Source organism: Sus scrofa, chromosome 13, assembly GCF_000003025.6.
Source record: "Sus scrofa isolate TJ Tabasco breed Duroc chromosome 13, Sscrofa11.1, whole genome shotgun sequence".
NCBI lineage: Eukaryota > Metazoa > Chordata > Mammalia > Artiodactyla > Suidae > Sus > Sus scrofa.
In genome coordinates this window covers 26,178,484-26,319,051 of record NC_010455.5, presented here as the reverse complement: position 1 = coordinate 26,319,051, position 140,568 = coordinate 26,178,484, and the positions used below count along the sequence as shown (strand labels likewise).

At 49.1% G+C, this 140,568-nt stretch overlaps 7 protein-coding genes and 1 long non-coding RNA gene across 30 annotated transcripts in view; 3 read left to right on the top strand and 5 right to left on the bottom strand.

The window, feature by feature from the left end:
* The window catches only part of ZNF662 (zinc finger protein 662), a 42,572-nt gene extending 33,503 nt beyond the window's left edge, over positions 1 to 9,069 (bottom strand). Inside the window, exon 1 of the mRNA XM_013981527.2 lies at positions 9,003 to 9,069. The gene's annotated coding sequence lies outside the window, so the exon portion shown is untranslated. The remainder of the gene's footprint in view (positions 1 to 9,002) is intronic.
* ACKR2 (atypical chemokine receptor 2) overlaps positions 1 to 27,469 on the bottom strand; it is a 37,924-nt gene extending 10,455 nt beyond the window's left edge. The window contains exons 1-3 of one of the 9 annotated variants that reach the window (XM_021068497.1): positions 12,766 to 12,920; positions 11,938 to 12,035; positions 6,442 to 6,550 (exon numbers count right to left, since the gene is read on the bottom strand). The gene's annotated coding sequence lies outside the window, so the exon portion shown is untranslated. Of the gene's footprint in view, positions 128 to 3,225; positions 3,382 to 6,441; positions 6,551 to 7,612; positions 8,165 to 9,002; positions 9,141 to 11,937; positions 12,036 to 12,765; positions 12,963 to 27,252 lie in introns of those variants that run through there. The other 8 variants (XM_021068498.1, XM_021068499.1, XM_021068500.1 and 5 more) reach the window with 8 other exon arrangements.
* HIGD1A (HIG1 hypoxia inducible domain family member 1A) lies at positions 32,718 to 40,850 on the top strand. 8 transcript variants are annotated; one of them, XR_002338240.1, is made up of 7 exons: positions 32,800 to 32,859; positions 33,380 to 33,441; positions 33,553 to 33,590; positions 35,690 to 35,751; positions 38,131 to 38,245; positions 38,993 to 39,127; positions 39,838 to 40,850. XR_002338240.1 is itself a non-coding variant. In XM_005669425.3 (5 exons), the coding sequence occupies exons 3-5, from the start codon at positions 38,149 to 38,151 to the stop codon at positions 39,885 to 39,887; spliced, it is 282 nt and encodes a 93-aa protein (XP_005669482.1). In that variant the 5' UTR covers positions 32,780 to 32,859; positions 35,690 to 35,751; positions 38,131 to 38,148; the 3' UTR covers positions 39,888 to 40,850. The 8 variants fall into 8 exon arrangements, 3 of the variants coding, with proteins under 3 accessions (XP_003132188.1, XP_005669482.1, XP_020927372.1); XR_002338239.1 differs by lacking the exon at positions 32,800 to 32,859 and adding an exon at positions 32,941 to 32,955; XR_002338241.1 differs by lacking the exon at positions 33,553 to 33,590 and having other exon boundaries at positions 32,850 to 32,955.
* CCDC13 (coiled-coil domain containing 13) lies at positions 53,353 to 98,430 on the top strand. The gene is given in 18 exon segments (XM_013981522.2): positions 53,353 to 53,649; positions 59,194 to 59,514; positions 62,032 to 62,180; positions 64,865 to 65,007; positions 66,550 to 66,639; positions 71,042 to 71,158; positions 72,385 to 72,489; positions 74,850 to 75,011; positions 75,879 to 75,903; positions 75,906 to 76,054; positions 77,526 to 77,732; positions 79,334 to 79,476; positions 79,957 to 80,040; positions 82,238 to 82,360; positions 83,634 to 83,644; positions 90,046 to 90,249; positions 92,892 to 93,006; positions 93,559 to 98,430. Coding segments are annotated over 17 exon segments (2,208 nt in total). The 5' UTR covers positions 53,353 to 53,649; positions 59,194 to 59,293; the 3' UTR covers positions 93,719 to 98,430.
* LOC106505578 lies at positions 83,058 to 89,897 on the bottom strand. The gene is made up of 3 exons (XR_002338244.1): positions 89,749 to 89,897; positions 89,091 to 89,296; positions 83,058 to 83,932 (listed from the first exon to the last, which is right to left on the bottom strand). It is a non-coding gene; the product is annotated as an uncharacterized LOC106505578 (long non-coding RNA).
* Positions 99,108 to 109,655, top strand: HHATL (hedgehog acyltransferase-like). Of its 7 annotated transcripts, XM_021071710.1 has the most exons (13): positions 99,120 to 99,163; positions 99,853 to 100,107; positions 101,843 to 101,961; positions 102,339 to 102,406; positions 102,916 to 103,029; positions 103,154 to 103,348; positions 103,832 to 104,041; positions 104,230 to 104,401; positions 104,879 to 105,023; positions 105,143 to 105,178; positions 108,515 to 108,716; positions 109,100 to 109,241; positions 109,427 to 109,655. In XM_021071710.1, the coding sequence occupies exons 3-13, from the start codon at positions 101,856 to 101,858 to the stop codon at positions 109,549 to 109,551; spliced, it is 1,515 nt and encodes a 504-aa protein (XP_020927369.1). In that variant the 5' UTR covers positions 99,120 to 99,163; positions 99,853 to 100,107; positions 101,843 to 101,855; the 3' UTR covers positions 109,552 to 109,655. The 7 variants fall into 7 exon arrangements, with proteins under 7 accessions (XP_020927367.1, XP_020927369.1, XP_005669479.1 ...); XM_021071708.1 differs by having other exon boundaries at positions 99,108 to 99,163; positions 109,100 to 109,653; XM_005669422.3 differs by having other exon boundaries at positions 99,148 to 99,163; positions 99,965 to 100,107; positions 109,100 to 109,653.
* Positions 107,524 to 116,445, bottom strand: KLHL40 (kelch like family member 40). Its single transcript, XM_013981524.2, is given in 7 exon segments — positions 107,524 to 110,378; positions 111,240 to 111,386; positions 113,200 to 113,385; positions 113,568 to 113,675; positions 113,951 to 114,111; positions 115,216 to 115,517; positions 115,520 to 116,445. Coding segments are annotated over 7 exon segments (1,872 nt in total). The 5' UTR covers positions 116,376 to 116,445; the 3' UTR covers positions 107,524 to 110,266.
* ZBTB47 (zinc finger and BTB domain containing 47) lies at positions 123,770 to 137,784 on the bottom strand. 2 transcript variants are annotated; one of them, XM_021071707.1, is made up of 6 exons: positions 137,599 to 137,784; positions 131,688 to 133,235; positions 129,638 to 129,785; positions 128,237 to 128,352; positions 127,482 to 127,626; positions 123,770 to 127,234 (listed from the first exon to the last, which is right to left on the bottom strand). In XM_021071707.1, exons 2-6 carry the CDS (start codon positions 133,152 to 133,154, stop codon positions 126,879 to 126,881), a joined length of 2,232 nt encoding a protein of 743 aa, XP_020927366.1. In that variant the 5' UTR covers positions 133,155 to 133,235; positions 137,599 to 137,784; the 3' UTR covers positions 123,770 to 126,878. The 2 variants fall into 2 exon arrangements, with proteins under 2 accessions (XP_020927366.1, XP_003132183.1); XM_003132135.4 differs by lacking the exon at positions 137,599 to 137,784 and adding an exon at positions 136,792 to 137,000 and having other exon boundaries at positions 123,775 to 127,234.

The window sequence follows — 140,568 nt, the reverse complement described above, 5'->3', positions numbered from 1 at the left end:
GACTTTGCAGGTGTGATTACAGATCTTGATCTGGGGAGAGCACCTTGGATCATCCAGATGGGGCCACTGTAACCACAAAGGTCCTTTCTTTTTTTGGTCTTTTTGCTATTTCTTTGGGCCGCTTCTGCGGCATATAGAGTTCCCAGGCTAGGGGTCTAATCGGAGCCTACGCCAGAGCCACAGCAACGCGGCATCCGAGCTGCGTCTGCAATCTCCACCACAGCTCAAGGCAACCCCGGATCGTTAACCCACTGAGCAAGGGCAGGGACCGAACCCTCAACCTCATGGTTCCTAGTCGGATTCATTAACCACTGCGCCACGACGGGAACTCCCACAAAGGTCCTTTCTAAGGGAGGCAGGAGTGTCCAAATCAGAGAGGGAAATGTGAGGATGGAAACAGAGGCCTGAGTGATGCAGTTACCAAAGGATGCAGGCAGCCTCTACAGGCCAGATAAGTCGGGAACAAATCCTCCCCTGAGCCTCTGAAGGAATGCAGCCTTCTGACTCAGACTCCTGACCTCTAGAATTTTAAGATAATAAATTTGTTTGTTTAAGGCACTGAATTGGTGGTGCTCTGTCACAGTGGCAATAAGGTAATGTACTTCCTGTGACCCTTCGTGCCTCCAAATCTAAGACTGAGATAGTCAGAGTACATCGTGTCCACCTCCTTCAACTTATGCGTGGGAAAGCTGACACTCAAAAGGGAACTACATGCAAAGCAGACAGTGAGCCATCAGTGACGGCACTGAGCCACAAACCCCACAATCCTGATTCCCCTTCAGGTCTCTGTTACCCCACCCCTAACTGTCCCTTAAGCCGGTTCCATTTTCCCTTTCTTGGTTTTCATTTTTCCTTATTGCCTGAAATCATTTGGCTTATCCAGCAGCACTGCGAGAGGAATGAATGGGGGTGTCAGTTACTCACATCCTAGTATGAATTAGCAGATAATAAGGCAATCCCAGATGAAGCAGCCATAGAAGCTTTGGAAAATCCAGGGAACTAGACAGAAGGAGGCTTTAGGGAGGAAGGACAGCAAGGGCAAGGTCAGCTGAGCTTTCCCTACAATGAATCCAAGGGCATAGAAGCAAACCACAGCATGTCTCCGGGGCAGTAACAGCATCCTTCCAATGACATCCTGAGACTGCTGGCCTGGGCTGGCTCCAGCTTTAACTTAGCAAGAACCTGGCTGGAGAGCAGTTTCTTTTCCTGAGAATCCAGGGCTCCCCTCCCCAGGCCTCTCAGAGAAATCAAAGCCGAGACAATAAGAGAAAAAATACTGCATCCATCCAGACAGGAAGGCAGGAAAGCAGCCCGGTAAGTTGACAGAAAGGCAGCCTTCTATGAGCTGAACACTCATGTATAATTTTCTCATTTAATCTTCACTGTAGTTCTGGGAAGCAGTACTATTATGATCCCCATTTTCCAGAGGAGGAAACTGAGGCTTGGAGGTGAAGCCCAGTTGCCCACAGCTTTATATCAGCAAATGATGGGCCTGGGACTGGATGGCCCTACCAATACAGGGTAGAACTGAAACCAAGAAGAATGAACCTAACTCCATATTAGCTCTGTTGCCTGGGCCCAGTCATGCTGGCTCTGCACCTGTGTCTCCTCCAACAGTAAAAGAATGATGCCTATAGCTGGAAATCTACATAATAACCCTTTCTCGAGGCTCTGCCTCCCAGGCGTGACCTTTAAAGGCATAACACTTTGGGAGAGTTCCCGTCGTCGTCGTCGTGGCGCAGTGGTTAAGGACTAGGAACCATAAGGTTGCGGGTTCAATCCCTGCCTTTGCTTGGTGGGTTAAGGATCCAGCGTTGCCTGAGCTGTGTTGTAGGTCGCAGACATAGCTTGGATCCTGCGTTGCTGTGTCTCCAGCATAGGCTGGCAGCTGCAGCTACATCTCCAATTAGACCCCTAACCTGGGAATCTCCATATGCTGTGGGAGCGGCCCTAGAAAAGACAAAAAGACAAAAAGACAAAAAAAAAAAAAAAAAAAAAGCATAACACTTTTCATTCATATAGAGATATAAAGGTGAAGAACAAAAAATACATTGGTCTTGTTGAAGCTTTATAGGAACGTGGTGACCAGTCTGACAGTGGACAGCTGTAAGAACAAGGATTACTGCCACCCCACCAGGGTCTGGCTGATACCAAGAGGAGTGCAATGAGCAGCCACACCCACTCCCCTTTTAATATAAAAGCAGCCTGAATTCTAACTCGAGTAAGGTGATTCTTTGAGACACTAGCCTGCCATCTTCTTAGTCCACTGGCTTTCCAAATAAAGTCACTATTCTTTGTCCCAACACCTGGTATCCTGTCATGTGGAGAAGAAGTAAGAGCTTGGACTCAGTAATAGACCCGATGATCCTTTGCCCTCAGCTTCCCTTTTCAACATGAACCAAACTTGAATTTGAAGGATGAGCCTCTGAGAGTGGGATTTCTGGCCCTAGCAACCAGTAGCAGAGAAGATTCAAAGTCAGCCATGTGCTGGGGCTGGTGAGAACTAGAAATGCAACGTCTGGGAGGCATTCAACAAATGATCAGAGAATCAACCAGTTCCACATTCAGTGACAAGTCAGTAGCCTGAATTTGATTGTGGTGGGAGTACTGACACCAGGGCAAATGCTACAAACTGGAGCTTCCCTTCCCTTGCCCACCATTGCTGAAGAGTGGGTTGTTAAACCTTTACCAGCATAGCCCTGATCAGGACCTCATGGAGCTTGACCAGACCTGCCTGTCTTGCTGTCTCCCTGTCTGACACCCATCACCTTCCCTTTTCCACCTCCCACATCAACCCCACAGCTGCCTCTGCCCCAGGCAAGAGCCCTAGAGGACAGGGTCACGTGTAGGTGCCCCCCACCCGCCCCCGCCCTAGGTGCTCACAGCACACGCAAGCTGAGTGTGCTGCCCACAGTGAGGCTGAGACCAGGGAACAAATAAACAAGATCAAAAGTGACCCCAAGAGGGTACACCAAGCTTTCATAATATAAAACAAAGAATAACATTTGAGATCACGTCTCATGGACAGTAATTTTGCTGACTTCCTTGGAAAAGGATTTGCAAATCTTATCCTTTAAAATGCAACCTCAATCTCCCCTCCTAGCAGCCTTCCTGGCCACTGGCCTGGTGAAACCCCCCCCCAACCCACCCCCAGCACTCACAGCAGTTTGCTCGTTCGCCTTAAATCCACCTCCCGAAGCAAAGTCACCTTTTGAGAACACTCACCTCCTTTGCTAGACTGGGGATTACAGGGGCTGGGACTCCCCAACAGAGGGCTGGCATCTGAGATGCATTCAACAAATAACCATAGGGAGTTCCCGTCATGGCTCAGCAGTAACAAACCTGACTAGTAACCATGAGGATTCATGTTCGATCCCTGGCCTTGTTCAGTGGTTTAAGGATCCGGCATTGCTGTGAGCCATGGTGTAGGTCACAGACTCGGCTTGGATCTGGCATTGCTGTGGCTGTGGTGTAGACCAGCAGCTCCAGCTCCAATTCACCCCTAGCCTGGGAACTTCCAGATGCTGCCGATGCAGACCTAAAAAGACCAAAACAAATAAACAAAAAACAACCATGGAATTAATCAGCACGGTCACCCAGTTCCCTCCCTTCTCTCGCCTCCTTTTCCCCTGGCCTGGTTTTCTCCCTCCCCCACTAGCGCCTGGCACATAGCTGAGCCAAGGCCCTCCTTCCTTCCGGGAGTTGTTTCCTCAGCTTGGGCAGGTTTGCCCCAGCAGCCTTGGGAGCCAGCACCTGGCCCAGAGCCCCAACTGCTTCCACTTGAGCCAAGAGGAAGTGCCACTTCCAGCTGGCACAGCCTCCCTGGACCAGTGTCCCTGGGCTGTGCCCTGCAGTCACCCCCAGCTCCCTACTCAGAAGCCTCCCTGACTGCTTCTGGAGGCCGGGTGTGGAGAGGGAGTCCCAAGGCCTGGACTCTTCCCTGGCTCAGCCTGCAGTGGTCCCCTCTGTTTATAACTCTGGCATTCCTATTCTGCATTCCTGGTCCAGCTATAGCTGGAAAAGTTGAGGCAGGAGCTGTGAAGTGACTTACACTCTGACTGCAGGGTCTGGCTGCAGAAAGCACTCCAGTGTTGGGGCACAGGTGGGGGACTGGTAACAGCATCTCTCTATTTTCTTCCTTCTGGGTTTGGAGAAACACCAAATTCTAAACACCAATGTGTATATAACAATAACAGCAACAACAATAATAATACCCACCACTTACATAGCACTTACTATGGGCCAGGCTCTCTTCTCAGAACTTACATGCATTCATTCATTTTGTCCTTTAATAACACTCGGAGGCAGATACTATTGTTATCTCTATTTTACCTGTGAGGAAACTGAATTACAGAGAGGCTAGGGAACTTGCCCAAGGCCACACAGCTAGTAAATAGCAGAGTCAGGATTTGAACCCATGCCCAGAGTCTGGCCTAGCTCATTAAAAGGGGAGAAGGCTGGGGACTGGAAGTGACAGGAAACCAGGATGCTTGAATGGAGGGCTGGTTGTGGGGCTGATGGTACATGAGTAGAAAACAGGAAAAGGAACTGGGAGCCACACAAGGACACAAGGAAAAGAGGCCCAGAACCACAGGAATTGCAGGCAGGGAAAGAATTCAGGAATGAGCAGCTCAGGGGGGCAAAGGAAGGTCTCCGCTCTACTGCTCAGTTTGGTTTGACCTTGGGCTTAAACCTTCAGGCCCTGCAGCCCCAAGACAAAGACAGTTCAAAGACAGGGCTTCCATACTGGCACAATGACAGAAATATAGATCAGTGGAACAGAATAGAAAGCCCAGAAATCTTTTTTTTTTTTTTTTTTTTTTTTTTGCCCTTTCTCAGGCCGCTCCCGTGGCATATGGAGGTTCCCAGGCAAGGGGTCGAATCGGAGCTGTAGCCAACGGCCTACGTGAGAGCCACAGCAACATGGGATCTGAGCCATGTCTGTGACCTACACCACAGCTCACAGTAACACCAGATCCTTAATCCATTGAGCAAGGCCAGGGATCAAATCCACAACCTCATGATTCCTAGACGGATTTGTTAACCACTGCACCATGACGGGAACTCCTAGAAAGCCCAGAATTAAACCCACACACCTACAGCCAACTCATCTATGACAAAGGAGGCAAGAATATACAATGGGGAAAAGACAGCCTGTTCAATAGTGATGCTGGGAAAACTAGACAGCCACATGCAAAAGAATAAAATTAGAACACTCCCTAACACCATACACAAAAATAAACTCAAAATGGATTAAAGACCTAGATATAAGACCAGACACTATAAAACTCTTAGAGGAAGACATAAGCCAAACACTCTCTGACATAAACCACGACAACATCTTCTCAGATCCACCTCTTAGAGTAATGACAGTTAAAAAAAAAAATAAACAACTGGGACCTAATTAAACTTAAAAGTTTCTTCACAGCAAAGGAAACCCTAAACAACACAAAAAGACAACCCACAGAATGGGAGAAAATATTTGCAAATGAATCGACTGACAAGGGATTAATCTCCAAAATTTATCAACACCTTCTGCAGCTCCATACCAAAAAAACAAACAACCCCATCAAAAAATAGGCAGAAGATCTAAACAGTCAATCCTCCAAAGAATACATACGGATGGCCAAAAAACACATGAAAAGATGTTCACATCACTCATATTAGAGAATGCAAATCAAAACCCTATGAGTACCACCTTACACCAGCCAGAATGGCCATCATCCAAAAGTCTAAAACAGTAAGTGCTGGAGAGGGTGTGGAGAAAAAGGAACCCTTACACTGTGGTGGGATTGTAAATGGTGCACCACTATGGAAAGCAGTATGGAGATTCCTCAGAAAACTAAAAATAGAACTACCATTTGATCCAGCAATCCCACTCCTGGGCATCTATCCAGAGAAAACCATGACTCGCAAAGACACATGTACTCCGATGTTCATTGCAGCACTGTTTGCAATAGCCAAGACATGGAAACAACCGAAATGTCCGTCAACAGAGGAGAGGATCAAGAAGATGTGGTACATATACACAATGGAATATTACTCAGCCATTAAAAAGAACGAAATACCAGCATTTTTAGCAACATGGATGGACCTAGAAATTATCATGCCAAGTGAAGTCAGTCAGACAAAGAGACACCAACATCAAATGCTATGACTTGTGGAATCTGAAAAAAGGGACACAATGAACTTCTTTGCAGACCAGATACTGACACACAGACTGTGAAAAACTTATGGTTTCCAAAGGAGAGAGGTTGGGGGGTGTGGGGATGCGCTGGGGGTGTGAGATGGAAATACTATAAAATTGCATTGTGATGATCATTGTATAACTATAAATGTAATAAATGCATTGAGTAATAAAAAATTAAAAATTAAAAACTAAAAAAAAAAGGCAGGGCTCCCACTGCATGGTTTTCTCATGATAAAATATATAATACTTACAGCAAAGGATTTCATGGAATTAAGTGTAGTGCCATCATTTTAACAGCTAACACCAGTGTGCTGGGCGCAGGGACCAGGAGCTTCTTATATTTAACCTAGTGTTTAATCTCTATAAGAAAAATGTGAGGATTAACTATCATTAGTCCCATCTTATAACTGAGTACACTGAAGCACAGAGAGGTTAGGAAACTGGCCCAAGGTCGCAGAGCAAGTAATAGACCAAGAACTAAAACTCAGAGTCTATGTTCTTAAGTTACCTTGCTTCAAACAAAATGCTCTCACAATGACTTTATTAGACAAGCTCTATTGTTATTCCCATTTCACAAATCAGGAACTGAGGCTCAGAGAGGGAGAGTAACATGCCCAAGGACACACAGCAAGTGTACGGCAGGATTAGAAATCAAGTCTCAGCAGTTGGCTCTAGACCTGGAGCCCTTAATCACACACTGGGAGCTGCTGGAAGCCCTCTCAGACTCACAGGAGTGGCAGATGCCTCTTCACAGTTCCCCATGGGAAGCATGGCACTTAGATTCATTGCAAGTGAATAAAACACAATAAGAACAATACTAACCAGTTCTGACATTTACATGGGTCTCTTTTATACCCAGGTCCTTTTATTCCCGGCTCCTTTGTGAAGAAGTGGGCAGGTGTCCTCCCTGGTTTCACAGGAAGCTCAGGGCCACATCACAAGACAGGCAGAGCTGGCCCTAGAGCCCTGATCACTGAGCCCTGGACCACTGCACACACTCTGTGTCTTTACATTTTTAACATGTCTTTTTCCTGATTACAAAACTAACATATGCTCAATGTAAAATGTGGAAATACAAGACAAAAAAGAAAGAAGAGGCTTAAAAACTCCCCATAGGGAGTTCCCGTCGTGGCTCAGTGGTTAACGAATCCAACTAGGAATGATGAGGTTGCGGGTTCCATCCCTGGCCTTGCTCAGGATCCGGCCTTGCCATGAGCTGTCGAGTAGGTCACAGGGCGGCTTGGATCCCGCATTGCTGTGGCTGTGGCACAGGCTGGCAGCTACAGCTCCAAGTAGACCCTTAGCCTGGGAACCTCCATATGCTGCAGAAGTGGCTCTAGAAAAGGCTAAAAGACAAAAAAAAAAAAAAAAAAAACCTCCCCATAACCCTATCCCCCTCGAAAATAACCCTTGGGAACGTACTGGTATATCTTGTCTGTTTTCATGCCCAGAGCCCCATCTGCTGCACTGCACTTCCCTGGGTTTGTGGACTCAGAGCTTGGCTGGAAGAGATCAGTCTTGTCTGCACAGGGGAGGAGGCCCCTTGAAGCTTCCTGCTCCCTGGGATCTGTGAGGCCCGCCCACTCCCCATGCTCCCTGGGACCCCAACATTACTCACTGTTTCCTGGCTCTTATCTGGGATGTTTGTAACACTGATAAAATCACAAAAGCAACCCCTCCTCCCAAATCTTATACCAATTATTAAAAACTAAGCAGTTTTACAGCACGACTCTTCAAGGAGCTACTGCTGAAGATTTTCACATATTTCCCGAATCGTTTTGGCTTTTTTTTTTTTTTTTCCTTCTCTTGCTGCCTGAAATTTCACCACTCGCTCCTCACATTTGCATTTCAGCATTATGCTGGGGTCGAAATGAAACACCCTCCCACTGCCACTGTCCCAAGGAAGACTGGTACACTCAGCATGATGCAGTCTGGAAAAATAGACATTCTACAGATTAGTCCCCCCCCCCATTTTTTTTTTTTTAATGGCTGCACTTGCAGCATATAGACGTTCTGGGGCCAGGGCTGTATCGGAGCTGCAGCTGCAGCAATGCCAGATCCTTTAACCCACTACTACCCACAATGAGAACTCCCTCTGCAGCAACCAAAGCCAACACAGTCAGATTCTTAACCCACTGTGCCACAGTGGGAACTCCCAGATTAGTTCGTGTCTTGATGGCTGAGTAACCCTGGGCAAAATTACTTAACCTCTCTGAGTCTTAGTTGTCGTACCTATAAAATGCCTCCCTGGTGGCATTTTTATAATTAAATAAGTGCCTGGCACCTAACTATTTGCTCCTTTCCAGGCCCTAAGATGACACTTAGCTCAAGCTGGGATGGATAAGAGGGGATCCTGGGACTATTCGGGGCAGATGGAGAGGACTGAGAACTTGGTGGGGGCAGCAAGAGAGGATGGGGGAGCAGCACAAGGAGAGAGTGTGGCTGTGCGTTCAGCCCTGGGTGGGGTGCCTATAAAGGCCTTCACATCTGTCTCCATCAGAGCTCAGCCCAGAGGGGAAAGGGGGTGCCTGAGGTCACCTAGCCATGTCTGGTACCAAATCTCAGGGGCTTGCAGAGTCCACAAAGCAGATTCTCAGAGCCAGAGTCAAGGGGACAAGGGGTACCACCTTGCTCCCCAGCTGCTGGGGCAAGTACTTCAAGAGCTGCCTTGGAGAGAAGCACCACACGCAGCCCAGTTAGCACCTGCCTCACCACACACCTGTCCCCACTCTCCATGCCACTGGATCCAGTCTCTCCATCCCTGTGGCCCCTGCGTAGGGTCCACCCCATTCCAAGAGAGGCTGTAACCTACCAGAGTCAGACCCGCTTGCCCGGGGATGTCCACCTGCACCCAGGAGGAGCACAGCAGCGCCCAGGAGGAGCACAGCAGCTTCCCTTCTTCCTCAGGGAGGTGCAGTGGGAGTGAGTCTCTTCATAAGCTCTTCCCCACCCTGGGCAGCTTCCAGCACACATCCTGCTTTCCAGCTGGAACCCTTTATGCCTGCCCCACCTCTGCTACACAGCCACAAGCTGTTTCCCTAATTGAAAAATGAGTCAAGCTGAAATAACTGCCCCCGTGAAAGAGCATTGCCCCCCAAAATAATCTAATTACTCTGGAAAACACTGTGTGCCCAAACACACTTCTTGGCATGATTTCCCACAGCTGGGCCAAGGATGCTAACAGCCTCAGGCCAGACCTCCAGACCTTTGCTCACCCTGTCCCCTATTGAGGTGGCCTTCCCAACCTGCAGCTTCAGTGGTCCTGGAGGGCACCAAGCCACAGCAAGATCCTGCCCCCATCGGCCCCCAACTCAGCTTCTTTCTTCTTGACTCCTTCTGAGCTGTGCTGTGTCTGCTTCAGCCACAGTGTCAGTGATATTCTCACCTCCTAGATGTAACCAACCCACCTTCCCTCTTTCCCCTTCCCCGCTCCCCCACCACTCCCATCATGGCCCATATCTCTGTACAGCTAGCTGTCTGTCCACCTCTCTGCTCCAGACTGGGTCACATGCTCCCAGGCCAATGACTATATCTGACCCCACCAGCCTGAGCCCAGAGCCAGGCAAGGGCAGACTGAATGAACAAATGTGTGTGTGCAACACACTGCCTGCCATTTGCTTGGTAGTATGAGGATACCTCTCTGCTAGGACAGCACTTGTGCACCAGGGTCAGTGTCTCAGCCACCTTCACTTCCAGCCCCACTGGCAGCCTGACACACAGCAGGTACTTGCTGCATGCTCATTGTCCCTACCTGAATTGAGCAGTAATTGAAGAGCAGAGGCTTACAGGCCTGGCATCAGAGTCACAGAGAGCTTGAATCTGGCTCTGTGTGTACCTGCTGTGTGACCTAGAGATGGTGGCTTTACCTCTCTGATCCTTGGTTTGCAGCTCTTTAATGGGGGCAGGGATGGTGCCTCTCTCAGACAGGCATGATAAGAACTGAATGTCCCCAGAAACATAGACAAAGACTTAGACATTTGCCTTTCTCTGGGGTCAACAGGGCACCCAGAGTGGAGACCAAGCCTGTGATGGCTTCTCATGTCAACAGACGGGAGCAGGGGACCTTCCTAGTGGGTGGGTCTCCAAGTCTCTCCAGGCCAAATGCTAATTACCAATAGGGAGAATAAGGCCACAGAGCGTCCTTCTCAGTACATGAAACCAGAGGGACCTGACTTCAATATGGTTCGTTACTGGGAGGTAATTTTGATCGCTTGGTCAGGTGGTGTCTGCCAGGTTTTTCCACTATGAAATCACCACTTATTCCTTTGTGCTTAAATATCTTGTGGGAAGGTACTTTGAAATTATGCAAAAACCTGTTATGCTTTTACAACTGATTTTAGCTTGTATTTGATGACGTTTTCATACAAATAGGCCTTCTTCCTATTTATTTACTTTATTTATTTATTTATTTGCTTTTTAGGGCAGCACTCTCGGCATATGGAAGTTCCCAGGCTAGGGGTCGAATCGGAGCTGCAGCTGCTGGCCCATGCCACAGCCACAGCAACCTGGGATCTGAGCTGAGTCTGCACCTACACCTCAGCTTACAGCAACACTGGATCCTTAACCCACTGTGCGAGGTCAGGGATGGAACCCGCATCCTCATGGATCCTAGTCGGGTTCGTTAAATGCTGAGCCACGGAGGGAACTCTCCCTATTTATTTGTTTATATCCATGTAGACTCATGAGTATTCATTTTATTCCATTATTATCATCATTTCTTTGGTTGTTCAAATCATCCTCCTTTGAAATATCTTGTTCCACCTGCTTCCTGTTGACTTGATTTTCCAGCCACAGCCCATCAAACACCTACTCCCAGGAAGGCAGGGCAGGTCATGGGGGGAGCTGAGTCTTTGCATGAGGGGCTAGGTTTCCCTGGAAGTCACTTCCCAGCAATAGCTGGACCTTTTCCAAGGATGGGCAGGTTCCAGTCAGGGGAAATTAGTCATGGCTCCAGAGCCAGGTAGTTCCAGGCAGAGCTGGCCAGGTAGGCCCAGGTCCTTCTGCTGTTTTCCGGTCCAGCATTCTGCCCTCCGTCCCAATCCTGACCCTGCCCATAGCAGCACCAGCCAACCTCATGCCCTGAGCTTTTCCTCCTTGACTCCTCCTTCTCTGCTCTGCTGCATGAAGAGAAGTGCAGAGAAGCTCAAGTGGCAGACAGCCGGGCAACCCTTACCTAAATTCCTTCCTACCGAGGAACTGCTCTCCACCCAGGGGATAGTTACCAGCTGTCCTCCGCTGGCCCCAAGGGCAGCCAAGGCACAGACTGCAGTGCACTGCAGCAAGGAAGTCAGCCAAAAAGTGGGACTTTCCATGTCATCTTTACTAGGCTGACATACTCCTAACTCACTGCACGGTCCACGGATTACAGTGAAAAGTGGTATCACATTTTCAAAACACCTGCTCCTCTCTTCAGCCAAGCACTGACTATGAACCTGTCAACCTTTTGTAATTGCCTCTTCCCTCCTGTCCTCCACCAGCCAGTTCTAGGTCTGCTTCCCCCAGAAGCCTCCCCAAGCATCTCCAGGCCTCCCTGGTGCCCTGCTCTGAGCTCCTCAAGTCTCTAAAGGGCAAATCTGTCCTGCAATGACTGCACAGTCCCAAAGATCAGGGGCCTTGTACATCTGCATGCAGAGTACCCAGCACTACCCACACAGAACAGGAACCAGAGAGCCAGTGATTTGCGGGTGGAGCCCAGTCAGCTCTTGACAAACTGACTTTTAGATGAAAGAGACCCGATTTAGCCCTACCTCAGCCTCTCACTTGCTGTCTCTTTCTCTCCATTCTTCTGTATTCTTTGGGCCGAGTTCACCCCATTCTGGGCTCCAGGGTCTTACAGTTGGAATTCCTAAACAGAAACATGCCCCTGAATTTAGAAGTTCTCTTAGTGTCTCTGTTTAGCCACCTCGATTAGATGTTGTGCCAAAATCTCAGACCAGCTTCGTCCTATCATGTTCCACTGACGGCTCAACAGGAGGAAATGTTCGTCTCACCTCTTCCATTTCCTCTTTCTGCACCGACCCTGCCAGCAAGCCCCCTCCAGCCACCCCAGACACATGTTGTCTCCCCTCTTGTACATCTGCCCAGAGTCTCATGTTCAGGGTCTTGGGGGCAGGGGCTGCTTTCAGCTAAGGTGGGAGGGTGTATATAAACTATTCACCACTTTCCAGTCCCTTCCCTTGATACAAACACATTTGTTTGAAATCAACATATTTATTCATTTATCAAAATACCTTCCACTGGAGTTCCTGTTGTAGCGTAGTGGAAATGAATCTGACTAGGAACCATGAGGTTGCAGGTTCGATCCCTGGTCTTGCTCAGTGGGTTAAGGATCCGGCGTTGCCGTGAGCTGTGGTGTAGGTCACAGATGTGGCTCAGATCCTGTGTTGCTGTGGCTGTGGTGTAGGCCGGTGGCTACAGCTCCGATTGGACCCCCAGCCTGGGAACCTCCATATGCTGCAGGTGCGGCCCTAAAAAGGACCCAAAAGGAAAAAAAAAAAAAAAAAAAAGGCAACTCCTTATAGGTCGAAATAAAATATGCACTCAAATCTCTGTCTCTGGGTCTGTGGGACACTTACCTATATGCTCTATCCAAGGATTGTCCCTTTGTGTTGCCACAATGCTGACCCAAATCCAAGGGTACAAATTCCTTCTATCAGAGAGGACCACGCTGCCTCCTCAGATTCCACAGGACAGTGGGTCCCAGGAGAAATGAAGTGGAACAACACAGAGGCTACTTTAGGAGAGGATCTGCTCCACCCAGATATTACATATCGCAGTGGGAAATGTGGCCACAAAATGAGGAAACCATGAGATATGTAAATCTGGTAAGAAGTTCCTGTTGTGGTGTGGTGGTAGCTCCAATTAGACCCCTAGCCTGAGAACCTCCATATGCCATGGTGCAGGCCTAATACGCAAAAAAAATTTTAAATTAAAAAAAAAACATTAATTGGAAATATGATGAAATGTTTGGAAGCAGTCCTGGGTGTGGGCTGAAATCTGCAAAAAGGAACATTTGCGTGATTTTAGGAAGGTGACTGAGAAAACTTCCAGGGCCCTTATTTGGCCTAATTCCAGGCCTCCCTTCTAGAGAAGTCATCCTCCTGGAGGTGGAGGGCTTTAGGCGCACAAATGGGCTTGAGAACCATTCATATAAACATAGCACATTAGGAGTTCCCGTCATGGCTCAGTGGTTAATGAATCTGACTAGGAACCATGAGATTGTGGGTTCAATCCCTGGCCTTGCTCAGTGGGTTAAGGATCCAGCATTGCCATGAGCTGTGGTATAGGTCGCAGACATGGCTTGGATCCCACGTTGCTGTGGCTCTGGTGTAGGCCAGCAGCTATATAGCTCCGTTTCAACCCCTAGCCTGGGAATCTCCATATGCCGTGGGTGTGGCCCTAGAAAAGACAAAAAGATAAATAAATAATAAATAAATAATTTAAAAAATAAACATAGCACATTAGCCACCCAGCAAAATTAATATGCCTCCATGGCTCAGAGGAAGTGGAGACCACCCTGCTAGACAGCAGGGCAGGAGCAGAACTTAGACTGAATGGCAGACCTGTTTCCACCTGAGCAGATGCTTTTGCCCATAACCCACGGTAGGAAATGCATTTCACCTGGCAGTCTCTTGCACAAGTTTCACAAAATAATAATTACCCTTACTGCCCTCAGTGTGTTTTGATATTTTCAATTCTATTGTGTCATATTTCTTAAACGCTGAACATGCCACATTAACTGATTTCACAACTCGCTTCTAGGTGGTGACCCACAGTTTGCAGGACTACCGTCGAAGGTATCCAGAAATGAAACAATGGGGACATAGTTCCAGGCTTTTCCCAAATACCAGGAAAAGTATTTACCATCAGCCTCTGTGTCCTATTCAGAGTTGCAAGGTGTGCTGGGCTGTGCCGGGAAACCTTCTAAAATTCTGTAAAGCGAAAGTGGTTCCTGTGTCCTCACTCAGTGACTGCTACTACTTTTACTTTCTTTGCCACACCCTATACCACTTGTACTATGTATGAATATTCTAAATCAACTCATCACTTTTTAAAACTTAAATACTCACACAAGCCCTGTCTATTGACAAAAATCAAAGGTTTGAAGTTATTCCCAATGCAAAATAAAACAAAAACACAATTATGAGTATAAAACATACCTTCTGTGTTCCACCTTAAATCTTAGAGCTAGTGGCCCTCCCTGCACCGCTCCTTTCACAGGAAGATGATCCAGCCTCTGTATAGCTCAAGCTATCCTTAACCCCTAGAAAGGCTTCTATTATCCCTCTGTCTGTCCATCTCTCCTGATAAGCAGCATCATTTTCGTGGCTAACAGCATTTCAACTTGCTTAATCTTCACACCAGCCCTATGAATGTTCAGGTCACTCCGTTTTACAGATGAGAAAGCAGGTATGGAGAGATCAGGCAGACTTGCCCATAGCTAGGAAGAGATGGAGTCAGGTTTTGTTTTTTGTTTGTTTTTGTTTTTGTTTTGGTCTTCTTTTTAGGGCCACACCCACAGCATATGGAGGTTCCCAGGCTAGGAGTCTAATAGGAGCTGTAGCCACTGGCCTACCCCACAGCCACAGCAACTCGGGATCCGAGCTGCGTCTGCAACCTGCACCACACTCATGGCAATGCTGGATCCTTAACCCACTGAGCAAGGCCAGGGATAGAACCTGCATCCTCACGGATGCTAGTCATATTCATTTCCACTGAGCCACGATGGGAACTCCTGGAGCCAGGCTTTGAACCCAGATCATCTGACAGCAGAGCCTGTGTGTCCAGCTACTATGTTATACTGTCCCTCTCTGAAGTTGCCCATCCCCAGTCTCAGCCCTAGTGTTGCCTCTTACAGGACACCTTCCAGGACTACCATCATAAGATTGTTCTTCTCTATTTCAAAGCCCTCACTTCTTGGCTGTTTAATTCACTTGAACGCTAATCATAAACTACTTGGAGGAGTTCCCGTCGTGGCGCAGTGGTTAACGAATCCGACTAGGAACCATGAGGTTGCGGGTTCGGTCCCCGCCCTTGCTCAGTGGGTTAACGATCCGGCGTTGCTGTGAGCTGTGGTGTAGGGCCCGGTGGCTACAGCTCCGATTCAACCCCTAGCCTGGGAACCTCCATATGCTGCAGGAGCGGCCCAAGAAATAGCAACAACAACAACAACAAAAAAAAAAAAAAAAAAAAAAAAAAAAACTACTTGGAGACACTGCCCCTACCAGGCTGAGAACCTCATGGAAGGATGGCAACATCTTACTCCTCTGTCTCTCTCTGGGTCCAACAGCTTGTCTGAGGCATTGCGGGCCTCTCTCTTGGGCCCTATGACCTCTCCTTGTGTTTAACAAACACCCAGCACTCTTTGCAAGCTGCCAGCTCACAGGCTGGTATTCAGTGAAGCCCTGGGAACAAGGGGGGTAAGCATAGATGAGTCAGAGAAAACAAAATCAAGGGGTCTTAACCTGGAGTCCACAGATCCCCAGTGGATCCACTTGTGGTATGCAGGAAGTCTGTGAACTTAAATGGGGGTGAGATTACGTCTTTATTTTCACTGGCCTCTGATGGAAATTCAACATTTCTTCAAATGGAATTCACCCCATGACTCTGTCATCAGTAAAATTACTGAGTTTCCTTTCACATCATCGTTGTGGCAGCATTTCAAAACATTTACAGTCGTCACTTTCTGGAAAATCTGGTTGTTTTCAGACCCACTGCTGTATCTTGTATTTAAGACATTCATAAATAAACACATATATAGCATATATCATGCCACAATTGGGAAAAAAATATCTTGGTATTTGTATTTTAATAGGATTGGCATTTCCTGGCAATTTCAATAGTATCAGTAGTCTTATGTGTTTCACCTTATGCTTTTAAGTCATTATTCAGACGTGCCTATAGGCTTCACCAGAGTGACAGTGGGAGCCATGGCAAAAAAATGTTAAGAACTGGGTTTGGGACTACAGAGACCTTAGTTTAAACCTTAATTCTGCCATTTACAAAGCAAGTTACCTGAGCATCAGTTCCCTCATCTGTAGAACAGGGATTACTACCTACCTTCCTGGATTAGCATCTAGCATCTGAATAAAGGTGATACCAAACCCAGCCTAACCTGCCTGGTGAGGCACATAAAGCTGGGGATAGTGGAGCCCTCAGTTTCCTACCTCTCCTACCAGGTAAGTCATTTGTCCTTTCAGTCTGGCTGAGACCTCCTCCCTGTGACAGGACAGAAAGCCTAACTTCAGACCCTTCTTAGATACTCTATCCCATTTCTGAGTCCAGAATCACACCGCACTCCCCAGACTGGCTGACATTATTAGGCTCTGAGGAGAGACCAGTCACCTCCCTCCTCTAAGCACTAATATGCATTTCCACATTTGCCCACGGGGCGGGGCTGGTGCACACGCTTAACCAGGGCAACGTGACCAGGAGCAGAGCCAGAACACTTCACTGAGTAGGGATCATCCTCCAACCCAGTCCCTGCTTCCTACCCTCTCCTCCCAGCCCAAATTGTGCCTGACGTTCAGAAAAGTGCCCCCTCTGTGCTCCTTTCCAGTAACCTACTACTCTAAGAATGGTGATGTCTATAATTCTAAGATGATAGAGTAGCTTTGCCTGTGTTTAAACTTTATTTAAATGTAGTCATACAGAATATATTCTTCTGTTTGTTTTTGTTTGACTATGTTTGTGAGATTACAGACAGTGGTAGTTCATGCCCATTGCCCTATAGGTTCCATTCAATAGTTTATTTGTCCATTTATCCGTTGACTTGGCATTTGAATAGTGTCCAGTTTGGGGTTTGTTTGTGGCTGCCGGGTAGAGGCTGGTATCCATGCCTCCACCCATCCAAAATTGGTTTGGAGCTGGAGACTAATGATAACATACACCCACCAAATGGATTTGAAAGATTAGTCACATAGTAAAGCTTTCTGGGGAGAGCAGGGCCCAAACTCAAGCCAATCTGTTTGCTTAAGCAGAAGGGGCAAGTGGCTCTAGTTTTTACTTACAGTGGTTGGAGGAGAGGGGTCCAGGATGAAATCTCCCTCTCCCACTGGCTGGTGTTTGAGTGGTCTTAACTTCCCACTCATGCCAAGGAAGGGAGTTCCTGGATTTTCTTACTGGCATGTCCAGGAGGGGGGCAAAAAGGAAAAGGGCTGTGATGGGGCTTGAAGGCCATCGTGGGCAAACTTCAAAAACAGATCTAACTCTTTATTATAGGGTTATTACAAGTATTACTGCTATGAATATTCCTTTATAAGCCTTTTGGCAAACATATCACATACTTCTAAGGTGCATCTCTAGGAGTGCAATTGCTGGGGAATATGTTTGTCTTGAGTAAATACTGCCAGTTTTTCAAAGTGATTGTGCCAAATCACATTCCCTTCAACAACATTTAGAGTTGCACCAGTTTGTTTATCCACTCTGCAGTTGGACATTTGGTTTGTTCTCAGTTTTTTATGATTACAAATAAAACTGCTATAAACATTCATATGCAGATTTTTGAATGAATAAAAGCTTTTCTTTTCTCTTGGGTAAAAACGAGGCATGGAACAGCTAGGTTGCATGGTAAGTGTATGCTGAGCTGTGTAAGAAACCAGGCAACCTGTTTTCCAAAATGGCTGTCCTATTTTGCATCTCCACCAGCAAAATATACCAATTCTAATTGCTCCACACCCTCCTAAGTTCTTGGATTGGTCTTTACTTTCAGGCATTCTACTAAGTGTAAAGCAGTATTTCATTGAGGTACTAATTTGCATTTCCTTAAGAACTAAAGTTATTGAGTATATTTTCAAATGCTTACTTGCCATCCATATATGTTCTTCAGTGCAATGTCTTTTCAAATCTTTTGCCCATTAAAAAAAAAAAAAAAAACAGGGGAGTTCCCATCGTGGCACAGTGGTTAACGAATCTGACTAGGAACCATGAGGTTTCGGGTTCAATACCTGCCCTTGCTCAGTGGGTTAAGGATCCAGCATTGTCATGAGCTGTGGTGTAGGTCGCAGATGCGGCTCAGATCTGGTGTTGCTGTGGCTCTGGCATAGGCTGGCAGCTACAGCTCCAATTCAACCCCTAGCCTGGGAGCCTCCATATGCCACGGGAGCAGCCCTAGAAAAGGCAAAAAGACCAAAAAAAAAAAAAAAAAGTTAAAGAGTTGGGAGGGAGGTTTGTTTAATGTAACATGACAAGCAAACCCTAAGTAGCATAACGAGTACAAAGAAATTTCATCTTGCAATCAGGATAATTTGTAATAAACTTTTTTTTTTTTTTAAGGGCCTCACTTGCAGCATACGGAAGTTCCAGACTAGGGGTGAATCAGAGCTGCAGTTGCCGGCCTACACCACAGCCACAGCAATGCCAAGTCTGAGCTGCATCTGCAACCTACACCACAGCTCATCACTACACCAGATCCTCAATCCACTGAGCAAAGCCTGGCACTGAACCTGCGTCCTTATGGATACTGGTCGGGTTCCTTTCCACTGAGCCACAGTGGGAATTCCCTGTAATTAATAACTTTTGTTTGCTTTTTTTAGGGCCACACCCCGAATCAGAGCTGTAGCCACCAGCCTCTACCACACCTCACAGCGAGGCCGGATCCTTAAACCACTTGCCTTAGGCCTTGTTCTAGGATCACAGATTTTTTTTTTTTTTTTGTCTTTTTGTCTTTTTGCCATTTCTTGGGCTGCTCCCATGGCATATGGAGGTTCCCAGGCTAGGGGTCTAATCGGAGCTGCAGCCACCAGCCTACGCCAGAGCCACAGCAACGAGGGATCCGAGCCGCATCTGCAACCTACACCACAGCTCATGGCAACACCAGATCCTTCACAGATTCTGGTACATATGTGCTATATGATGTCTGAGGGTGGCCTGGACTGCAAAGGAACCCAGGACATAACAATACTTGAAAATAAGAAAGCAATGGACAAGTACGAAAGCAATCAGGATTGGAGATTGGAAAACTAGCTAGATAATGATGTTGATATGGCTTCAGTCTCAAAATCTGGTAGATTGAAGACATGCAGAGTTAAGAGTTTATCTTGATCCTTGGAAGGGTTTCAGGCTGTGTAAATAATGCCTGAATGTTGCAGTTTTATTTAGTTTTGCTTAGTATCATGGTTTTACTTCTAGCTCATGAGAGCTTTGGAATTTGGAAGGGATATGTATTTTGTATTTTATACACATATTTGAAAAGTTGTCCCATAAAAGGAGAACATTAGTCTGAGTTTATATGACTATCTTTTCCCAGAGAGGAATGCATTTTGGAGCAGTTCTTCTGACTGTGGTAGCATTTGCCTCCAGCAGGGGTCGCCTCAGGCTACCCAGAGAATAAGCATAACACCTCACATCCAGTAGACAACTCCTAATACTTGGATCATCTTTTTTTTGTGCTTCCCCACATTACCAGTAAGAGAATAAAGGCAGTGTACACAAGAGAAAAAAAAAAGGAGTTCCTATCAGGGCACAGTGTAAACGAATCCAACTAGGAACAATGAGGTTTCAGTTTCGATCCCTGGCCTCGCTCAGTGGATTAAGGATCCGGCCTTGCCATGAGCTGTGGTGCAGGTCGCAGACTCGGCTGGGATCCTCCATTGCTGTGGCTGTGGAGTAGGTCAGCAGCTGTAGTTCTGATTGGACTCCCTAGCCTGGAAACCTCCATATGCCACAGGTACGGCCCTAAAAAGAAAAAAAAAAGAATTAAATTTGAAAACCCAGGTCAAGCGTATTATTTTTTTTTTTCCTTTTTTGGCCACATCACAGCATATGGAATTCCTGGGCCACAGATCAAATCCAACCCACAGCTGTGGCTGACGCACACCTGCCATGTTGCTGGATCCTTAACCCGCTGTGCCGGGCTGGAATCAAACCAGTGTCCCAGCGCTTCAGAGAAGCCGCCCATCCCGTTGCACCACAGTGGGACCACCAAGGCTCGCATTTTTTCATTCTACCTTCTGCTGTTCTTAGAGTTTTGGTGCTCCATATCTTGTTGACTACATTACATTGTTAAACATAGAGGAATTACACACAAAATTTTAAACCAAGTTGTTGTCACTTGTAGGGACTACATTGCAGAAGGGTCATGGAAGATGGACCTCAGCCCCCAAACTCCGCTTGCCTCTCTGTATGTTCCCTAGGGCCCTTTAGAGTTGAGGGGTAACCACTCCAAGTTTCTGCCATGTTCCGTGTTCCTTCTGCCTCTCAGTTGGCACAATGAGGAGACAATGCAAAGAGGAAAGCCACGTGACAAAGGAGAGTGTGCAAGGGGCTGGTCAAGAGGCCTTTCTGGTCCCAACTCTGAAACTGCTATATTGTAGGAAAAAAGCCTCTTTGGGCCACAGAGTCCCTCTCTGTAAAGCTGGAGCTGCTCCACCTCCTGGGCCCTTTCAGCAAAGTCAAAGGATATAAGTAAGAGCTGACAGAGCCAGGATTAGGGGAAAAGGTGAAGAGGACAAAGGCAGAGGGAAAAGACCTTGGCTAATCTCCCGGTATTGGAATTGGCGCAGATGACTCACCCTGGTCCACCCAGACTGGCCCATTATTCCTGGCCCACCACTCCCATCTTCTCCCCTGACTTCCTGGAAAGAGAGAATTTCTGATAAACCATGCATAAACTGCCTTAGTCATTAACTCAATAGGAGCTGTGGCCTAGAGCACAGAGTCTCGTGGATGATTTATTTGCATCTAGTGAGCGAATCTTGTTCAAAAGCTGTAAGAGTCCTGACACAGCTATAGACACAGCAACGGCAATTTTCCTGTGGCTTGTCTCTACCAAAGCCAAGGTTTACAGCCATCTAGGTACTTTGCATTAATCAAATTGTGTGTCTTACACATCCAAGCTCTGTGGTCCTCTCACCAACCCTCATCTCTTTCCTCCATCCACAGCTCACCCATTCTTCCATTCTGCTAGAGTCTGTTATCCACCAGACCTGCTCGTTCCCTTCTCTAATTCTCCAGTATCAGGTGGCTTGATGTTCCCCTCTCCCAGGAGGGTTCTGCTTGGCTTTCAATAAATGTGACCAGGCAGACTGTAATAAAGACATTACTTATTTAGTCAACTGTTATATACAACTATGGGGAAGCCCTTGTATTATCCTCCTGCTTTATTTAAAGTGCACCACCAGAATTATAAGTACTTTAAAAAATAATTTCATTTTCTTTTCTTTCTTTATTTATTTATTTTTCGCACCCACGGCATATGGAGGTTCCCAGGCTAGGGGTAGAATTGGAGCTACAGCTGCTGGCCTACGCCAGAGCCACAGCAACATGGAATCCAAGACATGTCTGCAACCTACACCACAGCTCATGGCAACACTGGATCCTTAACCCACTGAGCAAGGCCAGGGATCAAACCCACAACCTCATAGTTCCTAGTCAGATTCATTTCCACTGCACCACAAAGGAAACTCCAATAATTTCACTTTCTAATAAAATTCTATTTTCAGAGGTTTCTAGAAAAAAAAGTTTATTTTTGGCTTTGAAAAGCTTCTTCATCACATAGTATTCCTAAAAAGAAACCCCCAGAAATACCCTGATTAGCCCCAGAAATCAGCAATCTTTATCCTGAATTAGACGAATAAAATATCTAACTTGCAGGTGGGATGAATTCACCTCTTCAAATCTCATCCCCTCAGTCTGCTGCATAGCACAGAGAACTCTGCCCAAGGTTCTGTGACAATTTATGTCAGAAAAGAATCTGAAAGAGAATGGATGTTGATAGGTTCCCTGGAGGATGGAGACAGATCCCACCTCTCCCCAAAGTGGCTGTTCACCTTGGAGACCTGCTGTGGACATGGGTACAGCCCAGCACAAGAGCTATACCCTTCCCTGGAATGTGGAGCATAGATTATCCATACAAGGATTAAATGCCCTCTGTCCTGAGACTCGACCACCTACCCCTCCCTTGACCTTCCCCTCCTCCTTCATCATTCCTGCCACAGGTTTCTGCCATGAACTCCAGCCACAGATTCCCACCACAGTTCCTTTATAAGCTTAGCACCTCCTCACAGTCAGGGCTGGCACGATCTTGAGATCAGCCCGCACCCCTGTGATGCCTTAATAAATCCCTTTTGCTTTATACTAACTTGGCCTTGCATGTTCCTCCCTAGGCAAACCTAACAGATGAGTGTACAAGTAGGTGAATCACTTTGCTGGATAACAGAAATTATTACAACACTGTATATCAACCAGGTGGCAATAAAACTTTAAAAAATGAAGAAAAAAAATCTCATACCCTCAGACCTTCCCAGAACATTCACATATAGGTAGGCTCTAGGAGTATAATAGGCCTCAGAAAATAACTCATTTTGGTTCCCTCAGAAGTGCACCTTCTCAGGATGAACTTGGTCTGACTTTCCCTACCTGACGTCAAAATGTTGGGAGTTCCTATGGTGGCACAGCGGAAACGAATCCAACTAGAAACCATAAGTTTGCGGGTTCAATCCCTGGCCTCGCTCAGTGGGTTAAGGATCTGGTGTTGCCGTGAGCTGAGGTAAAGGTTGCAGAGGTGGCTCGGATCTGGTGTTGCTATGGCTGTGGTATAGGCTGGTGGCTACAGCTCCAATTAGACCCCTAGCCTGGGAACCTCCATATGCCGTGGGTGCGGCCCTAAAAAAGACAAAAAAAAAAAAAAAAAAAGTAATAGAAGTATCCAGGGACTTATCCCACTGTGATTAAAGCCTATGACTCGAGCTCTTTCCCTTCCTTGTTGACTTTACACATTCTTCCAGGCTTATGGTTTCTTTTATGGGGAGGATTGAAGGGTGTATGGTAGCTAAAGAGCAATTCTGTTCCCCTCGCCTGAGGTTGGCGAACAACCATTATCGGGTCCTGAGTTGGGGAGTGTTTGGGCTTCTCCCTGTGGGTGAGCATGTCCATTCAGAGGCTGGGTGATCAGCTACCAGAGGACCCTACACATAGATGGCAGGAATCAGGAGTCCTGATGGTTGTTCCAGCAATTCTACAAGTCTCCTTCCTGTGCATGGAGAGAGACAAAGTGGACAAGCCCAACTCCTGGAGCCCTTGTCTTGGCACTGGGTTAAATCCTGTGTTAAAGGTTTCTCATGAGGTTATATTGTTTTAAAAGGCAAAACAAAACTGATAAACTTTTAGCTGTACTGACTAGGAAAAAAGGGAGAAGACTCAAATTACTAAAATCAGGAATAAATTTTAAAAAATAAAAAGGATTATAAGGAAATACTGTGAACAACTGTTTGCCAACAAATTAGATAATTTAGGAGAAATGGAAAATTTTCTAGAAATAGACAAACCATCAAAACAGACTTAGGAAAAAATAAAAAATCTGGATAGACCTGCAATAAAAGGATTGAGTTAGTAATCAGAAAACTTCCCACAAAGAGAAGCCCAGGACCAGATGGCTTCACTGGTGACCTCTACCAAACATTGAAAGAACTACCACCAGAGTTCCTGTCATGGTGGTGCAGTGGAAATGATTATGACTAGGAACCATGAGGTTGTGGGTCTGATCCCTGGCCTCACTCAGTGAATTAAGGATCTGGCGTGGCCATGAGCTGTGGTGTAGGTCACAGACATGGCTCAGATCTGATGTTGCTGTGGCTATGGTGTAGCCCAGCAGCTGTAGCTCCGACTGGACCCCTGGTCTGGACTCCATATGCCACGAGTGTGGCCCTGAAAAGTGCAAAAATAAATAAATAAATAAAATAAAGAACTACCACCAATCTTCTCAAAATCTTCCAAAAAAAAAAAAAAAAGGAAGGAACACTTTCTAACACTTTCTATGAGGTCATTATTACTTATTACTCTGAAACCCAAATCCAACAGAGACATTGCAAGAAAAGAAAACTGCAGACCAATATCCCTTATGGGCAAAGTTACACAGACACAGACACGGAGGCGCACACACACACACAAAATTCAACAAAATATTAGCAAACCAAATGCAACATATATTAAAAAAAAGCTATACAAATCAAAAATACAATAAATAAATAAATAAAAAGACTATACACCATGATCAAATCAGAATTTTTTTCCAGGCACACAAGGTTGGGCCAACACATTAAAAAAAATCAACCACTGCAATACACCATATTACTAGAATAAAGGACAAAAACCACATGATCATCTCAGTGGATGCATTTGACAATCTTCAATACTCTATCATGATAAAAGCATGCAATAAACTGGAATAGACATTTTTCCAAAGAAATATTAAATGGCCACTAAGCAACTAAGAAGATACTCAACATTATTAGCATCAGAGAATAATATCACATGTGGACTTTTGTACCTGACTTCCTTCACGTAGCACAGTGCTTTGAAGGTTCATCCATGTTGCAGCAGGTATAGGTGTTCCATTCCCTTTTGATGGCTAAATAATATTCTACTTCATGGAAAATTTTGTGGACACATGATTCAATGTTCTTGGGTATATACCTAGGTGGATCATAGGGTAACTCCTGCAGCATATGGAGGTTCCCAGGCTAGAGGTGGAATCAGAACTGTAGCTGCTGGCCTACACCACAGCCACAGCAACACCAGATCCAAGCCATGTCTGTGACCTACACCACAGCTCACAGCAACACTGGATCCTTAATGCACAGAGTGAGGCCAGTGATTGAACCTGCATCCTCATGGATACTAGTCAGATTCATTTCCACTGAGCCATGGGGGAACTCCCATATGGTAACTTTGATGTTTAACTTTTTAATGAATTATTAAGATTTTTGTCAAAGGAATGGTATCATTTTACATTCCCATCTGCACTGTATGAGGGTTTCACATTCTCCACATCCTTTCCAACACATGTTATTGTCCATCTTTTTCTTTTTCTTTTTTCTTTTGGTTTTCTAGGGCCGCTCCTGTGGCACATGGAGGTTCCCAGGCTAGGGGTCTAATCGGAGCTGTAGCCGCTGGCCTATGCCACAGCCACAGCAACTCAGGATCCGAGCCGCGTCTGCAACCCACACCACAGCTCATGGCAACGCCGGATCCTTAACCCACTGAGCAAGGCCAGGGATCGAACCTGCAACCTCATGGTTCCTAGTCAGATTTGTTAACCACTGAGCCGCGATGGGAACTCTGTCCATCTTTTTCTCTATAGCTATCCCAATGGGTGTAAAGTGGTATCTCACTGTGATTTTGAGTGTGGGCCTTAGGAATCCGAGGCTACACAGAATACAAAGCAAAATGCTAGAAATGACCCAAGAAAATACAACGTGCTAGGGAAAAGGAGTATGTTTTACAGGAAAAAGCTTGAAGAGCAGGAAAGACTTTATTCACAAAGGTAGTAGCATATGAATTTAAGAGGATATGAAAAATTTTTAAATTGTTTTCTTATAATAATATAAATTTAGTTGATACAGAAAAGCAAAGAAAAAATGACAATCACAAATTATTATTCTGCTATTCAGACAGAACCACCATTAACATTTGAGGAGATTATTTTTCCTCATTTTATTTGTCTATGTCTATCTATAAATAACATGTTTGTGAATATATACATACATATACATATCTATGTATACTCATATGTATCTCAAAACAAAAGCTGTGATTGGTAAGAATTCTAACAGGGGGAAATAGAAGGTACGAAAGAGACCAGGCACAGGCAGGAAAAAGAGAGCACACAGAGGCAATGCAACCTTCTGGAAAGAACGTGAGCTAAATATGACTGGATTCAGGGGTTTCCGTTGTGGTGCAGCGGAAACGAATCCAACTAGGAACCATGAACTTGCGGGTTCGATCCCTGGCCTGGGAACTTCCACATGGCTCGGGTGTGGCCCTAAAAGGACAAAAGACAAAAAAAAAAAAAAAAAAAAAAAAAAAAAAAAAAAATCCTGCCTCTGCTTTTGTGGAAATGTAAGCAAGTTACTTAACCATGATGAACCTCAGTTTCCTCATGTAAAATGGGGCTAATATTATGACTGAGCTGCTTTAATGATCAGACACTTGAATATGTCAGGTACACAGCAACGTGCCAAGGGAATGGGAGGTGCTGAGTGTGTACTGGGGCTGTCAGCAGGCTACCTAGGTGGTGCATTGGTTCTGCTTGCTTCTGATATAAGATACCTATGGCTAAGAGGGAGGCCAGGGACACTTACCCACTATAGCCCATGGATCACAAGGATTCCAGACCCCAGCTAACTGAAAGAACAAATTAGCCAGAAGTGGTCCTATGTCTTTTAAAACTGTTGGTGAACTGCCCTTAAGCACCAGCCCAGTTTCTAGAGAAATCACAGTCTATGCAGTATACTTCACACTCAGCTGTCTCACCGCCTAATTACCCCCAATCAGCCACATAGCACGAGGCAGCAGACCAAGGTTACAAGCTCACTTTTCCTACAGGTATTTTAATATTCTTCATTCTCAAAAACTCTTCTGACTCTCAGAAAGCAGAAAGGCTTTGAAGGCTAGCACCTGTCTGCTGATTCACCGAGTGAACTTGGGTCAGGCAGATCATCTTTCCTTTCCAGTTTTTCCTGAAACAGGGCAGGCAGTTTTCTGCCCCTGAGCAAAAGCATCAGCATAGGGAGAGTAATTCAGGGCCTGCAATTTGGGTGAAGTGTCTGTTTGCATAATCCATTTTCCTCTCTGAATTATAAAGGCAATTGTCCATCTCTTGCAAAGGAGACCATTATCCTGCGTTACTGAGATTGGGATCTAATTTAGATGTCAGCTACATTTATGAGCACTCAAGTCATTAAAACCATCAAGACAAACAGATGGTGCCTCGCAATCAGTGTGCAGACAAAATGACTTGGAGAGCCTGGAGATCAGGCAATAAAAACCTATTTGCAGTGCCACTGAGTGTGGCAGTGCCTCCCAGAAGAGGCACCTCTTTCCTCAGAGAATTAGCAGGCTGTGAAAATAGCCCTAAATCGTAGGTGGGTGAGAGAGAGTGGGGAAAGCAGAGAGGCAATCAGTATCCAAGGCAGTGGGGGGGATGGAGGAGGGTTCTGAAAGGGAGACTGTGAATGGTGGGTGATCTAGAGAATTAAGAAGCCACAGGAGCCTACAGCCCCTGCCCAGCTACTGCATCCCCAGCAGCTGAAACACAGTCAGTGTCAGTGAACTCACTTACTCACCTCTGCCAAGAGTCTTGAGTTATTCAACCAGTATTTACAATGTGCAGGACGTGACCAGGTGCTGTGGGTGAAAACATAACAGAGCTTCCACTGGGAGGTACTTGTAATCCTCTGTTCATGCATAACCACGGGGTACTTTCCATCATACTAAGTACCAGGAACCCACTGGGGAGCCCAGGTAGAAAATCACATCTGTCCGTTCTGGTGGAAAGAGTTGTTCACCTGTGATAAAGAGAAAGCTTTTGTTTCCAGTGATCAATTCTGTTTTGGCATAATCTAGTCAAATTACCTGTATGGATACAGGTTGTAAAAATAAGTCAATCTTTTCAGTTATATAGATTATAGAAGATTACAAGTTTTCTTATTTTTATTTTTTATTTTTCTGTCTTTTTGTCTTTTTTAAGACTGCACCCGAGGCATATGGAGGTTCCCAGGCTAGAGGTCTAATCAGAGCTGCAGCCACCGGTCTACACCAGATCCATAGCAACGCGGGATCCGAGCCAAGTCTGTAACCTACACCATAGCTCATGGCAACGCCAGATCCTTAACCCACTGAGCAAGGCCAGGGATCAAACCTGCAACCTCCTGGTTCTTAGTCAGATTTGTTAACCACTGAGCCACAACAGGAACTCTGAAATTTTCTTATTTTTAAAGTCAGGGATATAAACCACATAAAACAGAATATTAAAAAGACCAAATCGCCTACTCATTCTCTACTAAAAGACATATTTAATAAATTATATGGGCTATAAAATTATATAAAATTTTAAGATGAGATGGCTGTGTTGTTATTGTTAATCCCCAATCCCACTGTTTCCAAAATAAGGGAGAGGCAGGAGGGCTTCAGCTAAGTTAGAGAAGTTCCTTCTGGGTCTACCATCCCCCTACCCATCTCTCTACCCACTCCACCCTCCAAATAACTAAGAAGAAGAAAAAGAATTTTGAGGAGATGTAGTACATCCCAAGATCCATTTTTTGGTAAAAAGTCACAGCTATTTGTTGGGAAACACTGTCAGTGAAAACCATTTTAGTCAAGCTTAATATGGTGCAAATGTATTTCCTGTGCGATGCTCTCCTACATAAAGAAGACTCTCAACATAACTGCATATAGGAATCAGGCAAATCTGGGCCAGGATGGTCAGAGCACAGTACTGTGACAGCTAAGGCACAGTCTCATCTATGCCAAAGATCTTCACAGGGCTGGCACCTTGTCATTCAGTTATGTCACTGGCTACATGTGCACAAGAGTTTCATGTTTCATTGATGAGACAGAGAACAGTTCCACCAATCAAGTCAGGGAATTTAGGAGAAAATGAATGCTTATGAGGAAGGGGTGTCCAGATCAGGGGGAAGAAGAGAGATAATTCAGTTCAGTCTTGGACATTTTACAGAGTCTGGGATCTTATAATGGCCTGGACCCTCATCAGTTCTCCCTGTGGACTGGTCTGGATGGATTATCCTTGTCAAGGTGGTACAGGGATGACACTACTATTACCTGAAAACTGGGTTAGGAACTTAGTAAGTGTAGAGCCAAAAGATACAACCAAGCCAGGTATCAGGAAAAGGAAGAATTTATTACTTGCAGCAAGTAAGAAGAACACTGGGGATCTTTCCTAAAGCAATGTCTCCCCTGAACAGCAACACTGGGGTAAGCTAAGGAACCTGCATATTTATGAAGGGGATTGGACATGATATGCATATTCATGCAGAGGAGACTTCAGCATGGAATTGGGGCAGAAGTCGACAGAGTCCAAGATTTAGCTGATTGACATTACAAGGTTCACAAAAGGTCAACATCCCACAATCCTTAGATTCCAACTGATCTGGTGGCTGAGTGCTTGAGGGGGGGTTAAATTCTGTAAAACTGCTCAAGAACGTGCTTCAGGCTAATCTTTACCATTGAAACAAAACTGGGAGTCTTCACAACTGATTTATTATCTTTGTTACTGCTATGTCTCTTGACTAGCAACTTTTGTTTTGTTCCCTTGAGATCATTTTTACTGAGACCTGTTCAAGGGCAAGCATTGTGGCTAGGTCTAGATTACAAAATGGCTAAATCCTAAAATGGCTTCTCTTATGTCAAAAAGCTATATCTAGTTCTCTTTCTCCGGGGACCCCCCTACCATATCTGCTTACACTATGGCATGTAGCAGCCTTCCATATACTAAGACCAAGGATATGGCCTCAATACAAAGAATGTAACGAGCCATATCCTGAATAGTCTTTAGTTCTAGCTGAGTACTGCAGATAGTCCTTTTTTTTTTTTATTTTTAACATTGTTTTAATCAAGTCACATAGCTGTTTGAAACCGGAAATTGTAAGAGAGTTAAATAGAGCAAAACGAAGGATTACTCTATTAGGATAGCCACTATGAATAAATTTCTTACTAAGTGGATTTGAATTCCATTTTAAGTTTGGCATAGACAAAACACTGGTCTAAGCCAAAGTTTTCTCTTTAGCGTTTAGAACAGATAGTCCTTTTTATTTTAATTTAAAATTTTTTTTTTTTTTTTTTGGTCTTTTTGCCTTTTCTAGGGCCCCTCCCGCGGCATATGGAGGTTCCCAGGCTGGGGTTGAATTGGAGCTTAGCTACCGGCCTACACCAGAGCCACAGCAAGAGGGGATCCAAGCTGCGTCTGCAACCTACACCACAGCTCACGGCAACGCTGGATCCTTAACCCACTGAGCAAGGCCGGTCATCGAACCCGAAAATTCATGGTTCCCAGTAGGATTCGTTAACCACTGAGCTGTGACGGGAACTCCAGATAGTCCTTTTTAAGTCATTCTGTTTAACTACCAAGTACCTCAAATGCAGTCAGCTCTTGTCAACACCCTGCTCCAAAAACCTTCAAGGGTCACCTAATACAATACTGTCTAAGTTCTTTAGACTTAAGGTCTTCCCCAGAGTAGCCTAGGCCTTCTTTTCATTCTTCTCTGACTCTGCTTTAGTCATAAATTTCTGCCTTTTCCCCACTCATTGTCCTCCATGCCAGTTACAATCTCATGGTCCACCTTCTGCCCACCGTTCCCTTTTTCTGGAATATTCTCCCAATATATTTACATGCTAGTCACCCTTCAAAGCCCACTCACTCAAGCCCCAGTCCCAAAAAGCCTTCTTTGAAACCACTGACTCACTATATCTACCTGGATTTCTGTTCACAGCACTTACCACAGACTCTTTTTGATGTTCTTCCATGCTTATTCCTTTGACCTAATCAAATTATAAATTATTTCAGGGAAAGGGCTGAGCATTCAACTTCTGAGTCCAGTACAACACCTGGCACAATATACATGCCCAGTAATTGCTGATGGAATTTTTAAAGTAACAGTAACACACTATATCTATTCCTCATTTACCACAGCTGTTATCCCCATTTTACAAAGTTAGGAAGTTAAACCTAAGGTCATGGCTTATGTGTGGCCAAAATGGAACTAGCACTGGTCTGCCTGACTTCAAATCCCATTCTCTGAAAATTAGCAAGTGAGCTAATATTATTTTGATTCGTATAAATCTCCTTCAGGAATGGATATGCTGTGGTCACCTCTCTGCTGTTAGTCTTTGTATTTCCAGAATCAAAGGACTTGGTGACTTCTGCTTTACTTTCATAGTCAAATTTGTTATGCTCTTTTAAGAATAAATACGCTTTTTATTAAAAGTACTTACCAAAAGAAAAAAAATTGAAAAGTGATATGGTTTTAACATTTTTGCGAATCTCCTTAATGCTGAAAAGATGACTGGATTCTTACATTTGCTCTGTATTGTCTGTTATGCTCTATCAGGCTCTTTTAATTACCCTGAGTGTCCCCAATCATCCCATTTATCTTTTAAGCTCTCCAGCTACTGCTACTGCAGCTGCCCAGCGGCCCTGCATCGCAGCGTATCGGCTCTGGCAACAGCCCTGTGGCTTTAGTGTACCAGCTCCAGCAGCTCTGTGGCTGCAGTGTATCAGCTCTTTTACCCGGCGAGAAACCAAGCAAGCACTTGGAGAGCTGGAGAACTCAGGTTTATTACGCTGGCGGACTCAGAGGAGATCGCTCTCCGGAGTCTGAGTTTCATAAGGCTTTTATGGGCTACCTCTTCCGGGTCCATGCTTATCTAGTGGGACCGGAGTGACGTCAGGCAAGGTAGTAGATGCAGAAACAAGTTTACAGAAGCAGATGTGTGGGGAAGGGTGGTTAGGGGCAGACGGCTAGACTTTGCTTAGTCATCATGGCCGGAGTCTCTCCTTTCTGCATTTTTATCAGGACATTTTCTCCTACACTACTGGGTTAAGTCCTTTCTTCATTTAACAACACTAAGGTCCTGGAGTTCCCCTCGTGGCACAGTGGAAAGGAATCTGACTAGGAACCATGAGGTTGCAGGTTCCATCTCTGGCCTCACTCAGTGGTTAAGGATCTGGCCTCATTGTGAACTGTGGTGTAGATCGAAGACGCTGCCTGGATCTGATGTTGCCGTGGCTGTGTCTCAGGTCAGCAGCTGTAGCTCTGACTGGACCCCTAGCCCGGGAACCTCCATATACCACAAGTGTGATGCTAAAAAGCCAAAAAAACAAAAACAATACTAAGGCCCTAAGTGATCTGTGTTCAAGTAGATAACAGCATGAACTAGACAAAATAAGTGCCCTCAAGGAGCCAAAAGCACACCACACAACCAAGGTATGGAATTTCTAAATTATCATACACGGTATGAAAGCTTCCTACATGTGCCTTAACTCAATTATGAGACAAAAGATTTTCAAAATTCTGCACACATGACACCGAGCTCCTACCTGTAGGACAGAGCACTTGGCAGTCCACCTGGTTTGGTTCAGAGATTCTAATTTGGTCACAGATATAGTCCCCATGGTACATACAGTGCTTGAAACTTTGCACCAAATCGTCAGTTACTAATTACTCTACGATCAAATTAGGGGCACTGCCCCAGAAGTTTATTCTTACAAAGGGCCTCTGACACTTCCTTCCTTAGGTTAAGCCACCCCGGTCTGGGTGAGGTCACAGCTCCAGCGATCCTGTGCATGCAATTAATGGCCACCTCCCACTAGAGTGTAAGCGCCATGACCCGAGCTCCACAACGCACGTTCCCGGAGAATGACTGCCAGGCTTGGGAGTAGACCTAGCTACCCCAGCACCAAGGGCAGATATGGGCTCCCATCTCACTCGCAGCGTCGGGTGGACCCGGGTTGAACCCCCTCATAACCAGCCCCACCCAGCAGGCGCTCGGGATACAGCGTTCGAGGTGCTAGCCCCCACCGCGGCCCGAGGGGAAAAGGGCAAGGGTAATCTCAAGTACTGCCCCGCCGGAGGCCATGAGCCCTTGACCTTCCTCGGCCTAACCCCCGGCCACCGAACTCTAACCTCTGACGCGCTCCCCAAGTGAGAGCTCTGGCCGCGAAACCATGGCCCATACGCTTCGTCTCAGCCAATCCAAGCCCGGCTCCGGGCGGCCGCACCCACCACGCACAAGCACGCACCCACTCGCCCCGCCTCTGCGTGCCGGGTGCCGATTTCTGATTGGCTGAGGCCGGCCGTGGGCGGGATGGTGAGAAGCCGGCCAGACAGGCGTAGGACCAAAAGCAGTTTGGCGTTTGTGAGGTCTTGTTGTAGTCGGTAAGTGAAGTTTGCGGGGTTATTGGAAGCGGGAAACGTCAGGCCGTAGGACGGGAAGAAGTGAGGCCGCACTGGGCTGAGCTAAGAGCACCTTGAGTATCGTGGGACTGGGAATAGGGGGTGATTCCCGGGATGAAGGGTGCAATGTCTAGTTGGCTGGGCTCAGGCCCGACCTCGCGGTTCAGTGAGGGCTTGGGGTCCAAAGACAAGGCCTGACGCTCTGTCGGATGAGGGCACACGGAGGATGGAGCAAAGTCTGAGAAGCTCACGGATGGGGCTGGGGAGGAAGTGGGCTGGGGCCGACTGTGGGGAGCGGGTAGCCCTGAGAGCGGGGGTGAGGAGGGATTGAGAGGAAGAGCGCTCCCGCATGGAGTCCTGACAAGGTCACAGGAAGGGATGGGAAGGAGGTTTGAAGGGTTGAGGGGAGGGCGAAAAGCACAAGACCTTCCCGTTTTCGACTTTCTCTTCTCCCTCATCTCTCGTGTTCCCTCCTACCCTGGCGACCCTCTCCTGCTGCAAGAAAGTAAGGCCCAGGGCTTATATTGAGAGCATCTGTGGCGGGATTTACATTTCTTCCTGAAAGTAAGCCTGCCAAATTAGAGATTACAAAATTTAGCACAGGATTACAACTGGGAACAGCCAAAATTATTCGGCGGTTTATTCACCTGTCTTTTTTTATGTTACCGATGCTAGAAGCAGCTGTTTCCTCTTCGGTTGAATTTCTGCGGAAGGTATGCTTCCGGAAGTGCTCAGGCACTCTCAGCAGCTTTGGATGAAAAGTTTTGACGGACTGAAGTGGTACTAGGCCCCAGCATGACAATTGTGTTTGAGTTCTGTGTACCAGGGGTTCTCTTATTTCCCTGTGCATGAGAATAACTTGAAGGGGCCCTCTTAAAATAGATTACTTGTACTCTGCCCCCAGACCATCTGAATCAGAATCTCCAGGGTGGGGCCTTTGCAGCCATTTTAAATAAGCTGACAGGTGACTAATGCAAAATCAGAATTTGAAACCACCGTTGTACTAATTCTTGTGACCAAAATGACAGGTTGTGAAGATCTTTTAAGCTGTTAAATCAGATCTCCTGATGCCGGGCAGCTCACCTTCCTAAAGGTGTCTGTTTTAGGTTCCCATGCATTTAGAAATAAGTAATGCATTTAGTTATAAGTAATACTTAATAAGTAATAAGTTTACAGACTAATTCGTGTTTTCCATGCTGGCTTTGAGTATCTAGTTATTGGTGCCTCTTTTTGTACCTGTTCAGCTAGCTTTCTGACAGAGATCTGGGTCAGCTGCTGTGGGTGAATGAGAAAACAATAATAAAGGGAAATCTAGAAGTGGTGCTAGTGAAAAAAAATCTTGAAATCACAATTGAAATTGTTACCTGAGTTAAGTCACAGGGAAGAAAGTTCCATCCAATTTTAGGCATGACTGACATATTTACAAGTCAAAGAAAAGTGGGGGCTTCTATAAAGGAATGGATTTTAATGTTTTAAGATTAAATATATACCAGCTGGAGTTCCTGTCATGGCTCAGTGGTTAACGAATCCGACTAAGAACCATGAGGTTGCGGGTTCGATCCCTGGCCTTGCTCAGTGGGTTAAGGATCCGGCACTGCCGTGAGCTGTGGTGTAGGTTGCAGACGTGGCTCTGATCCCGCGTTGCTGTGGCATAGGCAACGGCTACAGCTCCGAATGGACCCCTAGCCTGGGAACCTCCATATGCCGTGGGAGCGGCCCAAGAAATGGCAAAAAGACAAAAAATAAATAAATAAGTAAATAAATAAATAAATATATATATGCCAGTATTTTAAGGCTGAGGATTTGTTGATACGTTGTCAATAAAAGAACCCTGGACTGCATATCAGGAGAGCTGGGTTCTAATCCTACTTTTCGAGAGATGTATTACTGTTGAGCAGTTCACATAACCCTTTCTTCACCTGTAAAATAAGGCCGTTGGCATGGATTAATCACCTGGATTATTACTCTAAAGTTCTATGATTTGTAGTTATTGACCCTGATACGTTAAAAGTTAACCATTCTGGAGTTCCCATCATGGCGCAGCAGAAACCATGAGGTTGCAGGTTCAATCCCTGTCCTCACTCAGTGGGTTAAGGATCTGGCGTTGCTGTGGCTATGGTATAGGCCAGCAGCCATAGCTGCAATTCAACCCCCAGTGGGGAACCTCCATATTCTGCAGGTGTGGCCTTAAAAAGCAAAAAAAAAAAAAAAGTTAACCATTCTCGATTTAGGTGAATGTAAATCATGAAACTTGAGAAACTAGTAGGTGGTAGTTAGGAAGAGAATTGTCAAAATCCTATATTTGGGAAGTATATAGATAAATACTGTTAGAATTTTTAAGATCATATTAAATATAATTTGAAGTATAGAATAACAAATGTATGGTGTGTTGGTTGGGTGTTTTTTTTTTTTTTTTTTTTTTTTTTTTTTGCCTTTTTTTTAGGGCCACACTTGTGGCATATGGAGGTTCCCAGGCTAGGGGTTGTATCGGAGCTACAGCTACTGACCTACACCACAGCCACAGCAGCATCAACAGCACATCCGGGCAGCATCTTTGACCTACACCATAGCTCATGGCAACACCAGATCCTTAGCCCATTGAGCAAGGCCAGGGATCAAACCTGCAACCTCACAGTTCCTAGTCGGATTTGTTTCTGCTGTGCCACAACGGGAACTCCATGTGTTGAATTTTTAATATTCCTTTTTAGTAATTTCATCCTGAAATGTATATACAAGGTGTTCTGAATCATAGATTATCATTAATTATTTAAAGCGTAAATGACCACATGGTTCACCCTGATTCTTACTCCAGGGACCACTTTCCAAAAGCCACATCAAAAGTCCTACTCAAACGAACTTCAGAGTCTATCATAGGTGAGGAATGGAGATCCACAGATTTTCTTTTGTTCTTTTATATACATACAGTAGATGGCTATCCTCCTCCCTTCTGAAAGGGGGATGGGGAAGAGACTTTTCTTCATTAACCTGTCGGACAATTATAGTGATCCAGATGTGAGAAATTAAAGAAAAGCTACCAACTTTAAAGACAGTTCCTAAATGACATTGTAGTTTAGGAATAATTAAAGCAAAGGAAGAAAATATGCCTTTATATCTGCAAAAAAGGTGTTAGTTTTTAAAATTGGATTGTGATATATAATGCTTTGGTTTCTGGCTGCAAGGGTCCAATATCTACTCAGGTTATTGTTTTTTTTTTTTTTTTTTTTGGTCTTTTTGCCTTTTCTAGGGCCGCTCCCGTGGCACTTGGAGGTTCCCAGGCTGGGGGTCTAATCAGAGCAGTAGCCACCAGCCTACGCCAGAGCCACAGCAATGCGGGATCCAGCCACGTCTGCAACCTACACCACAGCTCACGGCAACACCGGATCCTTAACCCACTGAGCAAGGCCAGGAATCAAACCCTAAACCTCATGGTTCCTAGTCAGATTCCTTAACCACTGAGCCACGACAGTAACTCCAATGCCAGATTTTTAACCCACTGAGTGAGGCCAGGATCGAACCCACATCCTTATGGATACTAGTTGGGATCATTACTGCTGAGCCACAATGGGAACTCCAGCTTGGCATTTTTCTTACTAATTAAACTACAAATCTGTATAATTGTTACTGTTTTCACCAAATATTCCAAAATAAATTACCTGAGAATAATTTTAACTGTTGAAAAGTACTACTTTTAAAATTATTCAACAAACATTTTCTGGTATACTTAGTGCAAGCAAAGCACTGTGCTAAGCAATGGAGCTAGATCAGGGATTCTAGCAAGAGAAACAGTTAAACGTATTCATAAAAATGTTTTATAGAGAAAGTATGGACTCCCATGGGACTATGTAACCAAGAGTTTTTGAGAGCTTTGCCTTTAAGAAATTTATGAATAGTTATGAAAGAAATTAACAAATATCTTGGCTTAAAATAAATACAAATTTTAATCTCTACATCTTCTTCATTTATGCAGTTTCTTGGGGGCCAATCTCATGTCTCTATGAAACTTCCCAAACCTACTTTAGCTAAAAGATATCACACTCTAACTCAGTTGTCATTGTCTGTTATGTTATTGGCAAGTGACCTCACTCTGCTGTGTGTCGCTCCTTTTAATCTAGTTTATGAATTGTTATTTCAGTGTTTATATTTTATCTCTTCAAATACATAGTGATCTTCCTAAATCTTGAACTTGTTGAACCTTGTATATAATAAAAGCTCAGAACATAGAGCTTTATTCAATTAGCAGTAATGGAGCACAAAAAAAGAAGAGAAAGTCTGGGGGTTCCCGACGTGGCTCAGCAGAAATGAATCCAACTCTAGTATCAATGGGAGAGAGACAGAAGAAGAGAAAGTCTAGTTCTCATCTGAGTTTTCTCCTATTCCGCTGTGTGGTACTGGACAGCTCTTCTGGATTAAGGTTTTCTTTGTCAGATGACAAATTGGACTCTTCCGGTAGGGTTGGGAGCTTGCAGAGATGATTTCACTTTACAAACTAAGCTCTAAGCCCCCCGGCTCTGGAGTTGGATTTTCTTTGAGGACCTTTACTACCAACACCCCTTGAATACCAAAGTGTTGAATGAGGGCTTTTATTATCAAAGGGAGTATGATGCCCATGAAAAACCCAAAGGCTGGAGTTCCCATCATGGCACAGTGGTTAACGAATCTGACTAGGAACCATGAGGTTGCGGGTTCGATCCCTGGCCTTGCTCAGTGGGTTAAGGATCCAGCGTTGCCGTGAGCTGTGGTGTAGGTTGCAGATACGGCTTGGATCCCGTGTTGCTGTGACTCTGGTGTAGGCCGGTAGCTACAGCTTAGATTCGACCCCTAGCCTGGGAACCTCCATATGCCATGGGAGTGGCCCTAGAAAAGGCAAAACAATAACAACAACAACAACAAAAACAAAGGCTAAGGTAAGATTTTGAATAGTTGGATGGGTAGCGGACTTATGAGTTTATTATAATTGACACGAGTGTCAATTCTATACTATGTGTGATTGCCTTATTTTATCTAAGGGTGAAGTTGACAGGCTGTTCAGATCAGCTCAATGGGAAGGAAGTGTGTACATAGTTACTGTGACCAAGGTGAAATTGAATGTTATTACTTCCTTGTGATGAAATGCTAATGAGCTTCCTGTGTAAAGGAAAATGACTAAATTGGGAGAATGGTGCCTTTGGTCCCTGTGATAATGGAAATAAAAATTTTTTTAAATAAAAGAAGAAATGTTTTTAATTGCAGAACCTCATGAACATTCTCTTTTAGGAAGATTCTTCAATCACTATGTCAACTGACACAGATGTGTCTCTTTCTTCATATGATGAGGATCAGGGATCTAAACTTATCCGAAAAGCAAAAGAGGCACCATTTGTCCCCATTGGTAAGTTTGACTTGGACAGTCTAATAATCAGTCTCTTGTTGACAATAGAATTATAGTCAACTCGTTCTTCAAGCATTTCCTGAAAGCATTTAAGAACCCAACTAGTATCCATGAGAGTGTGGGTCTGACCCCTGGCCTCACAGAGTGGGTTAAGGATCCATCTGGTGTTGCCACTAGCTGTGGCGTAGGTTGCAGACACAGCTCAGATCTGGCATTGCTGTGGCTGTGGCATAGGCCGGCAGCTGCAGCTCCAATTTGACCACTAGCCTGGGAACTTCCCTATGCCGTATGTGTGGCCCTAAAAAAGAAAAAAAAATTATCCTGTGTGTTGGGACCCCAAGGCCACCCTCAGACTCAAAATGATTTTCTGGAAGGACTCACAGGACCCCCAAAAAATTGTTAGGCTTACAGTTATGGTTTATTACAGTCTCTGCTGAGGTAACTGATCCCTTCAGGGGTGGAGGTAGGACAGAGAGGAAGAGTTCTCCTGGCACTCCTGTCAAGAAATTTATCTCCTGGCTCCACAAGCTAACATTTTAAAGATCTGGATCTTAACTTTCTGGATCTGTTACTGTTTGCTACCAATTAGGGATTTTTGGGTCTGAGACAGGAAAGTAGAAAACTCAATTTGTATGTTAGCTAAGTGATACTCAAAGCATCTTTATAAAAATCATTGATTAGTGGTAAAATCATCTTGCTTCTCGGCCCTCATGCACTTGACATGACTTGTGGCTATTTGTTTTATAGGAATGGCAGGTTTTGCTGCAATCGTTGCATATGGATTATATAAATTGAAGAGCAGAGGAAATACTAAAATGTCTGTTCATCTGATCCACATGCGTGTGGCAGCCCAAGGCTTTGTTGTGGGAGCAATGACTCTTGGTAGGTTCCTATAGGACATTTTCAAATTTGTGGTTCCTTATTAATGGATTTCTTTGTAAATAAAACAATGTAGATTGTTTTAGCTCACCTTAAAGCTGTTTGCAAATGTCAGTTATATTCATTTTCATGCAATAAATAATAAAAGATAATTTTAAAAAAGATAAAAGTAATTGAAATAGTGACACAGTTGTACTGTCTATGGTAATCTTACTAAGATTTTAAAGAAAGAGAAGACACTCCTGGCCATCACTGAGTTCATAATTCCTTTGAAATTATAATAGCTAACCTTTGAAGTGTCTGTTACCTTGGTAGTAATATTCATTATCTGGGAAAGACCAAGACTACGATTCTACTGAGTTTTTGAAGTGGAAAAGATATTACATGCTTCTGTTGGTTTTATGATTCTTTGACTTTATTTGGTATTGTATGGCAGGAGTGACTCTTTAAAGTTGCCAGATAAATATCGATTTTATTTTAACAGCCTCAGCTAGTCATACTAGTCTTGAGCTACTTGGAAAACTATGTTAAAAGAATTTTAGAAATTTGAATTGTTTAAGAAGACAAGAGTGTAAGCAGCCTAGGGTCTTGTTCCTCTTGTAAATATTGTCTGCTAGCAAGAGTACTACTTTTAGATACTTTATGAGCTGTTTTTAATTTTCTTAATATTGAAGAAAATATTTAAATGCTTAACTACCACTCTTTTTCTTTAGGTATGGGTTACTCCATGTATCGAGAATTCTGGGCAAAACCTAAACCTTAGAAGAAGAGATGCTGTCTTGGTGGTGCTTGTCTTAGTTAGACATCTCATATTGAGGTTATATGTTTATACTGAGAATAAATTAAATGGGTCAGACATTAACGCAGTAATTTGAATACTGGTTTTCTTTCTTGGCTTGATTTGCCTGGTAACCAAGTTACTGGTGACCAGTTAAGTAGCTAGGTTATTCAGGGGAGTCACATTAGCACAAAAGAAGCAGGTCACCTTTAAATGCATTTGGTAGTGGTAAAATGTCGACCTTCCTAAACTTTTCTGTTGCAATTAGTTCTAAAGAAGACAACTTGCCAATCCTGAAATACTCCTAGCTGCTGCTCACATGCTTTTGATGTAATGTAGAAATCCTGTTTACTCCAGTTAATTTAACTCTTTGCCCTGTGGACTGAGTATTCAGTTTTAAAGGGCTGATTGGCTCTTGAGGAGCCCTTTCAGAATAGTGCATGCAGTATAATATTATAAGCCTTCTACAACTGATAGTATGTTTGGTGTGTTTTTAAACCAAATATAAAAAGTTGGTAACAGCAACGTAGAAGTAGTACCTATTTCAGAATCATACTTGTAAACATGAGAATAATTTAATTATGGATCCCCATTTAGCTCTTTCATAATTGCAGAGTTATGTTTTGCTGCTGTTAGAATATTTAAATGTCATCTCGAAATAGAAATAATTTTAAGTGCTAATGCAAAAGTAAATGAAAAATTCTTTTTAAACGTGTGCAGTAAGTTTATTTTCTCTGTAAGAATCATAAATGTTAAACTAAATAAATTGCCTATAATGGAAGTGATTGGTTTATGAGCAGGCTTGTTTGGTCAGACATTATACCCAAACTTTGGTAGACCACAGAATGCTTTGTTGCACCTGTGAAATTCTCTTGTCTAACCTGAATTTACATTCCATGGTGATAACATGGTAAATGTAGTGTTAATAAAATAAGCGAACACACCAAATGTCTTGTATTTATTTCAATTTTGGGGTGAAAAATCACTCTTCATAGTAGCACAAGTGCTTCCAAGAAAAGAGAATATTTTGTGCCTTTCGTAGTAGCCATGGTTAAAGGGTTTTTACCAAATTGGAATAATAGGTAATATTTATTGAGCATTTACTCTGTGCCACACTCTGCTCTTAGCACTTTTCATGTATAATGTCATTTAAGTTTCCTGACAGCCCTAAAAAGTAGGAACTAAGATCCTCATTTCAGAGGAGGAAACTGAGGTATGAATGGTTTAAATAGTTAACCCAAAGTCACATAGCTAGAGAAGGTTATAGGTTTGGGACTAGAACCTGGGTAGTCAAGGGGCAGATGACAAGAGGTGTTAAGAGACTTGAAATGTTGGCATTTGAAATCAGTGGTACAGTGGCAACAGTTATAAATTATATACTTAGGCAAGAGAGTACATCATGCTCTTGACTCACCACTCTGCTGACTGTATAACCTGGACCAAATCAGGGCTTTCTTAATCTTATCCTAGTTAGAAATGTGAGTGTAGTGTAGTATAGGTCACAGACATGGCTCAGATCCCATGTAGCTGTGGTTTAGGCTGGCAGCAGTAGCTCCAGTTTGACCCCTAGCCTAGGAAGTTCCATATGCCACAGGTGTGGCCCTGAAAAGCAAAAAAAAAAAAAAAAAAAAAGATGGAACTAGGTAGTTCCTACAGTCCTATATAGCTTTTTTGGGTCTGTGGGAAAAGTGCTTTAAAAATATACGCTATTCCTAGGAACTCTTCCTAGCCTCTAGGAGATGCTTACAGGCAGTCTTAAACTTCTGTCACAAAGGATAAGTCTTCTGTAGAAGAAAAAGCTGGGGAATAGTTTTAAGAAAATTTTTCTCATAAATGAATACTAATTTGAGAGAAATTGGTCTAGACAGCTAGGGGATGGAAGAACAGTGAAATTTGAGATTACAGTGAGCATTAGGTGATGGGGAGAAAATGAGTAAGGTTGCTTGCCTGAAAAATGGTAAATTAGGGTGGGTGTATGGGCTGGCATGAGATTATGGAAATTAACTTTTTTTTTTTTTTTTTGGTCTTTTTAGGGCCACACCTGCTGTATAATGGAGGTTTCCCAGGCGTAGGCGTCTGATCAGAGCTGTAGCCGCCAGCCTACATCACAACCACTACAACGCCAGATCTGAGCCACATCTGCAACCTGCACCACAGCTCACCACAACTCCAGATCCTTACCACTGAGTGAGGCCAGGGATCGAACCCGCAACCTCATGGTTTCTACTTGGATTTGTTTCTGCTGCATCACACCCGAACTCTGGAAGTTACTATTTCTTTAATTGAATCAGACTTGGACTCAAGGTTCTGTCACTAGCTGAGTTGCCATGTTTCCTCATCTATAAAAGAGGAGACAATAGCAGTGGCCTAGGGTTGTTGGAAAGATTAAATGCAATGGTGAATGCACAGGACTTAGCATAGCACCTATCTAATAAACTCTGAATGATTACTGTTACCATTTATTACTGGGTTGTTTGGGAATGTGGCAGCACAAGAGGTGTGTCAGCCTTCCTCTCTACCTGCAGCCTAGCAGGGAAGTCTGGCATTAAATGAGTGATCTAAAAAAATCATGATGAATATTAGGTATAGGAGCAGGCTGGGAGACCTAACCAGGGCTGAAGATATCCCTGAGTGATGTTGTAACTTAGATGTCTTGGCTTACTGTTACATGTTATTGGAGCATTGGTGTATGGTTGCTTCCATGCCTCTCTACTAGTCTGAGGGCATGATTGATTTTTTTTTTCAATCCCAAACACATAATATCAGTTCCTAGCTCAAACAAATGTTCAATAAGTGTTTATAGAATTAATTAGAATGAGTAAATTCTGGTGTTTGATATTTAGGATGCTGCTGTCCCCAGAAAAGTTACCAACTTGTTTCTAGTTAATGAGCAACAGTGACATCTGGTGGTAGGAGTTGGAATTTGACTTCCACACTTAGGTAAATCCCTAAATACACTCTGCTTCTCTATCACTGAGTCAGAATTCTGGAGTAGAGGAGTGGTCATGTAGGCCATGACTCTTGCCTCACAGATGAGGAAATGCTGCTCAGAGCTGCAAGAACTTGAAATTTAGGTTCTATCCCCCAATAAATCTACAGCCCATTGAAACAAAAGCCAGAACAAAGCTGAATGAACATTAAGGTATTTTTAAGTTCTCAGGTGTCAGATATTTGCCAACTATTATTTACCTACTTATTCTATATGAAAGCTCTTCCATCGAACAGAAAATCTGAGAAAGGAAACCATGCACCAGCCTTAACTGGATTGCTACTTTCTTAGTGAATGATTTAACCTGCTATAATTTCATGGAAGAGTCCATACTACTCCAGCATCCTGGCTTTATTCCTAGGTAAGTCACTGAAATGAGGCAAAAATATTTGTTTTTAGCAAGACAAAAGTTCGGAAAATTTCTCCTAAATTCTATAGTGATAAATAGTTCCAGAGTGAAGAACAACCAGTGTTCTGTTGGTCCTCTCAGAGGAAGCCAAGAACAGATGCCCTCCGTATAACACTGGTTTTAGTTTTTTTTCTGTCCCCAGGGTAACTCTAAAGTGTCACAGAGTGAATAAAATTTTACAATGAGGTAGAAATACCATCATGCCTTTCAGCTAACACCCTGTTATTAAACTCAGCCAGGAGTTCCTGTCATGGCTCAGTGGGTTAAGGATGCGGTGTTGCCATAAGCTATGGTGTAGGTCAAAGGCGGGGCTCAGACCCATACTGTGGCTCTTGGCATAGGCTGGAGGCTACGGTCCTGATTGGACCCCTAGCCTGGAAACCTCCACATGCCATGGGTGCGGCCCCAAAAGACAAAAAACAAAGAAACAAAAAACCATCAGCCATATTTACTGTCTTCTGCACTGGTGTTCCCTCCTCACTTACCCATTTGTCAGAGATCTCCATCTCCCACTGAACCTGAACTCAAACTCTTAGAAGTGTCTTTCCTTCCTCCTGTTCACGTATTACTATTAAACCAGTCACCAAGTCCTGCCAGTTTTCATAAGCAGAGTCCTTTATCACTCAGATTTGTTCTTTTCCTTTCCCTGTTACCACCACTTTAAACCTAGACCCTTCAAACCCTCCTGCAGTGTTGGTGGGAATGTAAACTGGTACAAACGCTGTGGAAAACAGTATGGAGGTACTTTAGAAAACTATACATAGAACTACCATGTGACACAGCAATCCCACTCTTGGGCATATATCCAGACAAAACTTCCCTTGAAAAAGACACATGCATCCGCATGTTCATTGCAGCTCTTTTCATAATAGCCAAGATATGGAAACAACCTAAATGTCCATCGACAGATGACTGGATTGAGAAGTGGTAATACATACATAGTGGAATACTACTCAGCCATAAAAAATAACAAAATAATGCCATTTGCAGCAACATCAATGGAACTAGAGACTCATACTAAGTGAAGTCAGAAAAAGACAAATACCATATGATATCACTTATATCTGGAATCTAATATATGGCACAAATGAACCTTTGCACAGAAAAGAAAATCATGGACATGGAGAACAGACTTGTGGTTGCCGAGGGGGAGGGGGAGGAAGTGGGATGGATTGGGAATTTGGGGTTAATAGATGCAAACTATTGCCTCTAGAATGGATGAGCAATGTGATCCTGCTGTATAAGCACTGGGAACTGCATCTAGTCACTTATGATGGAGCATGATATGTGAGAAAAAAGAATGTACACATGTATGTGTAACTGGGTCACCTTGCTGTACAGTAGAAAATTGACAGGACACTGTAAACCAGCTGTGATGGAAAAAATAAAAATCATTATAAATGAAAAAAAAAAAAAAACCCTAGACTCTTCACCTCCTGTTCTGCCACATGGCTCCGGCTGAGCCACTGATGGCTAAAGCCCTGTGCTCACCATTGCCCCTCTCACCCCACCCCTGTAGCTACAGCTCTGATTAGACCCCTAGCCTGGGAATTTCCATATGCAGCCGGTGCGGCCCTAAAAATAAAAAAAAAAAAAATCAAAACCTAGTATGTACAAGTCAACTATATTTCAATTTTTAAAAAAGACTGCTTAGAGTTCCTGTTGTAGCACAGCAGAAACGATTCCAACTAGGAACGATGAGGTTTCAGGTTCGATCCCTGGCCTTGATCAGTGGGTTAAGGATCCAGCATTGCCGTGAGCTATGGTGTAGGTCCCAGACACAGTTCAGATCTGGCATTGCTGTGGCTGTGGTATAGGCTGGCAGCTGTAGCTCTGACTGAACCCTGAGCTTGGGAACATGCATATGCCAGGGGTTCGGCCCCGAAAAGCAAAAAAAAAAAAAAGACTGCTGAAAGACAGACTAGTAAGTGTACAAGGCATCATTGGGGACCTAATCAAGGAGAACTCAATTATCACTGAGACGAACTGACTTTAATCCAAGTGTTTCTTTGTTTTACATTTACTATTTTATTTTTTATGGCCACACCAACAGCATACGGAAGTTCCAGCATATGCAAGTCCCTGGCCAGAGACTGAATCTGATCCGCAGCTGTGACACCAGATCTTTTAACCCACTGCACCAGGCCGGGGATAGAATACACACCTCTGCAGCTGGCCAAGCTGTTGCAGTTGGATTCTTAACCCACTGTGTCACAGTGTTGCGGAAACCACAAAAACCGTGGCAACAGAAGGAGACAAACAGCACTCGGAGATATGGAAAAGCAAGGTTTATTCAGCACCAGTGCGGCTCAGAGGAGTCACCTCCAGAGTCTGAGCACCAGGTCTTTGGTCTCAGTAACTTTTGTACACTACAAGGTCTTGATTTTCCCATGTAAGCATCCCGGACCTCCCCCATCCCCAAGCAGACAGTGTTCCTCCCTAAGAAACTGAGCAAGCAAGGTTACAGAAGCGGAACTGATAAGCAAAGCTGGGTACCTGATTAGCAGGGCTGCTGGCTTGGACATAGGGCACAAATTTGTTACATTATTACAAGAAGGGTGGTATAGTGAAGAGCACAGCTGGAAAGGCTTGCAGCTGCCTTCTTAGCCAAGGGGAGTTGTTCTTTAGTTAAAACTCTATTTCAACAGCAGGAACTCCCATCCAAGCATTTAAAAAAATGATGATTATGAGCCAAGAGTGAAACTTGGGGATGGGTGTGGGAATAGAAAATATATTACCAATCCATTATGCTTGGGGGAGAGCCAGGTCAGATCTCACCTGTCAGAAAATTCCCTTGGAACTAAAGACTAATGAATCCTGGAAGAACATTGAGTTTTCTAATAAAATCAAAATATGATGAATGAGATCACCACATATACAAACAAAAATAACTCCATGGATAAAACAAGACTTGACTATAGTCAAAATGGTGTTAAGCTAAAACACAAAGTGTGCTGGGGGGGAATCTGTGAGAGGCTTGAGGCCAACAAAGAAAGCCCAAATCCATGGCGAGTTCAAGAGTCAGAACTGGCAGTGTGAATCCAGCATCTTTTAGTGAGAAGGAACTAGAGATGACGGACCATTTTTCCTACGGAGAGCTTGCAATTGTGAAGTAGAATATTTAATAAGGCTTAATCCTGGGTCAAAAAATCTCAACACAGTTTGCCTCTGCTCTCAATCGCTCACAGTATCTCTCTGATGACTCTTGGCTTTGTGGGTGTCTGATTCTGGGAAGGGAGAAGCTCTGGACACGGTCACAATCCCCTAGAGTAAACTAGCGCCTTAGGGTTCTTGTTTATGTCAGTCACTTAATACCATAGCTGGGATAAGTCCAGTCCCAAGAGAGACTCCTGGTTTGATGACCAAATTAGATTTTGGGGAGGAAGTAAAGAAGATGTGGTACATATACAAAATGGAATATTACTCAGCCATTAAAAGGAATGGAATACCAGTATTTTTAGCAACATGGATGGACCTAGAAATTACCATGCTAAGTGCACCAACATCAAATGCTATCACTGACATGTGGAATCTGAAAAAAGGACACAATGAACTTCTTTGCAGAACAGATACTGACTCATGGACTTTGAAAAACTTCTGGTTTCCAAAGGAGACAATTCCAGGAGAGGGGGGATGCGCTGGGGTTGTGGGATGTGGATATAAAATTGGATTGTGATGATCATTGTACAACTATAAATGTAATAAATTAGAAGAACAAAAAAGTCCTAAAGTCAGCAGAAGGAAGGAAATTATAAAGATCAAAGAAGAAATCAATAAAATAGAGACTCAAAAAACAATAGAGAAAATTAATAAAACCAAGAGCTGGTTCTTTGAAAAGGTGAACAAAATTGACAAACCCCTGGCCAGACTCACTAAAAAGAAGAGAGAAAGAACCCAAATAACCAAAATTATAAATGAAAAAGGAGAAATCACAACGGATACAGCAGAAATACAAAAAACCATAAGAGAATACTATGAACAACTATACGGCAACAAGTTTGACAATCTGGAAGAAATGGACAATTTTCTAGAATCTTACAGCCTGCCAAAACTGAATCAAGTAGAAACAGGCCAACTAACAGACCAATCACTAGAAACGAAATTGAAGAGGTCATAAAATCACTCCCTACAAATAAATGTAATAAATTCATTGAGGAATTAAAAAAATAAAAATAAAATAATAGAAAACCCAGAAAAAATAAATAAATAAAACACTTAAAGGCAAAAAAAAAGATTTTATTTTTTATTTATTTATTTTTGCATACAATTATCTACATTGTATACTAATTTTTTTTTTATTTTCCCACTGTACAGCAAGGGGATCAAGTTATCCTTACATGTATACATTACAATTACATTTTTTCCCCACCCTTTGTTCTGTTGCTACATGAGTATCTAGACAAAGTTCTCAATGCTATTCAGCAGGATCTCCTTGTCAATCTATTCTAAGTTGTGTCTGATAAGCCCAAACTTCCGACCCCTCCCACTCCCTCCCCCTCCCATCAGGCAACCACAAGTCTCTTCTCCAAGTCCATGATTTTCTTTTCTGAGGAGATGTTCATTTGTGCTGGATATTAGATTCCAGTTATAAGTGATATCATATGGTATTTGTCTTTGTCTTTCAAGGGAGGCAAAACATAAAATGGGAAAAAGAAAGTCTATTCAGCAAGTGTTGCAGAAACAGCAAAAACCGTGACAACGGAAAGAGACAAACAGCACTCGGAGATATGGAAAAGCAAGGTTTATTCAGCACCAGTGCAGGCTCAGAGGAGTCACCTCCAGAGTCTGAGCACCAGGTCTTTGGTCTCAGTAACTTTTATACACTACAAGGTCTTGATTTTCCATGTAAGCATCCCGGACCTCCCCCCATCCCCAAGCAGACAGTGTTCCTCCCTAAGAAACTGAGCAGCAAGGTTACAGTAGCGAACTGATAAGCAAAGCTGGGTACCTGATTAGCAGGGCTGCTGGGTTGGACAGAGAGCGCACAGTTGTTACATTATTACAAGAAGGGTGGCATAGTGAAGAGCACAGCTGGAAAGGCTTGCAGCTGCCTTCTTAGCCAAGGGGGGGGGGGGGGTTGTTCTTTAGTTAAAACTCCATTTCACAAGCATTGCTGGGAAACCTGGACGGCTGCATGCAAAGCAATGAAACTAGAACACACCCTCACACCATGCACAAAAATAAACTTCAAATGGCTGAAAGACTTAAATATATGACAGGACACCATCAAACTCCTAGAAGAAAACATAGGCAAAACACTCTCTGACATCAACATCATGAATATTTTCTCAGGTCAGTCTCCCAAAGCAATAGAAATTAGAGCAAAAATAAACCCATGGGACCTCATCAAACTGAAAAGCTTTTGCACAGCAAAGGAAACCAAAAAGAAAACAAAAAGACAACTTACAGAATGGGAGAAAATAGTTTCAAATGATGCAACCGACAAGGGCTTAATCTCTAGAATATATAAACAACTTATACAATCCAACAGCAAAAAAGCCAATCAATCAATGGAAAAATGGGCAAAAGACCTGAATAGACATTTCTCCAAAGAAGATATACAGATGGCCAGCAAACACATGAAAAAATGCTCAACATCGCTGATTATGAGAGAAATGCAAATCAAAACTACCATGAGATCCCACCTCACACCAGTCAGAATGGCCATCATTAATAAAAAAAAGATTTTAGATCTACAAAGCTGAGGTCCATTAAGAGGAGACCTCTGAAATGGGGAGAGCCAAAGAGAGTCTTGGTTTTAAGCTGCAACAAAACTTACTTTCATTTTGAGGCAAAACAGCTATTGCATGACAGGTGAAGAGCATTCAGTTTACAAAGCAAGTTCATAACCTATTTATCATGGGGATAAGTTTATTACTGCTATTTTAAGAAGAAAGTTGAGGAGTTACCATCATGGCTCAGTGGAAATGAGTCTGACTAGCATCCATGAGGATGCAGGTTCAATCCCCGGCCTCACTCAGTGAGTTAAGGATCCGGAGTTGCCATGAGCTGTGATGTAGGTTACAGATGCAGCTGGGATCCCACACTGCTGTGGTGTAGGCCAGCAGCTACAGCTCTGATTTGACCCCTAGCCTGGGGACCTCCATATGCTGCAGGTGTGGCCCTAAAAGGACAAAAAAAAAAAAAAAAAAAAGAAAGAAAGTTGAGGTCTGTAACTTGAGGTCTTGAGGTCAAAGAGCTAAAACCTAGGTATTCTTCTGACAGAGTTTACTCAATTCAATTTTGCTTCTCATAGTAAGAGTATGATCACTGTTTATGCTCTATTTACTTATTTGTGGGAGAAAGAATATTATTTCAGTGAAGGGAAATCTATATGGTGATCTCATCATTTTTAAAAAGTTACATAAGAGGGGAGTTCCCGTCGTGGCACAGTTGGTAACGAATCCGACTAGGAACCATGAGGTTTCGGGTTCGGTCCCTGCCCTTGCTTAGTGGGTTAACGATCCGGCGTTGCCGTGAGCTGTGGTGTAGGTTGCAGACACAGTTCGGATCCCGCGTTGCTGTGGCTCTGGCGTAGGCCGGCGGCTACAACTCCGATTCCACCCCTAGCCTGGGAACCTCCATATGCCCCGGGAGCGGCCCAAAGAAATAGCAAAAAGCCAAAAAAAAAAAAAAAAAAGATGAATGAAAGCTTATACCTACACTGATCTTTTCTACTCTCAAGCTATAAAATCACTTCCTAATCTCTCCCAAAAAAGGGCATAGTCTTTAGGGCATTAGCCTGCAGTGGCTTCCTTTGCCTGGTAAAGCAATGTTGTTTTCTCCTTCACCCAAAACTCTTGTCTCTGCATTTCTATTCGGCTGAGTATCCGAAGCACTTCTCCGTATTGGGTAAGACAGTATTTGACCATATGAGGTCAAAGTAGGACTGTCTTGGTGCTTTTTCAAACTAGCAGAAGGGTGGTAACATATGCTAAAATAGGTTGAATCATCTCAGATTTCCATATAATGGTCTCCTACTTTGGAATGTCATCCTTCCCTTAAATTACTGTCCTTGTTCTTAAGGATCATTATCTTGCTAAACTTGAATGCAGGCACCATTTTATCTTTCATTTAATGACCTGAGGCATATCTCATGCTTTTATTTATGGCTTTATAGTTAAGCAAGCCTGCTTCATTCCCGAGGTTCTGATGGCTTTTTTTTTTTTTTTTTTGTCTTTTTGTCTTTTTTGTTGTTGTTGTTGTTGATATTTCTTGGGCCGCTCCCGCGGCATATGGAGGTTCCCAGGCTAGGGTCTAATCGGAGCTGTAGCCACCGCCTACGCCAGAGCCACAGCAACGCGGGATCCGAGCCGCGTCTGCAACCTACACCACAGCTCATGGCAACACCGGATCGTTAACCCACTGAGCAAGGGCAGGGACCGAACCCACAACCTCATGGTTCCTAGTCGGATTCGTTAACCACTGCGCCACGACGGGAACTCCCCTGATGGCTTTCTTGAGCGACTGTTAACATACAGCAGTCTCCCAAAGTTCCCTAGGTTCTCCTCTCTATTTATGGTCCCCTGTTGGGACTTCTACAACCACCAGTGTAACTATCTTACTCTATCCCTATCATCTCCCCCTTTGGGTGTTTTTCCCCTTTATGCTTAAAGGTGGGTATTGGGCCTGACCTTTCAGTAACTACTTCCTGCTGAGATAGGATGTAGGCGTGCCAAGGGAAGGAGTAAAACACCTGGCTTAACTGTCCCTTCTCTGTTAGGAGGCCTTAAACCAATGTTACTCTATTTAACCCTCTAGTTATCAGAACCACAATGAGATGTCACTACACACCTACTAGAACAGCTAAAATACAAAAGAGTAACAACATCAAACACTGGCAAGGATGTGGAGAAACTGGATCACTCATACATTGCTGAAGGTAATGTAAAGTGGCAACCACTGCTCTACAAAACAGGTTGATAGTTTCTTACAAAACTATGATTACCATGCATTCCTGGGCATCTATCCCAGAAAAATGAAAACTTAGGTTCCCACAAAAACCTATCCATGAATCAGCTTTATTTGTAATATCCCTAAACTGGAAACAGCCCAGATGTCCTTCAACAGGTGAATGGTTAAATAAGCTGTGGTATATCCACACCATAAAAACTACTCAGTAATAAAAAGGAACAATTTACTGATATACACAATAACTTGGCTGAATCTCCAGAGAATTATTCTGAGTAAAAAAAGTCAGTCCCCAAAGGTTAAATACTATATTATTTCACTTATATAACATTTCTGAAATGACAAGATTTAAAAATGGAGAACAGGAGTTCCCATTGTGGCTCTAGATTAAGGACCTGACATAGTTTCCGTGAGGATGCGGTTTGATCCCCAGGTTCACTCAGTGGGTTAAGGATCCAGTGTTGCTACAAGCTGCAGCGTAGGTCACAGACGCAACTTGGATCCTTTGTATATTGCTGTGGCTGTGGTGCAGGCCTGCAGCTGCAGCTCTGATTCAACCCCTAGCCCAAGAACTTCCATATGCTACAAGTGAGGCCCTAAAAAGAAAAAAGAAAAAAAAGGAACTCTTGCAACGCAACATAAAAAAGCCAAAAAAAAATTTTTTTTGGGGGGGAGCTGTACCCACAGCATACATAAGTTCCCAGGTTGGGGTTGAATCAGAGCTACAGCTGCCAGCCTATGCCACAGCCACAGAAAGGTGGGATCTGAGCCACGTCGGCAACCTACACCACAGCTCAAGGCAATGCCGGATCCTTAGCCCACTGAGCGAGGCCAGGGATTGAACCCACTGAGCCACAACAGGAACTCCCTAACTTAATTTTAAAAACAGACAAAGGATTAGAATAGACATTACTTCACAGAAGACATGTAAAAAGCTAACAAGCACAAGATGCTCAAAATCATTTATTAGGAAAAGGCTAATCACTACCATGATACATGGTACCGTGTAAGTGTGAAAAATAAAAATGGAGAACAGATTGGGGGTCACCAGGGGTTAGGGCCTTTGGGGCTGGGGAGGTAAGAAGGGGGTGTGGTCATAAAAGCCCAAAAAGAGGAATCCTTGTGATTTAAGTTGCAGTATCTTGATGATGCTGGAGGATACATAAACTTACATGTGATAAAACTGTACAGAACTAAACACACACAAACACATACACATACACAAAATGAATACAAGTAAAATTAGGGAAATCATAGTAAGATAGGTGGACTGTATCAACGTCAATATTCTGGTTGTGACATTGCACTAGCGTTCTGCAAAATGTGGTCTGGTGCCTCACCTTCAAACATGTCTATGGGATAAACGTATGAGGTAAAAAAGAAAAACAACCATGAGATATCTAAAGACTTTCAAATTATAAAGACCTTGGTAAATATTTGGAAACCTTTCTTGGATCTCTTTTCCTAGAAATTTGTCTCCCAACTCCATATAGCCTTGAATATAGTAGCGACTTAAATTGGGAAGTGTCTTTTTTAAAGCACACACAAGTGTTTTCCACTATGAAAATAAACCATGTTCACCATATTTTAAAACCTCTTAAGTGCAAAAATAAAAACACAGCACTGCAATTCCAGCGCCCGAATATAACCATTTTTACTTTTAGTATTTCTATGCATTACTCCCCAGTCTTGTTTGTGGTCCTAGTTTTAAAAAACACATCTTCACTTACTCAGCAGTTACTATTTTGTGTCCTGCCTTTTTCACTCACCGTTGCAAAATAACCTCTTCCCCACACTGTTCTATATTTTCCAAGACAGTCCGAATGGCTACGTCAAATTTCATGGTGGGATTACTCACTTTAATTCCCCCTCGGGACTGCGGGATGAACATCTCTGCGCAGAACGTTTGGCCCACAAAACTTTTAAAACACATTCCAGAAGCGAACTACTGGGCAACTTTAAAGTCTCAGACACAAGACGTCCTCTTGCAAGTACCACCGCGCCCATTCAATTACCGCCAAACCGGGACCACCCGCACCTCTAAACCTTTCCGAATTCCGTGTGCCCTCTCGGCCGCCGTAGACTCGTGATGACGTCACGCAGCGGCGTGGCTGGTTTCCCTGGTGACGGTTGCCAGGGTAGCGCTAGAAGGCGTCTAGAAGAGGTGACAAAGCTGCTGCAATCACAGAAAGGAGCAGCGGAGTGACCGCTGTAAGTGCAAGGGAAAGTGCAGAAGGGCCAGGCTGGAGCCAGAGAAGCTGGCTGGAGGCCGAGCGCGCTGCTGCGGGCCGGATACTCACTGCCTGTTGGGCGCAGAGCGAGGACGCAGGGAGAGGACTCACCTTCATTCGTTCTGTGAATCTTCACGCACAGCCTCCTTCCGTCTCCAGGCAGACATTCGTGTGCCGCGCGGTACAGGGGTTTGTGAGGAGCCGAGGGTGAGTCACCTGCCCAGAGTCACAAAGGTGGCATAGTCAGAATAACTGAGGTCTGCCTGACCAGCGCCCCTCCTGGTCTCAGCTATGGAGCCCTCCTGCACCACACTGAAGGTGGCGCTGAAATACTCCACTAGGCGGCATCCCTACCCCCATCTCCCAACCCCAGGGCCAGACCGCACAGGACAGGGACTTGGAGAACGGAGTCCCCCTGCACTGATGCTGGCCTGGCAGGCAGTCGAGCAGCTTGTCCTGCACTGTAGAGGGCGCACCAGTAGGCCTCTCAGCGGCTCTTCTCCACCCCCAGTACCCTAGGCTGTTGCTGGAAATACTCGACAAAAACAGTGAAAAGAGCGGCGAGGGAGGAGGAAAGAAGGGTAGGAAGCGGGCAGAGAAAGGAAGAGGGAAAGGGAAAAGATAGACTGATGAGGATAAGGACGTTTCTTGCCTGGAAGTCCCCTCAGCCTTTCTTCACCAGTCCTGGTTCCCTAAGCATTTAACTGCCTGAGGGATATTTGTTTCGCCGAAGGTACCAGAGAGGTGGGTAGGTGGTACTCTCCTCATCCCATGGCTCTAAATCCTTCCTGAGCTGTGAGTTCCTTCCCTACAGTCTTAGCCTTAACTTAAAAAAAAAAAAAATTAATTGATAGGACTTCATTTTTTAGAGCAGTTTTAGATTTTCAGAAACACTGAACAGTGTTTCTCTCTTTCCTCCATGATGAGCAGCTTGCATTGTCGTGATACATTTGTTATTGATAATACTATATATTAACTTTAAAAGTCCACAGTTTACAGTAGGGTTCACTTTTTGTATTGTACAGTTCTATGGGTTTTGCCAAATGCGTAATGTCAGGTGTCCACCACTAAAGTATCACACAGAATGGTTTCACTGCCCTAAACTCCCTGTGTTCCACTGTCCCAAACTCCCTGTGTTCCACTGTCCCTTCCTCCTTCCCTCTTCCCAGCCTCTGGCAACCATTGATCATTTTACAGTTTTGCCTTTTCTAGAATGTCATATGGTTGGAATCATACAGTTTACAGCTTTCCTTTCCAATCTATAAGGGTTACTTTTCCTCTCCCACTGCCCAGAAACAGGAGAGGATATTCCTCTGATTTTCACAGTGAGAATCTGGTAAGGCTTCTGGAGATAAAATTGATGAAAGCAATGGGCCCCCCTAGGGTTGGATCCCTTGGAGTTTTAAACGCTTAAGCTTGTCCATACTGAGCCTCCAACATTTCATCAATTACACTTTAAACTCTTCCTACTAATTCTGGTTCTAGCTGTAGGCTTCTGTTCCCCGTAAACTGTGATTCTCTGTATTCATCTGTCTCTCCAGTTTTGAGGGAAGCAGTTTGCCCTGTGACCTCAATTCTCTGATGGATCTAAGTTCCACTGATTTACAGTTGTTAATTTTTAGTTTGTTCAGCTTTTTTCTTGTTGTGAGGATGAGAGTGACAACTTCTTAACCCTTTACATGTCAGAGGTTCTACTCAGCCTTAACTCTTGAAACTCTCTGTATCTCACTTCTACTACTTAAGTCCAATGCAAGTAACACGACCCTGGTGCTCCAGAGCATCACAGATAGAAGGCACAAATGTAATGGAGAGACATTTTAGGAGACTATGTTAAGCATTTGTTACAATTAATTGTGAATAGCCTGTTCACTGATACAGCAACTGATTACCAAGGATGGTTAGACTAAGGAAAGTCAAATTCATTCATTTGTTCCAGAGGCATTTACTGAGCACCTACCATGTGCCAAGTACTGTTACAGGTTTGTGATACAGCCATGGACAAAACAGATTCAGATGTGTGCTCTCATGCTATTGGGAGAAGACCGATCATAAATAGGTAAAATATGCTGTAGGTCAGATGGTGAAAAGTGTGATGGAGAAAAATAAACCAGGGCAGAGGAGAGGGAGTTCAGAAGATGAAAGCAGGGAAAGCTCCCAGGGTGGTTCCAGTGTGCAATAGGCATGGGAACCTCTGCCTTACCTGCTGGTGACAGCCTCCCAAGTTGCCCTCCTGACTTGCTATTGAGCCAAAACAATTGTTAATAGCTCTTCCTTTCACTCTCCAAAGTCACCTAGTTTGGAAAACAAAGTATATGGTTGTGCCTTCTTACAATAAAATAAGGAATCACAGGGTAAATTTTAAACTGTATTAGTTACATTTTCAAATAATAGGCTCAGTAGAGTTCTATTAAATCTCTAAACACCTTTTCATATGAAAGATCTCTAAATTGGGTCAGCAATCTCAACTACAGTCCAAATCCAGCTCACTGTCTGCTTCTACAATAAAATTGTATTGGGACACAGCCATACCTACTCATTTACATAGTCTTTGGCTGCCTTCTGCTACAATGGCAAAGCACAGTAATTGCAACAGAAACCATAGGGCCCTCAAAGCCTAAAATACTTACTATCTTGCCCTTTACAGAAAAAGTCTGATTTGCCAGAATTTACAACATTGAGGCTGATAGTTAAGTTACTGGGTTTCCCGTCTTTTGGTACACCCTGTGGTACCTGGCTGTGGCTGTGGCACATTCAGCAGAGGGGTCCAGGAGTTCCTGCACTTTGAGGGTCCCCAAAATCACCTTCAGTTTAATGATTTGAAGCTGGGGTGGCCATGAGTATGATAAAGAGAGTGGTATCAGTGGGAATAGAAATATGAAGACAGATTTGAAGACATTTATGGAGAAGCAAGATATTTGACTAACTGGATGGTGGGTAGACAATGGGACTTTAGTTCGTTTTAAGGGAAGGATGCTTAACACCAGCTAACTTTAAAATCATGTGGGGATCATTTAGAAATTCCTGTGTCCATGCTCTATTAAATATTCTATTCATGTGAAATTCAAAAATATACAAAACATCCAGAATGGATGATCAGAAAGGAACTCTGACCACTCAATAATAAAACATTTTAAAAATGGGTAAAAAATGTGAATAGACATGTTAGAAGGTATGCAAATGGCCAATACACATATGAAAAGTTGTTCAATATAATTTGTCATCAGGGAAATGCAAATTAAACCGCATTGAGATAGCATTACATACCCAGTAGAAAGATTAAAATTTAGATAGATCATACTAAATGTTGGCAAGGATGTGGAGCAACTGAAACTCTCATACATTGCTGGTCAGAATGTAAAAAGCTATAGCCACTCTGGGGAAATATAGCAGTTTCTTAAAAAGTTAAACATAAATTTACCATAAAACTTGGCATGTCCACTTTTAGGTATTTATTCAATTGAAATAAAAAATACGTTCACAGAAATATTTTCTTGTGTATGAATATTCATAATGAAACATTTTAGGTGTCTAGTAACAGGGGAATGTGTGAACAAATTGTGCTGTTTCTATACAATGGAATAGTTCCCAGCAGTAAAAAGGAATGAACTAATGATACATGCAACAACATGAATGAGTCTCTGAAAGGCAGTACTAAGCAAACAAAACAACACAAAAGTCTGCCTATTGTTGACTTGTATGACTGTATGACTCTAGTTACAGCTATACCTCTGTACCTGAGGGGTATTGCTTCTAGGATCTCTGTGGATAACAAAACCCATGAATGCTAAAGTCCATTGTATAAAATGGTGCTATATTTGCACATAACCTACACACATCCTCCCATATACTTTAAATATCTTTATGTAACTTATTATACCTAATGCAATGTGAATGCTATGTAAATAGTTGTAAATACAATGTAAATGCTACATAAATAGTTGCCAGCATGTGGTAAATTCAAGTTTTGCATTTTGGAACTTTCTGGAATTTTTTGTTTTTGTTTTTGCAGGGGATATTTTTTACTCGGTTTGATTGAATCTGTGGATGTGGAACCCATGGACTCCATATGAAGGGCTGACTATAAAATTTTAGAAAAGGCAAAACTGTCATGAAAAAAAAAGCATATCAGAATTTGCCTAGGATGGGGACTAGTAGGGGGAATGAGCACAAAGGGGCACAAAAGAAATTTTTGATATGGTAAAAATGTTCTATCACGCTGATAGTGGTGTTTTACATAGGTGTATGTTATTTGTCAAAACTCATCTGCACACATAAAATTGGTGTATTTTCTTGTATGTAAATTATACTTCAATAGAGCTGATTACAAAGAAGACACATAAAACTCACCTCTAAAGGCAGAGGTCAGGACTTCCCGTCGAGGCGCAGTGGTTAACGAATCCGACTAGGAACCATGAGGACACAGGTTCAACCCGGGCCTCCCTCAGTGGGTTAAGGATCCGGTGTTGCTGTGAGCTGTGGTGTTCACAGACACAGCTCGATCCCGCGTTACTGTGGCTCTGGTGTAGGCTGGCGGCTCTGATTAGACCTCTAGCCTGAGAACCTCCATATGCCACAGGAATGGCCCTAGAAAAGGCAAAAAGACAAAAAAAAAAAAAAAAAAAGAGGCCGAGGTCAGTATATGGGGGATGACTGAGTGAAGGGGGAACGAGATAGCCTGTTCTAGGAATTCCTTTCATGGCTCAGCAGAAACAAATCCAACTAGAATCCATGAGGATGTAGGTTGGATCCCTGGCCTCCCTCAGTGGGTTGGGGATCCAGTGTTGCCCTGAGCTGTGGTGTAGGTCTTGGATGCACCCAGATTCCGCCCTTGCTGTGGCTGTGGCGTAAGCTGGCAGCTGTAGCTCTGATTTGACCCCTAGCCTGGGAACTTCCATATACTGTGGGTCTGACCTGAGTGGTCACCACAGGGGTGCATACCAATGTAAAGACTGATTAAGCTTTACACTCAGACTTATTCACTATATGTAAATTATGATTCAATTTAAAATTATATCTTAGATTAAAAACAATAATGATGTCTGAGCTCCCATTCCTAGAAACTGAGATTTAATTCGTCCATGGACGTGCCTCCGTATTGTTATATTTTAGGAGCTCCTAGGAGATGGTAATGTGCAGCCAGATTTGAGACCCACTGCTTTTAGGGACAGGAAAGAGTCAACCGTTGAATCTGAGTGATGGGGAATAATCTGATGCCATTCAAGGACATGTGGCACATTCAGGCACCATGGGTGGGGGGGATTCTCAGCTCAGCTCAGCTTTGGCTTTTAGATCTGAAATGAGGGTCTTCCAAGTTTCCAAGTGGACACATGCAAAGCTAAGCAGGAAACTGCTGGCTTGGGGGCTGTAGTCAGGCTACACTCTCACTTGTGTGAGTGTCCTTAATCATTCAGTCTTGAGAACAGTGTGTTAAAAATCTGGTCACTGGAGTTCCTGTCATGCCTCAGTGGTTAACAAACCCGATTAGTATCCATGAGGATGCAGGTTGGATCCCTGGCCTCGCTCAGTGGGTTAAGGATCCGGCATTGCTGTGAGCTGTGGTGTAGGTTCAGCCACAGCTTGGATCCCGAATTGCTGTGGCTGTGGTGTAGGCTGGCAGCTACAGCTCTGATTAGACCCCTAGCCTGGGAACTTCCATATGCTGTGGGTGTGGTCCTAAATAGTCTAAAAAGAAAAAGAAAAAAAAATCTGGTCACTGAGATTTCCTTAATTTCTCATTCCTATTTTGTGCAGACCAATTCTTATTACCACCTGGTGCCCAAACACATACAACAAACCTGGGCGGTGGAGGCTTTGCTTCAGCCCAGGCTTCCTTTCCTGCTCCGAGGGCAAGATGGCAGAGAATGAAGGTTCCCAGGACACCTTGCGGCTCCAGTTCAGGGCCATGCAGGAGATGCAGCACAGAAGGTTACAGAAGCAGATGGAGAAACGGAAGGAAAAAGAACTGAGCCTCCAAAGCAGAGTTAATGACCAGAAAGAGCCCCTGGAGATCTCTGATGGCCTCAGCGTCCTCCAAGCCGGGGAGCAGAACTCAAAAACCAGCTTTGAGCAGAGGTAAATGCCAGCTTGAACTCCCCCAGGAGTGCTGCAAGAAGGTAGGGAAGGTGGGAGAGAATGACTGCTTACACTTGGACAGTCAGGTTGAGTAGATGTGTGTTTATCAGCTGAGACACAGAGGTTTTGACACAGAGATTATTACTGAAGACTTGCATCTGATAGAAGGTTTGTGTGCCAGTGGACATAATTTGATGTAAAATGTTTTCAAAAAACATTTAAAGTCAAATGGAAATTTTGAGACTCGTCAAGGTGTACTTTATTCACTTGAATGTTCTTATGTAGTCTTTTATGAAAACTACATATTTATGTTTGAGGAGTCGTTGGCTGGCTCTGATGATTCATAGATGACCACCACTTCAAATTTCTTTTTCTTTTTTCTTTTTTTTGTGTGTGTGTTTTTGCTATTTCTTTGGGCCGCTCCCGCGGCATATGGAGGTTCCCAGGCTAGGGGTCGAATCGGAGCTGTAGCCACTGGCCTACGCCAGAGCCACAGCAACGTGGGATCCAAGCCGCGTCTGCAACCTACACCACAGCTCAGGGCAACGCCAGATCGTTAACCCACTGAGCAAGGGCAGGGACCGAACTGCAACCTCATGGTTCCTAGTCGGATTCGTTAACCACTGCGCCACGAGGGGAACTCCCGCTTCAATTTCATCTGGGGCTGTTCTTTTGCACCCAGTTTCCTTTTCCTGACACAAAAAGACACATAAAAGAAGAAAAATTTGATGGATTCCTTGCTTTTATACAGTTGGTGAAAAGGTTGAAAAGAGTCTAGAATCTTCTCATTTTGCTCTAAATGTAACAGTGTCACATAGATGCATATTGATTTCTATTGCTTATTAGAAGCGGGTGTCTACATTGATACAGAACTATTTGCTAGTCATGTTGCTAAAAAAATCATAGCAGTTGTTGAGTTATCTTTTTGCTTCTGGTTTTACCCAGAGTATATTTTCTCCATCTGCACATTCTATTTTTTTTTTTTTTTTTTTTTGCTTCTTGATTTGCAAAATGTTCTACTGAAAAATGCTAATTAGGAAAAAATGAAGATTTCTCAATAATTGAAAAAATTCATATAGCTCCTAAATATTAGCTCAGCGTTAACCCCAGACCTATTTCCAAATGACCTTTCCTCAAGTTAGAGAAAGTGGAATTTGTGGAGACTTGAGCCATTGGTAGAGTAACAATTCCAAGATTAATAATAGCTGTTAGCTAATAATTACTCTTACCTATAACTTATTTACTTCCCGAGAAACTGTCCCTAGAGAGCTGGTTCTGTGCCTAACAGTAGAAGTGATCACAAACCCATCAGTCACATGTTTCTCATGTTTTGAAGTTCTGAAAAAAGCCTTGCAAGACAACATGTAACATACAAAACTAACCACTTGTTCTGATTTCCTATTGGATTGCCTGAGACCTAGATTCCCAGTCTCAAGGCTTAGAAAATTTCATTTTGGTCTTCTGGTATGTATATGCAATTAAAACTATAAATTTTGGAGTTCCCGTTGTGGCGCAGTGGTTAACGAATCCGACTAGGAACCATGAGGTTGCGGGTTCGGTCCCTGCCCTTGCTCAGTGGGTTAAGGATCCGGCGTTGCTGTGAGCTGTGGTGTAGGTTGCAGACGCGGCTCGGATCCAGCGTTGCTGTGGCTCTGGTGTAGGCCGGTAGCTACAGCTTAGATTCGACCCCTAGCCTGGGAACCTCCATATGCCGCGGCCTAGAAAAGGCAAAAAGACAAAAAAAAAAAAAAAAACCCCAAAACTATAAATTTCCTTCTAATTATTACTTTAGCTGCTATTCACAAGCTATTCATAGCTTCTATAGTCAATCTGTTTAAATGCTTCATAACACACACTATGATTTCTTTTTAACCAATAAATAATTTGTGGGTTTTTTTTTTTTTTTAAGTTCCAAGCATATGATGGATTTGGGGGTTTTTTTTATTTTACCTCAACTCTTTTTTTAGTATTGATTTCTTTTCTTTCCTTTTGACCACACTCACAGCATGCACAAGTTCCTGGGCCAGGAATTGAACTCAAGCCACAGCAGTGACAACTGTGGATCCTTAACCCACTGTGCCACCAGGGAACTCCTTGGTATTGATTTCTAATCTTATTCAATTGCCATTAAAGAAAATGGTCTATATGATGTCCATTATTTGGAATTTGCTAAGGTTGCCTTTGAAGCCTATATTATAGTACATTTTTATGTATGTTCCATGGATGCTGGAAAGAAGTATGAATTCTCTGAGTGGGTGTTTCATATAGCTCTGTTGAATCTGTAGTAAACCATGTTATTCAAAACTTCTTTCTCCTTTCACTTGCATGTGTGTCCTTATCATCAGTTTTGAGAACAGTAAATTAAAAATCTGGTCATTGAGATTTCCTTAATTTCTCATTCCTATTTTGTACAGACCAATTCTTATCTACCTAGTGCCCAAACACACACAACAAACCTGGGCCATGGAGGCCTGCCCACTGCCCATGGTTCCCTGTGATTCTGTCTTTGCCTTTCAGGGTGCTTGAAGATGAGATCCAACAGCTGCGGGATCAACTCAGGGAAACAGTGGATGAGAACGGGCGATTGTATAAGCTGCTAAAGGAGAGGGATTTTGAAATCAAACACCTCAAAAAGAAGATAGAAGAGGACAGATTCGCCTTCACAGGTAGTGCCTCCTGTTGTGATAGTCCCTGTGCTGAAGTCCTGGTCAATTGGCCCAGCAGCTATAGAACCTGTGGGGCAGGACACACAGTAGGTTCCAAAGGGCAGTACTCAAGAAAGAGTGCCAAGGGTCAGCTGTGGTCAGGCTTGTCTATATGAGCCCTGGAATTGAGGGAGAGAGTAGAGGAATGGAGCAAGCCAGGTAGGTCAGCACGCCAGGTAATGGGAGCACAAGAACAGCAGGGGCAGCAGGCAGGTATTCCAGGCAGTGTGGGTGACCCAGCTGAGACTCATGGCAACAGTTCTCCATGATGCTTGCTGCAGGCCTGGTGGGCCAGTGGCATCCATTCTATCTTGATGCTCTGGCTCAAACGCTGTATCACGAATGTGAAAAAAATCCCAGTAGAAGTAGGCGTTTACTCTATACCACTTGCTGTTCCTGTTCTGGAAGGGTGGATAAGATGGGGAAGTTAGCTCTTCAAGGGGTGGGGGGAATGTCCTGAGACCAGCAGTGTCTAGAGTGGACCTTGGCCCTTCAGGTCCAAGTTGGACCTTGGCTCTGTTGCTAGAGACCTTGACCCCATGGGTTTGTTAGGAACCTTGGCTTTGTGGGTCTGGGGATGACCTCAGCCCTGTGGGTATGAGCTGGACATTGCACTGACTCTGTGGCTATGACCTAAACTGTGGCCTTGAAGATCTGGTGGGGACCTGGCCCTGATTGGCCTCTGTTCCACATATGCCCATTGAGTAATTCCCAGGTAGCTGACTAATAAACCACAAAGTCAATGTCACCAATCACAAAGGGCAACAGGGCTCATTTGGCATCTGCCACAGCGTTCTCTCTGCCTTTGATAGTAAATCCCTTTAAGGGTGGGTGCACCCAGAGGACTAATGCTGAATTAAAAAGGAAGGGGAATTCTGTATCTTAAAGGCCTCTGGTAGCCTCTTGTGCTTCCCTCCACTTTTGGCCTTTTTCTGTCTAAAACAGAAGAGAAGGCAACACTCAACCTGGCTCAGGATTCAGATGTGAAGAGGCAGTTTTTGCAAGGCTGTTGAGAACCTGATGGGCTCCAGAGGGAGCATAGGAGATGCCTCCCCACCCAATGGAGTCCTGGGGACTGGGCCTGTGGGCTACTCCTTCTTCCCCAGCTTGCCCCAGGTCCTCTGTCTCCTGCTGCCCCTGCCAGTTTGCTCATGGCCTCATCTGAGTGCCAACCCTGAGTCTCCCCCAGGACCTCTTAAATCCATTCCTTGCTCTGAAGTCCCCATTTCTGATGTCCAGCTTCATGTTTTGAAGAGAAAGGTCTGACTGGCCCAGTTCATGTTTTTAAACCAGGCCACAGTGACAGGCCGCTGAGAGCTGATAGAATGGTTTTCCTTTGGCTGGATTTTTAGTGTTTGCTTTAGTTTAATTGAGTTTTTTCTATTTCTTCATATAATTTTTAGTGACTGCATTAGTGGTCACAATATACATACCTTTTCAAGGCCTGAGTAGAATGGACATTTTACCAGAGTTCCCGTTGTGGCTCAGCGGTTAACCAACCTGACTAGCATCCAAAAGGACACAGGTTTGATCCCTGGCCTCTCAGTGGGTTAAGGATCCAGCATTGCCGTGAGCTGTGGTGTAGGAGGTGGCTACAGCTCCAGTTGGACCCCTAGCCTGGGAACCTCCATATGCCGTGGGTGCAGCCCTAAAAAGACCCCCCCCCAAAAAAAAGAAGAAGAAGAAGAATTCACATTTTACCACTTTAAATGGAATGAATAAACTTTACCACCGTATAGGTCCCTTTACCCTCCCCCCTTATATTATAGCTTTTATATGTATTATATCTGTATAGATTGAAAATCCTATCAGACAATGCTATTATATTTGCTTTCAACCATTATACATATTTTAAAGAACTTAAGGCAAAAAGAGTCTATTTACACAAATATTTTAGCATTCTGTTTGCCCATTCACTGCTGCCTCTATTATTATGTGGTTGCAGCTTCAAGATTGGAGCTTGTCTAGAGACAGAGTTGGGAGAGAATAAGAAAAAAAGAGGATTTTCGGAGTTCCCGTCATGGCTCAGTGGTTAATGAAACCGACTAGTATCTGTGAGGATGTGGGTTAGACCCCTGGCCTTGCTCAGTGGGTTAAGGATCGGTGTTGCCATGAGCTGTGGTGTAGGTCACAGACGTGGCTCAGATCCCACGTTGCTATGACTGTGGTGTAGGCCGGCAGCTATAGCTCCGTTTCAGCCCCTAGCCTGGGAACTTCCATATGCCACGGGTGCAGCTCTAAAAAGACCACCAAAAAAAAAAAAAAAAAGAAAAGAAAGAAAGAAAAGGAAAAGAAAAAGGAAAAAGAGGATTTTCCCCATTCCCTCTGAGCCCTACTTCCTGCCCTTTGGACTAGAGAGGGCTTCTCTTAGACCTCTTTCTGATGTCTGATTCTGGGATTTGTAATGCTTTTGAGTCCTGGGAGGAAAACATAACCAGAGAACTTACCATGTGTACTTCCAGGTTTGGTTTCCTTCCCCGAGAACTCTTTCTCCTGATGTGTCCTCATCCTCTTGCAGACACAGGGTGGTGAGGGCAGCTACTCCTAGTTGCTCAAATCACTGCCTAGTCCTGGCCAGCAGCAGCAAGCCTGTTTGATGTGTGGCCTCTGTTTTTAGTTGATCTCATTGTTTTCCCTCATTTTAGGGACAGCTGGTGCAGCTGGAGATGTGATCGCCACCAAAATTGTTGAGCTGTCCAAAAAGAACCGGGTGCTGATGGCAGAGTCAGAGGGCGCGAAGACCAGAGTGAGGCAGCTGAGCAACCGCATCCAGGAGCTAGAGCAGGAGGTGAGGGACCAGGGCCCCTGGGACTCCCCGTACCCCACACCACTCCTCCAGAGAGGGAACCCACTTAGATGCGCTGGGTCCTTCCCAAGGGCTTGTGTTTGCAGTGAATCTCTCGGGGTCTCTGTCATAACCTGAGAGAGGAAAGTGTCAGGAAGCAAGGAGGATGCAGGCAGTGGAGAGGCAGCCCCCCCTAGTGGGGAGGAGGCAGGCCTGGAGCCTGACCACCTGAGTGTGGATCTCAGCTCCACCACTGACTTGCGTTGTGACTTTGAACCAGTTATAAACTCTCTGTGCCTCAGTTTTCTCCACCTGTCACATGGCAGTAATAATGGCACTCACCCTAATGTTTTCTGAGGATTAAATGATCTAACACTGTAAAATGCTTAGAACAGTACCCAGCAGGTGGTTAGCACGAGAAAGACATTGTTGAATAAATTAACAGGGATCCGTGCTAATTTGAAGCTAGAGCCAGAAGCATTCTACCAGTTCATCTGACTTTGTACACCTTCCTCTTTCTGCTGCCCCTCCCCTTCTACAGCTAATCACAAATCCCTCCAGTCAAGCAAGGGCATGGCCCTGGCAGTTCACCATCCCTCAGGAGCTAGAATGAACCTACACAGCTTCTCCTTATGTGGCTGGAGGAGCTGAGGCTGGCAGAGGTTAAGAGGCTTTCTTAAGTCACACAGCATGCGGTCATGCTGGATTTCAAATCCAGTTCTGCTGCTTTCCAAAATCTTCCTCAGTCATTAAACTTGGCATTGAATTAAAACTTCTTTATTCTATAACATATTTTTTGAAAACCATCTCAGGCTCTGTGCCAAGCCCTGGGGACACTGTGGGGAGCAAAATAGGTCTAGTCCTTGCCTTTCTGGAGATAGACCAACATGGAGGGCCCTTGGTGGGGTGGCATGCACCGTGGGTCCCTGGAAGATGAGAAGGGGCCAGACTTGGAGGGGTTGGGGAGGGCCCTCCATGCAGAGGGCCCAGCAGGTGCAAAGGCCCTGAATACGGATAAAGGCCTGAAAGGGGACCAGTGTGGCCAAGAGTGGAGCAAGATGAGGTCAGAGAGGTAGGAGAGCTGGTCACGCCCAGCTTTGTTAGACCGGGGTGGTCTTTGTGTGAAGGACAGTTAGGGAGCCGTTAAATAGTCTGTTGGCTTGGCCCCAGGCCATAGCAGGTTTCTCAGGGTCTCTGACGCTATCTCCTCACCTGTAACATCAAGTCCACAATTCCTTTCCTCTCCATCTCCCAGACTATTTTAGATGCAGACCGTGGCTGCAGGATTGTTATTTATTAAGCTGTTCATGAATCCTAGAGCTGATCTACTCTGTGACTGGGGATTGGAGCCAACAAGTAAACCCTTTCCCATCGCAGAGCGGCTTACAAAGGAGAGTTCTTCCACTAATAGTCCTTAAAGTGAGCTGAAGGGACAGACCGCTGAGATTAGTGATCACACGCTCAACGGCAGCATCAGAGCACTTCACTCAGGTGCCACAATTGCTGAGCAGAATTAAACATTAAGTACCAGGTTTGCTTTTTCAGCTGCAGACGGCCCTTGCCAGATTGCCAGCCAAGGGGGCCACCGACGCAGGAACCAAGCCTCTGAGGGCCCAGATGGGAGACAGAATCTTGGTATGAATTCTCTTCTGTAAGTGGGAGTATGTAAGGCAGCCATGAGCCTGGGCCTCCCTTCTTCCCTGGGAATGTAGGTGCCTCTGTCTGGGGTCCACCTCTACCCCATTGCTGAGCCAGTGCCACCACTGCAGTATCCTCACAGTAGCCATCATGGAACACTGACCAAATCCCTGGTCTGAGGCCAGGAAAGCCCTCATAGAGGTGCGTGAGGGTCTGACTCTCTGATTCAGCCCCCAGAGAGGGCAGTCAGGAGGGGCCTGAGGACCCTGGACTCCTAGAATTTCAGTACCAGGAGGGAAGGCCTAGTCCAACTGGCCTCCTGCTCTCAGCACAGCTGTAAAGGATGTCCATTATAGCATCCTCTTTGGGGAGACATCTAGCCTCTGCCTTATCCCGGGGAGCTCTCTGCTGCTCAATGGAACCCTGGTGTTGGGGGGGCAGTCAATACTGTGAGAAGTCTTCCCTTTGTGGAACTCCAAATCTACACTTAAAGTGACTATTGGGAATGGGAGCTGTTGCCAAGATTCCATTTTACTAAACCAGCAAGTGTCCATGAAACTAGAGCATGGGAATTGCAGCCCCATGAAAGGAAGGCAGTCTGACCCACTGGACTACCAGGGAGGGACACAGAGCCCAAGCCAGACAGTGAATAACTCAGTCTCAAAAACATCACAGGAGGCCTCCCTAGGGGTTTTCGCAAGAAGCCAAGCCAGGGTGTTCCTGTCATGGCTTAGCGGTAACAAACCTGACTAGTATCCATGAGAATATCCTGAGGCAGGTCCAATCCCTAGCTTTGCTCAGTGGGTTAATGATCTGGCATTGCCATGAGCTGTGGTGTAGGTCGCAGACACAGCTGGGATCCCATGCTATTGTGGCTGTGGCGTAGGCTGGCAGCTGCAGCTCTGATTCAACCCCTAGCCTGGGAAATTTCATATGCCATGGGTGCAGCCCTAAAAAGACCAAAAAAAAAAAGAAGAAGAAGAAGGCAGACCAGTTGGTGATACAGGATCCAAACCGCAGGACTCCCAGTTCAGTGCTCTTTTCCCACCCCACCTTCCTTGTTTCCCACAACTCAGGGTCAAGCTGCCTCCTGCCTGTCTGGAGAATTCAGTCCTTGGTGTATAGTGATGGGCCACTCAAGTTCCAGGGGTGAACGTGTCTCCTGAAGGCTACGCTTGTGTAGGCCTGTTTCATTGCTGGGGAGGCAATGGCAGGACTCTGCCCTCGGCAGGGGCTAGATTGAGTCTCCTTTAGGGCCTTTCCCAGCTCCAAGGTACACTGCTGAGCTGCCTCTGGTTTATCTGTGTCTCTGACTGGGGCTGCCCTGGATGGAAACTGCTTGTTCAGTGACTTCTTGAGCCTGCCAGGATTTTCTGAGCCCTGTGACACAGAGAATTGGGCAGGGCCGCTGTCCACAGCAGGGTCCAAGAGGGGACATGAGTGGCCATACTGAAGGAAGGAGGGGAAGAGGGTGTCCAGAGAGAGCCTCCAGGCTCTGAGTTTCCAGAGGGAGCACACGGTCCACCTGAGGCAGCCAGGAGGTAAGATAAACAAAGGCGTCCTAAGGCAGAAGAAGATAGGGGTAGCCCTTCCAGCAGATGCAGAGCAAGCTCAGAGCAGGGAAGCATCAATATTCCTTTTCGATTTGCAAGTTTGGCGTCAGTTGGATAATGTTTGGCTGCAGCCCAGGGCCCATAAAGGGGAAAAGAGGAACGTAAGCCAAACAGAGCTGGGGTGAGGGTCGCCTGTGGAGGGAGGTTTAATGGCAGATGAAGCAGGAGTTTCAACCTCATTCTGTGGCTGCGAGGAGCCTGAGAGATTTCTGGCGGAGGAGTAGGTGGTACGCTGTAGTCTCCATTCCTCAGGATCATGTGTCTTCCCAGGCATCTTCTGATCAGAGGGAGAACAATAGCAATGTCCCCCTCTTTAGGCCGATAAGGGTGACCCAACCCCTGGCCACACTCCAGAGCCCACAGGCTCACTCCACATTCCAGCCCAGAGCTCCAAGCAGATGCCAGAGTGGGGCCCAATTCACCTTCCCTCCATGTGGGGCTTCAGGAGGCAGTGGTGTGAGTGGCCTTGATACTATCTGCTCCCCAATGATGGTTTTTTAGTTATTCCCTCAGAGAAAACAGCTCAGGGTTGGGGAGGGCTGTCCCCATGCCCGAGTCCCCCACAAAGCCTGTGGAATCTCACCCTGGGAAGAAACAACTCTGAAATGTTTTGGAGGTAAGGTTGGTCCAGCTGCCTGGGAAGTGGAGGACTGGGGTCTGGCAGAGCAGAGGGTGTGATGCCTTCATCAGAACACCATTGGCCCTCAGCCCTTTGCCAGCTGCCCTCCCAAGCTAGGCTAGGCCTCCTGGCACTTCCTTCTATCAGGATCTGCCCCAGAGAGCACCCTTCATATGCATTATCTCATCGACACTCACAAGTACCCCAGAGGCTGGTATAACATACCTGCATTTCACAGATGAGAAAACAAGGCTTGGAGAGGGGTGTCACTGCCTGGGTTTCAGGTCCAGGTCCAATAAGTGTGCCCTTTCCCTGCTCTGAGCAGGGTCGCAGCAGACATGTGGGATGCTCATAAGCTCTCACAGTCCCACGGAATCACCCATCGGGCCAGCGGGTCCATGGCACCAAAGATCTGACAGTCAGGGGCTGTCGTTTCCCAGCCCGGGGAAGATTCAAAGCAGCACCTTAGGAGGGGAAAGGTCAGGCCCCCATGAGCAGTAAGAAGGGATACAGGCAGCCATATGAAATAGATGAAAAAAAATGCATCTGTGTTTGACATAAGTTCTCCATTTGCAAATTCTGCTCACATTGGTTACTCTATTTAGCCTCTTGGTGGTGCTGTGAGGAAGCAGAACAGGGAAGTATCCATTTCCTGATGAGAAAATCAGATGAGTGTGCAAGTTTAGTTTCCTTGACCAGGGGTTTTCAGCAGGGCTGCCAGAGTCTCTGTGGTCTCCTGGGAGCTGTCTTTCACACTGGCATTCACAGGTCTTGCTTGTGCCTACCAAGGAAAGTTCAGAAAGTCACTGCTGTATCCAGCCTACTTCCTAGAAGTCCAATCCTCCTAGTCCGTTGGGACAGAAGCAGATGGTCTTATGTCAATGCCTAATGGGACACTCATCCCACAAACCAATATTCCTGTTGCCATGATGCCCAGGTATCCACAACAGCTTAAACTGGGAGAATTGGCCAGTGGAAGGGAGGGACCAAGCTTCTAATTCCAATTCTGTCACCCCAACCAGCAGCATGCCTGAGGGCATGTTATTTCCTTTCTCTGGACCTTATTTTCATCACTTATAGAAAGGGTTTGAGTAGACTGACCTTGAAGTCCCTTTAATGTTAAAGTTCTATGAGTCTCAGGAACTTCTGCTGAAGACGGAAATGGGGAGCGCCTTTGAGAAACATCTCATCAAAATAGTTTAAGTGAAACATTTTTTTTAAAAAAAGACATTGATAAGAATTCCAGCAGGTAAAGTTTTCATGGTTGCTGCAGTTCTTCAAGCCACAAAAATGGAGTATTTGGGAATTAAACTGGCTCCTTATTCTGTGCAGTGAGCTCATTGCTAGGAAAGGGACCCCAAATCCCAGTCTGATGATCCTAGGAGAGGATGGTCGTGGTCTTCCTGTCAAGCTAGGGTTGCCCTCTGTAAACAAATTGGCTCTCTCCTTATTCTTTTTTTTTTTTTTTTTGTCTTTTTGTTGTTGTTGCTGCTATTTCTTGGGCCGCTCCCGCGGCATATGGAGGTTCCCAGGCTAGGGGTTGAATCGGAGCTGTAGCCACAGGCCTACGCCAGAGCCACAGCAACGTGGGATCCGAGCCGCGTCTGCGACCTACACCACAGCTCACGGCAACGCCGGATCGTTAACCCACTGAGCAAGGGCAGGGACCGAACCCGCAACCTCATGGTTCCTAGTCGGATTCGTTAACCACTGCGCCACGACGGGAACTCCTCTCTCCTTATTCTGAGTGAAGATGAATTTGCTGTGATGCCTGTCTCTGGGCACAGGAGAGAGTCCACACCCTGGAAGCATCTGGGAGGTGTGGAGCCACAGCCTCCTCCAGATGCTCCCTGTCTGTGGCCACCACATGCATCCACGTGTGTACAACTCTTAGAGCACAGGGCTCAGCCCCCAGAGTTGGGCTGCTGGAATCCACATCCATGCTTCCTCTTTCCTGACCCAAGGGGCTCACCCTCACCAGTCTCTGCTTTGTATCTGAAATGGGCTGACAACAGAACCTGCCTCACAGGGGTTGTGAGGATGAAATGAGTTGCTCCTTATGAGCACTTAGCGTGGTATCTGCTCATACTTGGATAAACAGAGGCCATGCTTATTACAACTATTTAGACTTCAAGTGACCCCTCTCTCTCCTGTCTTTCCCAACCAGCCGGAGAGCCCAGAGGTGAAGGTCTTGCAGGACAGGCTGGCGGCTACAAACCTGAAGATGAGTGACCTCCGCAACCAGATCCAGGCTGTGAAGCAGGAGCTCCGGATAGCCCAGAAGGTATTTCCATATGGCCCAGGGTGCAGGTCTTCTTGTGTGTCTGGGGCTGGGGCTAGGAAGGGTATGGCTGGGACAATGGCTTCCATTCAAGAGCTTGGCCCCGTGAACATTGTGCTGCTTGTTCTGGGTCAGGCTCCAGATCCAGTAACTTCCTTCCACCAGTCCTTGAAACAGACCTACTTGGTGAGTGGGGTTGCTGGCTGCCTGCAGGGCCCTGCATAATGGCCCTTGTGGTACCTGCCCAACCCTGGACCAAGGAGGACAGTGCTGTTCACCCTGGAGAGCCCTTTAAGCCTTCCCTGTGCTATGTGCACTCCACAAAATGCTGGGTATCTCCTTAATAAGCCACCTTGGACTTAGAAGCCTACCAAGACCTCCTCCTGCCCTCTGCTGTAATATTAGAAAATGGAAAGGTTGTTTGTGTGTTAAAGGCCCCTTTACAAAGGAAAATACTCAGACTTGGGACACAGGCCCAGCTGGTTCATTATTTATTTTTATTTACATAGTGAATTCTCTGGCATTTGTCTTCCCTGCTGGAACCACTCAGACTGGCCAAGATTTCCAAAACAGAGTTCTATTGTGGAAACAAGCACCAGAGACTTGGTTCGCTAGATTGGGTTTCCGTGACAGGCTGCAGAGGGGCCCAGGACACAAGCTGGGGCATGTTGTTCCCACCTCAAAGTCTCAAGGTGGGGCCTGAACACCTCCTTCCAACAGCTAAAATCTGGGGCGCTCTCGAATCAGACATCCCCAAGTGGCATTCGGTACCACGCTCCTTGCTGCACTCAGACATGGCCCCTTGTCTGTTGCTCTGTACAGAGGGCAAGACCTTGTGATGATGCCCTCTCTGTAGCCATCCAGAATGATCTCGGTTCTGGGTGACAGGTGAGCAAATTAAGGAAGCAGGTTTTGGTCAACTTTGTGGTTCACTCATCTCAGAATGTGTCAAGACCAAGGGGCCCCACCTGGGCATTGTCAGCAGTTCCTCGTCTGCTCTCAAACATCGCTAAGAAGTGCTGGGGATGATGGGTTTACTGCTTTTCCAGGGAGAGCGGCTCTTGGAGCACGGTCAACTAGCCTTTGAGACTGGGGGGAAGGTTATGCAAAGTGGAGGCTGGGCCCTCTGAGAGGCCCACACACCCTACACTGCCTCTGCACATACAGCAGTTTTAGGGCTCTGGTGGGGCCCTCTCTCCCAACCACACTGAAGGCCCCACCTTTTTCAGGTTTTGACCAGTGAGGTTGGGGAAGATGTGAACATCCAGCAGCTCCTGTCCTCTCCTGGCTCCTGGAGGGGTCGGGCTCAGCAAATCCTCGTCTTGCAGAGCAAGGTGAGTGAGTCATCAGACTTTTTCTGGCCCTGAACATAGGGCTTGAAATGCCCCAGAAAGACCCACACTGACCCATATTGGATACACAGAACCCAAAAAAGGCCTTGCAGGGCTGTTTTACATTCTCCTCAAGCAGCCTGATTTTCATTTGTTATTTAACGAACAAGCATTTATATAACACCACATGCCAGGCACTGGCTCTGAACAAATGCCAGAGGCTTTGATTTATTTTACTCCAGGCACATTTTTTTCCTTAGTTCATGAAAGTTTGCGTGACTGTTGCACTTATAGGCTTTTTCCAGTTTTGTCCAGATGCTTGTAGGCTTTTGAAAGTTTTAATTACCCCACCCCCCAAAAAAAACCGTTAGCCTGTCTCCCTCTTTGTGTTCTAAATATTTTGGAGCATCTCTAGAGGTTAGGACTCCAGAGCCAGACTGTTTGGATTCACATCCCAGCTCTCCACCCACCAGCCGTGTGGCCTTGGGCAAGTTGCCTCACCTCTCTTTGCCTCAGCTTCCTCCTCTGTGTACTGTGGATAATGACAATGTCTACCCCACGGAGATGCTAGGAGGAAGGACTAGAATGGGTCCAGTTGTGTAAAATGCTTACCATAGTGCCTGGCATGGAGGAAATGGTGTCTGAAGGTTAGCTGGACCAAGAAACCAAGGGATACATGAGTAGGTGTGTCACTTCCGTTATTTGCCACGCACATCATCTTCATCTCACGTTCCCAGGGGGCTTTTATCCATGGTCTCCTGCAGGATCCTTGAAGCCAATGCAAAGGGGGAGGTCTCTGAAAAACTGTAATTAATGACCACTGTGTGGCCTTAGGGATTCCAGAGACCTGAGTTTGAGTCTGGCCTCAGTCTCTAGTCTGTAAGTTCAGTGTCCTTGGGCAGGTCACTTTGTCTCTCTGTGCCTCAGTCTCCTCATGTGTAAACTGAAGGTAATAATACCTTCCTTGTAGGGTTGTTGTGGGTTAAGTGAAATAATGTTTGGAAAGCAGCCAGCACAGCGCCTGGCCATAATAAGCATTCAACATATTAGTTATTATTGTTAGGGTTGTTAAGCTGTGTAAAGTAATAGTACTGTGTTCTTTACTGCTTAAGTGGAATTACCATACAGTGCCACACGAGGGTGCTGACAAGTGCTTTCAAAGCCATACTGCTACCCTTTACCAAAGAGGCTAGTGAATTTTGCCCCTGGCTCAGGTTTACTCAATTTTGTTATGTCATTTATGTTGTGACAACACGGAAACAGGATTAGAAGGGTCCTAGGAGTTATCCACTTTAACCTCAGTGTCATAAAGCCATCACTCTGTGGGATGACATCTATCTTCCCTGTGCTGAGGGAGTCCCTCAGGCCATTTTGGGATTTCTCAAAGTTGCCTAATCCTTTTTTTTTTTTTTTTTCTTCTTTTTAGGGCCACACCCGAAGCATATGGAAGTTCCCAATCTAGGAACAGAATCAGAGCTGCAGCTGCTAGCTTACACCACAGTCACAGCAATGCGGGATCCAAGCCTCATCTGCAACCTACAGGGCACGGCAATGCCAGATCCTCAACCCACTGAATGAGGCCAGGAATCAAACCCGCATCCTCATGGATACTAGTCGGGTTCATTACCACTGAGCCATGACAGGAACTCCAAAGTGCCTAATCTTAAAAATCACTTGTAGCACTTGTTTAAGATGCAGATCCCCTGGAGCTCTGACCTGGAATGGACTCTAAGGTTTGTCATTCCAAGAAGCATCTTGGGGATTCCCAGGCTCAGACAAGTTCAGGTTACTGAACGTGTAATAACATTATGCAGGGTGTACCCATAGGCCCTTTCACAGATGAGGGACCTGAGATTCAGAGTTCAGTAATCTGTGCAGTCACATAGCCAATGAGACTTTGAGCTGGTCTCCCAGCTTCCAAAACCTGCCCTCCCTCTGCAGTATCTCCTGCAAGTGGCCAGGAATCCTTGGCCTCCTGAGGAACCTACCCATGTCTGAGTGGGCTGTCTGTTAGAGAACCCTTTCTGGTACTGAGACATGCTATACTGTCCTCCCAAGTTCTGGGAGCTATACATCTGCTTCTGGGCCTCAAACGTCCCTCAGAGGTGGGGTGATTTTTCTCATTTACTTTGAAGTTTCTCTTTTCCAAGCTAAACCTCTCTAATGTCCTTCCTTGTTTTGCTCAGGATGCCACCTCAGATCCCTCCCCCATCCCAGTCCCTCTCCTAGGGGCCTCCATGTCCATCAGGCACTGTGGTGTCATCCCTCTAGTGGGGTCTCCCATCCCCCCACAGGGCAGCCCCTCTGAGGGGCCAAGTCTGACTGCAGACCCCTTGTGGAACAGTGAGCTTTACCACCTTCAGGTTCGAGAGCTTGAGAGACAGCTGGGACAGACCCGGAGCCAGTCTATAGAAACAGCCAGTGATGAGCTGCCTGCCCATCCAGACCCAAGGAAGCTGTCAGCACAGGAGAAAAACCTGTTGAGGATCCGCAACCTGGAGAGAGAAAAACAGGAAGGCTGGGAGGTAACGCATGCCCTGAAGGAGGTAGGGGTGTGCAGGGCCAGGAGACCATGCCCACTCCTGCGAGGACTTGGAGGCTCCCCTTGTTGTCAGCAGACACAGGAGGTTTGGGTCATCTCCGTGCATGTTCCTCACATCCTGTCGATCTATCCTGAGCTGCCTGACTGGTTCCTCACTGGTTCCTCACCCAGAGCCCATTTCATGAACATTCAGTGGCCTCAATCTGGGTGTTTAGAGATGTTGGACCTGAAACTAGCCCTTGGTGGGTTGAGGCACTTCAGTTTGAACCCTAGGCTTGGCACTGTCCATTGAAGCATGGCTGTTCTCCCCTCAGGCAGGGATTGAGGGTTCTCGGGAGACATACCCAGAGTTGACCAGCAGGTTTCCTGACTCTGGCTCCTGTACCCCATCTAGGTCACATCCGTCATCCCTGAGAGGCCAGGGCTAGCACTCAGGGCCCTGTCTCCACTGACCTGCTCTGTGGCCTCAGTGAGTCCCCTCCTAGCTCTGGCCTCACCTGTGAGGGGGGTGTGAGGGCCCAGCCAAGGCCGAGGTCTCCCTCAGCCCATGGGCCGTAAATGCACTTTCTTTTTCTTTTTTCTTTTTTGTCTTTTTAGGGCTGTGCCCATGGCATATGGAGGTTCCCAGGCTAGGGATTGAATCAGAGCTGTAGCTGCAGACCTACGTCACAGCCACAGCAACACCAGATCCAAGCCTCGTCTGCAACCTACACCACAGCTCACGGCGGTGCCTGATCCTTAACCCACTGAGCAAGGCCAGGGATTGAACCTTTGTCCTCATGAATGCTAGTCAGATTTGTTTCCACTGAGCCATGATGGGAACTCCTGTAATCGCGCTTTCTGGTTACAGAAACTTGCGGCGGAGCGAGATGCCCTCCAAGAGAGCTCGAAGAGCTGAAAAAGAAGTTTGAGGGTGTGAGGTCCCGCAACAAGGTGCTGTCGAGTGAAGTGAAGACCCTCAGGAGTCAGATGGGGACCCTCGTGGAGAAGGGCCGGCATGATGACGAACTTATTGATGCCCTCATGGTGCGCTCCTGCCCCTGGGACCCCAGGCCAACCCAGAGCCCTGTGACCCAGCCCCAGCCACCAGGAGCACTCACCCACCCCAAAATGCCTCCTGAATAACATGGGAGCCCGTTGCTTCTGCTGGTCCCAGCCCCAAAGTCTGGCTCCAGGGACAGGAGCAGCTCAGAGGTGGCCAAGAGCCAGTAAAGGTCACGTTGGGAGGTTGACAGTGACACAAGCCACTGGGCCTGTGGACCCCAAAGGAGAAAGAAGAGGATGAGGGGGCAGCAGATGGGATTACACCCTGGGTTATTTTTCGGGGAGGAATGGAAGAGACACCTGAGGGGGGCTGGTACATATACTTGTCTGTACCTTCTGGGCAGTTTATAATGGTTAGTCACCAAGATAAACTCTAGGGACATGTATTACTATCCCATTTCACAGATGGAGAAACCATTGCTCTAATTGGTTCAATAAGTCATCTAAGACCACACAACTGAATTCAAACCAGTTTTTCTGACCCTAAAACCTTTGATTAGCAAAGCCACACTGCCTTCCTGACCCTAGCCTGGCCTTTTCTCTCTGGGGTCTAGGGTCTAACTTTAGTCTTTTTAGTTTCAACATTGGTCTCTGAATTCCAATTTGTGCCCACAGATCCCTGGGGTGGTCGTGCCTGCCTTGACAGGGGTGCAAGGGGAAACTGATGCTGGCTTAGGCATGCCTCAATCCATAATAATTTCACCAGGCAGGGTGGTAGGCAGGGCACAGCAGACCTGAAATCTGGGCCTGCCTCTGTTCATACCTCACTGTGTAACTTCAGACCAGTTGCATCCCCTCTCTGGGCCTCAGGTCCCAGTTTTAAAATAAGGTGCAGGCTGGATGTCCTCTGAGGTCCCGAGGGACCATCATTCTTTGTCACTGAAGATGGCATGTGAGAGCTGCAAAACCAGCCCCAACCCTGCCATTCACCAGCAGTGTGCCCTGGGCTCTCTGAGCCTCAGTTTCCTCCATAATGACATGAGGACAACAGGTCACCAGCATGCTCCTTCCGGCCCCCAGGCAGGAAGCCTCCACGCTAGGAGTCTTCTCTCCAGGGATGGGGCCTCAGGTAGGTGCTGAAGGATCAGTGATGGGGTCCAAGTACCGCCTTCAAGGGCGGGCTCCCAACAGAGTTGCAAAGGGTTTCTTTTTACCCAAGTATCTCCTCTACTGGATGAGGGGCCATCATCCAAGTTGCTCTCTATTTCCTGAGAACCTCTCAGATGTTCTTCTTGGCCCCAGTCTCAGGAAGAAGGAAGTTGAGGACAGGAAAACCTGATGGAATCCTCCCAAGGGCAGGCAAGGTATTCCTTCTGCTTCTCCAGGAAACACTAGCGTCCCACTGTTAGTTCCAGCGGGAGCAGGGAAGGGGTGGGTTGCTGGGGATGAGGAGAGGCCTTCCTTACCAAGAGCCATGGCTGACCCTTGCCAACCCTCACCTGGGGCTCCACAGGACCAGCTGAGGCAGCTACAGGAGATACTGGGCAGCCTGAGTCTACAGGAGGAAAAGACACGAGTGTCCCAGCACCACCTGGACCAGCAGCTCAACAACGAGGCTCAGCGGAGCAGCAGCCTTGTGGCCCAGCTGCGGGCCATGGTGGCTGAGCGGGAGGCCAAGGTGCGGCAGCTGGAACTGGAGATCGGGCAACTTAGCGTGCAGGTGAGTAGGGCCCTGGGTTGGCCCAGAATCCATTCCGAAGTCCTGGCAAGTCCAGCTGGCATCCAGAGAAACCTCAGCCACTTCCACTTCTCTCTACCTGCCTTCAGTGGGGCTGCACCACGGCCCACCTGGCCTTGGCTCCCTGCTTCCATGTGGCTCCCCAGCCCACTGCGCACACACCTTTCCTGAGGCACAGACCTGACTGTCTCCCTGCTCAATTTGTCCTCAGCTCCCCATCACCCCTGGCCTCACCCAATCCTCAAAGGTCCACGCTCCTTTCAGCTTACCCTCTCTCTCCCCAGCTGTGGCCTTCATCCTTATGACCCAAGATAGTGGCCACAGTGCCAGCCTTTATATCCACCTTCTAGGCAGAGGGATGGCAGAGGGGAAGCCACAATCCTTCATCCAGTTTGCAAGGCACCATGTGACTAGCTCCTGCTGCCACCCGTCCTGCATCTGTCTTCACGCCTCCATTTCTACCACTCTGGCCATGTGGGTGCCATTTAGCTCCTTGGTGGCCCTGCTTTCTCCCCATTCTGGGCTTGTGCACATGCCTGAGGCATATACCTTCCCTTTCCTTCTCCTCTGCCTCTTCCTGGCCAGCCACTTCTCAGCCTTTAGATCTTATTAGTCAAGAGCTCCTCCAGGAAGCTCCAGGGCTCCATTTCAGTGTTACTTGCCCTTCCTGGGCACTGTCCTATCTCCCCGTGCATCTCCAAGCCAAATTCTGTCATGCTGTGTGATCATTTTCCTTTTTTGGCCCCCAAACTCCCCTTAAACGGCATAGACCATGGTGCCTCAGTGCCTGGCCTAGGACAGAGCACACAGTAGTTGCTCAGTAAATGCTGATCTAATACTGAGTTCCTAAAGATATTTTGCCTTGGCAGAAGTCTGGAGGGAAAAGCATCTCACCTCACCATTTCCTGGATCCTGGCACACACAGGAGGACTGATCCTTCCCTCAGAGGCCACCAGCCAGTTGGCGGCAAAGCACTACCCACCAGACAAGCTGGCACATGCTGCATGGGTGTGGGCTTTCTCAGGATGGGTGGGGCTTAGGGGAACATGCCAGGTTGTTTGGGGCTCATACTACTGTCTCCTTCGTTGATGGTGGCCTGACCTGTTGGTCCTTCAGCCATCAGGAAGAAGGAGGCGTCGGGGTGAGCAGGGGCCTGGGAAGCCCAGCCTCCAAGCCAGGCTGCCAGCCCTCACTCTTGGCTTCAGGTGTCTGGAAGGTCCAAGTATCTCCAGCTGACAAAGGCTGGTGGCCTCAAGTCACACTTGGCAATCATCCCCATGAGGGTGGGGCTACCCAGAGAGGTGGACCTAACCCTGAAATTCCCCTTGGGACTCGAATGTGGAACAGCTTCCTGGCCCCAGTCACCCTCCTCTCGTCATGCAGCTCCTTTTCTGAAGAGAGGCATTATTAACTGTCATTATCATGCAAGGAGCGCCTTCACCAAACAGGCTTCTCTTTGCACTCCTGAAAAGAAGCCTCTTTCATATCCCCTGAAAGCCCTGAAATCAAGCCAAGACCCCTCCTGCCTTCTCCAGGCCTCTGAGCCAGAGCCCTGAGAACGGAACCCATTCTATTCTCTGCAGTATCTTCGGAATAAAGGAGTAGGTGAGGGGTCCAGTGGGCCTGAGGTCAACCCTGCCACCACCAAGTTCCCCAATGATCTGGGCCTGGCCAGGTCCCCAGCCTCAGCAGCAGGTGATCACGCTGGCAGGCTTGGATCTTCACGGTAAGAAAAAAATGGGATGGAGAGGTTGGAAAGTAAATATTAATGATTCAGAAGAAAGGTTGTTTCCTGCTGCCCCCGATGGGAAGCCACAGGTGCAATTTTATGATGACTGTGGCATTGTCTTGATATGCTGGCCTTCCCTCTGTCAGCCCTGCATCTGCATGAAGGAGCTGGTTAGGCCAGATACTATTACTTCAAGAGCACTAGGATGCAGCTCCCTGTAAAATCCTCTCCCAGCTGGCCTCAAATCTCACCTGCTTTTAGGATTCTCAAACAGACCTGTGTTGGATTGTTCGGGGCTCTGATGTCCCCTGGTTCTGTCTCATTTTGTGCAAGCAAGAGTTCTAGAAAGGAGGGAGCATATCGCAAGGCTGCTGTGAGGGCCAGCACGGGCCCCTCCTCAGGCTCTCTGGTTCCCTGCTGGTGCCTGATGCCCAGCCTTCCTGTCCATGGTGATGAGCCCCTTCTGCCTTCGCACAGCTCCGTGACCAGCCTGGGCCACACGCTGGTGGAATCTGCTCTCACGTGGCCTTCCCTGCCCAGTCCTCACGGGCCATCACCCAGGTAGGAACCCAGGCCCCCCAGGCCCTCACAGGCCTTCCCATCCTTGATTGCTCAGCCCATATTGCCCTCCCATTACAAGGATAGGAAATCGAGGCCAGGCCAAGTTCAGGGACTCTTCCCAGGTTCCATAACGACATGGAGGATCAGGGAGGTCAAAAGCCTTATCTAAGGTGAAGAGCAAACAGCTTCAGAAGTAGAGTCTCAGCCTCGATTCTTAGTCCAGAGTTCCTTCCTGCTACAGCAGAGTTAACATGAGGGAGCTTGCAGGGCCTGGAGCCCAGCACCTTCCCTTGCCTCCTCCTGTCCATTGAGAGTCAGTCTCTAGGGGGAGAATTTCACATCTTATGGGTTCCCACTTTAAGCCACTGATATCCTCTTAGCTCTCTGTGCCCCTCTTTGTTGATAAAAATCAAGCCTCAGGGCTTAAATGGCCCTTTGTTCTTCTGCCAGCTCACAGACAAAGGCTGGCTTTGTCCTTCCTCAGAGCCCTGTCCCGAGATCTACCCACTGTCCACTGGAGCCATGCTCCTGATGTCAACCCCCGCCCCCGACCCCTCAGGCAGGTCAGCTCAGGTTCCAGTGGAGACCTCTGAGGGGCCTGGTCTTACATCTGACTTGCTGTATGGCTCTCAGCAAATCTGTCCTTTGGCTGCTATTCCCAAGAAGAACTTGGGATACTTCTGGCCTGACATTTGACAGCACAGGGACCATGGACCTAGGCTACCCTTGCAGCTGCACCCCTGCCCCCCGCCTGGGGTCATAGGGGCACTCAGAGGGGAGGGGACTCCAGGCCTCAGGGGCCTATGCCACACTCTCCTCACACCACAGGGAGAAAACAGGCTCCGCTGCTCTGAGGTTATAGTCACAGTAGTAGGAGCAGGAGGTTGGACAAGATGCCCCCAAGGTCCCTTCCAGGCCTATGTGGTCATGACCTTTGCACTCCATGGGATGCAGGAGCCACCATGCCCTGGGCTGCCTAGACTGCTGGTTCTCAATCTTGTTTCTTCCACAAATATTTACTGAACCCAACCATATTTGGGCCCTGCCCTCATGGAGCTGTCCATGACAGGGCAGAAGTTCATGGAGTGACCCTAGAAAGTGTGTCTATCAGGGCTGGTGGCTCAGACAGGGTGCCTGGGAGGTGGGTGTGACGAAGGGATCAGCTCCTCCCCCAACATGTGAGATGATGGAGATGACAGGAGTAGGGTTTTCCCGACTGCGCTGTGCTCACACATCAGCTCAGGATCTCCCAGGTTAGATGCAATTCTGATTCAGCAGGTCAGATCCTGCAGGAAATGGGATCCTGCATTTTTAACAAGCTCCCAGGTGATGCCACAGGCACTGACTGAGAGAGCACAGTGTGAGCAGAAAGGCCTTAGTGTACGTTGAGGAGCCAGAATATGGAGGAGCCGGAAGTCCTCAGAGCCCATCTCAACCAACCCCTGCTCAGAGGGCCCACGGGAGGGGAACCAGTCAGCCTCCAGGCCCAGCCCAGTCCTCCCCATGTCCTTTGATTTTGGAAAAGCCAGCCGGCATCACCAGGGTTTCCCTTAAGGGTGAGGGCAAAGCAGAGAGCAGCTTGGCACTTGCACATGGGCTCTTGGGGGTTGGGGTGGGGGGCAGAACTCACCTTGGGTCCTAAACCCAGCCAGCAAGTAAGGCCCAGTGATGGGCTGGATCAAGATTGGATCAAGGCTGGAGAAAACTGGTCAAAGCACAAAGCAAGTGTCCAGGGCCCAGGAAAGCGGACTGGGCTAGGGACCACACCAGGAGATACATGAGTGCCAAGACAGGCTGGCAGGGAGACAGAAGTGGGCCTACCTGGCACTGAGAAGGGTGGCAAGTTCCAGGCTACACAAGTCCCTAGGGCACCCCAAGTCCCCAAGAGCCATTTTCCATAGCAACCAGACTAATTCTAGGTACCTACAGGGATTGGAGGGACAGAGGTGCTAATGAAACTCAGCCCTGGTTGGGTCTGATTTTGGAGCCAGCTAATTGAGGTCTAGAGCCTTCAGCAGGGCCAGGAATGGTGGGCTGAGAAGCCAACAGAGGAGGACCAGGAGGGACTGGGTTAAGCTTCCTTCTCTCTCGCTCTCTCTGAGGACCCCTGAATGTCCTTGCAGTCCCTTCCACCATCACAGGGATAAGCATCTCTTCAGATAACCCTAATGACCTCTGCCCTCGCCCTGGTCCCCAGGTTCTTGGACTCACCAGAACAAAAAGGCTGGCAGACACAGGTGACAGAGTTCAAGGCCCTCTGGCAGGCCGCTGAGGTGGAACGTGACCGGCTCACAGAATTTGTCACTGTCCTGCAGAAACGGTAACACTTAGCATCAAGGATGCACTCTCATGGGCCTAGGTGAGGTGGGGGTGGGCAGCCTGACCACAGGGCATCTCTCTTGCACAGGGGCCAGTCCATGTCCATGACTAGGTCCACCTCACTGGTGAGTGTGGCTCCCACAGTGTTGGTCCTGAGCCTTCCCAGGCACATCTCACATGTTCCCCAAGTGTCCCCTGGCCTCGGGTCCCCATCATCACACTTGTGGTTTGCCCTGTCCTACATGCCCCCAGCAGGACTGTTGCATGCATATGACCATGAGGTGGGCTTCTCAGGGGAAGGACTCTCTGGAATGGGAAAATCAGGTAAATCATCCCATAATGAAGGTCTGTGAGGAGCATGGCACTGTACTCGGTGTCAGTGGAGGCTTTGGTGGGAAGAAGCCCCAGGCTAGATGATGTGTAGAGTTACAAAGAGGAAGAGAGCTGTTGACAGATGGAGAGCTGAGACATCCCTGGTTGGGGGGGGAAGTGTGTGGCCCAAGGCAGTGAAGCAGGAGGTTGGGTTTCCTCCAATGGTGTTGTTGACAGATTTCTATTCAAATAAATCAGTGTTTCTCGCTCAAGTGACCCTTTTGGCAAGAACTGTAGGTGCCCAGGCCAACACATGACCCAACCATGTGACCTCCACACTGAAAAATATAAAGGACACCAATGAATGTCTGCCAGAACAGGCTGTGTTACATGTTAATCAGGGCTCTTTGGTGACAGACAATAGAGACCAATTCTGGCTAAATTAAGGGAAAGGAGAGTTTTGGAAGGTGCCAACCAACTCCGAGGTGCAGGGCAGACAAGGAGCCCAAGAAGGTCCAGGAATCTTGGTAGCAGGAACATTTGGGTGGTGTCTCCTGGACCACCGGAATGACACAGGCCCAGTGGCTTTCAGTTCTTGTGCTAGCACTCATAAGTCCATTCCTGGACACAGGCCAGGCACCCTGAATGGAAGGACCTCCAGGTCCTCAAAGAGTGGAGGAGGGGCAGCTTGCCAAAGAGAAAGATAGAGTACCGTCACCAAAGGAGCTGGAGTGGTGGGAACTGGTCAGCAGATGGCAACTCCCTAAGCAATGATCAGCTTTGTTTTCTTTTCATGTTGTAAGTACATTGAGAGGATATGAATTTTATACATGTTCAGGTATATGAGAAAAGTAACATTAATTTTTTTTCTGAAATTGAAATATAATGGATAGTACAAGCCTCTAATCTCTCCAGTGGAAGAAGCATACTCAGTTATGGCTTTTTCTCCCATTTCCTTTCAGTTGTACCTCAGGTGGGTGGGGAGTTGTGAACCAAGGTGATCAGTTATCTATTGCTGCCTAAGGAACCATCCCAAACCTGGTGGCCTCAAACACGATATAGTATCTCACCATTCTGTGGGTGGCCTAGGTAATTCTGTGTCACATCATGCCAGCTAGATCACTCATATGCCCCATTCAGCTGGAAGTTTGGCAGGGTGCCTCAGTTCTCCTGTTTGTGGCCTTTCTCCACGTGGTGCTTCAACTTCTGGACCTCTCCATGAAGAGCTGGGATGAGGGTGTGGCATGCAGGACACCTAGGGCTCAAAATGTAAAGAGACACTCACTTTTAGAGTCATGCATTTGTGATTCTCTCTAAGCTGTTACCCTAGACCTTTGGGGGCTCATTCTGCTCTGTGACATTTAGGGGTGTGGGGGAGTTCTATGAGGCTGTCCCAAGCCCATTAGCCAAGACACATGGCCTTTTCTACTCCAGGGCATTGCTCTCTCCCTGGGTTCTAAAAAGGGGGCCCAGGCTCTCTCTGCACTTAGATCCCCCCAACTCTATTTGGATTTGTCACCCCAAGGTACAGCATCTTCTTTTCTCAGAGACCTTTGATATTTAGTCCTTTCTTTATCTGAAAGGTGTGTCCAGGCTTATAACATTTGTTCTTTCATTAAGGTTTCTTGCCTTTCTCTTTTTGATTATTTTATTTTATTTTATTTTATTTTATTTTGTCTTTTTAAGGCCGCACCCACAGCATATGGAGATTCCCAGACTAGGGGTCGAATCAGAGCTACAGCTGCTGGCCTACACCACAGCCACAGCAATGCCAAATTGAGCCACATCTGTGACACCACAGCTCATGGCAACACCAGATCCTTAACCCACTGAGCAAGGCCACGAATCGAACCTGGGTACTTGTGTATGCTAGTCAGATTTGTTTCTGCTGAGCCACAACGGGAGCTCCTCTTTTTGATAATTTTAAACTTATTTAGTTCCTTTAAAGTTGCTCTGTCATCATTACTTAGGATCCTAAGTGATGCCTGTCAACTCCCTGTCATGGTGAATTCTTTCCCTGTGTGTTTCCGGAGCTTATCTTTTTGTGTTTTGGGGAGCTTATCTTCAGTGGGTTTTTTCCTTAGGGCACTCTTAGGCTATGAAAGTATTCTTACAGATGGCTCTGCTCTTGTTTTTGTGGAGCTTTTGGGGTTTCAGTGGTCTCAGGTTGGTACTTAATACTAATTTATTTGTTCAGGATTTCCTGAGCACATGAGAGCTGGCCTTATGTTTCAATTTTCTCATGATCAGTGCCTCTTCCCCTACTGAAAGCCCTGGTCAACAGTCTTCCTCACCCTTCCCTCACCATGGATGGATGTTGTCAGTCCTCTAATCATAAATAAGACACTCTTCTGAGGCTCCCAGAATTATGCAGAGAACTTACTTACTGCCTTATCAGGGCCCAAGTCTGGGTCTTCTGCTTTCACATGGGCCTTAAAACCCCTGCCTTATTCTACTGGAGGTTTGATTAATTTTTCTAATACAAATGTATTCATATTTACTGCAAAAAGCCTCCTTTCCCAATCTTCAATTCCCTGTTCCTCATAGAAAAGAACTGTTAGAACTCCAAAATATTTTCTTTGCACATCTAAAAATATATTTGCATATACATTATGCATACACATATATTACTAAGAGATGGATCCACATTGCACACATCTTTACCTTTTTGTGGGATTGTATCAATATCATAAATTTCTAAATGTAAAACTGCTGAATCAAATACACACATTTAAAATGTCCACTAACAATGGCCAATTGCCCCTTTAAAATAAATTCATTTATTGAGTTCCCACTATGGCACAGTGGGTTAAACATCCAGCATTACTACATGTGTAGTAGGTCACAGCTGCAGCTCAGATTCGAATTTGGCCTGGGAACTTCCATACGCTACGTGTGCAGCTGAAAAAGAAAAAGAAAAAAAATCCATTTACATTGCCACAAGTAATGTGAACTATCAATCATTTCACCATGCTCTCACCTAAGTTTTATCAATCTTTAACACTTTTTCCAAACTAATAAAGGAACATTAATATCTCATTGTTGTTTTTATATACTTTGCTATAACCAAAAGTGGGGATGAGCATATTTTTCACATGTTTATAGCCCTTTAAATGTACTTTTCTATTAACTACTTATACCATTGCATATTTTTAGAGAATTGTTTTTCTTCTTTATATCTGTTAAGAGTTCTTTACAAATTATGCATTTAATATTATGTATAAATGTATAATATTATGTATGTTTGTCTTCATGAAGATCTTGTGTCATTTGTATCAATTACTTCCTGGGTAACAGGACCACCTTATATGAGTATTCTTCATTAGCATCCTGACAGTTACAGTCTTCATGGAAGCAAACATTTTTAACACCAAGATATTCACCAGTAACTTAACTAAAATTCTTCACTTCACACTGCCATTGGGTCAGTTTGGCCAGACTCTTGAAATACATTGAAAATCAATTACAAAGTAAAAAGGTAAATCTTTAAAAGTATTTGGGGGAGTTCTCATTGTGGCTCAGCGGAAATGAGAGGGTGCAGGTTAGATCCCTCACCTCCCTCAGTGGGTCAGGGATCCAGAGTTGCTGTAAGCTGTGGTGTAGGTCACAGACATGGCTCGGATCTCACATTGCTGTGGCTGTGGTGTAGGCTGGCAGCTACAGCTCCGATTCAACCCCTAGCCTGGGAACTTCCATATACCTCAGGTGTGGCCTAAAAAGCAAATAAATAAATTAAATTAAAGTATTTGGAATTTCATGAGGTTGATGCATATGGTGTTGGAAGGCTCTCAGAATCACACCCAGGGCCACTGACAAACAAGGATCTTGCAAGCTGAAATTAGCCCAGCCAGTGACTGAAGGAGCTAAGTAGCCGGTAAGAATGAAGACTGGCCAAAAAAGAGAATAATGAGAATACCAGTGCATCTGGAGGTCTCAGGTAGAAAGAGAAATATGTACAGGCAGGCAGAGAAGCAACCTCAAGAGAGTCCACAGGTGAAGGAGTGAGTAGGAGCTGGCTTTGATGTGGCTTTTTGTGTGCCTTTGGAGAAGCTGTAGGGCCTCCTGATGAATTCAAAGCTGAAAGCAGTGAGGAAAAAAGAGAAGGCAACAGTGCCTTCCAGGTTTTTTAGCCAAGCAACTGCATGAGTGATGGTTAACATCAAGATGGGGAGGGCATATCTGGGGGGAGAAGTCAAGAGTTCAGTTGTCCCTAAACTTTGACAGAATTCATAAAATCAGTTAGCATTTTACATGGGGCTTGCTTATAGTTTCTTTTATTATTTCCCCAATCACAAATGGAATACAAACTTAAACAAAATGCAAACCTAACTGAAATACGTCACAGAAAAATGAAAGCCCCTCTCCCACAGGTAACTAGTCAGTAACTGCAGCATATTCCTTTATTTTGAATGCACTGGCTGACTTACATTAGCATTAGTATTTGTTTTTGAATGTTTGATTTGTTATAAATTTTTAAGTTATATCATATATTATGCATCAGCTTCTGCTACTTATTTCACTTAGTAATATATTACAGACATTCTCATGTCAGTACATATTCTTTTTATGGTTACAGAGTGCTTTATTTTGTTAACCCACCAAAATTGGTTTATCATTTATTTGCATAAATGCCATTCTCTTAGATGTATTCTTGTGGCACTTGCTTTTTTGAACAGTCCTATAACTTGGAGATCTAACCATGTGCATACATACAGCTCTACCTCATTCTCTTTCATTGCTGGAGCAGTGCTGCCCGGTGGGACTTTCTGTGATGATGGTGATGTTCTACACCCACGGTGGCCAGTGCAGGAGCCATTAGCCACGTGGTGGCTTTTGAGCACTTAAAATGCGGCCACTGTGGCTGAGGAACTGAATTTTAAATTTTATTTATTTATTTATTTATTTTGTCTTTTTGTCATTTCTTGGGCCGCTTCCATGGCATATGGAGGTTCCCAGGCTAAGGGTCTAATCGGAGCTGCAGCCACCAGCCTACGCCAGAGCCACAGCAACGTGGGATCCGAGCCGTATCTGTGACCTACACCACAGCTCATGACAACGCCGATCCTTAACCCACTGAGCAAGGCCAGGGATCGAACCCGCAACCTCATGGTTCCTAGTCGGATTCGTTAACCACTGCGCCACAACGGGAACTCCCCCTGAATTTTAAATTTTAAATTTAATTTTCATTCATTTTTTATTTGATTACTACATGTAGACAAGAGGCTGCTGCCACTGTGTTAAACAGCACAATTCCATCATATTATACCATATTCCATAATATGAATATGTTATCATTTATTTGGTCTTTCCCCTGTTGATGGGCCTTTAGGTTGTTTTAGGCTTTTGCTTTTACAAATAAAGTTTCAAGGATCATGCTGGAACAGGTTGCATTAGTAGCTGTATACTGTGTTGACAAACAGTTTTGTGTTGGTAGTTGTACTCTGTTCAAAATTTTGACCATTCTCTTCCCTTTTGACTCTTCACCAAGGTGGGAGAACACTTCCTCCAACACTATACCTAAATTTCCAGGCTTCCACTCTGATTTCTTTTTTCTTTTTACAGTCATGCCTGTGGTATATGGAAGTTCCTCGGCCAGGGGTCCAATCCGGAGCTGCAGCTGCAGCCTGTGCCACAGGCACGGCAACACCATATCTGAGCTGCATCTGCAACCTATGCAGCAACTTGTGGCAATGCTGGATCCTTAACCCCTGGGCAAGGCCAGGGATCAAACCCACATCCTCATAGAGACAACGTTGGGTTCTTAAACTTCTGAGCCACAATGGGAACTCCAGCTTACACTCTTATTTGCGTGTGTGTGTGTGTGCGCGTGTGCACGCGTGTGCATGTATGCAAACCCTTTCCCTGGGTTAAATCTCAGGGAGTCCTGGCCTTCCAGCTGAGCGTTTAGTATAAAAGTGTGAAATGCTATACCTAACCATAAGAACGACCTTAGCCCCAGGCTCAGTGAGATTAATCAGATCCTTCAGTGAAATAATCAAATAACAAGGTCCTCAAGGCCCATGAATTACTAACAGGCATATAGAAAACAACAACAATAATAAAGAGAAAGCAATCACCAAGTCCAAAAGCAAACAACTAAGAAAGAAAATAAAATCATTAGTCTACTGCCTGTCTGAATAATTGTCCTAATGTAACGCCCTGTGGTAAACAGGATTTTGTCCCTCATGTCCTTCACTCCCTGCTCTTGTGCTTGTGAGTACTTTATGTTATATGGCAAAAGGGGACTTTGCAGATGTAATAATGGTTATGGGCCCTAAAATAGGAAGATTATCCTGGATTACTAGGTGGGCCCAATCTAATCACTTGAGCCCTTAAAAACAGAGAAATTTCTCCAGCTGGGGTCAGTCAGAGAGATGCTATGGAAAAAGTCAGAGAGAGCTGAAGCATGAAAAGTGTACCTGGCTGGCTTTGAAGATGGAGGGGGCCAAGTAGCCTCTAAAAGATGACAGTCGTGCAGCCAACAATCATCAAGAAACAGGGATCTCAGTCCTTTAATTGGAACTGAATCCTTCCAACAACCTGGGTGAGCCTGGAATTAGATTCTCCCCCACAAACTCCAGGTAAGAGCCAGGTCAGTCAATACCTTGATTTTGGCTTGTGAAACCTGGAGCAGAAAAACCAAAAGAACCTGCTGAACTTGACTTACAGAACCTTGGGACGATGAATTTGTGTTGTTTTAAGCTGCTAAGTTTGTGGTAATTTGTTATAGCCGCAATAGAAAACAAATACACCACTCATTATTAATTCAGCCAAAGCATGGTAATATAAGTATATATATTGGGGGTGGAGAGGTGATTCTGTTTGTCAAGGGGAAAGTATTAAAATAAAACTTAGTTCTCATGTTGCATGAGAGGAAGTCAAAAGATTATATTTAAGCCTTGAAAAATAGCATAAGCATCTGTAGAAATACAGCAGTAAACAATGAAAGAAACAGCTAAAGGTGGTAAAGTGGTTGCTTCTGGAGAGATGGAATGGGACTAAGGAGGAGTGGGGAGGGGCTTTGATTTTTTCATTTTAAACCTTGGAGTGGACTATATGGTTTTTAAATGCACTTACCTATGTTACTGCAATAAAAATCAGGAAGAACAGGAGTTCCCGTCATGGCTCAGTGGTTAATGAATCCGACTAGGAACCATGAGGTTTGATCCCTGGCCTCGCTCAGTGGTTGGGGATCCAGCGTTTCCGTGAACTGTAATGTAGGTCGCAGATGCAGCTTGGATCTGGTGTTGCTCTGGCTGTGGTATAGGTATAGGCAAGCAGCTCTAGACAAGACAAAAAGACCAAAAAAAAAAAAAAAAAAAGGGAAGAACAAATCCCACCACCACCAATGTGGGATGAGCCTACCTCTCTAAGAGCCTGAGCAGGTAAGTGCCAGGGAGTATGGCAGCCCCTCTCGTCACCAGGGTGGAGAGAGCAACATCAAGCTTCTGGAGTCGGAGAGGAAGCTGCAGGAGGAGCGGCACCGCACTGTGGTGCTGGAGCAGCACCTGGAAAAAATGCGCCTGGAGCCTGCAAGGACGTCAACCTCTCAGAGAGCAGCCCCCAGGAGCAAAACAGGTAGGGCTGGAGTGGGGGCAGAGCCAGTCAGCAGCACAGGTCAGCCCCTCCATCAAGGTGGAGCGCTACCTGCCCCTGCTGCTACTGTCTTCCCCACCCCTGGACCCCCAGTCAGAATCAGGAGTCCCAGAGCACTGTCAGCCCATGTGGCCCTGGCCTGGCCCCCTTGAAAGCCCTTAGAATAAGATGGAAGTGCCTCTGCTGAATGCCCTCAGACACCACCTCTACTGCCACCACCACCCCAGCCCGCAGTCCTCAGCCCTCCATCCTAGGATTTGTTTAAAGTCATCCATGAGACCAGAGCAGCAGGGGCTGACCAGCAAAGGAAACCTGTCTCCTCCCGCAGCAGCTGAGCGGAAGCAGGGATACAGTGGCCTCTCCAAAGGCTTGGCGGCCCAGGCTCCTCTGCCCATGTGCCACCATCTTCGACACACAGCTTATGGTCTAAGATGGCTCCGTCAGCTTCCCCACCAGCAGCAGGAAGAGAAGGGAAGGGGAAAACTCCTCCTTACCTTTCAAGGGCAGGACCCTATGGGCACCTGTGTCACTTCTGCTTTCATCTTATTAGTCAGATCCTAGCCACATGACCACACCAGCTGCAAAGTGCTATTTAGTTGTCCTAAACTAAAGGGTCTATTGCTCTAACACTGGTTCTTAATTACAGTCTCCAGATCAGAAGTGGCAGCATCTCATAGGGCTGAGACAGCAGGGGTACAGGAGACTAGAGCTAGAAGCCATTTCTGGGGAGGAAGACTCTTCAGTGTGGAGAGGATAGGCCTGCCTCTCTCTGATGTCCCCATCCAATCCCTCCAGGCTCTGGAGTAGAGGTGCTGTCCCTAATTCCTTGCCTTTCCTCCTGTATCCCCAGTACTCCTGTATCCCTTCCTCCAGCCAAGGACACTCACATCTTTTTCCCAGCAGAGATAAGATCAGAACATTTCAGAAGGATGTGCCAAAGTGAGGCATAAATGGGGAGTGGTGCCCTTCTCCCACCAGAAGGGCCAGGAAACCAGGAGCCTTCCTGGAGCTGCTGAGAGTCCAGGCTGGGAAAGGCCATGGAGGCTTAGTCCTGCTGACCCTCCTGGAACAGGGCCCTTAGGAAAGTGGTGTCTCTAGGCCTTGGACTCACCTCCTGCCAGGCAGCCAAGCCTCCAACCAAAGAGGGCTAAGCCACAGTAGGAAAAGCCACTTTGATCCTGCCTGGACAGTGAGGGGAAACTGCCCAAGAGAAAGTGGCCAAGTGGCCTCTGTCCAGGCTAGCCTGTGACCTGGGAAGGGCACCACCCTCCAGGGGCAGAGCACATTTCTCTATCTAAAATTGGGAGCCTGATTGTGGAATGTGGTCCCTCATGGCAGTTCCATGACAGCGGGAAAGAGAACATTAAACAAACCAGTAAAAGACATAATATGTCAGATGGAGACAAGTACTGTGGCTTGCAGCGGAGGAAGGGATATGAGGGGCTGAGAGCAGCTGTTTTCTATGGGGCAGCCATCGGAAGCTTCATTGATGAGTTGACAACTGAGCAGAGACAGTGGAAGAGCGCAGGGATGTGGCATAGACACCCAAGCGAAGAGTACGTGCAAAAGCACTGTGGTAGTGCGGGAGTTCCCATCGTGGCTCAGTGGTTAATGAATCTGACTAGGAACCATGAGGTTGCGGGTTTGATCCCTGGCCTTGCTCAGTGGGTTAAGGATCCAGCATTGCCGTGAGCTGTGGTGTAGGTTGCAGATGCGGCTCGGATCTGACATTGCTGTGGCTCTGGGGTAGGCCAGCAGCTACAGCTCCTATTAGACCCCTAGCCTGGGAACCTCCGTATGCCACGGGAGCAGCCGTAGAAAAGGCAAAAAGATAAAAACAAAACAAAACAAAACAAAACAAAAACATTGTGGTGGGCCTGTGGCTGGACACTTGGAGGTAGTGAAACTGGAGTGTGGGGAGTGCGGGTGGATTATGAGGTGAGGTGGGGAAGTCACAAGGTGCTAAGGCAGTGGTCCCTTGAGGTCACACAGGGGCTTGAGGGCCAAATGTGAATTCACTGTAACCTCACAGAGCTCTAGAGACAAGAACTATTATCCTCATACTACAGGTGAGGAAACCAGCTCAGAAAGGTTGATGGCTCACCTGAGGCCAGACGGCAGGAGGTGAAAGCCAAGTGTGCCGATGCCGGGTGATTTCTGATGCACCATGTTGCCCCGAGGGCCTGATCAGCACAGAGGTTTTCTGATGCTGTGATCATGTGCACGTTCCCCAACAGCTGGGCTTTGATTTCTTTTTCTGAGCATTCTTTTTCCTCCGCCCCAGCCATCCTAGATCTGCTGAATGTGTGGATGGGGACTGGAGGTGGGGGACGCAGTGGCAAGAGGGCATCAGATGCAATGACTGCCTACACTCAGATGTAATCTGCAGGCCAGACCTCAGGCCCAGCTGCCTTCCAGAAACTTGTAAAGTGCAAAGAGGGAGACAGTAATCAGAGAATCACCTTACTACAAAGCAGGCAGAGTCATGGCCTGGAGAGAGGCAACCCTTGTCCTGCACCTTGAAAGAAGTGGAAAAGCAGGAAGCGAGCAGTTGGGGGTTGGAGAAAGAAGTGTTAACACAGGGCCATGGCCTATCACAGAAAGTGGCTGCTGCCGCCCCACAGGTCTTCCCGCCTCTAACACCAAGCATAACCTGAACGGGAGTGAGAGGAAGGACCTGTCCTCTACCCAGCTCTCCAATGTGCCTGTGGAATCCCAGATGGAGGAGCTGACCACCAGGTGCCCCCTGCCCCATCTTCCTGAAAGGGTAGTGTCTAGGTGGAGGTGTAGATAGGCGAGGGATCATGTCCCTTCCTCTTTGACTTCTCTTTGCCCAGAAGGCTGGTCCTGCTGGGGCTTGGGTTCTAGGCCTGCAATTCAGTGGCTGGCCATCAGAGGGCAGAGAAACCCAGCTATGAGCCTAAAGACCCCAGCGTCCCAAGGGAAGTTTTTGGGTTGCTGAACCCCCTGCTCTCACTGGGTTAAATCTATTAAGGTCATATGCAGTGATGGGAAAGGAAGGAGAGGGAATCTTTACAAATGAGTATTCATTCCTGAGGCAGACAACATTTTGGGGGCTACTGCGTGCCAAGCCCAGTAGCTTTGGGTGGCCCAGAGAGAAATCCCACAGTATTCCCCCAAGGGTCCATGAGAGGGGGGGACAGGGAAGCGAGAACCCTGAGCCTGAAGAGCAGCCATGCTGGCAGCTTCATTCCCAGGGCTGTTGTACACATGCACGCATCACACATGTGCCAGCTCAGCCATGCTGAGCCCTTTCTCCATGTGGTCCAGGATAGCCATCCAGGTGGAGGAGAATGAAATGCTGAAGGCTGCCCTGGACAGTACCCTGCGGGGAAAGGAGGAGGACTTCCGTATGTACCACGAGACCCTGGGCCAGGTAAAAGGAGTCTTTCTGCAGGCCCTGCGGCAGCAGAAGGTGGACAAGCACTAGGATGGCAGCTCAGGCTGGACAGGGCAGCCTCCGGCCTTGAGAGGACCAGGATCTGTCTGAGGAATCCATCTGCCCCTGAAAGCCAATCTGGGGCAGCCAGCTGGGCCCCTTCTCCCAGAAGAGACTTTCCAAGAGTGACCAGAGCCAACAAACCATGGTAGGATTGCAAAGGAGAAGCCCTGGGCAGGCTTGGCTACAGCGTGGAAAGAAGCCCAGTGGTCTGTTGGCATCAGCAAGAGCTCTGGGATTACAAGCTGGTTTTGAATGTACAGATGCAGTCCCTTGGGCAGGTGCTCATCAGCCTTGTCCTAGAGCCTAGTGGGGGACCCTTAATGCCCACAGGTCTCCATATGTGCAGGAGAGCCCAGAGTGCTCCAGGCTGGGAGCATCCCAGCCCCATCCCCCTATCCCTCACCAGAGCATCCTCACACACCACTCCCCGCTCCATCCCCACCCTCCACAGACTTGGGAGCATCATTCTCTCTTGTCAGCCCACCCTTTAGGGCTCTTCCATTGATGCAGACCCTCAGGCTTGTAATAATAATGGTGTTTTCATGATCACTGAAGCTCCCAGTGAGCATCTACTTGGCAACCTGACCCCATTTAGACCTCCAGGATCCCAGGGTGTTGTCACCCCATTTTACAGAGAAAGTGAGGCTCACAGAAAGACAATGAGCTAATATTTAACACTAGCCTGCCTGCTTGCAAAAACCAGGGTCCTCCAGTTGAGCAGATTAGGTATAGGTGTGTGACAGGGACTGTTGGCACGCAGCTCCACAGCAGTAGATGTAGGTGTGCCTACCCACTGCTGGGCAGCTCAGCCCCTCACAGCTGCTCCAAGAGGCACCTCCTTTTACTTTCAAAAGGCTGAAGCTTGTGAGTGCTGGTGGCAGAGGGCAGAGGTGGGGCCAACTTGGAGCTTTGGGCAGAAGAATTTTGAGGCAGTGGGTCCAGAAAAAGGCATGGTGTGCCTCCCTCACTGCAGCACTGGGGTGAACTGGGAGGGGTGCTGCTGCCCCATGCCCCTCTGTGACTGCCGCAGAGTGTCACCCCCTCTACTGCAGTTACTGCCATGAGGAGGGGTGGCTCCATGGTCTGTGGCCACACACCCAACTCTAGATATTGTGGCCACAACTGTGCACACACAGGCCACACCAAAACACAGATGTACACAGATACCTAGACTCAGGAGCATGCAACTATATGTATACACATGTTACCACAGACAGTGCCAGCACAACACTCATAGGCCCCTCCCCTCCACACAGGTGAGTGTGGTTGCGTGCATGCCTGTGTGGATGTGGATGCACATTCCCGCTTGTGAAGACCAGTCATGTGTGTCACCTGTGTGGTGACTCACAAACACAGTACTTATGTGAAAATCCCCTCCCCAGGGGAAACCACCTGGGCCTTCTAGGACCCTGTCTGCTTGAGCTTTTCCTCAGAGGTGAGGCTGAGGAGGGACTTTGTGCCAGCCTTCCACTCAGAGCTCCCAATCCTGTATGGGGTACAGGTCTAGAGACCCCCAGCAAGTGTAGTGAAAGCCATCAGGATGAAGGGATCCTAAGGGTCCCTGAAAAGGAAGTTTTCCTCTGATCCCACATGAAGTGAAATAGCCAGGCAGAGCTAGAGAGAGGAAGAGGACCTGTGCTGGGAGGTGGCTGTGTGACAGTGAGGAATGCGCCAGATGCAGTTAGAATGAGGCCAAGCAGTTAGCACCTTCTCCTGCAGGCGCCAGGGAGCCCAGAGGGTGATCTGAGTGCAGAGGGGTGCAAGCTCTGGCCCTAAGCAGAGCCCCTGGGAGGGGAAGGCAAGCATAGGACTGGCCATCCTTCTTGGGGATGGATGGAGGCCAGGGGTCACCTCAAGGGAGTGCAGGGTGGCATGATCCATACCCTTGACTACTCAAGGTAGTTTTGCTGTCCTTCCTGGCCCAGGGCTGGGTATGAGGAGGAAAGGGTTTCTGGCCCTGGAGTCTGAACAGGTAGGAGTGCCTGAGGCAGATTTCTCTCCACTCACCACCTGTGTATCCTTGGGCAAGTTACTTAACCTTCTGAGCCTCATCTGTAAAATGGGGACACTAATAGAAACCTTCCTCAAAGACTGTTATCGGTGTCAGAATGCCTCCAAGACACTTAACTGATTTTAGCTTGCTGTGTATTTCTGTAGGGATATGTGTCAATAGATGGATTCCACATTGGATGGGGAGGAAACTGCAGTTGGGCACAGGAAATCCTGTTAGCACATTTTCGGGCAAACTGATTAGTGGGCATCTTGCAGAAGTTAGTCTGCAATCTTTAGCCAACTATGGGTGTAAACAGGACAGTTTTAATTTACAGGTTCTGCAGGCAGCCCTGAGAGCTTTGCTGTGGAGCTGTGTGCCAACAGTCCCTGTCACACACCTGCCACCAGCACCCTCAGCTTAGTCAGAGCAGGTCTACTCCACTCCCCTGTCAGAATCTCTCTTCAGGACTCACTGAGTTAAAAGGTGCCAAGTACTAGCACAGCGGCTGGCACACAGTAAGTGCTCAATAAATGTTAGCCCTCAATATGACCTCTATTAGTTCAACAAATACCTGTCAAGCAACTCCTCTGCCCCAAACGTGAGGGTTCCAAGCAAGGGAGACACAGTCCCTGAGCTCTAGGAAGCCTCAGGTCAGCTGGGGAGACAGATTCCAAGCCACTATCCAATCAGCCAGCTGGCCATCAAGCAGTCATTGAGTGCCAACTGCATGCCAACCTCTCCAGGACTGTGAGGGGCCTGGAGGTGAATTTGACTTGCTGCTGCATTCAAGGACCTGCTGGTCCAGACAGAGAGGCTTGGGAAACAGAGGGCCACCATGGACCAGAAGGGGTATGCAGAAGCAGCACCTCAGAGCCCCCTGTATTTCCTGCTGTGGCTTCCAGGCTCTTTGCCCAGGTCTGGGTGGGGTGGGGGCTGTCCTTCCAATCTCCTAGAGGTGTGGGTGGAGGAGGGTAAACGGGAAGGCCCAGGAGAGCCTTTAAGGGAGGAAAGGGTTTTTGTCAAAGGAGCCAAGAACTAGGGCCCTGAAGAATATAACTCAAGTGGGTCAGGTGGGGAGTGGGGCAACCTGGTCCATCCAGGTTAGTGTCCATGGCCCCTCCTGAGTAGCACCACTTATTACTGTCCCCGTAGCCATGAGCATGACCTCCCCAGCCCTCACGCCAGTGGGCAGCAGGTGGGCTATAAGTGCCTTTCACAGATGAGAACACTGAGGACCTACCCAGAGCCACAAGGTGGTGGGCGCAGGTGACAGGTGCATGGAGAGTGGAGGAACAACAAGCAGAGGCTGAGGATGGGAAACCTCATGTGAGGCCTCTCCCTGGCTGTACCCCAGGCAGGTGCTGTGGACCTGGAGCTCAGGTGACAGTCTCACTGACAGGTGAGACCTGGTTGAGCCATGGGCATGGCTTGGCCACTGTCCCGTGGGGGCCTCTAGGGCACCACAGCTGAACTGGACAAGGCTGCAGTCTGGCTCAGGCTGACCCAGCCCCAAACACATCCCATTGTCCCTGGGCCATTCCCTGCTCTCAGGAGTCCAAGTCAGGTGGCCTGCAGCAAAAGGACTCATTTGGGGCCCTGCCCCACTTCCAGTGGCCAGAACTAGCCTCCCGATCTCTCCCCCAGGGAGCCCACGACCACCCTACAAGGAAGTCTCTGCCCACCCACCCCCTCTCCACAGGCTGCCACACACACCGTATCTCCTACAGTCCCTGAGCCTTACACACACACACACACACACAGAGTACACGCAGGAGTACACACACATGCCATAAACATACCAAAAAACCCCACACAGACCCCACACACAACCAAGACAATTATACACACACACACACATACGCACGCACACACACACACATTTTCCCTGCATTTTTACTTTGATCAACAAGAAACATGAAAAGACCTGAGACTTGAGTGAATTGGCTCCCCTGCCCACGTTTCCCAGTAGCCCTTGCTGGTCTTCCTGCAGTCACTTCCTGCTCCTCATTTTGTGGATGCAAGGCGTCTTCCTCTCTCACCACCCCTCACACAGAAGGGAGCTGACCTCAAGCTGTTCAGCTCAGGTCCAAGAGGCCTCCCTAGCCCTCCACCCTCATGCCACCCCATATGCCAAGCTCCCTACAAACCCCACTGCACAGGACTCACCCAGTGGACCACTCTTCCTGCTTTGTCTGGACCTCTGGAGCAAGGGCGTCTCGGTCTAAGAGCCTCTCTTTATAAGCAGCTCAGTGAGCCAGGCCTCGGCCAAGCAATGAGTCACTGAATCCCCCCAAGAACCCAGTGAGGTCAGGGCCGGCAGTGTGCCCATTTACAGACGAGTATGAGGCTCAGAGAAGTGGATTGCCAGCAAGGTGAAGCTCAGGCTCAAGTCAGATGGCTGAACCTGTGCTCTTAAAAGTGGAGCTATACCAACCCATCTGCTTCCCGGAACCATTCTCTTTGAGCCTCACAAGGGCACAACCTGATGGCCAGCCCAGGCTGGTCTCAGCCAGCATTGGGTATAGATAGGTGAGCTAAGTTCTTGCCCTTGCAGGGCAGTCAGCTCCAGAAGCTTATGGGGCTGACCCAACTACCTAACCTAATCTCCTTGTATGTCAGGTTCCTTTTCTATCAACTGAGGAAAATGGTACAGGTAACCCCTTCCCTGGCGATTGTGGTACATTAAAGATGTACAGCCTTAGAAACATGCCTGGCTACTGTGATTAACTCATGTCTCCTCTAACATCATTGACTCTACCTCAGGACTCTGCTCTGATGACCCCGCTCTTCCAGGAAGCCCGACCCTAACCCCACAGTCTGGCTCAGGCACCCCTCCCTAACACTGGCCTCCTCTAGCACCCACAGTCCGTGACAGCAGCCCCCACGCAGCCCCTACAGTGCAATAATCACCCTTCATACTTCTCAGAGTCAGGAGACAGCCACTGAGTGCTGGAGTCTTCTTGCTTCTTCCTGTGGGCCAGCATGTCCGCATGCTTGGGAGGAAGTCATTGCCTGAAGGCATTATGGGAAGGTAATGGACTCTCCCTTCAGGTCTTGTTCAGGTCCTGGAAGTGCCTCTGCTGGGGGCAGGAGAGAGAAGCACTCCGTCCTCCTGTAGCCTCAGCTGAGCCTATGACTGGGATCAGGGGATCAGCAGGGGCTCCAGGACTATCCAATTACAGTCACACAGCTCCTTCTACCTCCCAGATCCTGCGCCCCCCCCCCCATATACATGCATGAACAGGCAGTCCCTCACAGACTCTCAGATCCTCAGCCCAAAGGACCCCAGAGTGGCTGCATCCCTGGCTGGCACTGGCCTTGAGGAGGCTGTAAGGCACCCTGGCACACTACCCACCACGGGACTCCAACCATGTGACTGTCCAACCAGCTGGGCTCTGGGGCCATGGCGGAGTGACCTTCAGGATACCCCTCTGCATCAGGTAGGCTGGGCTGAGGCCTAGGCTGCTCTTTCCCAGAGTGAGGGCCCTGTCCTCCTACTCCTCTCTCCCAGAGAAGTCCCAGTTGGTTAGGAACATTGCTGTCTGCTTCCACCCTGGCACTGAGAAAATGCCAGCCACCCCAAGGACCCTCTCAAGTGAACTTGCTAGCACCACTCCATCTGGGAAGCTCCTTAAGAGACAGGGCTGGAATATGGGGCCCACATATCTCTTGCCAGTTCCAATACCACTAGGCAAGTCAGCCCCCCCACCAGTCACTGATGCTGGCCAGCCAGGACTCTCAGCATGATAAAACAGACTAGGGCAGGGGGCTAGGTGGGTGTGCCCTGGGATAGCCATTGGGAATTAACATGTAAAAGTATGTGCTAGAATTCATGGAGCTGAGCACAAAAGTGTGTGTGTGTGTGTGTGTGTGTGTGTGTGTGTGTGTGTGTGTGTGTGTGTGGTGGGGGTAAGGTTCACAAACCTGGAGAGCCAGCAGGAACCACCTGGAAAGCTTCCTGGAAGAGGGGAGCCCTGGCCAGCAGTGAGAGGGAGACACAGGATCTATGGAATAGGAGCAGCAGTCTGAAGTGAGGTCCAGGTGTCCCTATCTGAGCCTATGCCACTGGCCACCCCTTTCCTCCCCCGCCTCCACAACGATCCTCCCTGCGGCTCCCTGTGGCCAGCAGCTCTGCAGCACTCGGCTCTGCTCCACTTCGCTCAGCTCTGCTTCAGGAAGGCCACCTCCTCCCTGTCCTCCTCCTCCCCCCTCTTCCTGCTGTCGCCACTCACCGTTCATAGCCTCGAGGGGGTGGAGACCCCAGGGCTGGACACACCCCACCGTGGCCCCAGAGCCCAGCTGGTCGGACGGTCGCACGGTCGGACGCAGGACCCCGGAGCCCTAAGGTGGGCAGTGTGCCAGGGTCCCTCACAGCCTCCTCAAGGTCAGTGTCAGCCAGAGAGGCAGCTTCTCTGGGGTCCTTGAGATTTGTAGAGCCCACCCAGGCCCCTCATCCCAGACCTCAGGGCCCAAGGCGGGCTTTACCCCAGGTGTACCTGAGGTGGGCAGGAGAGCGGGCAGGGGGCACTCCTGTGTCCACAGGTTGGCTCAGGTCCGGGGGTCTATCAGTAGAGGTCCTAGGCTGGGGGCCAGCCCTGGCCCTGCTCACAGAGGCCTCACTGGGGACACCGGGCACCGGCCATGGGGAGCTAAAATTGGAAAGTGGCGAGTGGGAGGCAGCTGACAAAGCTATTTCGCGGGCTCTTCACCGTGCTCCGGTTTCAGGCTTCTGCTCCATTAACCCGATCCTCAGGGCCTCCCTACCCCCACCCGGCCCATGAGGAGGTGCCTCGGCCCTCAGAGCAGCAGTGCAGAAGTCAGGCCTGGCAGCCCCTTGGTAGGAGCAGGGGCAGCCAACAGTCTTCTCCAACCTAAGACCCCATGGGGGCTCACTGAGAACACTCAATTCTGTCCCAGGTCCAGTGTATGCCCTTGACAGGTCCCTGCCCCTCTCTGGTCCATGGCCCCTTCATCTGTGTAATGGGGAGAATGCCAACTGTGGAGGCCTAAGAGAGCCGGTTTTAGAATTTGTGAGAGAGATTTGGGGGATGAGGGGAATCTGGGGCAGGAGACAGGGCCATGCCAGCCACCTCTTGGCTTATCTAGCCCAAGACGATACCTGGACATATTCCTCCCTTTAATTTGGGCCCTGAGTCTGTCACCCATGGGGCCCTTGGGAAGGCCCCAGGTCAGGCTGGAGTAATATGTAGAGGGCATAGGTACTAGCTGAGGTCCCAAAGATGATCCAGAAGAACTCTTGGGGATGAGCTAAGCCCTGACAAGAGGGAGTGGCCAGGCTCACCTGAGCTCAATACCGGTCAGCACCTTGGGCAGCGGCCAGCACACTCCCTGGTGTCTACCTGGCCCAGCCTGGCCCCACACCCATTACCCCAGGGCACCTCTTCAAATAGCACAGCCTCCAGCCAGCATCCAGAGCCTGAATACACAGAGCACTGAGAGAGTGGGTCGGTGTGGCCGCGGACACAGGCAGGAACCAGAGATGTGGCAGGCCGGAGCTCAGGGGCTGGTTGGGGTAATGGGGATCAGTGAGAAGCAAGAGGCTGAATGCGAAGGATAGAGGCTTGGTGATGGGTCAGGACCTAGGGAGGTCACAGGAAGTAAAGGCTGCTCAGAAGGGGTGTAGGAATCAGAGAAGGGGGCCTGGAGAGGGTGAGGCTTTCTCAAGAGTTGAGGGAAACTTATTGAGGGGAATGGGGATCCCAGGGCCCTCCTCAGTGATTGAGGTGATGCAGAGGGAGTTTCTCTTCATGAACGTCATCTGAGACCTTGGAGGAGCAGTTTGAGCAGAGGGTGGGGACCAGTCCACCTGAAAGGTATGGAAGAGTGAATGAAGGTGAGAAAGGCAAGCTGAGAGTGAAGATAATGCTTTCCAGAGCTTTCAGTGGGAAGGGCAGGAGCTGGAGCAGCAGCTAGGATGGGGCATCAGATGCTTGGGGGCCTGGGAGGAATGGGAGATGGGAGGGGAAAATGATGGCATGAGGTTCCCAAGGGGCTGGAGTGGCAATGTCTGGGGTCTCCACCACCTCAGTGGGGGACCATGAACTGGACCAGGCAGGGCAGGGGGGCAGCAGTGCTCTCACCCAATCTGTCTCTCTCAGCTCCATCCAGGCTATGGGCATCAAGACAGCACTGCCTGCAGCGGAGGTGGGCCTGTACTCCCTGGTGCTGAGCGGGGCCCTAGCTTATGCTGGCCGGGGCCTCCTTGAGGCTTCACAAGGTAACAGCTGGGCCCTGGTGCAAAGGGATAGGACTCTTCTTCCCCTAGGGGTCTCAGGGCTCCAGCTGGCAACATCAGAAACTTATAGGCTCCAGACCCAGGTTCGTCCCTAGGCCCTAGGGGGTGGGCTGAGTCAGATGCAGTCACAGGAAGATTCAAATACAGAGGCACCAACAGAGACCTGGACAGAGCCAAAGAGACAGAAAGAGACTGAGGGATACAGAGATCTGGTCCCTGACACACAGGAAGACCCAGAGAGAAGCACAGGCAGAGAGAGACCCAGGCCCCTTTCCCTCTCCCCAGGGTGGGGTTAGCCTTGCTGTACAGGCAGGTGTAGGTTGAAGGGGCCTCTCCTCCTGAGACCACTCTGTTCTCAGATGGGGCCCACAGGAAGGCCTTCCGGGAGTCTGTGCGACCTGGCTGGGAGTACATTGGCCGGAAGATGGTAGGTCCCTCACATCCCAGGGTCGCTGAGCCCTGGCACATCTCGCCCATCCCAAACCCTTCCCGACTCTTCCCTGTTCCCAGAAGGCTTGCAAAGGTGTGGGTCTCTGGCTTGAATTTCAGCATCTTCAGTTACTCCATGGCCCCTCCTCTGTCCTGCTCGGGCCACATCGAGCCTGCCCCAGACACTGTTCATTTAGGAAACAAACCAAGACGCGCTTCAGCAGGGCCTCCAGCACCACCCTCCCCAAGATCAACACAATACTGGTGGAATGTCAGGCATGCTGGGCAGAGAGGGAGCTTTGAGGAGCTCAGCAGCCCATTGGTGCCCCTCATTCCTCTACCTGTCTTCCTGGTACTTTCCTCTGAGGGGAAGGCAGGGACCTCAGTCTTGCTCTTCTCTAATGCATAAGAAGAATATGGGGCAGGGAAGGTGGTGGGATTCCAACCAGCCCAAGTGCCAACCCATCCTGCCCCAGCCCCACCTTAACCTGCCCGGGCCTACCCCAGGATGTGGCTGACTTCGAGTGGGTGATGTGGTTCACCTCCTTCCGCAATGTCATCGTCTTTGCCCTCTCCGGACACGTGCTGTTTGCTAAACTCTGCACGATGGTTGCCCCCCAGGTGAGCTGGACCTGAGCTACCCCAGCCCCCACCTCCCTCTGCCCCACAGCCACAAGGGTTATGGGGAAGCCATCCTGGGATGGCTTATATGGAGAGATAAACAAAGCCTTCTCCCTGCCTGCAGCTCCGCTCCTGGATGTATGCTGTGTATGGGGCCCTGGCCGTGGTGGGCACAATGGGCCCGTGGTACCTGCTGCTGTTGCTGGGCCACTGTGTGGGCCTCTATATGGTCTCACTCTTGGGCCAGCCCTGGCTCTGTCTTGGCCTCGGCCTGGCCAGCCTTGCCTCATTCAAACTGGACCCTCTAATCTCCTGGCAGGTGAGCACTGGGGTGGGGCAGGAGCAGAGGATGCAGGGATAGGACCCCAAACCTCTCACCTTATCCAAAACCTTTGCCTCCCAAGTCTCCCCAAGCACTTCTTTCACTTTCCCACCCATCCCATCCTCAAGCCTTTGACCATGGAGCATGCCTTGCTCACAAGGCGTCACCTCTGTACAGCAGGGATACATCCAGCTTGTCCCTGCTCTGCCCTGGCACTTCACATGAAATTGGCCCCTTACAGTGGGAAAATAAAAATAAATAAATAAATAAAATAAAATAAAATAAAATAACCTTAGAACATTCAAAAAAAAAAAAAAAAAAAAAAGAAAGAAAAGAAATTGGCCCCTGGTGGCCAGTGTTGACTGGCACTGGCAGAGAGGAAGACAGCAGGACCAGGCTGGGCCCCTGTGGGAAGCTGGGTGGGCTTTCCAGAGACAAGGGGCACTCTGGTGAGCTTGCGGCCTGTTCTCTCCCATCCAGAGCGGGTTTGTAACAGGGACTTTTGATCTTCAAGAGGTGCTGTTTCACGGGGGCAGTGGTTTCACGGTGCTGCGATGTACCAGCTTTGCACTGGAAAGCTGTGCCCACCCTGACCGCCGTTACTCCCTAGCTGACCTGCTCAAGTACAATTTCTACCTGCCTTTCTTCTTCTTTGGGCCCATCATGACCTTTGACCGCTTCCACGCCCAGGTGAGGGGAAACCCTGTGGGCTCCCAAGACAGGACTGGGTCCCCCCTGGGAGGCAGTGATCCCTCCTCAGCCACCAGCGTGGCCTGTGTCTCCACCCTCAGGGCTGCCTTAAGCCGTTTCTCCCCTCACCCTCTGACGCCCAGGCAGTTAGTTGGCAACTCACCACTCAGATACTTGGCATCCCCCAGGTGAGCCAGGTGGAGCCGGTGCGGCGCGAGGGCGAGTTGTGGCGCATCCGGGCCCAGGCAGGCCTCAGCGTGGTGGCTATCGTGGCCGTGGACATCTTCTTCCACTTCTTCTACATCCTCACCATCCCCAGTGACCTCAAGTTCGCCAACCGCCTCCCAGACAGCGCCCTCGGTGTGTGTGCGCTGGGCCAGGGACAGGGACGGGGGCTGAGCCGTCACCTCAGAGAGACTCCACAGAGGCGGCACGACTGAGGAAGCTGACGCCCCAGGGGCCACAGCACCTATCCAAGGGTGGGGAAGTGGGCATTTACTCTTTGAAATGCGTAGGGCTTGGAGGTAGGTTTGCCCTGTGAGGCCCAGAAGGATATCCGACAAAGGCTGCCCCACCTCACTGGGACCCGGAGCTGATTTCCACACCCGGCGAGGTTCTCCGCGTGCCAGCCCCTCCCACCGGAAGTAGGAGGTGGGATCTCCGTGGGGCGGTGCTGGCGCAAGGACCTCCCCCCAGAACTGGGAACTTTCTGTAGGCGGGAGCTTGGCTCCGCACTACCTGTAGATTTACGGAGGCTGGGGTACGAGGAGGGGAGGCCAGCGTGACGCCACCCCAGGCAGTGACGACCCACCCCCCACCCCCGCTCCCCATTCCCAGCTGGTCTAGCTTATTCAAACCTGGTGTACGACTGGGTGAAGGCGGCCGTCCTCTTCGGCGTCGTCAACACCGTGGCGCGCCTCGACCACTTGGACCCACCCCAGCCTCCCAAGTGCATCACAGCGCTCTACGTGTTCGCCGAGACGTGAGTGCGAGGTCCCAGCTCATGCCCTCGGGGTCCCCACTTAACGTTAGCCTCTTCTGCCATGCCCCAGAGCTCAGCTCCTGGCAGATTCACACCCCCCCCCTGCTCTCCTTTCACAGGCACTTTGACCGTGGCATCAACGACTGGCTTTGCAAGTGAGTTGGGATTGGGTGGGGGGGGGGTGTCACACCCATCCCTCAGGTGTCTGAGCAGGGCAGTGTCCCATTCGGTCCACGTTTTCAAAGATGACCCCTGGGCCAGATGAAGCAAGGAGGGAGTGAGGAGGTCATCATGGAAGTCTAGGCGAAAGACAGAGATTTGGATTTGGGTGGGGGCCCTGGAGGTCTTGGAATGGAGACCCAGCAGGCAGCCTGGACAGGACTTGACTGTGAATTGGGGGTGTCAGGAAGGAGAGCGTGATGACTTGCAAGAAGTCATGTGCCTAGGACTCTGGCTGAAGACAGAAGGACCTGAAAGGAGGAGTTTCCGTCGTGGCGCAGTGGTTAACGAATCCGACTAGGAACTATGAGGTTCCGGGTTCGACTCCTGGCCTTGCTCAGTGGGTTAACGATGCGGCGTTGCGGTGAGCTGTGGTGTAGGTTGAACACGCGGCTCGGATCCCGCGTTGCTGTGGCTCTGGTGTAGGCCAGTGGCTACAGTTCTGATTAGACCCCTAGCCTGGGAACCTACATATGCCACGGGAGCCGCCTAAGAAATGGCAAAAAGACCAAAAAAAAAAAAAAAAGAAGGACCTGAAAGGAGTGATCAGAGGAGCAGGAGAAAAGTCAGGACTATAGAACACCTTGGAAACTAAGGGAAAGCCCATCCCAGCATTGTGGGGGCAAGCAGTTCAGATGCTGCTGGGGTCAAGGAAGCAAGAGTGTTGGTGGCATGGAGATTTTCAGCCTTCCCCTGGAGAGGCAGGGGCAGGCAAGAAGTGGAGGGAACTGAGGGACTGCACTGAGTGGTTTTATTTATTTATTTATTGTCTTTATTTATTTATTGTCTTTTCTAGGGCCACAACCATGGCATGTGGAGGTCCCCAGGCTAGGGTCTAATCGGAGCTGTAGCCGCCAGCCTACACCAGAGCCACAGCAACTCGGGATCCGAGCCACATCTGCGACCTACACCACAGCTTATGGCAACGCCAGATCCTAACCCACTGAGCAAGGCCAGGGATCGAACCTGCAACCTCATGGTTCCTAGTCAGATTCGTTAACCACTGAGCCATGATGGGAACTCCGAAGTGAGCGTTTTAAAGACAAGAAATAATGAAACATGCTTGGGTATTGAGGGGCATCATTCAATAAAGAGGAAAAAAATTGTTGATGCAGGAGAGAGGGGTGATTGATAGAGTGAGGTCCCTGAGAAGGGAGAAGGTGATAGAACAAGTGCCAGGCAGGGCCCTGGGCTTTGGGACAGGGAGGAGGAAGAAAAGCCAGTGTGGATGAAAAAGAGTGGATGCAGGTAAGTGTGGGAAGGTGACAGATTCTTCCTGAAGTCTTCGGTTTTCTCCATGAAGCAGGAGGCAAGGTTATCAGCCGAGAGATGCAGGATTGAGGATGGAGGAGGAGGAGCATCTGTGTGCCTTCTTCCCCCTGCCTACATCTCCCACCACACCCACTCATTCTTGCAGGAGAGATGAGGGTAGAGTGGCCACAGCAGAGCCTGGGAGAAGAAGCTGACTAGAGAAATCTTGGCAATGATAGCCTAGACAGGATTGGAGGTAGTGGATTTATGGATTCTAATTATGTGAAGGTGTGGGATTTTCCCCATCAGGGCTTGGCTTCTTGGGTGCAAGTGAGGAGAAAGTGGGTGATTGGACTTTCCCAGGTGGGTGAGAAGGAAAAAGTGAAGGAGAGTTTTTAGGTTAATTGTGATGATGATTCATTGACTATAAGGCTGTTAAGAAGGGTTAAAAACAGGAGGGGGTCATGAGATGAGGAAGGTGACAGTGGAAAGGGGAGGTGTCAATGAGAGCGAAGAAGTAGAGCTAGGGGGCCAGGTTAGGTGGGGCTGGGTGAAGGATGGGAGTTAGGAAGGAGTAAAGCAAGTGGTGAGAAAGTTGGGGTATGGCCATAGGAGTGGGTGGCTGAGGTACAAGTGGAAAGCATTGGAAATGAAGAGGTCAGGAAGAGAGAGGCTGGTTGTGCAATGGATTTTCTACTGAATTTATTTAACAGATATTTATTGACCACCTACTATGTGCCAGGCACTGTTCTAGGCACTGGGGATACAACAGTGAACTGGCAAAGACCTTGAACTCATGGAACATACAGCCTACTGAGGAGGAACACCATAAACAGGTTAAAAAAACACATAAATAAGATAATTTTAGGAGTTCCCCTCTTGGCACAGCAGAAACAAATCCAACTAGGAAACATGAGGTTGCGGGTTCGATCCCTGACCTCACTCAGTGGGTTAAGGATCTGGCCTACCCGTGAGCTGTGGTGTAGGTAGCAGACGTGGTAAGCATTATGAAAAAAATAATAGAAGAGTGTAATGGGATAAAAACTTCTTTATTTGGGGTCTGGGCGGGCCTCTGTGAGATGAACTGAGAATTGAGTGATAAGGAAATCTGGAGAATTCCCAGACTAAGGGAAGAACAGGTAGAAAGGCCTTATGACAGGAACCAGCTGTATGTGTCTGAGGGTCAGAAAGACTAGTAAGGAGAGAACATAGTGAACGAGGGGGAGAGTGGTGAGTGATGAAGTCAGGGAGGGAGACAGAAACCAGACAATGTAGGATCATCTAGCCATAAGAAGGTGGTTGAGATTATTCTGAATGTAATGAGGAGCTTTTAGGGGAGGGTTTGATTATGGAAGTGAGGTGATCCAGGTTACACTCTTAAAAGATGCTTCTAGCTGCTGTATGGAGAATGGATGGTAGGGGGCAGAGGCAGAAGCAGGGAGACGACTTAAAGAGACTCTTGCAATAATCCAGGTGAGAGGAGATGACTGCCTGGGCTAGGGTGATGTTAGTGGAGGTGGTGAGCAGTGCTCAGGACTGAGGAGAGCCTGTAGAATTTGCTGGCTTGGATGTGAGTGGAGAGGGGAATTGAAAATCCAAGATGGCACCAAGGCTTCTAGCCAGCAACTGAATGGATGGTGGTGTCATTAGCTCTAAGATGGGAGCTAGAAAGTGGGTTTGAGCAGGTGCGAGGGATTCAGTCATTCATGTGAGAAGTCCAGGAGAGAGACTGGACTAAAAGACAGATTTGGGGCTCATCAGCATAGAGACTGTATTAGGTGTCTTGAGTCTGGATGAGATCACTTGGAGAATAAATGCAGCTAAAGAAGACAGGAAGTTTGAGGCTGATCCCTCCACATTTTGAATTTGGGTAGAGGAGGAACAGCCACCTGAGGCCTGGAATGTTGAATATATCCAGGATGACAGTGTTGAAAAGGCTGCCCCTGTAGTGTATCCTTTGCCTATCTCCCACCTGCCTCTTCCCACACTCCCACTGGCCCCTTTCCCCACCTTTCCTGCAGGTACGTGTATGACCACATTGGTGGGGAGCACTCTTCGGTGATCCCAGAGCTGGGGGCCACTGTGGCCACATTTGCTATCACCACTCTGTGGCTTGGGCCTTGTGATATTGTCTACCTGTGGTCATGCCTTAACTGCTTTGGCCTCAACTTTGAGCTCTGGGTACAGAAGCTGGCAGAGTGGGGACCCCTAGCACACATTGAGGTGAGCAGGGAAGGCCTGGGGCTGGGAATTGCTGGGGCACTGGAGGGGGTGGCACCACTGCTCTCTAGAGTTTTCCAGCCACACCTGGTTCCCAGTCTAGAACTTTTTCACCACTACCCTCCTGGTTGTCAGGGCAATGGCTCCCCCTGTGGGTATCTAGCCCTCCCTACCTTCTGCAGGGTGCAGGGCATGTGCTCCAGGCCCTTCCTCTCTCCAGACTTCGGTTTCCCATCTTTAACAATGAGGGAGTCCTGACCTGGGACTCTAAGAGACACAGGCATATCCCCGGACCTGGGTGGCCATGTGGGCAAGGCCTCTGACCACTGTGTCCTCTTTCCCCTGTGCCTCTTGCCTCACTGACAATGTTTTCCTGGACTAAGCAGGCCTCTCTGTCGGAGCAGATGTCCCGCAGGGTCCGAGCCATCTTTGGAGCCATGAACTTCTGGGCCATCATCATGTACAACCTTGTAAGCCTGAACAGCCGTGAGTTCACAGAACTGGTCGCACAGCGCCTGCTACTCAGAGGTGAGGGACAGGGGATACAGTATGTACCAGGCGTCAGTGTGGAGGACTCTGACCTCCTGAAATGTCCCTACTGCACCACAGTTCCCCAAGGACTCATCAGGGAGAACCAGTCAAGTGGGGAGAGAACAGTCACTGGGTTGGGGGATGGCGCTGCTCCCAGACACCATGACTTCCGCCCCATACAGGGTTCCCCCAGACCACGCTGGCTGTCCTGTTTGTCACCTACTGTGGTGTCCAACTGGTGAAGGAGCGAGAGCGAACCCTGGCGCTGGAGGAGGAGCAGAAGCAGGACAAAGAGAAGCCAGAGTAGAGGGGACAGGAAGAGGAACAGGCTCTGCTTAGCTGTTCCTGGGCCCAGGCCCAGCCCAGGCCAGATGGGGCCTGACCGATAGAATAAAAGATTTTTCTACCATGGTTGGCTGTTCCCTGCTCCATCCCCCAGCAGTCTTCTGGCTCCCTATCCATACTGAATGATGAGCTCGAGGTTCCTGGTTGGGGTTCAAGCTCTTGGTGCATACAGACTATGGAGGAGACACACGTGGAGGGCAGAGACCACCGACCTTGGCAACCCAACATCTGAATACAGAAGCCTGGGATTTTTGCTTGGAACACCTGATCCCAAACCCCAAGCTGCTTGCTCGGAAGGCCTTTTATTCTTCCGAGGAGGAGAAGGAGACTCATCTAGGCTGCAAGATATGCACTCAATGGGGACACTCCCTATCTGACAGGCAAGAAGACTGAATCCTGTGGGAATTTACCAGCACACACAGCCAGGCCAGGGACATCCCCCAAGACTCTGCCTCATGGGCCAAAAACACTGAGGGGTATGGAGACACTGGAGAGGCTGAAAGTGTCCCCTTCCTGCCCTAAAACTAGGACTGGGCAGCAATTTTCCTTTCCTGGCTGAAGCAGCCCCTCAGGCACTATGACAGGATGGGATCCAGGTAGGTTCTGCCTCTCCCACACTCCAGGCCTGCACAGGCCACAGCATGGAGGGGCGGGGCACAGTCAGGCCTCAGGGTGGGTCACAGCTTGGTCAGGCGCAGCACGTTGAGCCGCACAGGTAGGAAGGTGGCCCCAGCGGCATAGGCAATCTCCCGCAGGACGCCCTCCCACTTCTTCTCGTCCTCATTATATCTGGGGTGGGAGGAGGAAGGAAAGGGACAAGGAGCTTGGTCAGCCAAGTCCAAAGTGGAACCCAGCAGGGAAGGGTGGCTGGGTGCCGTAGGCCACCCCTGGGGAGTGCCACTGCCTAGCCCCAAGCTCATCTCCAGGAAGGTCTGCTCCTGGAGAGCACCCATGCTCTGGGAAAGGGGGCCCACCCCCAAAGAACACCCACCCAATATTCTCAAGGAATCCCACACTTTGAAATCTACCTCCCTCCAGGAAGGTCTACACCTTCCCAAACCTCTCTGGAGAATTTGCTCACTCAACACTCCAAGAAGGCCCTCCAGGTCCCATTTCCCCAGGAGCACTGCTCCCTAGAGGCTGCCTGCAGCCCTGGGGACCACTGAGGGTTCAGAAGGTGCCCCAGGTGGCCAGAACCTCTCCCCTCCACCCCTAGAAAGGACTGGCCATAGAAGGCAGTGGTTCTAATAAGATGGGATCCAGCTACTTCTTAATCTTGACCCAGCACTCCTCACCCAGAGCAAGCACCAGAAGCAGGGAGGGCAGAGGAAAGGACTGGCTGCCTCTCAGGGCCCACTCTGTTTCTGTGGGTTGGTGCTCTAAGCTTGGCCTTGGCTCCCAACTGTGACAGTCGATGCTCCACAGTGGGGCGTGGTGCCATGTGTGCGAACTCGGACTTTTGCAACAAACCAGAGAGACTGTGGGCTGAGCAGGGCATGTCTGCTGCCCCTTCTCCACAGGACTTCCTGGAAGAGGGATCAGCTCTACTGGCCGATGAGGCTGCCACCCACCGCCTCGGTACCCAGCCACAGAGCTGAGGGGCATCTGCCTTGCTCCTGACTCCCCTCACCTTACTGGAGCCAGGCTCACCTCCATATGTCATTGAGTTCTGTGGGAACCAGCTCTCCGGACTCAGTCTCCAGCGTGGCAAAGCCACCGACAGCATAGAGGGTACCCGCCAGGCTGACCAGGCTCAGTGAGCTGCGCTCCTGTGGGAAGGCCTCAAAGGGCGCCCACCTGTGGGGGAGGAGGGAGCACAAGGGGGTGTATCACCCAGGGGGCCTCAGCGAGCCCTGTGACTGTCCCCTGCCAGCACCCACAGCTTCAACTGCACCCTTCGAAATCAGACTCCAGGGCACCCATGCTCCCAGTGCAATCTCCTGTTTCCTGGCCTCTCGGGAATACCCTCTGGTCTCTACTTCTTCCCCATCCTCTTGTCCCCACCATTTCCCTTACTGTCCCTTTGTCATTCCATCCAACCTGCCCCATGAAACCCAAAAGGGATCTCCCCAATGTCCTACCTTCACTCCTGAACCAGCTCCCACTTGCTACCTTGGTGACCATTTGGCCCCAACCCTCTTCTCCTCTTCACAGCCCAATTGCTCTTAAGCCGTCTTCAGTCCCCTCCCTTGGCTCCCAAAGTTGGGCCTTCCTCCCACCCTCCACAACTGCTCTCAGATTCCCAACCACCACAGGGCTTTGGAATCCAGGGCCTAAAGCACACACCTCTGCAGGTGTGACTGTCATTGCCTCCTCCCTCCCTAGCCTCACATCCTCAACTCCTTCCAGAATAATGCATGTGCCCCGCCTACCCCTCAGGGCTTAGGCCTCAACTTCTCCCACTTATACCTTCTCTCCTGAGGGAGCTGGTCTCCTCTGAGTTCTGATAACCCCCAGATCACACCCTCCAGCTCAGCCCTCTTTCTGCCCCAATAGGCTCCTCCTGCACACCCTCAGGCACCTCAAATCCATATGTCCTAACTGGACCCTCATTTTTTCCTACCTAAGTCTAATGGTTCTTCAATAAATGACCTCCCATCCTCACTCAGAAGCATCCATCTCTCCTTGCAGCCCCACCATCCAATCAATTGCTAAATCCTCTTCTATTTCATAAGCTTGCTCTCAAATGTGGTCCAGGGACCAGCAGCATCAGCATCACTTGAGGGTTTGTTAGAAAAACACTCTTTAAGTCCTGCACCAGAGCTGAGAATCAGAATCTTCATTCTAGCATGATCTGGGAGAAGCACTGGCCTGAGTCTTTCTCCAATGCATCCTCTCTGCCCCACTCCTGCTGTACCCCCAGCTCCAGGCCACTGTCCCCTCTTGCTATACAGCTGCACTCTTGCCTCTTGGGAAATCCCTATTCTCTACAACAACCGCCATGAGGCATTTTAGCAAAACACAGATGGCAGCTTAAAACCCATCAGAGGCATATCATTACTCTCAGGATAAAGCTCTTCAGCGTGCTCGCTGCCTCTCCAGCCCCTGTACCCACCATCTTCACCTCTCCTCACCTACCACACTTCATCCAATCTGACCAATGCCCTTTCTTCCAATGGACCTGCCTTTTTTTTTCTCCTAACTGCTTTGGCACCAGCCTTCCTTTGCCCTGGGCATTCTTCTCCCACCACTCCTTTAGCTGGCTAAGTCCAACAGGTCTTCCAGCCTCATTTCCTTCCAGACCTCCCAGGGCAGGGCAGCTTCTGTCTTGGTCACTGCTGATTCCTTAGCACCAAGCCAAGTGCCTGGTGTGAGCCTCTGATTAAGGAAACTGGCATCCCTAGGGAGCTCTCCCTAGCAGACCAGGCTGGCCATAACCCTTGCCCCACTTTGTGAGGGAAGCCCACCTTACCACTGATCAGGATAGAGGGGCTATTTCTATGCCAATGTCCAAGCTCAGTAGTTGAGACCCAAGACAGGGGCTACGATTCCTGCCAGGGCAGATACAGAGGGCCCAGAGCCACGGAGCCAGGCAGCTACGGCAGGACCCTTCGATCCTGGCTGTCCTGTGGAAGAGTGGGGTGGGAGATGAAGGGGGAAGCAACCATACTTGTTGTCTGTGATGCTGTACACCTCCGCCGAACTGGTCAGCCCTGTGTCTGTGACCCCAGCAGCCACGAAAATGCGGCCATCATGGACGGTGGCCCCGAAGAGTGAGCGGGCCATCTGCATAGGGGCCAGCTCCCTCCACTCGAATTTCTTAGGGTCATAGACGCACATCTTGTTCAGGCACTTCCTGTGGGGTGGGGGGTGGTGAGTGAGACGAGGAGTCAGGAGCAGAGCTACCCAAGCCCCTTGGCCCAGTCCCTCCCGCTGCCTCCCAAAGCAACCAGGACAGACCCCTGACAACCTCTGTTAGACTGCTTCCGTTCTACCCAAAGACGCGGGTGCTGCATTCCCTCCAGGCCCAAGCCTCACCTGTCGCTGCCTTTGCCACCAATGACATAGACAAGGTCCATGTAGGAGAGCACCGCGTGGCCATACACGGCATAAGGCAGCGGGTCTGATTCGCCCCATTTGAATGACCTAGAGGGGAGGAGAGTTGGGTGTTCTCATTCCTTGCCTCTGCATTCACTCACCACCCAACACATACTGGGGTGCACCTGCTTCCTTACCGGAATCCCAGACCTCTCAGCTGCTCGCTCTCATCCCACCTGCCAACCGCCCCGCCCCTATCCAAGCCCTGGGCTCTCACTCCCCCACCACACCCCTCTCGGGACCAGCCCCCAGGCTCCCGCCCAGGTCCTCAGCCCCGCCCCCGCCCCGCCCCCCGCCCCCCCCCCCCCCGCGTCCGTGCTCACAGCCTGTCGTAGCACATGACCGAGTCCAGGCTGCGCTCGCCGTCCTTGAGCTCTCGGCCGCCGACCACGTAAATGGAGTTGAGAGCCTCTCCCAGGCCGAAGAGGCAACGCGGCGATGGCAGAGGCGGCATACCCAGCCACTCTGAGTCCAGGTGGTCAAACTGCGGGCCGGGCACCCAGTCAGCAACCAGCCCCCCCACCCCCATCCCCGTCCCCACCCCCGCCCCAGTCCCAGTCCCAGTCCCATAGCCCAACCTTGTCTGGCCACCTCCAGGTCACAGAGGAGCCAGGGACTCCAGGTAGGGCCAGCACAGCCTGGAGGAGGTGCCTGGATATGATGCCCCAGCTCCTTTCAAACTAAGAACACCTGAGAGTTCCACCTCCCAGGTGGCAGGAGACCGCCATTATAGCATTGTGATGGGCTTCCCACAAAGCTGAGAAAGGCCTCTGAGAGGCCCAGCTGGGGCCCTGGCCCTTCCCCAGGACAACTCCTGAATTAAGGCCTGCCACCTCTTGTTTTCCACTCCATCCCACTGCAAAGGAAATTTCCAAATATAGCCACTCACTCTTTAAATTCTACAGTGTAAGTGTGCCGTCCTGGGCATTCCCACAATCTCGCAATAACCATACCAGTGGCTCATCTTTTAGGAGAGTTTTCTGAAGGCTGAGCACTGTGCCCCTTACCCCTCTCAAATCTGGTCAAGCCTCACTGAGCACACCACTCACTAGGCTCCTTCCCCTCTCTTCCACTTACCATTCCCCAGTCAGAAGCACTGCACCCTCCCCTCCTTATCTCCAAATTCCACAGACTAGCAAGGCTCAAACCTACTTGGCCAGTTACTAGGAAGTCATTTCTGCCCTCTGAGTTCCCACTGTCACATCACAGCTTGGACTGGGCACCTTCCTGGTCCTTCTGTGCCAATGGGAAGACAAGGGACACCCAGGACAGATCCCCAGGCTGATCTTGCTTCTCCTTCTCATAACCCTAACCACCAACCCCTGTGCAGAGCTAAAGCCTATCACACCATCCTAGGGCTGACATCTCTCTGAAACTGAGACACCAAAGTTATGCATCTTATTGTTAACTCCCTATACCTATCTTCGGCCTTCAGGCAAATGGCTGTCCGTCATCCTCCTTGGTCTACGTCTCAGCCTAAACCAATAACATTCCCCAACAAGTAGACACAAGCCTCTCCTGAGCTGGAAGACTGCTCCCAGTGCCCAGAAACCAGTATCAGCCGCCCCTCCCAAGGCTGGCCAGGCACCTGCAAGAAGTAAGCGCTCATGGGGTCCTCTTTGTTGTCCTCATTGTAGAAAAGACCCCCAGCCACGAAGACCTGGTTCTCTTTGGTCACCAGGCTGACATGGTTCTTGGGGATCTGGGTGGAGAGGGATGCACAGTAGCACTCGTTGGCTGCTGGATCATAAGCCACAGCGCCCTCTTCACTGATCATGAAGATGAGGTCCTGCAGGAACATGCCAAAGCGCAGGGTGTCATTGAGAATCCCAGGTAGGACACGCTCATCTTCCTCCTCATTCTCTTCTGCCTTGGCTTCTGCTGTGCCTTGTCAGTGGCCTTGGCTCCCGCTGCCTCCTTTCCCTTCTCCTTCTTCTTCTTGCGCAGCACGGTGAGGCGGCCCTCGTGTGCATCCTTCACCATCTGCACCTTGCGCAGCAGCTCGGGTTGGGCACGCACAAGAGGGTGGCGCTCCACGCGGCTCTCCAGGAAGGCACGCGGCAGTAGGCGGCAGCGCACGCTCTCGAAGACTGTGGGCAGGGTGCGCTGGCGCTCTGCCTGAGCCTCAGCATCGCCACTGCTCGCCCATCGCATCACCGCCTCGAACACCGCCTCCTCTTTCTCCACGTTAAGGCCATCGCTGGAGATGATGGCAATGAGCTCGTCAGCTGAGAGTCCGAGGAAGTCGGCGTCACGCGACACCAGCGAGAAGCGCGCGCAGATGAAGTCGCGGGCGGCCACGGCGAGGCGCGCGCAGTCAAGCAGTAGGCCAAGGCGGAAGACCGCCAGGCAGTTGGCAAGGCACAGGCGCTTCTGCAGGAAGGACACACAGATGGTGAAGATGGACGGGATCTGGAAGCGGTGCGCGGCGGCGAACAGATCCTGCACACTCGCCTCATCCAGCGCGATCTCCGATGTATACAGGTAGTGCAGCACCTGGGCCACTACATCTGGGGACACTTCTTCCAGGCGCAGCTCGCCGGCACTCTCTGGCTCAGCCAGGAAGCGCGCCCGGAAGTAGGGGCTGCAGGCGGCCAATACCAGGCGGTGGCATGGAAATTCACGTTCACCCACCCGTACCACGCAGTCAAGGAACTTGCCATGGTCCAGCATGTCCTTGAGCCCATCCTGCAGGAGGGTCTGCTGGTACAGCCGCTGCTCCTCTGCCTGCTCCAAGCCTAGGGCCATGGTGGGTGGCCTCCTCTCCGCACTCCCTGCCTTCCCGCTGGGTTGCGCTCAGTCTATGCAGCTGTCCAAATGGGGATATATATAGAGATGGACCAAGCTGTAAGGCGAGCTGCCTGGCCTCCTGCACATGACGCGGAGGGGACAGCTGGACTGAGCCCCCCGCCCCCTCCCAGAGCAGCCTTGACTCAGCCCTGGAGGCTGACGGGACGGGGGTGGGTGTCCTGCTCCTCCGAAAGATGAGGTCCTTGTTGCCTCATTTCTAAATGGCACACAGTGAGGCCTTGTCTGCGTTCCTTGTTGGGTCAGTGCCCCTCAGGGAAAGGGATGACCCAAGGGGCCCCTCAGTCCAAGGAGGGGGATGCCTTAGAGTCCCTCTTCCAAGGTCTCTTTTCCTTCATGTCTTCTGGGCCTTTCTGCCTGGGCCCCTATATCCTCCTCCTTGGAGTATATCTCACTGTAGCCACCCCTGGACACAGTGTGCTTGGGTTTCCTACTCAATGAACATCGGCAGTGGGGACTCTATTGCCACAATTTTAGATTGGAAAGATCTTTCCCCCTTTTTTCTGAGACCTTCCTTGGACTGTGTGAGAAGGCAAGAAGGTGCCTTAGGTAAACAAGTTCACTGCTTTCCTGTGACGCCAGGGCAAGCTGATCACTCTGATGAGCCTAACTGATGGGTGGGTTCGATTTTAAGGTTCTCAGTTCAGTTCTGCTGAAGTTTGAAAGCACCAAGGTGCTGTGTTCTTGGGTGTACACTGGCACAGGTTTTTACCATTGTAAGCTGTCAGGCTAGAAAAATCCATGTCTTAGGATTTAACTATTATAGGTGTTTAAACCCCTAGGGTTTTAACATTCTGGGGAGTGACATTCTGGATTCTAGTGTTCAAAAAGTAACATTCAGAGTTTAATATTCCAGGATAGCTGTCTGTGCTCATAGTTCTTGGTCCATAATAAGCTTGGTCTGAGCCTGTCTGGCCTAGGGCCCCTGCACCCCTATCATCTAAGGGATTGGCATAGAGGCCAGGGACAGCCAGACCCAATGCCCACCCTGCTCTAGACTCCTGACCACTCGCCTCCCATTCCATATACACACATGCACACACACACACACACACACACACACACACATCCCAGTCTCAGTTACCAAGATTAACTTGTTCCCAAAGTGCCAGAGGCTGCAGCTGTGGGTTAAATTTAGCCCCTGAGACGCTGGGGTGAACTGCTATGGGGCATTCTCCCATCATTCTTCTGAGTCACTTGTTTATACCTCAGGCATGAGAGGCAGAGGGATTAGAGAGGGGACCTCAGCCTGGACCAGGATTGAGTCACCTCTCCATTTTGTAATCTCAGTGATGTCACTGCCTGTCCCTCCTGAGCAGTGCTTTCAAGCATCACTTGCTCACCTCACCAGCAGGTCCAGAGGGGCAGTTCCTGGAGGTGGTCCTGTCCTTCTTTTGGAAAGGACAAAGTCTCACCCAAGGGCTCTTAGCCTGGCCCAGGACTGCAAGGCACTTCCAATAAGCACCATCAATGAAGAGACCAGGCTCCAGGAGGCTCAGCACCTTGGCTGAGTCACACAGCTGGCAAGTGGCTGAGTCAGGATTCAGAGCAGATCTGCCTACCTCCAAAGACTGTAGGAATCCCTCCCTACCTTGCTGATTTCTGCAAATAACCAAAAAAAAAAAATGTCCATTAGTTGTAGTCTCATTTTCCAAGGCCCAGGATGGAAGGTACTGACTGAACAATCAACTTATATTTATCAGATGACTCAATGGCATATTTTTAGAATATGATAAACCCCATGGTGCTCACTTTCTACCAGGCATTCCACTAGAATGTTTATATGTGGCTTATCCATTCATCAAGAACCTACTGTGCACTGTTCTAAATGCTGAGGATTCAGCAGCGAACACTTCAGGCAAGAATTTCTGTCTTTATAGCATTTACCGTCTGCTGGGGAAGGGGGAACAGCAACAAATAAATAGTTATACAGGGTGTCAGATGATAACTGTAGGTGACAAGTAGTTGGGAAGGGGGCATGCGAAGTAACAGGTGAAGGTGTAAACAATTTTAATGGAATAGTCAGGATGGATTCACTGAGAGGACTACATCTGAGCAGATTCAAGCCATGGCAGAGGAGGATTCCAAGCAGGAGAACAGCTTGAGCAAAGGCACTAAGGCAGGAGAGCCCCTGGCATGTTCCAGGAACAGCAAGGAGGCCAGTGAGCAATGGACAAGGAGGTGAGTAGGAGGAGATAAGGGCAGAGAGGTAATGGGGGAGTATCAGGTTTGGCCAGTGTACAGATTGGTTTTTTTCCCTCAGTGAAATGGGGAACCACTCTTTATTTTCTTTAATGATATATTTTATAACTATGGGAAATGCAAATATTTCTAGAGACAAAATAATATACTGATCTCCCATGTACCTGGCACCCCACTTCAAGAACTAAGTCATTAAGTTATGAACAATACTGACCATCCTCTCTCTTCTCACGCAAGGACATGCCCAGGGATTAGAAATGGAGGCAGGAAGCAAGACTCCACAGCTTGTAGTTGGATCAGAGGAAACCATCATCTCACTTTATATTTTTAAACTTTAAGGCATTAGTGTTTACCTTCAGCCGAAATGCCAGCATCTAAAATTCTGAGGGAAATTATTTCTAGCCTGAATTCTAGACCCGGGCAAACTCATTCCTGCATAAGGATGAAATAAACAGTAAAGATCTTCAGAATTTAATTCCCTGAGTGGTTGGGAGGAGAGGGAAAGGTAAAATTTAGGGTTAGGAAAAAGTAGTCCACTAAGACATAAACCTTCTAGAAGTTCAGGATCTCTGCATTGAACTCCAAGGCATACAGTCTCAGCAAAGTGTGACAGGGAATGTCTGGCTGGAGGACTTTGTTGGGCAGTTGTGGGAGATGGTGCATCCCAGGGTCATCTTGCTGCACTGCTCACTAGTTAAGAGAGAGATAAAACTGATGGAATACCTGCTGTGTTTGCACTTACTGGAAGGAGAATCACATTTACGGCAAAGGGTTTGAGAATGCAGCAGTGATAAGCACATAGAAACTGAAGTAAATCGTGGTTTATTATTTTTTTTCTTTTTAGGGTTGCACCTGTGGCATAAGGAAGTTCCCAGGCTAGGAGGTGAATCGGAGCTGTAGCTGCTGGCCTATACCACAGCCACCGCAACACTGTATCTGAGCTGCATCTGCAAACTACGCCACAGCTTGCAGCAGCACCAGATCCTTAACCCACTGAGCCAGGCCAGGGATCGAACCCAAATCCTAATGGACACTAAGTCAGGTTCTTTACCCACTGAGCCACAATAGGAACTCCAAAAGAGACAAGAAGCTGTGCAAGAAAGGAAATGGAATCCTATTCTATTCTATGGCTTGGTTGAGATCAGTGTTTACGTAGTAATAATAATTTGTACACTAAATATTAATCTAACGCCAAACAATGAAATAACCATGCAGGGAGGAAGGAAAAAGGGAAATTGTATAGTGTTTGTATATGTGATGGGAGTGTTGAAGAAATTCATCAATAGCTGATGTCTAAAGCTAAAAGCAATCAGGAAACTAGAATTGGCATGTGCATGAAAACACCAGGTATGAAAACATCAAAAATACCATCTGAACTGAAAACGCTTGCCTATTGGGAGTTGGAAAGAGGAGATGCAGGGAATTTCAGTTTTTCCTAAGGAAAAAAGCTCTAGAAATATTTGGCTTCTTCAACTATGTCCAAGTAAAACTTTATTTTTAAAAAATGGGTATTTTTCCAGGGATTCTACAGAAAACAATGCCGTGTGGTGTAGGGCATGTACTCTTCTTACTCATCGCCCAGAAGCAGCTGATGCTGTGGGAGGGTGGCACTGTCTGTGGAAGAATCAATTATGGCACCAGCCCAGACTCTGCCTTGCAAGGTTGGGATGTTGCCTATAGGATACAGTCTACATTCTAAGGATGCCTCGGACCCAGAATCAGGATGTGGGGTGGGAGAGGGACCCTTCTCTCTCCTATAAGTATGACCCACTCACAGAACTTTGCTTCTTGTTCTTACATCTTGGGCTCTGCTGATCGAGAGGTCATAGGACAGGGGCGCTGTTTTCATGGGGACTCAGTCATATTTTCACTCACATGGAAGCTAAGACCGACACTTGGCCATTTTATTTAGGGCTCTGTGCTCCTGGAAGAATGGGCAAACTAAGGTGATTGGCCTTGGCCTTCAAGGAGAAATGTGGCCCTGGGACCCCACATGTTGGGGGAGGAAAACATATCTGGAATCTAGGATCCTGTCGGGTGATTCCCATTGTCCCATATTGAGAGAGGAAAGACAATGGAATTGACACAATGAACTTCTTGTAGAACAGATACTGACTCACAGACTTTGAAAAACATGGTTTTCAATGAGACAGGTTGGGGGAATGGGGGATGCACTAGGGGTTTGGGATGGAATGCTATAAAATTTGGTTGTGATGAGTGTTGTACACCTCTAAATGTAATAAAATTCATTAAGAAAAAAGTAAAAGAAAAGAAAAAAAAGACAATGGACTATATTATTCAGCCATAGAAAGGAATGAACTAATGATACATACATACCACAAGGTGGATGAACCTCAAACATGCTAAGTGAGAGAAGTCAGATACAAAAGGGTCACACATTGTGTGATTCAATTATATGAAATATCCAGAATGGGTAAATCCGTGGAGATAGAACACAGATTGGTTGTTTCCAAGGGCCAGGGTTGAGGGGCTATGGGGGAATGAGAAGCACCTGGTTAATGGTTATGAGGTTTCCTTTCAGGGTGATAATAATGTTTGGGAGCCATATAGAGGTGACGGTTCCACAGCATTGCACCAAATGTCACTTAATTTCATTTAATGTTTAATATCATATTTAATGTTCATTTTTAAATGGTTAATTTTATGTCATGTGAGTTTCACCTCAATGAAAAAAAATTGAAGGAAAAAAAAGTGACAAAAGCAACTCCACACAGAACCCCGAAGGGTGCCTATCCTTCAGGATTTCAGACTCTCAGGGTGAGTTCCTGTGGCCCTCCAGGGTGCTGGCTGAGGGCAAGGGAGCGTCAAAGGGAGAGTAGCAGTCACCAGCACCATCCTGACCTCATCACCAGTGGCTGAATGCAGTGGGAGCCTCTTCCTTGCTGGGTAAGATATATGTGTATATTTTAACTAGTTCCCCTGACCCCAGCCCCCATTCCTCTTCTGTTTTGTAAAGGGTCTGGTTGGTGAGGGTTACATGTGCAGTGTAGCTCATGAGTGTCAGAACCAGAAAGTGGCTATTACTGCAGCTCCTGGATGTGCGGCTAGATGAGGTCAGGGATGAGAAGTAACGTTTTCCCCTTTGGGAAGAGGATAGAAAATGAAAATATTTTTCTATTTGTATGAGAGAGGTTGTAAAGAGCATTTTGTTCTTGTTGTCCAGAAGAGGGCACATGCTGCTGTTGGGGCAGAGAGGGGCTAGGGAGTGTTGTGTAATTTTTTTTTAACACTTTGTGGCCACCCAAAAGGCCACTTTTGGATAGCCTTTTTCTGATTGTGAGTACTACCAGCTGAGGTTAGAAAACATAACTCATTTTCCCAGCTGCCCTTAAAGATAGGGTTTAAGAATGTGACATGGGTCTACCAATGAGACACACATCCATGCCAGACTGATTCAGAGAAGAGGAGAGCAAGGAAGCAGGCACCACACGGACTCCAGAGTTCTCAAGAAGGGGTATTTAGCTTTGGGGGGCAGTAGGGACAGAGCTTTGAAAATTTAGTCCTCAGTATCTTTAGTTCCCAGCTGGGGTGGCAGCCAAAATCCCCCTGGGGCAAGTCCTGCGGGGAACTTTGGATTTGTTTCCAGCTGAGTCGCCCCAAAGCTTGTCTCTGATTCTCCTGGAGATTTAATTAATGTCTTTTTCATTAAATTGTCTTCTGCTTAAATTAGCTGGGGGGCAGGGTCTGTTCTTTGCAGTCAATAGCCCTGGTTAACCACCCACTGCCATGTGTGCCCAGCTCTGCTGAGTGGAGGGGACATAGAGGAGTTGAACATAGGGACATGGCATCGTTCGGGGGCTTTGGAATCAGACAGACAGACCTGGGTTCGAATCCTAACTCCAACACTTTCAGGCTATGCAAGTATTATCTTACCTCGCTGAGTCTCTGTTTCCTTGTGTCCTCAGCCACTGCAGAAGGCTGCGGGATGAGGAGGGACTATAGTGTTCCCAATACATGAGAGCTGCAGTCACTGAGAGAATTTCTGTCAATAGAGAGGTGCCAGGAGATCAAAGCAGCCTGGAATTCTGAGTCACCACATGGAGAGTGGCCGAAGCCTCTGAGGTTTGGAGGTAGTATGTTACTGAAGCAGAACACAGCTTCTGACTTGTTCACCAGTCACAGCTCTAGAAAGTCACATCATCGGGGGGCAGCCGCAAGGGTACTGCTAAGCCAGGGCTGTCTCCCTTCCTCCATCTCACTGACATCCATTGTGCTTTAAAAGAAACAAAAGCCCAGCTTTCTCCAGCAGGCTGGTGCTGCTCTGACCTGGGCTCCGAGACATCAGGTGTTAGTGAGCTGTTTGGTCCCAGAAAGCAAAACTGGGGGAAGAGTAGGTGGTCTAGCAGTGGTGCCCACCAGCCACCCAGTGGCCTCTGCCTCCCAGTCCCTCTGTCACTCCCTGATGTGACACGTGCCCAAGACTCTCTGGAGAGTGAAGATAGAAATACTGTGAGAATGAGGGAGGCAGGAGGGGCTAAAGGGAAGAAGATGCGAGGAGAGGCAGCAAACAGGCAGAGGGGTAGAAGAGTGGGAAGAGAGAGAAGAGGAATCCCTACATGGCACTGGGGGAGCAGCCATGCCCACAGGCCTGTCAGTGAGCTTCCTTTTGAGGTGAGCCCCTCTTCCCTTCAGAGGAGTGGGGCTGTGTGGAAGGCGATGTCCATATTCTGGGGCCCCCCATCTCCTCTCTGGCCAGTGAATCCACCCACCAGTCCCCTCTCCAGGTATCCAGGACCACATGCCACATACATGGAACCTCATTCACCCCGTCCCCACAGCCTAGAGTTCTATCCAGCAGAGTCAGTGCTCCAGTGAAATAACTCAGGGGTCCCTGGGGAGAGCCGCTCCTCCCTTGGAGGCTGCTACCTGTTTTCCATCTGAGATGTCCTCCTGGGCACTGACATCTGGCTCCTTTAGAACTCAGCTCCTGACTGGCTGTCCCCCAGGAGCCCAGGCTGCCCTCAAGGGAGGAAGATGGGGTCTGCAGATGCTCAGGGCCCAGATGTCCATGCGGTCTGCCGCCGAAGGGTTGGGTTCCACGCTGCCCTTGCTCTGGTCCAAGTCTTTTCAGCCAATCGTCAGGATGGCAACATGTAAAGAAGAGGCTGGGCCAAGGGACAGTTGTACTGTCTTTATTCCCCTTCGCTCTTCTCCTCGCCCTCCTGCTGTCCCCCACGCACTCTGGGGCTGTGGGGTGGCCACATAGGACCAGACATTAAGGGTCCACATGCCTGGGCACAGCCGTTCTGCCACTGCTGAGCCCATGCTGTGGCGGCTATGGTGGCATGCATCAGGGTCAGCGGCTCAGGCCCTGCCCCCCAGCCCCGGTTCCCAGAACTGTGGCCAAGGGGCTTAAGGCCCACCTCATCTTTCTAGCCATTCACCCTCAGCTGGCCCAAGACCAGGGAGTGCAAGGGGAGTTGGGAGGGGGCAGGCCCAGGTTCCAAACTTGAGGTCTTGGCCAAATGGCTGAGAAGTCCAGCTGGACAGAGGGACCCCTGGGCAGATCTCCAGTGGGAGGTGATGACCCCAAGCCCCCTCCCCACCACTACCCCCGGGAATTGGGTATGATGCCCCAGTCCCCTCACTCCATTATCCAGGTGCTTGTTAATTTGTTTTAAAAATTAAAAAGGTAATGCAAAAGCTGGTAAAACAAGAACCCCTATCCATACTGGCACTGCTGAGGTTCCATTATTGCTTCAGACTCTTGTGGTCTGGCTAGAAAAGAGCTCTCACCAACACTGCCCAAGGGGAAGAGAGCATTTAGCACCAGGGACACAGGACACTTGTACCCACTGGGACAGGGGCCTCCCAGGAGAGGGGTTAGCTGTGCCCACCTACAACGACCATTTGACCAGTGACCAGCCTGCTGTCTGGACTCCTCTTATGCCTTCAGAGGGAAGTGCACAAAAACAGGAGACCCAAGCCCTGGGACCGGGTCTCCCACCAACTCCCCCACGCCCATTTCTAGCCTCTGCTTATCAAAAGTCCAGCCTCAGGGACCAGCAGCCCAGCCTGGCCAGGCCCTCCCAGGCTCACTATGGTTGTGGTCAGACTAGCAGGTTGACAGGGCCACCAGCCCCTAAAGGAGACCCTGGTGTCAGTGACAGGGGGTGGGAAACCCATGGGAGTCCCAGCCTACAGCCTACAGTTTGGGAAGATCAAACCTTTCTTAGGAAAACAGGGGCCAGCTCTGAAGAGCTGCCAGGCACTGGGACCAGAGGTTAGAAATAGCAAGGGGGAGGGGGAAACAGGGAGGGGAGACCCTGAGGACGTCATGGAAGCCCAGCAATCAAGGGGTGCAGGAAAGGGAAAGAGCTACCGCAAAGCAGGAGCCTGAGAGGTACAGCCCTGAACCCAGAAGAGGCCGGAACCCCCAGCCTTGGGGTAAGGGAGCCGCAGAGCTGGGAGCCAGACAGGGAGCTTTCCTCTCTTGGGGAAGAGCCCACTTTTTCTCCCCAGAGGACGCAGGAGGGTGCGTCCATAGGCTCTGGCTTGCACTGTTCCTGCTGTAGCCCCAAACTCAACCAGGCCAGGGCATTGCCCCCTCAGGGCCCAGAGAACAATCTGGGTTGTGTGGCTTGGATTCTAAATTCTCAAATCACTCGGGCTCCTTGGGCCTGCCCACATCTGTACAGAATAAAGTGCTTCGTTTATTGATGATTAAAATGTCCCCTGTCCCCTGCCCCAGCACCCTGGGCCTCACAAGGAGGTCAGAGGCATTCCAACCCCCTCAGCCCTTGGGCTGATGAGGCCAGTTCCCCCCGCCCCAGGCCCCCACTGGGCTCAGGCCTCTTCCCACTCCAGCCATGTTGGGAAGGTGGTGGTTGTGGGGGTAGTTGTGGGGGTTTAAGGTGCAAAGAGTATAACAAACAAAACTGTATAAACACAATAGGAAAGAGCTTAACTAGGGAACATGTAGCTTATGGAACCTTCCTCCCCATTTTAAAGGCAGGAATAAAGATGTTAAATGACAACAAAAAGGGCTGTCCTGTTAGTGCTGGCCTTGTGGGGGCAAGCGTTGGGCACAGGCTGGCGTTCCCCCAGTACCTCTGACTCTGCCCCCCAGGGCCTGATCATGTGGGCTCCTTGCCCTAACCATGAGCACAGAGGCCCAGGAGAGACAAGGAAAGTGGACACCAGCCAGGGGTGGGTTGTGGCCAGGCCCAGGGAGCAGATGAGGCCTGTGCTGCCTTCAGGGAGCAGAGACGGACACAGACATCTCTGGTGTGGGAGATATGGCAAGGACAGCTGTGGAGGGATTGGGCGGTCTGTGAACAGCTACCCCGCCTCCTGCCCCACTGATAGCACCTTGAAACCTTAAAACATTTGCCCAAGCCTCCTCTTTAGGGTCCTGCCCCTGGGGTCCACCTATTTGCTGGGGCTCCTGAGCTACAGCCCTGGGAGCTGGTGCTGTGGGAGCTAGCCCGTCTGCCCACCCGGGGCCTGACTCACACACCCTGAGGCCCAGCAGTTTCTGGGGACATTTTCTTCAGGACCCAGCCTTCAGTGCAGCCTGGTGCAGGTCGAGGATCCCTGCGCCTGCCAGCGGGGTCGTGAGTGGGAAAAGCAAACGCCTGGGGTCCAGCCCCTGCCCGCCTCACTCCCCACAGTGCACAGCTGCATCTGTGGTCTTCACACCTCGCTGTGCCTGCCCAAGGCATTCCTGGCATTCAGGCTCAAGTCCTTGATCAATATCTGGCAGCACTCATACTGGGTCCACAACTCCTTCAAAAGGGGCCGCTGGCACCCCAACTTCTCCCCAAACCCTCTGGGATGAGGGGCAAGTTAGGGGGCATGGGAGAGGTGGGGATGAGCAGCTGAAGTTGACTTGGGCTGGGCCTGGTCATCCCACTCTGGCTCAGGCCTTAGCAGAGTGACCAGTCACACCTGCTCCCCAGGCCTCTCCCCATTGTACCTGCAGCCTCCAGCACCCCCATCACCTGGAGGGGGGTGATGCCAATAGTTTCCTCTTTTCTTTTTCCTTCATTTCAAAAAAAAAAAAAAAAAAAAAAAAGTAAAGGCTTCAAAGAGTCACTGAAAGGGGGCACTTGGGAGTGAGGTGTCCTCTGCCAGTTCTGGGGGCTGCCAGCCTGCACGGCCCCCAGGGTCAGGGGGCTCCCGCAGAGCGTGTCCAACCACCTCTGGAGGTGTTGTTGCCCCCACGACACGGAGGGGTGGGCACAGGGCTCCGGCCCTGCCCATGCAGCAGGCAGGCAGTTAATTGCTGGCATTCAGCCTCCCGCCGGGGCTGGCAGCGGTAGGGAAGAGCGGGGGCGGGGGCGGCAGGTGGGGTGGGGGCGGGAGGGTCTGGGGCAGCCCTGGCAGCAGGGGCAGAGCCTGGGGCTGAGTGGGAGGCAGCCCTGGGGCCGCAGGGGTACCATCGCTGGCCAGGGGGTGGCTGACGCGGAAGCACTTCTCCTTGTGCGCCTTGAGCATGTTGGAGAAGCGGAAGCGCTGGCCACACACGTCGCAGGGGTAGGGCTTCTCCCCGGTGTGCGTGCGTCGGTGCCGCTTCATGTTGGGTCGGCTGGTGAAGCTCTTGCCGCAGATCTCGCAGATGTACGGCTTCTCCCCTGCGGGGTGGTCGGTCATGTGCGGCAGGGAGTTGTTAGGGGGCCGCCACGCCCCGGCCCTGGGCCAGCCTCCCTGTGCCCACGGAACCACAGCGGGGCTGGCCCTGATACTCTCGGATCCTCCCCACCGTGGGCCATTCTGTACCAGCCTCACCCGACTCTGGGAGGCAGGGAGGCCAGCACTGAGCCTCCTAGAGGAGAAGGGGGCCGGCCTGGCATGGAGCTCCTCCCCATGGGGCAGCCCTACCTGTGTGGGTCTTCATGTGCTCATCAAAGTACTGCTTCATGTTGAAGTCCTTGCCGCACCACTGGCACATGAACTGCTTGTGGCCGATGTGGATGCTCATGTGTGACCGCAGCTGGTACTTGTACTGGAAGCGCTCATTGCAGTTCTGAGGGTGGGGTGTGGGGTGAGGCTCGGGGCAGAGCGGGGGAATACCCTTCAGAAAGGGAAATGCTGGCGGAGATGGCAGGACCCCAGAAAGGACGCACATGGGGAGGGGCTCCTGGGCAAGGAGGTGTGGATGCAAAGGCCAGCCGAGGTGCTCCTGGGGTGGGGCAGTGCACGGGCACAGGAGGAGAGGCCGTGGGCACACCGGGCCCAGGCAGGAATGGGGGTCAAGAAGTGGAAAGGGCCAGAGTGGAGGGAGCCCTCATGCTTAAGGTCTTCCATCTTTCCTCCTTGTCCCCACCTGCACTCCATCTCTGATCTCTCTGCCTAAGATGCTCCCCTCTCCACCTCCCCAGAAGGCCTGCCCCCTAGTTCCAGCCCATGCAGACTTCCCACCCTGAATGTTCGGGGGTTGGGTTAGGGGTTGCGGGGGTGCAGGTGGGCAACAGGTAAGGGTGGAGTGGGAGGCAGGGACCAGAGACATCAGGAGGGGCCCCTCTCTTCCTGCATCTTGTACTCCGGTCTCCCTACCCACCTGGGTTTTAAGCAGCTGCTGCCCCTGATCCCTGCCCTGTCCAGGGTGGCACCTGGGGCAGGAGAAGGGAGCTCACCTCACATCTGAACGGCTTCTCCCCGGAGTGCTGCAGTGAGTGCACCTTGAGAGACATGCTGCGTTTGAAGGACTTCCCGCAGGTCTCGCAGGTGAAGGGCATATCCTTGGTGTGGGCTACAGGGCAGGCACCATGGCCATGACATCTCGGGGGTACCCGTCTGGCTCCTCCCAGGGGACCCATGCCTGAACACCCCCCCACATTGAGCCTAGATCCCACCTCCTGAGGTACCCTGGAGCCTGCCCCATAGCCTCTGACCCCCCAGGCAAAGCCCTTTCCCTCCAGGCTAGGTGTCTCTGCCTGCGCACACAAGCATGAAGGTCCTCATGGTTCTTTAGCCTCTGGCCAAGGGAACAGCCAAGGCCAACTCACTCCCAAAGTTTTGGGGAATGATTGGAGGATTCCGAGTCAGACTGGCCTTGGCTCAAATCCTGACTAAGCCACTATATGCCTCAGCATCCTCTTCTATAAAAAGAGGCTAGAGCGTCTTGAGACTCCAGGATGGCTGGGCTCTACAGAGGATGGTGCCTATAAAGGCCTCAGCCGAGGGTCCCATGCCATCTAGAGGGAGTTACCTGTGCTCCCTCAGAACAAACTCCAAGGAAAATCTGGGAGGAAGCAATCGAAGACAGGGACTGCCCCCCTCAGAGTTCAGAGCTGGGGAATCCAAACCCAGGAAGGACCATCCTGGTTACTCAGCATGCTCTGGCAGAGAACTAGACCCTAGGGTCCCAGCTCTCAGTCAGTTCATGCTGGAGGCCTCTTGCACTGTCTGGTAAAAAAAAGGGTAAAGCCTGGCCAGGGCCCACTTCCCGCCTTGGCTATCCTTCCCTTCAGCTCCAGGCCCCAAGCAAAGGGAGGGCCACCTGGACAATAGATTCCCAGCCAGGTCCCCCTGCAGGAGAAGGACAGCCATGCCCAATGGCCCGACGCACAATTGGGGGACTCCTTACTGTGTCCAGGTCGGGGAGGGTTACATTCAGAGAAGTCTGAAGCTCTGTCCGAGGCACAACTGTCCTCAAACCAAGACAGGGCCTGTGTTAGCCCATATGGCATTCTGTGTAATTTAGGAAAAGGTGCTCCTTTCCCTGGTGGACACAGCCCCATGCCAAGAGGCACAGCCTGGTTAGCAGTGTGCCAGCTGGAGTCTGGTCCCCACTTGCCACCTTGTCCAGAAGCCCTTGTGCCATGTGCAACCTGCCCAACTGTATGTGGTAGCCCTGGTTCCAAGAGCCTGTTCAGGACACATCTTGCCACTGCGACCAGCCTCCCCAGGCCTCTCTGCTACGAGGGGTCTTCTGACTCCTTCGCATTGCCCTTAGATGTGAAATGAGTCCCAGCACACCTAGCAGCTGGCCCAGCTCAGACCTCAGGCTCCATCCCTCACTAGCCTAGACTTACCGACCATGTGCTTGCGCACGTGAGCCATGGTGTAGAACTTCTTCTCACAAATCTCACAGGAGAACTTCTTTTCTGCGTAGCCATGCACAATCTTGTTGTGCTCATGGAGGGACCAGAGCTTCTTAAAAGCTTTGCCGCATGTCACACACTGTGGGGTGAAAGGACTTTAGAACCTGTGTCACGACCATGTGACCTAGGATAAGTTGCTGCCCCTCGCTGGACCTCAGTTCCCCACCTGGACTGTGCTAGGGAGAGGCCTTGACAATCCAAGGGCCAGCCAGATGTGCTTTTCTGAGAGTTGGGTAACTCCCTAAACACCTACAAACCTAACCTACCCACGGACCTAGGGCTGCAGTCTGGGGCTTTCCCTTATGCTGCACTCACCAGGGTGAGGGGCCACCTCTCCTAGGAAGTCCCTTCTTTGTGCTCATTTCAACAAGGTATCTTTCTATAGAGGGGAGACAAATAAGTAGCTGAAAGGTCACAGAGGGTGAGGAGGCTACATGGTGCATGGAGGAGCCCCTCACATAACACTTCCTGGCAGAGCTGGGGCTTTATCTCTGCTGCCTCCCTCTGCTGGGACCCATGCCCTGACACCATGGAGATCCCCAAGGAGGTGGGTTACAAAGGGCTGGCTATGGGGGACTGCAGGAGGTACTAGGGCCTCTCAGGCAATAGAGGGTGGTGGGAACCTTGGCCACATTCCCCTCCTCTTCTGGGCCCTTGTCCTGTCCATCCCCATAGCAGGCCAGGGCTTGGGTAAAAACTAGGTCAAAGGTGCCCAGGGTGGAAGAGGTACAAGCATCTTTCCCCTTCAGGAGGGAAGCTCAGGTGTGTGCAGGTGGAGAGTCAAAGGGCAACCCGGGGGAGTTCCCGTCATGGCTCAGCAGTTAATGAACCCAACTAGCATCCATGAGGACAAGGGTTAAAGATCTAGCACTGCTGTGAGCTGTAGCAGGTCACAGATGCAGCTAGGATCTGAAAAAAATGCTGTGGCTGTAGTGTACACTGGCAGCTACAGCTCTGATTGGACCCCTAGCCTGGGAACCTCCATAAGCCATGGGTATGACCCTAAAAAGACAAAAAACAAAAAAAGGCAACCCAGCAGGCAGGCACGTGGGAGCGTGTGTACTGGGCGGGGCAGGAGTCCAGGTAACCCCCAGGTAATGCTTTCTCCACAGGGCACTGCAATTAACAATTAGTTCAGGCAATTAGCACCCGCCTACCTACTGCCCCCCAGCCTCACTCCCAGCCAGAAAAGGCAAAAACCAGACTGGCCTGTGCTGCCTGTATCCTGAAAGGCCAGGCTGGCTGAAACTCAGGCTGGCCCAAGGCTTGGCGGTCAGCCTCTCTTTCCAGCTAGGCCCCAGCAGCCCCTGCACTTCCCAAACTGCTCATCCAGGCCCTCTTCTCCAGGCCCAGGCCAGCTACCACCTCCAAAGAGCTGCATGCAGGGGTTTCCTTCTGCCTGGCTGCCCCCTGCTCCATTCAGCCTTTGCAGCAAGTGGGAAATGGCGCCCCCCTTTGGGCAAACCCCTCCTCCCCTCATCTGTGCTTTTGGGTGGTGCATAATCTGTGAAATCTACACACAGTGGTCCTGCTGGCCTTGCGCAGCCCAAGGACATACTAAAACTCCTCAGAGCTGGCTGTCCCCCAGCCTCATGTGCTCAGATGAGCTCTCCTCTCTCATTCTCCCAAGTCCACACCTCCCTCTGCCTCTCTGGACAAGGGTACTGTTTGTTCTAATCCTATCTGAACATCTCTCCAAGAGCCAAAGTCCAGGCTATCCTCCTCCAGGAAGCTCTCTCTGATGTTATCCCCTGAGCTCTTACCACCCTGAGAACCTGGGTCTGGCTGTCTTGGCTCACTCTTGGGCCTAGGCTGGTCCCTCTTATCTGAAGGACTAAGCCTGGTTTCTGCATTGTGTGGGCAAGGCAGGCAGCAGCACACTGGGTGCCCAGAGCCCAGTTCCAGCCTGCCCAGCCAGATGGCTGTGTGGCCTCCACCCAGTCCTGCCCTGTCAGCCCTGTGAGCTCTCCCAGAGGCCCACCTGGATGTTGCGCTCGCAGTCTGTCTGCCGGTGCAAAAGCAGCTCACTCTCCAGCAGGAAGCGCTTGCCGCACTGGTCACAGATCTGCATGCGGCTGTGGGTCACGTTCATGTGCTTCTCCAGGTACCAGCGGTTGTTGAAAACTCGTGGGCACTTCTGGCATGGGTGGTGCTGCTTCTCCTCCAGTTTCACCTTGGCCCCCAGCCCATCAGTGGCCTGTGGCCCTCGGGCTGGCGTAGGAACCACTCCTGTAGGAGGTTTTGGCCGCTTCCCACCCCGCCGCTCGGCCTCCTCAGGCTCAGGGGGGCCCCGGCGCCGGGCAGACCGAGTTGCCATGCGACTGTGAGGAGGTGGGTCCACCCGGCTGCTTCGGCGGCCAGGCCCCTGCCTGCCCCCCGCCTCCCCGTCCTCCTCATCCTCCTCCTCTTCCTCCTCTGAGCTCTCCTGGTCCTGCTCACTGTGCCCTTCCTCCTCCTCCTCCTCTTCCTCCTCCTGCTCGCTGTGCCCTTCCTCCTCTTCATCGTCGTCCTCCTCTCCTTGACTGCCACCCTCCTCCTCTTCTTCCTCCTCCCCTCCACTGCCACCACCCTCCTCTTCCTCCTCTTCCTCCTCCTCTTCCTCGTCATCCTCCTCATCCTCTGAGTGTCTCTGCAGCCCATCCTCCCGGCCCAGCACCATGGTGGCCGGGCCCGTGGCAGTGCCTGGCTTCCCCTCAGGCCCTGTGGACACATGCAGTGTCTGGTTGTTGAGGTTCACCTCCACGATGATCTGAGACTGCTCCCGGCGACTGTAGGTGCCAGAATCCCCAAGCTCTTCCTCTAGCTCCTCCCCACCCTCCAGCTTGCACAAGCTGGCTGGGGGCCCACCAGCCTCCTCAACGCCACCCTCCTTCTCCTCCTTGAAGAAGGGCTGAGCTGGCCCAATGGTGGCAGGCACCGTACCACCTGTGGCCCCAGCTCCGTCCTCAACACGCACTGAGTAGGGGTCAGGGCCCTCACGGGCATAGATCTTGGGCAGGCCTGGGGCATCCGCCTCCTGCTTGATGTCGCAGTAGTAGGGCGGCGCGGCCGGGGTGCAGCTGGTGGCTGGCTGGGCGAGGGCCACGGCACCAGGGCCTGGGGGCCCAAGGGAGCGGGCGTCCAGCAGCTCCTGGCAGGATGCAGCGATGTCAGCCATCTGCAGCAGCGAGGCAGCACTGAGCACCTCGTGGACGTTGGCTGCGTTGACCAGCAGCTTGGATGTGTAGATGAAGTTGAGGATCTGCTGCAGACCGCCGGGGGCCAGAGCCTCCAGGGACAGCTCCACACGCTGCAGCTGCTTGTTCTGGGTGAAGAGCGAGTGGAAGAACTGGCTGTAGGCGGCCAGCACGCCCTTGTGTGCTGGGAAGACACTACGCTGGGGCACCAGCACCAGATCCACGTCACACAGGTCGGGCTGGAAGAGGCGCTGCTCGTTCAGGCGGCCCATCAAGCAGGCAAAGTGCAGCGCCACGTCCTCCACCAGCGAGAACTCGGCCGCTGGTGAGTCCGTCGTCTTCTCAACCAGCAACTGAGGGGCAGAGGGCACAGGGTCAGGTCAAAGCCATCCAGGAGGCGGTCCACCCCATCACTTCTGGCTCCCCATAACAGAGGAGCCAAAGCCGAAGCAAGGACAAGAGGAAACTGGGATTCAAGCCCGAGTTCAATGTCCCTCAGAGCTCAAATTCTGGTCGTGACTTTCTGAGGCCACAGATCAGAAAGTGGTTAACTTTTCTTAGCCTCCAGCTCTTCCACTGGGAAATGGAAGAAGTCATCCCGGGAAGGGAAGGGGAAAGGGGAAGAGAAAGGGACAAGGGTGACCAATTGTCCAGGTGGACCAGGAACCTGGGGGTTTCCCAAGATGCTGAACTTTCCTGAGTTGCTAAAACCAGGGCTGACCCCAGCAAACCAGGACCGGGTTGTCCCCCAAGAAGCATCCCCCAGAGGTATCCTTTCAGCATGTCCTAGGCTCCATGAATTTTGTCCCCCATACTCACTCACATACAAATAAAACCAAGCCTGCCCAACCCCAGACACCTTAAGAGCAGAAGTCAGGCTCACTGGCTCACTGATCTGCCTCTGGGCACTACACCCCTGGGTTAGCACCTGAGGGAACCCCTCACCTCACCCACAGCAGGCCTCAAGGCCAGGGCCTGAGGCCATGCAGAGATAAAAACTTTTGGGAAGAAATCCTGGGCCAAGGCCTAGATTCTCCCCACCCTGGTCCTGTTGCCCTATTGAAGGAGGTTAGTGAGGTCTAGCCAGCTCCTTCATCTTTGGCCAGAGCTTGGGCCAGGCTGTTGCCTGTGGCCTCAGGCCTGGTAGCCGGTGGCTCCCCCTCACATAAAGGTTTTGTGGGAGCAAAGGACACAGCTGTGGTACCTGTCTACCATGCCTGGAGACAGAAATTACCCAAGCCTGCCCCAAACCCTTTGCCCTCTAGGGCCCCGGACCCCAGATCAGGTGTAGTCCATGCCCAGAGGCTCTGAGGTGGCCTCATCTTGGAGGTCACACCACTAGGGGCTTCTAGAGCCTCAGGGAGGCCCTGGAATCTGATGGATCAGACCATTAGACCCTTGGGCCACATCTAGAACCTGTGAATTGCCTAGAATAAGGGCTGGCTTAATTATTCCTGGTCCCACACAGCAGCTTCCCTAAAAGGCAGGCAGCATAGACAGACAGGCTGCCCGGCCCTCTGCATGGGTCCAGCCCACAGTAGATGTTCAATTAATGATAACCCACAGGTTCCAGGTTCTGGCCCTCCTCAGGCCCTGTCCAGCAGAGTCAGAGCTTCCTACACTTGAGGGTACCTTGCCTCACTGCAAAGCCATCAGTTCCCTTACCCCAGGCACCTTCCTAGAAACCCTGGTTTGAAACGCCAGCCTATCTATCCACAGCCCACACCTTCCCTTCATGCTAGTCTTTCCAGACTGGGTAGCGGTTGAGGGGTGTTCAACTTCTCAGTCACCTGAAGGAGGATCTGCCCTGGGCCTCTGGATGAGCTCCAGGGAGCCACCAGGGGCAACCTGCTGCTAGACCTGCCCTGGGCTCTACCCTCCACACCCAGCAGCCTAGGGCAGCACCAACCTCATGCCCTCTCTCTTACCACTATCTCTCTTAAGTTCTCTCTGCACACATCCTCCCCCCTAGCCAAGAAGCTACCCATCTGCTCTTCTGCTTCAGGGCTGCTAGCCCATCCAGGCCTGGCCAATCTAATGCAGATAAGGTGCCAAGCCCTTCCCATCTCCATCCTCTGACTCATTCTGATTCATCTTCTGGGACCAAATCCTATTACACAGACAGGGAAACTGAGGCTCAAAATGGGAGAGTCCCATAGTGAGCAGTAGCAGAGCCCCTGTCCTTTTAGCTCCACTGGACTAATACCATCCATGCTGGATAAGACATCATTCCACGTGGAAGTATTTCTTGGCCTTTAATGACTTAAAAAGCAGGACAAGGCATCTGGGGACCCTCCCAACCAAGGGACCAGATGTGCTTCCCCAGACCCCATAACCACTTCCAGAGACCTGCACCCTCCTTCCCAGAGCTGCTGCCACCTACACCTCAGTGAGGGGTCAGGGTGCAACTTGGGATTTGCAACAGGGGCCCCTCAGGGCCTCCAGGGGCCAGACAGTGGCAGGCAAGTGGCTTGGAATAAGGGCTGGTCAATGTCAGGCCTGTTGTAGGGTGCCCACCACAGGCCACAGGGCTTTTGTTCCACTGCTCCCCTTTTACGGAGAGCCCTCCAGTGCCTGTCTGCCATGGGGTAAGGGTAGTGCTTGACATTTCCTGTGTGCAGTTGTGGTCCCAGGATCCAGTGAGGACCCCTCTGGCCTCAGCAGAGGAAGAGGGGCTAGCCTGGGGGGTATTGCTGTCCCAAAGTTTCTATTTCTAAGGCAATCCCTTCTGCCAAACTAGCACCATCCTTGGCCCTTGAGGGGCCTGAGAACCTCACAACCAGGCACCCTGACTGGACTTCCTTGGCCGGGCATATAGATGCTGCCTGAATCCACAACTGCCAGCCCTTCAGCAGGGCACTGATTGGTTACCCTCTAACCTAGTACCTCCCACACAGGGCCCACCAGCTGTGTCTGACTCTCCAGCCAGAAATGCCCATTCCCTGAAGCTGCAGATGCCCCTCCCCATCTGACTATACCAGCTGCAGCCACACACCCCACCCTTAAGCCCAGGCCAGCCCAGCTAAGATACAAGTCCAGGGGAGTGGTCAAGCACTTCTACTGCCAGGGCACTTCATGCCTTCAAACCCTACCCCCAAGCCAGGCTGGGGGAAGCCAGGTGCCAGGGACACCTGCTGAGGCTGCTCACCAGAGTCACAGCCTTCTACTCCTAAAGGGCCCCTGCCTCATTGTCATGATACCACCAGCTCCCTACCCTGTTCCAGTGTCTCCCTGGAGGCCTCAGGATGAAACCTGGGCGTCCATCTGCAACCCCTACTCTCATGTCAATCCTTCCATCTCCCGGCAGCAGTGGGCGGGCCCAGAATGAGCAAGGGGGCACAGGCTCATGATTTCCAGGCTCCTCCTTTTAGGGAGTCTATGCCAGCCTCCACTGCATTCAAGTACACCAGTCCTTTCTGGAGAAACAGGCCCAGAGAGGGTGGAGGACTGGCCCAAGGTCACACAGGAATTTGGACAGAGCTGCAGGCGCAGCCCCCCGCCCCCCCACCCCCACCTTGGCCCAGGAGCCCCGAATCCCCAGTCAGGTCGGCTCCAGCGCCCACGTGGCCCAAGGCCCAGGCGGGAATCCGACCTCCCCCCGCCCCCCCACCCAGTCCGAGGGCGGCGCCGTCCCGGGCTCAGGGAAGCGCCCCCCTCCGCCCGTGCCTAGCAGGACCTCAGCCTCTCGCGCCAGGGCCCCCACCCCAGGAATTTAACCCCCTCCCCGCCGAAGGCCGCGCCAGAGCGCCGCATTCCCGGCCCACAGGGACCCAGAGAAGGGGTCAGGGAGACCCAGCGAGGGGGAAGATCTCTCCAGCCCCTCCACCCCAAGCCGGAAAGCCGTGCGCTCTGGAGGGCAGAGCGGGCAGGTGGGCGGATAAGCGGGGGGACAGGCAAGGCCTTGCGTACCATGGTGCCGCGGCGCTGGGGGCTCACAGGGCCCCGCGGGATCGCGCTGCCCCCGGCGGCCGGGCCGGGGCCGCTCCATGAAGCGCCGCGCTGGGGGCCGCCCCCGCGCAGGGCCCCGCGACCATGGCCCCCGGGGGCGCGGCCGGGCGGGCTGAGGCGCAGGGCCGCGGCGAGTCCAGCCGCCGAGCAGCTGCGGCCCCAGAGCCTCGGGCGCGGCGGGCGGGGGGCGCGGGGCGCGGATTGGAGCCCGTGCGTCAGCTGGGGCCGCCGTCTGGACGCTTAAAGGGCCAGGCCGCCCTGCGTGCCGGCGGGGGCCGCGGACACGCGTGGTGCGCTCTGTCCCGCTGCGGCCCGCCCCGCCTCGGGCTGCCAGGGGCCCTGGCCAGGCCCCGTTTCTCCCATCCTAGCCGATAGACCCGGCCTCACTTTCCCGCGCTGAGACCCCTTTCCGCTGGGAAGTTCGTCCCTGAGTCTAACCTCGGTGCCCTCCAGCTGCGCCACAGAGGCGGGGTCGGAGTAGGAGGCGGCCCTGAAATCGGGAAACTGGGCACTCCCGCCCCTCAACCAGCTGCAGAAAAAGCTTTTACACCTGCTCCCCTGCGCAACCTCACACTGAGGAACGAGGAACGGAACCCAGTATCCTAGCCACGTCACCACCCCCACCCTTTGGCCTGGGCTGCTCTGACCTGAGGTTGAGTCTAGGATCTCCAAATAGCCTGGCACCTTACCCCACCCCCACCCCAGGGCAGCTCAAAGTTCATTTTGTCCTGTGCCTCCAGGATTTGGTTCTGGTCGACCCATACCTACCCGGTGACCACCTCTGGCTGCACAGGGCCGCCCAGGGCAGGAGATGCAAGAACTAGACCATAGCTGCAGATCCTTTAAGGTGACAGGGCTAGTGCCTGAGAAGGCAAGACCAGAGTGAAGGCCAGAGGCCCACCGTGTACCCCAAGCCCTGTGCCTTGATGGCTGCCGAGAGGCCTCCCTGCTCTGTCTCTGCTGGGGAGATGCAGCCAGGCCTGCGGAATGCTGCTCTGGCATGGACACCAGTGGGGGCAGGGGGCTGGCTGTGCTGGCAGGAGGCTGCAAAGGAACACTGCCAGGCTAAGCAGGCAGCAGGGTGGGGACCACAGGGCCCTGGGCCTGGCAGGATCCAGGTGGTGGCTGGGCCACCACTGTGGAGAGGGGGCCTCTGTGGGCCTCTCATGTGGCCTATGTCATCATTCAGATGCCTTTCTGTGCCCCTACTCCAAGCTGACTGCTGCCTCATCTTTGGTCTCTCTCACATTGCCCCTATCCTGGTACTACCACACAGTATCCCTCACTCCTCCTTCCTCACGTGCATTCGTGCGTACACACCCACCCATGCCCAGCTATAGCAGTGTCCCCTGGGTATACCACCTTACTCAAGAGTGGGAAGGGACTCTGGGGCCTGTTCAGAGTGATTTAGTTTGGGTGATAGGAGAGGAAATGGAGAAGAGGCCAAGAGCCCAGGCAGGAGCCATCCTGTAGTCTGATGTCAGTCCTGGGTCCAAGATGGGAGGCCCTTAAGACAGGGCCATCCCAGGGCCAGGGAGCAAACATCTCACAGACAAAGATTGTGGTGGCCAAAGAGTGCAAAGAGAAAGGGGAGGAAAACACATAGCCAGATAGAGGGTGAGGAGAGTATTTGGTGAAAAGAGAGGGGAAGAGAGGAATGGGCACAGATGGGGACATGACCCCAGAGATGGCCACTGCAGATAGCCTATACTTCTGGGGCCATGGTTGTTGCAGAGACAGCTGGCTCAATTCCTGGAGGCCTCAGGCTGAGGCCAGGCTGGAGTGACCTGCTTGCCTGACCAGCCCATCACCTCAGGGCTGCCTTCTGCTTCTTCCTCCATCCGAATTCACTTCATTTGTCTCAGTGGATCCTTGCACAGGCCTGGAAGGTGGTAAGGAATTGCATACCCCTTGGCTGGATAAGGACAGTGAAGGCAAAGCAGGACAGATTACACAGCCAGACAGCAGCATTATGAGCCAAGGAAAGGGCAGGCTGGAAAGAGCCTGGCAGAGAGGGCTGCACCAGATACTCCTGGGGCCACTTCCTAGCCAAAGCTTGGCAGGGGGTGTGGCCAGTGTGACCAAGGTAGGGGGAGATTGGCCTTGGTTGCAGTGGTCAAGCCAAAGGAGGGGCTGGAGTCTGGGTGAGAAGGGAGGGAATTGGGGGGCTTAGTCTTCCTGAAGACCCCAGCTGTTCCCTTCTTGCTTCTCTGCCCATGGCCCATCTACTAGAGGAGACCTAGGGCAGAGCCAGCTCTGAGAGAGGCTACTGGCACTTGAATCAATGAAACCTGTCAGGAAAACACTGAAGAGCTCAGTCCGATAGGCTCAAATGGGGCTGCCTAGAGCTGAAGACTGAAAGTTGAGTCACGTTTACTGAAAGCAAAAGAGGACGGGGCAGGGGCATTGGAGAGGGCATGGAAGGGTACACCAGGCAGAGAGAATAGTACCTGCAAAAGCCAGGAGAGAAAAGAGTGAAATTTCTGCAGGGAACAAGGGGGTGATTTGGTGCAGCAGAATCCAGATTCTTGTCAGGTAGGCATGGCCACATGGAGACAGGCAGAATCATTCTCTTAGCCTTGGAGAAGACCATGCCACTGGAGCTTCCCTTCAGAGTTAGTCAAGGCAGGCTTTCTGGAGGGGTTAGGGTGGGGCCATTATTGGGGAAGGGGATCCCAGGCCATACTCGCATGCCCCAGGGCAAGCCAGTTTATGAAGGGCAGGGCTGGATGATCCTCAGACACTTGGGGGTGGGTGTTGGCAAGGTCAGTGAAGCCATGCTCCTGCCTCCAGAGTCCAGCTCATGAGTTTTCTCACAACTGTCCTAAGCGTCTAGCCCCAAACTTCTATCCTATGTCAGAGAGGAAGAACAGTCTCAAACTGCACTGGGGCAGCACATGCATGCACATGTAGTGCAAGGCCCAACCTTCTCAAGGGGGGCATGGAGTTGTGTAGCTGTGATGGGGGAGAACAGAGTTGACACTGCCAGGAAACAGAAAGGGACATTGTGGCCTGGGGTTGGTTGGGTTGCAGGGAAGTTCAACATCTCTACTACATGCTAACACAGGGCCCTGCAGGATTGGGGAGCATAGGTCTCTGGCTGTGGGGTTGGAGTGGGGCTTGCTTCTGTTCTGAGCTCAGCACTAATAGGCTCCAGCTGCAGGGGGTGGGTGGGGACCTAATTCAAACCAGCAGGTTTCCCAGTTCCCTCCCACAGCACAAACGTCATGGCCTTGGCTTCTAAGATCCTCTCCCACCCTGTTGGTTCAAGCAGCCCTGGGCCTCTCATTAGTGATTAAGCCTAGCCTTCCCCATGAAACATATGGACAATTATTCTCCTCCTGGAGGCAGCCCAGGGGCTAGTGTCCCTGAAACACTTTGATGTATACTTACTTCTAAGAATTTAATCCTCACCACTCCTAAGAGGAGTCCTCAGTATACCAGTTTTTCAGATGAAGAGCTGAATTATAAAGGTCAATTAATTTAGTTACCCAAGTATAAGTATCAGAGCAGAACTTGAATCCAGGCAATGTGGCTCAGGCCCTAAAACCTTAAGGACTGTGCCATAGAATAATTGCTCATAGAGGTCCTTTATTTCTTCAAAATAAAATATGATTGGGCCAGAGGAATTGAGGCCAGTGGGATCCTTCTTGGTCTTTCTCTGGGAATCTGGCCTGGTGATAGAGATTTTAGTTGCAGGAGGCCCTGGGTAACCCAAGACTGGCAATCCCAGTGCCA

Excerpts from the sequence above, each read along its gene's own strand:
- HIGD1A (XM_003132140.6), top strand. The coding sequence starts at position 38,149 with ATGTCAACTGACACAGATGTGTCTCTTTCTTCATATGATGAGGATCAG. Across the intron at positions 38,246-38,992 it reads GGCACCATTTGTCCCCATTG|GAATGGCAGGTTTTGCTGCA; the intron begins GTAAGTTTGACT and ends TTTGTTTTATAG. Across the intron at positions 39,128-39,837 it reads TGTGGGAGCAATGACTCTTG|GTATGGGTTACTCCATGTAT; the intron begins GTAGGTTCCTAT and ends CTTTTTCTTTAG.
- ZBTB47 (XM_003132135.4), bottom strand. Across the intron at positions 129,786-131,687 it reads ACTGCGAGCGCAACATCCAG|TGTGTGACATGCGGCAAAGC; the intron begins GTGGGCCTCTGG and ends TTCACCCCACAG. Across the intron at positions 127,235-127,481 it reads GCACATGAAGACCCACACAG|GGGAGAAGCCGTACATCTGC; the intron begins GTAGGGCTGCCC and ends ACCACCCCGCAG.
- HHATL (XM_005669420.3), top strand. The coding sequence starts at position 99,783 with ATGCCACTGGCCACCCCTTTCCTCCCCCGCCTCCACAACGATCCTCCC. Across the intron at positions 100,070-101,842 it reads CAGGACCCCGGAGCCCTAAG|CTCCATCCAGGCTATGGGCA; the intron begins GTGGGCAGTGTG and ends TGTCTCTCTCAG. Across the intron at positions 104,402-104,878 it reads CCTCCCAGACAGCGCCCTCG|CTGGTCTAGCTTATTCAAAC; the intron begins GTGTGTGTGCGC and ends CCCCATTCCCAG.